The 100,989-nt window shown below is 39.0% G+C and overlaps 3 protein-coding genes and 1 pseudogene across 3 annotated transcripts; 3 read left to right on the top strand and 1 right to left on the bottom strand.

The window, feature by feature from the left end:
- Window positions 1-225: 225 nt before the first annotated feature.
- ZFC3H1 (zinc finger C3H1-type containing) lies at window positions 226-56,950 on the bottom strand. The gene is made up of 35 exons (XM_041755107.1): window positions 56,204-56,950; window positions 50,285-50,701; window positions 41,969-42,033; window positions 38,387-38,585; window positions 37,924-38,147; window positions 35,835-35,958; window positions 33,923-34,020; window positions 32,244-32,453; window positions 31,891-32,055; window positions 30,649-30,786; window positions 29,685-29,806; window positions 29,001-29,150; window positions 26,156-26,330; window positions 25,773-25,904; window positions 24,874-25,416; window positions 24,679-24,788; window positions 23,555-23,686; window positions 23,327-23,448; window positions 22,259-22,360; window positions 21,811-21,930; window positions 20,446-20,629; window positions 18,495-18,681; window positions 14,389-14,577; window positions 13,520-13,757; window positions 10,773-10,878; window positions 10,487-10,685; window positions 9,858-9,952; window positions 6,036-6,146; window positions 5,671-5,775; window positions 5,381-5,546; window positions 4,221-4,321; window positions 2,332-2,433; window positions 1,648-1,687; window positions 1,339-1,401; window positions 226-1,209 (listed from the first exon to the last, which is right to left on the bottom strand). Exons 1-35 carry the CDS (start codon window positions 56,796-56,798, stop codon window positions 1,072-1,074), a joined length of 5,967 nt encoding a protein of 1,988 aa, XP_041611041.1. The 5' UTR covers window positions 56,799-56,950; the 3' UTR covers window positions 226-1,071.
- On the top strand, window positions 39,656-40,990 carry LOC121490903 (annotated as a pseudogene).
- Window positions 56,951-57,223: 273 nt separating the features above from the next.
- On the top strand, window positions 57,224-71,532 carry THAP2 (THAP domain containing 2). Its single transcript, XM_041755108.1, has 3 exons — window positions 57,224-57,620; window positions 65,438-65,633; window positions 67,541-71,532. The coding sequence occupies exons 1-3, from the start codon at window positions 57,550-57,552 to the stop codon at window positions 67,928-67,930; spliced, it is 657 nt and encodes a 218-aa protein (XP_041611042.1). The 5' UTR covers window positions 57,224-57,549; the 3' UTR covers window positions 67,931-71,532.
- Window positions 71,533-73,592: 2,060 nt separating this feature from the next.
- TMEM19 (transmembrane protein 19) lies at window positions 73,593-92,129 on the top strand. The gene is made up of 6 exons (XM_041756434.1): window positions 73,593-73,968; window positions 74,987-75,100; window positions 88,032-88,169; window positions 88,566-88,820; window positions 89,540-89,749; window positions 91,090-92,129. Exons 1-6 carry the CDS (start codon window positions 73,839-73,841, stop codon window positions 91,251-91,253), a joined length of 1,011 nt encoding a protein of 336 aa, XP_041612368.1. The 5' UTR covers window positions 73,593-73,838; the 3' UTR covers window positions 91,254-92,129.
- Window positions 92,130-100,989: the final 8,860 nt, after the last annotated feature.

Raw genomic sequence — 100,989 nt, 5'->3', positions numbered from 1 at the left:
GAGATACTTTCTAAACATCGGGTCGTCAGAATGAGGAATTTAATGGTAATGCAAACCTATGTGTTCGCTGCCTTGAAAACAAAAGAAAATCTACCTTGTGGTAAATTTAAAAATCACTGGAATGTTTTTATGGGAAAGCAGGTTAGGCTACAGTTACAGTGGAAAATCCGTATCTCCTCCTTCAACCCTTTCCCACCACAGTGTGAAAAGTGAATAAAGACAGCAACATTTTTTAAAAAGTTAACTTATATTAAAAATATTTTGTTTATAAACAATTTTAATACTACAAAGTAGTATTTCAGTACAAAGCAGTTCAAATATTAACTGTTCTTTAAACTGTTAAACTTTATTATAAATTAAAATTTCTTTACAAAAAAATTGCACATAATATTTGACCACTCTTAGGTTCTGATGCACTGGCATTTGCAATAGTTTCTTTAATCTTCAAGTTAAACAGTCTCGGCAAGGAGTCCAGAACGTAGAAAGGGCAATAAACAACCCTGTTAGAGCATTCAAGTGCAACTAGCAGACTTGTGGCCATGGCAGTTACACTTTCCTTAAGGTGGACTGCTTAAGTTTTAAATCCTGAAATGAAGAATCTCAAAAGGTTTAAAGAAGAAGAACTAAAAGGGACTGCCTGCTTTTTACTGTAAACACAGCCCTGGAAATTAAATCCCAAACAAGAATCTCTCAGGCATCAGAGAGTGTCAAGTGAATCAGGAATAGCACAACATAAAGAAAGGGGGGGGGGGGGAATAAAAAATAAAAACAAAAACAAAGCAAAATTAAAATAAATGTCAGTCACTTTGAGGAACTATACTTACGTACATGATGTTATGAGAATCTGGCAGGGCCCAGAAGTAGGCCAAACAGGAAGTTCATTTATCCAACCGAAGAGGGTCATGTTCATTGCTTCCGGTTTTGAGGATAGATATTGTAGGGGACTTGATATGATCAGTAATGCTTGTCTGCCTTACGCAGACCTTAGCCAGGGATCAGCCTAATCTTGAAGGATCATTCAAATAATTTTGGCAATTATTATAAGGACTTAGAACTGACTGCACCCAGTGTTCAATGATTCTTGCTTTCTGTTTTGTAACTGTTTAAATTTAAGAGCTCATTTAGGCTGACTCCAATCTCTTGGCACTTGGAAACTAGTTTTCTCAGGTTATCAGTTTTACCTCCTTCTGATGCTTCAAACAAGAGTTGCTGTAAAAGACAGGGAAGCACAGAAGTAAGACTTAGCTAGATTTTGAGCATCACCACATCAATGGATATGGCACATGCAGAAAATTTATAGGAAAACTTCAAGATGAAATAAAAGATAAAAAGCATTACATCTTTCCACAGTGATGCACAAAGAGGTAACTTCTGTAAGGCTCTCTGATATAAACGGTGGACCTATAAGATAGATATATACACAATTCCATCAGGAAACATGATGAAAAACACCTTCATAATCCTAGTTATTTCACTGGGACCTCATCATATACAAAATGGTTACATTGGGTTTTCAAGTTTCCCAACGTTTAGAGCTCTTAGCACGTGAATGTTTAGGTTTTAATCCTTTTAAACTGAGGACACAACAAAAGGGGCCGAACAGCTTAAAAACAAAGTGACCCATCTGATAAGTCGATCATAGCTTACCTCTCTCTGTCCCTTTAGAACAATCTCAGCAGCAATGGCTCTAAGGGGAAAAAAAAGGAATATAGAAAAGGGAAAAGAAAATTTTATATATTTTTGAACGAGATGAGACACTACCACTGGCAGAAAGCTGACTGTGGGAATGAATCTGAGTACAAAACTTCCTGAAAGTAACAGGCTAAACTTCCAAGGAGGGTAACCTATAGTGAAAAGAAAAATTCAACAATTTTTATCAACTTTACAAGAATTAAGCAGACCAGTGTTTTGAACATAAATAACGTTTGTTAAAAATACTCGTAATTATAGTAGAAACACCTGGCACTAATAATACCTTTAAAAGAAAGACGACACCAGACTATAATACGGGGAAACCCCACGTTTAAAAAAAGATGGTCTTAAAATGTGTGTAACAGATTTGTTTTATAACAGTACTGTTATCTAAATGTTCTGCTTAAAAAGAAAAAAAAATAGAACTCCATCTACTTTGCTTTTAGAAGCAATGGTTAATAAGAACTCCCTTACTCTCCGTAGAAAACCTCAGCAAGTGCCAAAATAAATCTAAATTAGAGGAGAGATCTGTCCAGGAAAAAAAAAAAAAAAAGATGTCATTTCAGATTTACCTGTCTGGAGCAAACCTTACAAATAAAAGCAATAGCTATAAAAACATGTACATGATTGCTGCATTACATTTTCCAGGTGGCCAGGCATGTTGGAATATTATATGTAAACATCTTGGCTTGAAGTTTCAGAATCTGAACATTGCTTTCTTCCCATTCATGTTGAAGTAGCCTGCAAAGTACATTCAGGAAAATGAACAAAAGCATTGCAAGTGTAGGGAACCCCAAATGTGCTCTATGAGCAGAATATTTGATGAGGTATAATTTTTGATCAGTTATAATCCCTCAAGGCTACTCAGCAAGTGACTATAGAATGTCTCTTACAAAAATTGCCCTGGAACAGGAATAGGCAAACTAGCAAGATGCCCAGTCAAGACCCCTACCATATTCAACAAACAAAATAGGCCTACGTAGTCCTAATAAAGCACTCACTCCACGTGCTCCCTCCTCCAAATTTTTGAAAATGACTTGATATATTAATGTAATTTCCTTGTATTTTTTTAATTAAAGAGTAAATATAAATATGAATGTTTATTGGATTAAAATGTAAGTACAGTGACTAATTATTAAGTTCTCTATTCGGGGCAGTGGGGATAACCACAAGGAAATAACTACCAAAACAAGTGGAGCTTTAACCATTAAAACCAACAATTACCCTATCTGTATTCCTAGAAGCCTATCCTAATAGAAACTAGTCAAATTATAACATTTTCTATTTTTCATGTTTTACCAAAGATAATGCTTTATTTTTTTAAAAAAAGATTTTATTATATATACATATGAACAGGGTGAGGGGCAGGGGGGGACAGAAGTAGCAGGGAGTCAGACGAGGCACTCGATCCCACCACCCTGGGATCATGAACTGAGCCAAAGGTAGACACTTAACTAGACTGAGCCACCCAGGTGCCCCAAAGGTGATGTTTTATAATAGAAATTTCTGTATTAGTTTCTGTAGACTGGGACGCTTACTAAGAACTTTTATTATGAAACACTATTTTTGTCATAGCCTTAGGCCTTTACATTTTTTTCAATCTCATACCATTTTCCCACATACATGGTTAAGTGGAATATAAATAAACATAATATTTGGTATTTTAGGTACCTTACTGATCCACAAAACAAACTTAGAAACATAAGACAACTGATGCAGTGGTAGTGACTGCACAAGAAGCCAAAATATTAGCATGGAGGGTACCGTTTTGAATTAAAATGCACAATTCTTGGGGGTGAGAATAAGTTTACTCTGTTAGAGCAGGGAAACTACAAGAAATGCTCAGAAATCTCCCTCTCACTCAAGGTATAAAATCCCTAGATAAATGTTTCTCAAATGTGATTTGAGGGCTCCAAGTCAGGAATCTGCATTTTATTTAGTATTTATTTTTAAAGTACTTATTTTAGTACTAATTTTTAAAGTAGGCTCTATGCCCAACTCACAACCCTGAGGATCAAGAGTCACATGCTCTACTGACTGAGCCAGCCAGGTGCCCCCAGGAATCTACATTTTAAATAAGCATCCCAGGAGACTCTGATGCATGCTATTACCTGAAAGCAACTGACCTACATGAGAACAAGTCATAGTAACCAAAATATATATAGTTGACTGCTATCTCTGTTAACACTTTACAAACCTTTTAAGTAATATTCCTTTGCTGTGTAAAACACGCTTCTTGCTATTAATGCATGTGCTGAGGACAGATGGCATGTGCTGAGGGAACACAGATGAACTTTACTTGAATTGTATGCCTCTTATAACCTGTAGTTTTCTAAAGTGACCAAATTTTTACACTGACTTTTACATGAATAGCTGTATATTGCTTAACAATTCTGAAATTAAAGTAGTATGCATCAATGAGAAAATACTAAAGAAAAGACTATTCTTACCAAGTTTTTAAGAATAATTTTATATGAAGAGCTATATACTATTAAGCTGAGACCAAAGATAATTTTATTTTTTCTTACCTCAGTGCAAGTCCAGAATTAGTTGGCATAATTGAGCAAAACCGTTCCAAGGTTTTGGAATGCTGAGTCTTTGGAACACAGCTCAAATAAAAGAAAATAACCTGTAAAGGTTGAGGAGGGAAAATGAATGCAACAAAATGTGAAATCCAATTACCTATGTGTTTTAATGAGAAAACCAAAATGGTCTTTAAGACATGAATGTATAAATTATAATAATGTATGATGCTGTGAGTTACAGTTCCTACCATTAATTATATTAGTGACTTTCCAAATATGAATTAGGAAATATGATCTAGTGATGACAGCCATGGACTGAGAACACTGACAAGAAGCCAGGAGTCCGGGTTTACATTCCTGAGTCTACCTTTACTTGCTGTATAGCTGGGCAAGTCATAGGACTAATAATACCTGCCACATCTTGCTCATGGAATGCCCGTGTGTAAATGACTTAATGTCCATAAAGTGGTTTGAGATCCTGGGATAAAGAATGGCATAGAAGTACAAAGCATAATAATTGGTTATCCCGATTAGCAACAAAACCATCCCACCAAAAAATAAAATACATATATGTTTTAGTCTACATGGAGCTTTAATAGGAGCTTTTAGACTACATTGTACTGAATGAAAGGAGTCTGAAAAATAAACTAAAACAAACCTCTGCTTCCTTTCCTATAAGAAAATAACCTTATAAATATATCATTAGTCATTCTACTATTAAAATTCTAAACAGCATGTAATTTCAGCTTTTTTATGCTCTACTTATAGCTAATATTCACTTGACAAATAGTAACTAAAAACAGTAGGTACACTGTATATTACGGTATTTTTCATTCAGTAAAATTTCCAACTAATCAAGCAAACATTACAGGTATCATTATAATTACTTCTTTTAATCTTTCTTCTTTAATATGTATTAAACCTTAACATCTCTTCAATGTTAGGTTTTCTTAAATATAACAATCAATATGCACATTTTATCTTAAAGGGCTCTGTTCCTAGATTTAAGACATAAGAAGGAAACATGGTCAAGAATAACAGTAAATGCTAGGAAAGTGATCCTAAGAAAAGCTCTACTGACATCAAACAAAGAGATTTGCTGTCATTTTTTTTAAGCCCCCTTCTTTTATACAAATAGCTAAAGAAAAGTTTTAAGTTCTTACCCTATTATGAAATTCATAGTTGGACCAGTAATCAGCACTGCTAAAAGGAATGGGGTATCGGGCAGGGACTGTAACCAAACATCTATTCACTAAATCAGTAAAAAATTTGAATTCTTGGACTTTGTTTCTGGATCCAGCAGCTCTATTATTGGCAAAGACAAGATAACTGCCAAAAGAAAAATATTATAATTAAGGCAGTGTTTCTCTCACTGAGAAAACTGATCACCCCTTTTTCCCCACCATATCCCCTTATTCCAAATCCCATTCTTATTAAGATGAACTAAACTTACTCCATCCAAATCTTCTGCACTATATCAGATCTCATGGCCACCCCTAATGCTGCCTCATATGCCTCCACTGTCTCTTTAATACTTGATTGAAGAGGATGACAAAGGCTGTTTAAAAAATGAAGGAAAACATTGTATGTCTACAGCTCAATTAGATTAGGTAAAGGAATGAAAAAGTATTATTTTAAACATTACAGTATTATTACAATGGAATCCTTCTTTTGATGTTTCTTCTTTAATAATGTATAAACCTTAGCATCCCTTCAATTTTGCTCCAAAGACTTTAACACCAAATTAATTTTAATACAGTGTAATTCAGTAATAACAAGGGCAAGTCTAATATGCAATATTTCTCTCTAATGTCTCACCAGTAAATCAGCCACAAATAAGGAACTTGGTAGTTAAACATCTCATCATCAAAATTCCCTTTACATAAATGGGCTGGAATGTCAAGTGGTCCTGGGATATTTAAAAGATACCTGAAAAAAATAAGAAACCAACAAACCTCTGTTTGAAATTATGCCTATGCACACATGGATTACTAATACTCAAGAAACCAAACCAAATCAAAACAAAAACACTTCTGCTTCAACTTAACTCTCTTTGAAGTATTTTTGTAGTCTTGAAACTTTATTTTCACATGTATACCATACTGGTTTGGTCACATCTCTAGAATTTACATAGTCTATTTTATACCCACATGAGTAACTCCTCTTTAAAATGAATTTATTCCAGCCCTCAAATTAATAATCTAATTAAGTCTAATGAAAAACAGGACAAACGGGATTACCACGTCTCTAAAATTCTCCCACAAAATCTATACTTTTTGTAAAAAAAAAAAAAAAAATTCTTTAAGAATTACAAAACTTGACATCTGAAAACAGTCTCTTTCTCATATACATACATACAAATAATGTACTATTGCGGGTTTCATTTTAGATAGGATATCAAAGTGTATTCTGTAACAAATGGTCCATAAGGCACTTGTCAAAAGAGGTCTGTGAGCAAATAAGACTGGGAAATACTGAAATTTACAGCCCTCTCTTAAAAAGCCACAGTAGGATATTTAATAGGATAAAGGCTTAAAGGCTGTACTGAAGTCAATCAGTGAAGAATCTATCTGACTCTCACTAATTGAGGTTTCTCCCCCAATATATCTGAATTTGTGTGTACAACATTTACTAACATCTGCAGGGACAATGTGTTTAAAGGAAACACACTGATCTCTTGGGTCTAAAAATTATTTCAAGGAACTAGGTTTTAATGGATTAGAGAAGCTGTATGGTAGCAGAGGGCAGGAGGAACCATAAGCAAGGGAAGAAATGGGACATCTAGAAGTCAGGTTATCACCTTGCAGACGTGGCTATAACTAGCTATATTACCATGAGATAATCACTTAACTTCTAAAGATGTTAGATTTGTCAACTGAAAGCTGATGTAAGAAGAGATCACTTCAAATGTAATCTGTGTGAGACTCCATCCCTAGGTTAACTTCAGTAAAATGAAATCCCCAAGTTAACTTTTGTGGCTATGTACTAATCTTCAAATTGACTTGAAATGAATGAAAATTACCTTACCTAGTTCTTTCTTAAAAAAAAAATATATTTTTTTATTTGAGAGGGGGGGGGGCTGAGGGGGAGACAGCAGAGGGAAAGGGAGAGCAGCAGACTCCCCGCTGAGCACGGAGCCCAATGCAGAGCCTGATCTCACAACCCTGAGAACATGAAGTGAGCTGAAATGAAGAGCCAGATGCTCAGCCAACTGAGCCCCACACGTGCCCTCTGTCTTTATAGTAAATGTTACATAGAAAGGGAAATGACAGGATCCAACTCTAGGTAAATATTATAATATATAGGATATTCTAAGCATTTTGCTTTACAGTTTCTACTCATAAAGTGGAAAAAAAAAATTGAACCTAGCAAGAGCACTGACTTATCCCATTGATGATCTGGCTACATTTATAAATTTAAATTCTCTCACCTACTGCCATTTTCCTAATAATTGACTTTAAAAAGATTTCTTAAATTAACAGAAAATGTATACTCTGTGTAAATAAGGTCTTCAGTTTAAATAAACTAAGCACAAGATACTCTTTTCTTGTAACTCTTGGTGTACTGAGAATTATGACTATTCCCATGGAAAATTTAAAAAAGCAAGGGGACTTAGTAAACTGGGAAGATTTATTTAGAGGCAACCCATTTCAAAATGTTTATCGACAGTTAGTCTGCTTCATTAAAGCTGACATCAAGAAGATCTGAAGATCTTTGGTTAGCTACCACTAGAAACTGGCAACTAAACCAAGTACCTCCATGCCCAAGGGAAGACCAGAGCCAGCAAATCTGTAAAAAGTTCAGTTTAGGGTCTGTCCTACGCACAAATTTGAGACATTAAAAAACTCTAACTTAAACATGGACAAAGCGGGGATCCCTGGGTGGCTCAGCAGTTTAGCGCCTGCCTTTGGCCCAGGGTGTGATCCTGAAGTCCTGGGATCAAGTCCCATATCGGGCTCCCTGCATGGAGTCTGCTTCTCCCTCCTCCTGTGTCTCTGCCTCTCTCTCTCTCTCTTTCTCTATGTCTATCATGAATAAATAAATAAATCTTTGAAAAAAATAAAAAAAAGCATGGGAAAGCTGAACAATCTCTAAGTTCCTTATAGAATAGTTTAATTCTTCTCCATTAATTTGTATTTTAAATAATTCTTTTATAACTGTAAGGTATTATTCTAGATGTAACAGCAGAAAGAATTTCAGAAACTACTAAAATCACTATGTCAATAAACTGGTTACCATAAAGCAGACATACAGACTCAAGTCTAGGAAAGAATAGTGACCCCAACTTTTGCCAAATCTCAAATAAGACTGGAATGTTCACAAAATATTCTAGGGTAGACGGACCACCAAATTAACAAAACATGGGTTACTTTTAAAAAATATGGTTTTTTAAAAATATGTTTTTATATAATACTGCTACAGCTACACTGTAGGGTAGGCAGAGAACACCTAAGAAAAATATATGTAAGCATTAGACTTGCATATGTAAAACCAAAATCTTATCTGTGCTATTGTCTACAACAAAAAAATTTTAGGAGATTTTCACCTTACAGACCTTCCTTCCTTTCTTAAAATGTTTTTACTTTTTTAAGAATATTTAATTTATTTATTTGAGAGAGAAAGAGAGTGAGTGAGCGAGAGAGCGAACACAAGTCGGGGAGGAGTAGAGGGAGAAGCAGCAGGGAGCCCGAAGCGGGGCTCAATCCTGGAACTCTGGGATCCGGACTGGAGCTGAAAGCAGATGCTTAACTGAATGAGCCACCCAGGTATCTCAGGCCTTCCTTCTCTCAGTTCTTCATAACAAAAAATAAAAGTATTTTCCTTTCACGCTGTTTTACTTGGGATCAGGAGATTATACCTACTTTTGTAAATTAGGTTTTATTAGAATACAGCCGTGCTCATTCATTTACATGTTGTCTATGACTACTTTTTCCCTAAAACAGCACAGGTGACGAGTAGTGATAGACCACATGACTTACAAGCCTAAAACATTTACTATATGGCCCTTAAGTGAAAGTTTGCTGATCCCTAGAGAGAGATGAGGAGGAAGGAGGGAAGACAGGCCCCGCTCCACCTCGCCAGGCCAAAATAATTCCTTATGATTTCCTGCAGCCTCTTGCAGTAAATACAGAGCTCTACATAAGTTACTGAGAAAGTGATGCTTGAGAAAAGACTTCAAAAATTTTTCACTCTGTACTTCAGAGATTAGAGCAGTTCTCTTTAGACTTAAAGTAAAAGGTTTATTATTTATATCCATTTGAGATCACCAATCAAATAAATTAAAATTCATTTTTTTAAAACGTATGAGAATTATCTGAGGCAATCTCAGATAGTATTAAGTACTATAGTTGCTATAGTATTAAGTCCTAAGTTAACAATAACAATGAATTAAAAGCAAAATGAGCCACTATTAATACAAACCTTCCTTTGTTAGTCTTTCATCCAAAGAATGCAAAGTATATTACATCTTTTCTGTTTTTATTCAATTCTACTGCCCTCATAACAGTTATGAAAAGTGTTCAAGGATTTTTTTCAATTAGTCTAAAATGTAATTAACCCACAAAAAAAAAAAATCTGTCTTCTTTCCACTAAATTATATTATCTTTTTCTTCTATAAAATCAAGGGTTCAACAAACTTACCGAAACAGATCCAAGTTATTATACTTCTCAAACCCAGGTTTAAAGAAGGATGCGATAAATTTCCCCAAAAATGGAAGAAGATTATCTCCTTGATTCTATTTTTAAAAGAGGAAGGAAGGATACACATTAGACTTACAATGTTTAATTAAATCTGTCAAGGAAGGAAAAAAAGCCCTTAACCGCCCCCACCGATTACATTAAGTTTTTTGAGTAGGTGGGGGTAGAGATAACTTCTATATTCTGATCTCCAATTAAATCCAACCATTAAACAGCTTAACACCCAATATACCACGACTACCAACTGTCCAATAAACTTCTATTACATGTTTAGCACTGGTACGAAGTGTGTTGGGGGCTCTAAATCTGATTAAGACATGGTCCTTGCCCTCAAAGAGTCCTTAGTATAGTATATAAAGCAGCAAGAAACAAAACTACAAAGCAATATAATAAGTGCAATGATAGAACTATTTCTAGCAAAGAGAAAGAATACCTAACACAGTTTGCAAAGGGAAAAAGACCAGGAAAAGCTTCCTGCCTAAAACATCTTAAAGAATAAGAAAATGTAAAAAAAGTAAAAAAGAAAATGTGAAACACAAAAACACCTTTAAGAATTATGAGGTTTTTCTTACTTGTAAGATGAAGAATTTGCACATATGATAAAAAACCTCTGCGTTCTGAGGATTTTTTTCAAATGCAGTAAGCCATACTCCCCTGGCTTTGTCGTGCTGATCTGTTTGCAAATATAAAGCAACAAGGGCTTCCAACAATTGGCAGTTCATGGGACATGTTTCCAATAAACATTTACAAAGCTCCACTGCAGCCTCATACCTTAATAAGAAAAAAACATGTCTAAACATATGAAAAAAAATCAATTTTTAACACAAGGTTAACTGCTGGTTGTCAATCAAGTCTTACCTCTCCAGAAGCTGGTGCAGAGCAATCATGTTTGTGTAAAGTGGAACACAGACCTCTACTCTCTCCTCAACCGTAAGGTTCTCATCTGTGCAAGCTTTCACGGCATCTATCCAAAAATATCACAGTAACAGAAATCAAACATAAAATGAATGGATTGTTATTTAAATTCTGAGAGAGATACCATCGAAACACGGCGGCTTACTCTTTTGTTGGACCATCGTCTTATCCTTTACTGAAATCCTGGCTTATTACTACCTAAAGGAGGTATTTTCAGATATCTCCAAACTCCATAAAACTCAATCTCTTACCTTCATATTCCTGGTAATAAAACTATTCGTTAGATACGAGCTCTCGCACATCTCAATGTTTTCACTTAAAAAACTATGTCTGCATGTATCTAAATTCCTTAAAACTGATCTAAAAAAAAACAAACCAAAGAACAAATTATCTTTTTTTTAAAATTATCTTTTCATCTTTCCTGACCCAATTCAACAGGCCCTGCTGCTCTCTGTTCTACAACCATTTAAATGTCTCCCCCTACACCAGATCCTTTCTTTACTCCTTCAAAACAGGTATTTTCCCCTAGTAGTCCCCACTCTGTGTCTCAGAGAGTGGGTCACTGTTTCACTTTGCACAGCTGTCACCCATTTCCTCCTTGCTCAGTGGTAGGTAACAAGAGATCCCGGATTTACATTTATAAGTGAATGTCATTCCGAAAATGCATCTCTGAAGTTCATTTATAAAAATCATCTAAATAAACATAAAAGCCGATCTCTCCATTTGTTTTATTTGATTAGCATTTGATAATGTTCTTCTTTTTTTCAATTTCTTCTTTATTTACATGTCTTCTTGGTCTCATTCATGGACTATTCTTTCACTCCTTACTGCTATACTCTTTTTTTTTTTTTAAGATTTTATTTATTTATTCATAAGAGACAGAGAGAGAGAGGGGGGCAGAAACACAGGCAGAGGGAGAAGCAGGCTCCATGCAGGGAGCCCTATGTGGGACTCAATCCCAGGTCTCCAGCATCACACCCCAGGCTGAAGGCAGCGCTTAACTGCTGAGCCACCCAGGCTGCCCCTGCTATACTCTTAAATGTCCATTTCCTCAGAGAAAATATCTCACTCCTTCAACTATGAAATAATTTACAGCAAAAGCACATTACAAACTGTAAAGCACTACAATCGCTCCTATGTTAATAACTTTCAAATCTATTTTTCTATCCATAATCATTCATTTAAGGTCCACTTCCTTATTTCCTTCTGCCAACAAGCATCTCCACTTGGACCACCAATTACCTACACTTTTTTTAAAAAGATTTTATTTATTTATTCGTGAGACACACAGAGAGACGCAGAGACACAGGCAGAGGGAGAAGCAGGCTTCATGCAGGGAGCCCAATGTGATCCCAGGACCCTAGGATCATGCCCTGGGCTGAAGGCAGGTGCTTAACCGCTGAGCCCCCCAAGTGTCCCAACAATTACCTACCATTCACAAATACTATTCCTACTACCAAAATCAGTCTTCCCAAATTTATCTGTTTTTATCAATACACTTTCAATCACCTTGGACTATTTCTTCTCTTCTTCCCTGACATTTAATCTGTCCCCCACATCTCTATGTGAGTTCAAATGTTGCTAATTAATATTCCCTCTTTCCCAGGTTTTTTGTGCTTCACTTTTGGCCATCAGCTTCTTGTTATTTTTGTACCTTTGGGATCATTCCTCTGCAGCACATGCTTCCTTTCTTCAAGAACCACTGTCATCAACTCTACCACACTTACAAAGTTCTTGAAAATGTGGTATTATTCCACTTACCAAGCTTAATTCCTACTATTCTACAACATAAACCCTCGCTTTGATAAGGATTCTCCCTTCAAATCCATTGTTGCACCAATTGCTATGTTGCCTTTTGTTTACTTAGCTCCCTTAACAGGAATATCCTCCTTTTCCTCCCTTTCTTCGCTGGTTTATTCAATAAATATTTAGTAAGCACTTAGTAAGCTGCCAGACATTATATGTCCTTGGGAAATACAGAGATAAGACAAGGGTCACATCTTTGAGGAAGCCAACTATGTCACATCAGAGTCAAGCTTCAAAGTCCAGCTCCAAGTCCTAATTCTTCTATGAAGACTTCTTTCATCATGCCAACCTACAATAATCTCTTTGCTTTGGGTTTATGACCTGTACAGTATAATTCTATAAATCACAGACCTTTGTCTCTTCTGTAAGCACAGTATTTAGACTACATACCAATACACAGTTACATGGCCTCATACATTTAATAATTATATCAAATGCATAGATTTTATCTTCTGATTATGCTATATACTTCCTACCAGGAGGAAACAGGCTTTTATACCCTACTGTTTTCCATAGTTACCTGAAAAGATACTCTCTTCTTTCACCTTGATGGACTACTTTAAAAAAATTACCAGGTTCTCTAATTCAGTCAACTCAATAAACTTATATAATCTCTATTATCTACATATTCAGCTGATCTCTTTTGCTATAATCAGAAAAATTATGTAATGTAGTTCCTGGCTTTCATATATGCCAAAGGTCTATCTTACACGATTCAATTCCTAACCATCTTTTTTTTTCAATGCATAATCTTCTAAGCATTAATATAACAAAGTGTGAAACTACAACTTACAACATATACATACAAATTTGTTCCTATTAATTATGAAGACTTATAAAGGGATAAGCTGACGTTCTATATAACTTATAAACATTTCTCTTACCTTCAAAAACTGCTAGTAACATGTCAGGATTAGTCTTTACATCTTGAACTGCTTGCCATGGCATTACAAACGATTCTGTGTTAACAATTCTTGAAGGATTGGCATTAGATGGATCATAAAATTTTGAAGGGAGGACGTTGAACTCAATAAGATGTATGTAGGCCAGCCATGCCAAACATCGATCGCCTGTTTTAAGGTATTCAGCTACTATTCCACCATTAGCTGATTTCAAAGCATTCTAGGTAAAATGAAAAAATTATCTGTGTATTTTAAAATAATAACTCCTATTCCTATTAAGATTCAAATGTAAAGGCAAAGAAGTATACAAGTGTCATATTTCTTTGGAGTAGTTATTAAATACCTAAGTCAAAATATTGATAGTCACCAATTTTTTTAATGAAAATAAAGCAAGATGTTAATACCAGATTTTTACTGTGCTAAGGTTTATAATTTATGAAAAAAGATTCAATTTATTTGTACATTTTAAGTGTCTTGACATTCAAGGTCTAATAAGATAAAAAGAAAACTAAACAACAAAGAAACCCCACCATACCCATAGAGGAGATTTTCACTATGGACTAATTTTTTTCCTCCTTTCCTCCTTATTGTCTGAATATTGAAGTTTTATTCTGATAGGTACTTAGCATACATTATTTTCATTTAAACCTCATTAGCACTCTTAAAAAGGCATTATCCCCACATTAAGCAAATGAGGCAACAGTCATAACTTTACACAACTTACTAGTAAGTGGCAAAACCAGGATTCAAATCTAAAGTAGGTGTTCTTATGAAATAATGCTAACCTATAATGTTTTAGACCTTTAAAAATTCTCTATAAAGTATAACTAAAAGCTGTAATAAATGTTTACCTGTAAAACTGCAAGTGCACTCTGGCATCTTCCAGTAAATATGTGCAGCTGAACTCTAAACAAGAGAGCCTCTAAGAGCTGAAAGGACAGAACATCTGATGCTTCCTGCTTGGCTGCTCCCATGAGGAACTCCACCATCCTTTCACATACATAATCCTTTTCTTCAAATGTGCTTTCTAGGTGCAGAAACTACCCAAAGAGGTTTCATATAATTATATTTTGTAAAACAAAACAAAACTGTAAAGCTACAGATTTTCTACATTTCATAAGATGTTATATTAAATCTTCAATTTCTGCAAAATGGATTAATTATAAATATATATAAACCCATCTTCCTGGGGCATCTGTCTGGCTCAGTCAGTAGACCTTGCAACTCCTCATCTTGAGATCCTGAGTTCAAACCCCACGTTGGGTACAGAGCTCACTTAAAATAAAACAAGAAAAAAACAGAACAGCCCCCCCCCACCACCAACTTCCAGTATTATAATCTAGATTTCCCTTTCTACAAGTTGCAAAGTGGAATCAAATGAAAACTAAACAATACAGATGTACTCTTAGAATCACCACTGAATTAACTTCATCTCTCCTCTCCTTGAATCAACAAATAAATGGCAGTAAGACCATGATAGATTACAAAAGTTCAAGCATTTGACAAAATACAGCATCCATTCCTGATCAAAACTCTTCAGAGTGTAGGGATAGAGGGAACATTCTTCGACATCTTAAAAGCCGTCTACGAAAAGCCCACAGCAAATACCATTCTCAGTGGGGAAGCACTGGGAGCCTTTCCCCTAAGATCAGGAACAAGACAGGGATGTCCACTCTCACCACTCCTATTCAACATAGTACTGGAAGTCCTAGCCTCAGCAATCAGACAACAAAAAGACATTAAAGGCATTCAAATTGGCAAAGAAGAAGTCAAACTCTCCCTCTTCACAGATGACATGACACTCTACATAGAAAACCCAAAAGCCTCCACCCCAAGATTACTAGAACTCATACAGCAAGTTGGCAGCGTGGCAGGATACAAAATCAATGCCCAGAAATCACTGGCATTTCTATACACTAACAATGAGACTGAAGAAAGGGAAATTAAGGAGTCAATCCCATTTACAATTGCACCCAAAAGCATAAGATACCTAGAAATAAACCTAACCAAAGAGGTAAAGGATCTATACCCTAAAAACTATAGAACACTTCTGAAAGAACTTGAGGAAGACACAAAGAGAGGGAAAAATATTCCATGCTCATGGATTGGCAGAATTAATATTGTGAAAATGTCAATGTTACCCAGGGCAATTTACACGTTTAATGCAATCCCTATCAAAATACCATGGACTTTCTTCAGAGAGTTAGAACAAATTATTTTAAGATTTGTGTGGAATCAGAAAAGACCCCAAATAGCCAGGGGAATTTTAAAAAAGAAAACCATATCTGGGGGCATCACAATGCCAGATTTCAGGTTGGACTACAAAGCTGTGGTCATCAAGACAGTGTGGTACTGGCACAAAAACAGACACATAGATCAATGGAACAGAATAGAGAACCCAGAAGTGGACCCTGAACTTTATGGTCAACTAATATTCGATAAAGGAGGAAAGACTATTCACTGGAAGAAAGATAGTCTCTTCAATAAATGGTGCTGGGAAAATTGGACATCCAAATGCAGAAGAATGAAACTAGACCACTCTCTTGCACCATACACAAAGATAAACTCAAAATGGATGAGAGATCTAAATGTGAGACAAGAGTCCATCAAAATCCTAGAGGAGAACACGGGCAACACCCTTTTTGAACTCAGCCACAGTAACTTCTTGCAAGATACATCCACAAAGGCAAAAGAAACAAAAGCAAAAATGAACTATTGGGACTTCATCAAGATAAGAAGCTTCTGCACAGCAAAGGATACAGTCAACAAAACTAAAAGACAACCTACAGAATGGGAGAAGATATTTGCAAATGATGTATCAGATAAAGGGCTAGTTTCCAAGATCTATAAAGAACTTATTAAACTCAACACCAAAGAAACAAACCATCCAATCATGAAATGGGCAAAAGACATGAAGAGAAATCTCACAGAGGAAGACATAGACATGGCCAACATGCACATGAGAAAATGCTCCACATCACTTGCCATCAGGGAAATACAAATCAAAACCACAATGAGATATCACCTCACACCAGTGAGAATGGGGAACATTAACAAGGCAGGAAACAACAAATGTTGGAGAGGATGCGGAGAAAAGGGAACCCTCTTACACTGTTGGTGGGAATGTGAACTGGTGCAGCCACTCTGGAAAACTGTGTGGAGGTTCCTCAAAGAGTTAAAAATAGACCTGCCCTACGACCCAGCAATTGCATTGTGGGAGATTTACCCCAAAGATTCAGATGCAATGAAACGCCGGGACACCTGCAACCCGATGTTTATAGCAGCAATGTCCACAGTAGCCACACTGTGGAAGGAGCTTCGGTGTCCATCGAAAGATGAATGGATAAAGAAGATGTGGTTTATGTATACAATGGAATATTACTCAGCCATTAGAAATGACAAATACCCACCATTTGCTTCAACGTGGATGGAACTGGAGAGTATTATGCTGAGTGAAGTAAGTCAATCGGAGAAGGACAAACATTGTATGTTCTCATTCATTTGGGGAATATAAATAATAGTGAAAGGGAATATAAGGGAAAAGAAGAAATGTGTGGGAAATGTCAGAAAGGGAGACAGAACATAAAGACTCCTAACTCTGGGAAACGAACTAGGGGTGATGGAAGGGGAGGAGGGCGGGGTGGGGGGGAAGGGGTGACGGGCACTGAGGGGGGCACTTGACGGGATGAGCACTGGGTGTTATTCTGTATGTTGGCAAATTGAACACGAATAAAAAATAAATTTATTATTAAAAAAAAGATTACAAAAGTTCAGGTCTTTGGTCACGTACAATTTGCTAAAGGTTTATGACTATATACAAATTTTGAGAACAGCATTCATTATCATACATATGTGGTGAAATAATTAAAAAGAAATTAAGAGGCCCTTTAAAGACCAAATAACTCTAAGGAAAAATATCACACCCTATAAAAATCTTATGATGATCAGTAGCATTAACTTTGGCACAAGACTCCAGGTCAAAAATCAAGCATCTTTCACTTCAGTACCTGAGTTAGGAGTAAGAGTGGCCAAGTTCATTCAGTAAGGAATAGCATGTCATCCAGATGGATCTGTTCTGAATTTCAGTTAGCAAGTAAGTGACAGATCTGACAGTAACAGACTGCAAAATCTTATGACTGCTGAATCCAGCTGGCAAAAGTTCAGATATTAATGAATATTTTACAAGTGGATTCATTATAATTTTAAGCATGGGTAGGAAACATCTCATTGACTCAGAAAATAAAGAAACCATTTTCTCACTAAACCTTTGTATCTTGGCAAAGTTCAATATTACCATGAATTATAGATTAAGATTATTTTCGTAAGTAATGAGGACAGATAATACAAATATCAAAATGTCCCTTGGCATTCATGAAAATGTTACATAAATAGAAGAAATTTTTTAAAATTGTTTTTCAGGTGCTTTGCAAAAAAAAAAAAAAAAAAAAAACTTCCACATAACTTTTGCCTAAAGTAAAACTGCCTATGAATAGCTAAGTGTAAATGTTTTAAAATGTGTGTATTTTGGGCAGCCCAGGTGGCTCAGCGGTTTAGCGCCGCCTTCAGCCCAGGGCATGATCCTGGAGACCCAGGATGGAGTCCCACATCAGGCTCCCTACATGAAGCCTGTTTCTCCCTCTGCCTGTCTCTCTATTTTTCTCATGAATAAATAAACAAAATATTAAGAAAAAAAAGTGTATATTTTTTCCTTACCGATTTAGTAAACAAGAAAATTTACTTCTTCACTAAATATTTTCCTCTTGTTTATTCTAAATTTAAACCTGACCCAAGAGTGGTTCTGAGGTTATGGGACAATGAAAAGTTATGGTATCTACATGCAGATAAAGCATATGACTTTATTAAGCTACATATCAATTTTTAAGATGATCCAAAGAATTATAAACACACAGATACACACATACAGACACACACAAAGAACTATTATCTTTCTACTCACAGTCCAAAAACTCTGATAATCAGGAGCATATTCAACAGCTGTTTCACACATTTCCTGTACTTCTTCCTTGGTTCCTCTTTTGGAGAACAATCTGAGGTAATGGCACCAAATTTCTGGATTGTCTTTATTGTTTTCCAAAGCTCGAGCCAGAACATTTAAAGCAGAATCCAAGGACTCTGAACATAGCCTACGTGTTTAAAAGAAACAAGAAGTTTGTTTTTTTTTTTAAATGCTTCAAAATACTCTTAAATCAGGCTCATCTAATGAGTCCATTTTAAAGTTCCAGGAACCTACTGAGAAGTTAGAATCACCTAAGAGAGTTAGATTACGATTTTAAATCACACCAGTCCAAAAAAGGTCCTAATTTCCCACAGACCTAACGATTCCTTTTTAAGTTGATATTCAGGGAGCATTTACCAGATAAAAATACAATGTTATAAAACCCCTACATTATCAACTTCAAATGTACTTTATGTCCATATTCAGCAATACCTTTTATGAGTTAGTCTTCTGGGAATGGGAAAACAATTCCCCCTCAAGGCCAGCTACTGTCAGCACAAAATATCAAAGCTTTCAATGTAACAGTTCTTTTCAAAGGTCAAAGGCTTGCTATCTCTTGAAGAAGATAACTGTCTCTCATGATTCTATTCATAAAATAATGTACAGTTCTTTTGGCCTTCACTCAGTAAATGAGTCAGAAAAGAAAACACTAACTTATCCCATTAACATGGAGATGACACACAAGGCAAGTTAAGTTAAATAAGCACCGTATTCAGGTATGTGTGATATATTAGCACTCTAATGCTGCCTTACTGAAAAAGCTTTTATGTCAAGTTGTTAGACAGACATTCAGAATAGCTTTTTGAAAAAATTAAATTTTTTTTTTTTAAGAGATTGGAAATCTCAGGTTTTTTTTTTTTAAATTTTTTATTTATTTATTTATGATAGTCACAGAGAGAGAGAGAGAGAGGCAGAGACACAGGCGGAGGGAGAAGCAGGCTCCATGCACCGGGAGCCCGATGTGGGATTCGATCCCAGGTCTCCAGGATCGCGCCCTGGGCCAAAGGCAGGCGCCAAACCACTGCGCCACCCAGGGATCCCAAAAAATTAAATTATAATGATTTAAAATTAAATAATAAAAGACCATTCCTGCTAATACTATCAAAAAGTAGGAATTAGAAAATACAATAGGTTAGTGAGAAAATGACTTATTTACCTTATACGAAGACACATAACACCACCCATAGAAAAAATGTCAATTCATCAGAATTTAGGTGTTCCTACAGAAGCTTTAAATCTCTAAATAAAAATTAACATAAAATGTAACTTGTTCTATTGTACCAACATAATTTTAAGACTATCACTACTGGGGGTGCCTGGGTGGCGAAGTTGGTTGCACAGCTGACTCAGCTTTAGCTGAGGTCATGATCTTGGGGTTGTGAAAACAAGTCCTGCATGGCGCTCTGTGCTCAGTGCAGGGTCTGCTTGGGACTCTTTCTCTCTCTGCTCCTCTCCTGGGTGTACTCGTACATTCACAATTTCCCCCTCTACCTCTAAGAACAAATAAATCTTAAAAAAAAAAAAAAAAAAAAAAAGGTTCCTATCACCACATGCCTTAAAAACAATCAATCCTTATACCACTCAGAATTTACTGTATTAACTAATCCTACTCTGAAAAAAGAGCCTACCTACTAGAGTTAAAAACTGGGGCTAATTTATTACCTACACTGAGCCATGAACAGAACTCAAGATCTTATCTTAAAGTTTTTCTAATGGCTTTTAATTTATTTTTTTTTCTCTCATAGCTTTTAAACGAGAGTGCTTTTGGCTTTGTCAAAAACAAGACTTCATTGATACCATGATGGAAATATGATTACCATAGATGAAATAAACTTCAAACACAAAAATATAAATGTGCAACAGTTGACACAAAGATTAGAAGTGGACCTACCCATCATTCTGATTCAAGTACTTATATGCAAGCTTGAGCCAAAGTTGTACATGAGAAGGATTTTCAAGCACACTTGCTTCTAAATTAGCGATGTCATCAGTTTCATTTGTAAAGTATCTGACGTCATCTGGGGTGACAACTGTATCTAAAGCCGGAACATTTATCCGTTTCTCTGGCTGGAAGGCTGGAAGGAAAAGTATCATTAGCTTTACACTTTCTCTTATCCACAGACCAAGAAAACAATTGGCCTCATCTTTAAAATAGTCTAAAAATCTAAAGATTCAAAATATATGCAGTAGCTCACTTTAAGGTAGAATGTCATATAATTTACAAACCAGGGGGATCCGTGGGTGGCTCGGGGATCCCTGGGTGGCTCAGCAGTTTAGCGCCTGCCTTTGACCCAGGACGTGATCCTGGAGTCCCGGGATCAAGTCCCGCATCAGGCTCCTGGCATGGAGCCTGCTTCTCTCTCTGCCTGTGTCTCTGCCCCTCTAGGTCTATCATGAATAAATAAATAAATAAAATCTTTAAAAAAAAAATTTTACAAACCAGAACACTTCTAAAAGTGAAAGGGGTGTTATTAAAAACTACACCAGGATAACAGGTATAAACTAGGATTCTGCTGGGCAAACCAGAAGTATGGTCTCTACTTTAAAGGTAAGTGGCATAACTTGATAATTCACATTCACTAAATAGTAAAAAAAAAAAAAAAAAAAAAAAAGTTATTATTTATGAAGATAATTTATCCTACATTTAGAAAAAAGTACATTAGCGTAAATAAGCACATGAGAGCATGTACCTATTAGATATCTGCTAATCCACAAATAGTAAACAAATTATGTAAACTTTAATAAGAATGCAAACTTAGTATGTGCTTGACAATATAGCACTTCTTCATATTTGCTTTTTTCATTCATTTATTTATTCTTTGTGTGAGCCTACTGCATGTAAGAAAGCACAGGCTTGAAAACTAAACAAAGTACTACACCTGCCCACAAGGACACAGACCAGGCAGTAGGCAATCCCACACAATGAAGAACTGTATTAAATGCTAAATGGCATCACTGTTCTAAAAAAAAAAAAATAGAAAAGGGATGCCTGGGTGGCTCAGTGGTTGAGCATCTGCCTTCGGCTCAGGGCATGACCTGGGGTCCTAGGATCAAGTCCCATATCGGGCTCCCTGCTTCTCCCTCTGCCTGTGTCTCTGCCTCTCTCTGTGTATGTCTCATGAATAAATAAATAATCCAAAAAAAAAATAGAAGAAACAAAAAGCCAAGCTACTAGATACACCAAACATAAGTAAAGTGTTAGAAAAAGATGGAAACATCAGAATTTAATGATTCAGGGTCTTAAATTACTTCTTACCATACTTAATTGGTCCTGTAGACTGTTCCTCATCACTACTGAAGCTATTCTCTGAAATAGGTTTCCTCCAAAATTTTGGCTTCCACTTTCTTTTATCTTTGTAGGTTGTAAATGGTGGTGCTAAAGTAGACAGGAGAAGATTATTAGTTGATATAACTTGTTTTTTATAGTTTTAAAGGCTACTCAAACAGTATTCAGAAAGAGCTAAAATTATTGTTAGTCAGAAATGACATACATATGTATTTTCTACCCTAGAAAAAGATGTTTGTTCTACCCTATAAGCATGTTACATACATATATACATATACATATGTATTTTAGAGAACATAATGCCATCCATATATATTTCAGAAAAATTTGCTCTCATAAACTACAAGGTCCTTGTGTGTGTATGTGTGTGTTTGTGTGAGAGAGAGAGAGACAGAGAGAGAGAGAGAGAGATACTCACTATGGCCTTTACTTTCATTGATATTGCTAACAAGGAGAACAGCCATCTGGTCCATTGACATTCGATCTTTATTTATTCCAAAAAGTTTCTCAACATATTTTTCTGAAATTAGAGGAATGTTATCCTCACTTACAAAAAGTATTAAAAACATGGATTACAGAGACAAGATTAATTAAAGAGTATATAGTGAAGAGTAATTTAAAAATTAAAAGGAAGCATACGTTACTAGTCAAAAATACATATGCCTCCTGGAAGGCAAGGCCTCCATTACCTTAACTACTATGGCAAATCTTACATCACGCACCCAAATTGGGTTCCAAAAACAAAGTATTTCTTGAAACAAACTATAAACAAGTGAAAAATTAAAGTCCCAAACTGAGAATGATTACATAGATTCAGTGACTTTATAATTACCCAGTATTGTGGTTAACACTAAGTTTAATAATCACCAATTCATTTACTTCCAAAACACTTGCAGTAAGGTTTAATATTTAGCAATAAATCTGGAGACAATCTTAATAGTATTTATTCACAATGTTTGACATTAATCTACACTTCCTACAATATCAAAGTGTATAAAGCCCTTTTTATTTCTTTGTAGAATTTGAAACCACATTCATCTTAATTTCTAATCCTCCTCTATTTTTAAAATAATAAATAAAAACAGAGGTCTGTCTTAAAATCATTAATAAAATTGCTATACAAATATGTTAAGATATTCTTCTAAATAAATTGAACCTATAGATAAGCTCTGTCCAAAGCACTTCCCGCAGTGATGGAATGTGTGCAATATCCTATTGGTAGGCACTTATCACCAATGAGCTATTGAGCTCAAAAGTAGCTATCAAACACTTGAAATGTGGCTACTGCAACTCAGGAAGAAATTTTAATTAATTTATACTTGAATAGCAGGATATGGCTAATGACTACAATATGAGAGCAAATCTGGATAAAATGCTATAGATGAATGTGAATTACTGCAACTAAAGACATCAACAACTGAACATAACATTTTTTAATTGCCTTCATTCAAATTTTCACTTGGGGGAACAAGAGGTCTTTAAATACCTGCTGCAGCAGCAATTTCTTCATCAGTGCTTGTCTCTGAACAACCAATCAGAGACAGATTATACGACAGAATGTCCTGGAACAGCTGCTTTCGGCTAAGTGTGTAATCCTGTGTATGCTGCCTAAAATAAAATGACAACACAGAAAAGATAATCACGTATATATCAAAGCCAAATAACCAAGGTTGCCTTTTAGATCATAAAATATTCACAAATAAAAACTACTCACCACTGACAATCATCATCATTACATGTTCCTGTTAAATCAAAACGGCAGAAACACTGATCCGGTTCAATCATGTTACTGTATGATACTGAGCTTAAGGGAAGTTTTTCCTTGGTTCGATAGTATGGACTAAATCTAAGGAGACAAAAGGAGGGGGGTACATTATACTCCATACACATTCCCCAGAAAATGAAGAAATTTTTCATTTTTCTCAATTAAAATTTCTATACTTTGAGCTTACTATTATCTACTAACTTAGAGCCAAAATGAACTCTAAAAAAACCAGTATCAACTGGTAGGGACAACTATTTTTATATCTAGAACACAAAAAAATCTAAAACACAGAACAACAAAAAGCCCTGTATTTTAAAAGTAGTGTTTTCCAGGCTGCCTGGGTGGCTCAGTTGGTTGAGTTCGACTCTAATCTTGGCTCAGGTCATGATCTTAGGGTCCTGAGATCAAGCCCTGAAGCAGGCTCTGTGCTCAGCGGGGAGTCTGTCTGAGATTCTCTCCCTCTGCACCTCCTCATGCTCAAATAAAATCTTTAAAAGTACTGTTTTCTTATCATATAATAAAATGGTATATAACATTCATATTCCTTGCACATGTTACCAGGCAACAAAAAAACTAGGGAAAGAGTCTACACCACCTGATAGGTGCTTTATGATAATTAAATCCTACCCACTTAACAGTCTCACAACTTCTGAAAGTCTTTTTAAAGAGACAACCCCCACAAAGTTAATCATCTGAGAATGTCTAAATAAATTTTATGAAAGCTGGCCAATGCATTCCTTAGAGTAACAGTAAACTTCTTTTTAAAATTTAAAAATTCTCATTTGATTCTAGTTATTTTTCCTAAAATCCCTAACAGACAGTAATCCAGATTCTCCACAATTCTCCCAGTAACTTGGTAAGAATAAACCCAGTATGAGCTAAACCTTCCTGATATGGTTCAAATCTGACAATAAGGCTATTTTATTTTCCCTAAATGACCAAGTTCATTTTTAGTCACCATGACACAATTATTTTTTTCATTATTTCATTATCATAAAATATCCAAGATTATACTGTCATTAAGATCAAGGAGCAGTCCTGAAATTCCAGCTCATTGAATGTTTCTTTTATACCTGTAAGACTTAAAAACTAGAAGAGGACTATGGTAGGGTCTAAAAGGACACGGCTTCACTTCTGTTGTTTTACTCTGTGCTGTCACAAAATCCACATCCACAGAAATCTCCTACAAAAGAAAACAGCCATTACATAAACCAAATAAGGCTAAAATGAATCCTAGATTTTATGAAGCATATGAAATGTTCAGTTACCTGACCATGTAAAGCCTTTTCTGTAATGCCTGTAGTGGTTTTTAAAATCAACTGTTTTAAGCTATCAGCTTTTGAATATAATTTCTGTAATTCACCAATTTTTAACCCCAGAAAAAGTTCTGGTTTTTCCACTGTATTCTTAGTAGGTTTGTTTATGCATTCTTTGTTAGGTGTATCAGTGTGCTTAAGGTTAGGTTTAGTAAAAGAATTAGACTCTAAAAATGATCTTCTTCGTTCCCTGTTTGAACCAGACAAAATCTCATCATCAACATCATTTTCTTCAGTGTCCAGACTTAATTTATCTTGAGTCAGATCGTGAAGCGACGGTTGAGGTAAAGAAAATTCAGGTTCCTCTTCCACAACTGGAGCAATATTCTGTTGTTCCTTTGCTTTAAGGGCCCGCGCTTCTTTTAGTTTCTGAATTTTCAGGGCATATTCATATTCTAGCTTTTGTAATCGTCTTTTTTCCATAGCAATCAGTTCTGCTGAATGCTTTCTGGGACTTGATACTGGAGAATTGTCCAGTCTCATCATTTTGTTTGGCTGGGGGAAGAAAGTGATATACATATTTTACATGGTTATGATTTCATAAACAATTTTTGGTAAGATAAATGTGTTATCCCTACAACATAAGGCCAACATTATAAAACTAAATCACTGATGAGAGTTATGAAAAACTCAAAAGTTATGCCAGTTAATCTGGCATAATCTATGGAAAACAAAAAACAAGAGTCAAAACAATAACTATAAGACTTTCAAAATGTGGATGTCATTTAAAAACAAAGCTTTAATCTTTCTGAATATGCAGATAAAAAGTTATTTTATATATATCTTACCCTCAAAAGTATCATGAAAACTTTCCCCTTTCCAAAAAGAAAATATTCCTACAAACAACTTACTCCAAGGCGATCTTGTTCCAGTTTACGTTTTCCTATTTCTTTACTGGCCACTGCCTTTGCCCGAGCAAGCTCTTCTCCATACTTTAGAGTCAAAGCTTTCTTAATGGTAACACGTTGTTGAACTTTGTGAATCTGAAAATATAGGATAATTCTGGAAATATAAATGTAAACCTTAGGAGAGGAAACACCTTCTTTAACACAGCAGCTTTAGGGTATTCACCTGAAAATAAAAACATTCCAGTATCATGTCACAATGGAAAACAATACAAAGGTTCTATATTTTGATGGTTGTGATTTATGGTTTCGTTTTACAAAAAATTTGGCCCATAAAAATGTGCAGTAAACATGAGACTACAATAGGTTAATTTAAAAAAGAACATTACTTGTTCCTGAAGCTTCTTTAAAAACATTCTGTTGACACTGAGAATTTTCTCTGTTGCCTGAAGCTGTTCTGTAAGTTTTGTAATCTTTGTTTCAGCATTTCGAACGGATTCTTTCTTCTTAGCTTCTTGCTGTACGAGATTCTTTAAAACAGATTCATCTTTCATCAAGAGAATCCTAATTGGGAAATAATAAAATTCATATGTTTTTAAACTAGTGGACTAACACCATCAGAATAAAATATTTACAAAGCAGTAGCTCATTTTACAAAATATACTGCAGTGGGTTAAGAATCCGAATCTTGATTTCAAGCTGTGAGGTGGTAAAACTGAGCCCCCACAACCAACTGTGCAAGGTGGGGAGTCTGCCTAAGACTCTCTACCTCTCCTCCTCCCACCTGCAGTGCATGCACGCTCTCAAATAAATAAATCTTAAAATATATATATATTGATAACACACAGATTAGAATTAAAAGGATGACTGGGCAGCCCCGGTGGCTCAGCGGTTTAGCGCCGCCTTCGGCCTGGGGTGTGATCCTGGAGACCCGGGTCCAGTCCCACGTCGGGCTCCCTGCATGGAGCCTGCTTCTCCCTCTGCCTGTGTCTCTGCCTCTCTCTCTCTCTCTCTCTCTCTCTCTCTGTGTCTCTCATGAATAAATAAATAAAATCTTTTAAAAAAAATAAAATATTCTAAATCTTAAAAAAAAAAATAATTAAAAGGATGATTACTTTCATATTCACTAATCACAGAGGTACTCAAATATATTATTACATTTTATGAAAGGAACTATAGGTCTGAACAATGTGAATTACAGTTAAAAAACTACTACTAGTAGATGTGACTGAAATCTGACCCTATATAACCCCTGAAAGATGAGGACTTAAGACAAAAACTGCTTTAACATCATTTATAATACTCTTAATACATAAACAAATAAGCATCTAATAAGCATAATCAAAAGTACACTTACAAATCTCTAACTCATAAAGCAAGGAAAAGGAAGTCTGAATTTATAAACAATATACAGATGTAAAGTTTGGAACTGAGAATAAAAACAGGACAAAAAATAAATGTATGGATACAAATTTTCATTTTCTCAACTACTGAATATTATAGTTAAAAATATTAAGTATCTTTCCCAGGAGATACTATATTTCAACAGTTACGAAAATTGACATTTAGAAACAATCATACAGAGAATATGTGATAGAATGGGGAATAGAAAGATAAAAGAATTTTTTAAAACCTTTTCACTTTTTATTAGATATATATATATATATATATATATATAACCTAAATGAATTTATTTTAATTTAATCTCCTTTAAAACATACAAAATACCATTTCTTATTCATAATTTAAGAGATCGATGGTCACCACAGCATTTCATTTATGGAACACGTTTTTCAGATCTCTAATATCAGTAATGTCTTAAGCATTACTGTATATCACAGTTTGGCCAGGAGCAGGTTTTCTTTCTTAGTGCATAAGATAATGGCATGCTTTAGAAGTAATAAAATATGGTAGTTAGCAGGAAGACAAATATTCAAAGTTGAAGATATTTATAAACACTATTTTAAAATGTATTTCATTTTGTTCAGAATACTTAATCTCCAATGTCTTGTTCAGAAATGGAGAACAGAACATACTTTTGTTTACTTATAAAAATTTACAGTCATTAACTCCTTGAAGGATCTATGGTGCCTTACCAAAATACTCCAAGTTACATTGTTTTTTCATGATTTAAAAAAGATAAGGTGGTTGTAAATTTCTACCTTTTTCCTTTCATTAAGTAACTATGGGTGGGTGAACTTTTGAAGCTTCCTTTAAAAACCATTAAATTATTTACACATTGTTAATGATTTTTAACATTAAGAGTTAATTCCTCACTAAGATCAATTTTTACAATCAAGCTTGGAGTTTATGAATTAGTTATTAAAAAAGGAATAAGGAATGTCTTACCATTCTTGAATAGAACCTCCCTGTTACATGTGTAAACTTACAGGAGGACTAGCAGAACAAAATTCATTAAATGCTGATGTTAACTAAAGCCATTTTGTTCTTCATCAACTAATGATTTCAAGGTGTATGGAATGAAAAAGATGTATAGCCATATAGAATATAATCATTTCTATCAAACATATGCTAATGGTCCTCATCACACACCAAAAAATTTGTAACCATATATATGGGGATAGATGTCACAAAACTTACTGTAGTGACCATTTCCTAATATACACGTATACCAAACCATTATGGTATACATCTGAAACTAATATATGTCCATTAAACCTCAGTAAAATAATTTAACTTGCCTAAATATGCTAATGAATTCTATGACTCATTATGTTCATCCTGTGAGGTTATACATTTTCAAAATTCTGAAGCACCAAACAACACATTGATTTCACAAAACATGTAAGTTTAGGATCATAAATTAATATTCACACACTTATAACATTTATAATAATGCCGTATTTGACTATGTGTCTTACTCAACAGACTGGGTAATGACTATTTACAACAATCAAGCCCACCTTTAACAACATATGGTTCCAATGAAGGTATTTCAAAAAGATATCAAAGTTTTAAAAAAAATCCAAAACAAGGAATTTCATAAATGTTTTTAGCAATGAATAAGCCATGTATATATCTGCAGGGAAACAAATCTTTCAAATCTTGTATTTCTAAACATTAATACTATTACTTTATGTAAATGTGTAATTCAACAAAATGACAGCTTATTAGTTTTACCAGTATACTTGTTGACATACACCACAAAAATATATTATTCCAATATAAAACATTTTAAAATATGCCAATATTTAATGAGATAAAGAGGCTCACCTATGTTTTTTAAGTTTTGCTTCTGCATCTGTAACCTGCTTAGTAACCATCGCTATTCGGCCAATTCCATCAATTTCCACATCAGAGTTTGCTGGGGATGACGAACTTGTCTTCAGCTGATCTGATTTAATCAAACGCTGTTTCTCTCGACTAAGATAATAAAAGTAGATGAGTTATATACCAAAGCATAAACTAAAATTATTTATCCTTAAACATCTATTCTATTTCATAAAATAAAAATATTAGTCAAATTGGCTAATAACGATGATGATCAATACCCATGACAAAGATGCCATTCAAAGCTAAAAGTCTGCATGGTATAGAGTTGTCAAATCACTATGTTGTACACCTAAAACTGGTACAACACTGTGTGTCAACTACACTTTAAAAAGAGAAGAATACTGCTGATTCTACTAAGTATTTTTTTCAGCCTTACTAAGGTAAAAGTGACAAAATTATTGAAAGTATAAAAAAGTTCATAGTAGTAGTAGTTCTCCTTTATTACAACTTTCATCTTTTTCCAAGCTGTTTATATCTCAGTGTGCCACTGTATTCAAGTCTATAAATGATCACCTGTGAGTTATCTTGGATAAAATCAGCATCACTCATGACAAAAAATTGTGTAAAGACTAAGTACTGAAATAGCACATACTTTTAAAGTTAATTACAAGAAATGCCACTTACTTGGCAATTTCTTCCTTTAACAATCTATACTCAATCTTCTTTTCTTCAGGCAAAGCTTCAGGTGTCCGCATGGGATCATTTTCTTTTTCAGATTTTGGAGGTACTTTTGGTTTTGAAGCTTGCTAGAAAACAGTTGAAGTCCACCAGATCAACCGCTTTTAATAATCCCACACTAAGATTTGCACTTTACATTGTAACCCACTGTACATTTACATATTTAGAAATAGAGAAGTAATTCATAATTACTTCCTACTTCTTTTAACCATGCAGCCTACTCTACTAACCACAACGTAATTGTAAGACCTAGTAAGCCCTACAGTTTTAAAATAATTGAACTAAATCATAGTAACCAACATATGTAATAATAAGAATGAGGGTAAAAGTTGTACTTAGATTATAAATTTAATAAAAATTGTCTTCTGGGCAGCCCAGGTGGCTCAACGGTTTAGCACCACCTTGAGCCCAGGGCCTGATCCTGGAGTCCCATGTCAGGTTCCCTGCAGGAAGCCTGCTTCTCCCTCTGCCTGTGTCTCTGCCTCTCTCTGTGTGTCTCTCATATATAAATAAATAAAATCTTTAAAAAAAGAAAACAAAAAAAACAGTCTTCTGGTAATACGATACAATTTTAAATCAGTAAGTTTCCTTCTGGTAATATGATACAATTTCAAATCAGTAAGTTTCCTTAGTACAGAAACAATTATCCACTCAAGTTTTGCTATTTTGAAAAAAGGATTAGTCAATTAGTCAATTTAAAAAAAAATTAAGTGGGTTTTTAATAGTTAAATCTAACTAAATTTATACATTCTTCATTATATAAAATCCTAGATAACACAAATACTTATTTTATTTCCACAATTCAATATATTAGAAATCTAGACCTCTAAGGTCTAATTTTCAGGAAAATAAAAACTTTAATGATTACTAAGACATCATCTTTCATTTCATCTTTCATTATTGCACTTACCTCAGCAGTTCTTCTTGCTTCTTTAATCATAGACTCCAATCCACCAAAAACACTATTTGTTGACTTGGAAGCCTCTCCATCAGACTCACTGTCATCTGAATCATTCAGTGTTACAACCACTGATTTATGCTTTGGAAGCTGCAAAGATAACATGTTACTTTTGATGACCAAAGTATTCTTTTCTTGACTTTACCCCAACTAAAGTGGCCTTGGATAAGTCTTGAATTTCAATTCTTAAAAATAATGAATTCCAAGTAGATAGTCTATGGTTTCTTATGGTTATGTTGCATAACTAACTTTGTTCCATTTCACCAAGACTGGTTATTTGTCGGCCACAAAAAATATTCTCTATTTTCAGATATGGAAATATCTTTCTAGATACTAGTATGATCACCTGTCTCATGAAGTTTTATTTTCTCCAACTTTCTTTCTTTTTTTCTTTATTTTGGAGATGGGGAGGGACAGAGGCTGAGGGAAAAAAGAATCTGGAGCAGGGGCTCAATCCCACGACCCTGAGCCAAAACCAAGAGTCAGATGCTTTAACCAACTGAGCCATCCAAGTGCCCCATTTTCTCCAACTTTCTATATAAAGAACCATAATGCCACCTAAATTAATAACTCTTTACAACCAAAAAATTAATAATTCTACATAGTTATTGACAAAACTTTTTGGCTTTTGTGATTATATAGAGTAAGTGGCCAAAATTGGTTTACCTAACAGAGGCAAGATTTCCACTTGGCTTTACTTCGGTTATTTTATTTCAAAGCCATTGGAAACAAGGTAAAAAGAAACTGTCATTTCAAGTTCTTTAATGGACATCAGTAAATATCATAAATGAATTCTGTCATTATGGTACAGTCATTAACTGTAAAAAATATGAGCAGAACATAAATTAAGATGGGAGAAATAAAAAAATACACATACAATTTGCTAAAAGCAACTCTAGAACAAAAAAATATAAATGGACCAATTTATATAGAAAATATAAAGTGAAAAAAAATGGCAGAGGAAATTATGAAAATAATGCTTCCCCCCCCCAAATTATCACTGAACTATACTAGTTTTCAAGTGAAGAAGCCACTCCCATTTCACTATTAATAAAAAACAATAAATTTTTACTTATATGTGAATATATGTACATATATAAATAAACTAGGAGTTAGGGAGTAAGACAGCACAATTTCATAAAAATTTCTCATAAACTATTTAACAGTAGGATTCAATACTTTGCTTGTTCTTACCGAGATGACAGTTCGTGGAAGACGAGGTCCTCTGTGAAACTTTGGATTCTGTATCCTAGGCTGAGATACTGTATTAATACTGACTATTGATAGATTGCTTCTTGGCACAGGCTGTGAATTGTTCAGAACTGGAGGTGAAGGTGGGTCACTATTACTGGATGTTTCCTGAATAAGGAAAAGAGAAATATGAAATATTTTTAAACAAAAAGAAAGTTCTGTCATCTTGAAAAATCTCGAGTAAATCAGTTTCAGACTTATCACTACTTTACTGAAACGCCCAGTGAATTCCAGAGAAAAGCAAAGCTAAAACAAGAGTCAAGAGCACCACCTAGAGGTTCGAGCACCTAAATTACCTCTGGCTTAAAAGCTCTTTTATTTGCAAGAGATTTAAGTAGCTCTTCTCGAAGCAGCATTTCTTCCTCCTCTTCTTCATCTGCAAAAGGTGGTTTTGGAGGCTGTTCTGGATCTTCAGGTGGGAGAGGTGGTAAAGGTGGTAGAGGAGGTAGAGGTTCAAGAGAAACACACAAGCCTTCCACATAAGGCTGGCTCAAAGGTGGCATAGACTAGTTATTTTTAAAAGAGAAGAAATAACAATTACAATGAAAATTTTACAAATTCCAAATATTTATCTCTGGAGCAACAATAAATTTAAACAGATAAACTTTAGGTTATTACTTTAGTTGTAAGCATAAGTGAACAAAGTGTCCTATACATCTTTAAACTAAACCAAATTCAACATTCAACCATGAAAAACGTGTAATTTTTGGAGTAAAAAAAATCAACAATATTTGAAACATTTAATTTGTGAACTTCCAGGTAATTAACTATATACACTTCTCCATTCCCTTTATTTTCATTCAGCATTCCAAAAGACAGAAATCAAATTTTATGGGGTCTTTCCTCTAGATACTACCTGAAAACAAGTGAAGATACTGAAAACCAAGAACACAGGTTATTTAAGTAAAAAACAAAAATTAGGCACCAAAGAGATTCTAAGAATAGTACCGAGTATCTCAATAACTGTGTCAAGAAAAATCTCTTAAATCCCTGCACAGTGGCTTCTTAGAAATTATTTATAAAGAAAACTAAACTTATACAAATCTCTGAGTTTGGATATATTTTTGTTTCAAAGACCTTCCAGTATTTCTCTCGGCATTTAATTCATCCATTCTCCATTTCCCAAAAAGAAACATTTAAAGGAAGAAGAAAAAAGTTTTCTCTCACTCTGTGCTCTAAAATATCCCTCTCCAAAAAATAAAAAATAAAAAATCCCTCTGACTTTAGGCTTCCTAAGAGGACATCAGATGTCCACCCAAAAACTGTGAAATGGCAAAGTTCCCGCTAACCTACTGAGAGAGCTCCAACTTGATCTGTAGGTTCTTTCAATCTAGAAATAACTTTAGAACTTTTCTTTAGGATTCCCCTACTTCCAAAAAAAAAAAAAAAAAGGATTCCCCTACTTCCTTTTTTCTTTTCCTTTTTTTTTTTTTTTTTTTTTAAATGAGGGACTGGCAGTTCTTTTAAAAGGAAGGGTAGGTGGGGGAAAAGAAATTAACTTCTATATACAATGCTCTTCCTTTGCTGAAATTTCAAGTTAAAAATAACTGTATTCATCAAAAGAGGAGAAAGGAGAGAGTTTATTTCTAAAAGTATCCTAAAGCACTTAAACCCCAACTGCCAAAGAAGATAATCCCAAACAGCAGATAATCTTACTCTGTTTTGGAATAAATTTTTGGAGTAGCTACTAGCTGAGAAGGAAAAAAGGAAACATGCTAATAAGTATTGAAAGAAAGTACACAGGAGATTAAAAATTAGCTATGGAAAAAAACTACCAAATGGACAGCCTGCCAATTCATAATTAACTATTTATTCTGTAGGTTTCATAGTTATTAATTCTGGTGAACAATTCTAAATTAAGATCTCTTCAAATATTAACTGCTTTTAGTTACATGTCAGTTTTTCAAAAAAAAAATTAGAAAAGACACAAAACAACAGAATAATTTTCTTAAAAATCACATCAATTCTCACTTACAGAAACCTGAGGTGGTGGAGGCAGAGAAATAGATGGTGCTGGAGAAAAATACCCCAGTGAACATTCAGAGAAGAATGGTGGTTGCACCGGTGAAGGGGCTGTAAAACAATTTTTTGTTAGAGGAGTTTACAAACAAATATACTTTGTTTTTTGTTTTTTTTTTTTTAACAAATATACTTTGAAAGGAATAAACTAAGATTATGATATGCTTGAAGAAATATAAATACATCTAAGTAGATGTGCAAATTAATATCTTTAACCCCCATGAGACCTTTCCACCAATTCAGTATTGTCCCTTATTATCATAAAGTCAGCCTTTCAACCTAAGTTGACACATTGATTTCACAAAACATGTTAAGTTTAGTTTTGTGTCTTAAAACTCTCTCTCCTTCTGTTCCACTTTTCACCTAATAATGGAAACAGGAAACAGTGCAGGAAAGACAATAGAGCAGGTAACAGGCAATAGAGCAGGAAAGATAAACATACTTTTTCTTTTTTACAAACATATTTTTTAAGGAATAACAAAATAAAAAATTCCCCTGAATCTACTGAACTACCCTAACCAAAAAACAAGTAATCTGGTAACTTCATTCTTCCCTTTGTGTGGAATGAAAAAATGAGCTATTTAAATTGTATAGACAGCAAACAGGAGTAGGAATGAAAAGAACCACCTTCTTAATGTATTAAGAAGTTAAATGGGGATCCCTGGGTGGCGCAGCAGTTTAGCGCCTGCCTTTGGCCAGGGCACGATCCTGGAGACCTGGGATCGAATCCCACGTCGGGCTCCCTGCATGGAGCCTGCTTCTCCCTCTGCCTGTGTCTCTGCCTCTCTCTCTCTCTCTCTCTCTCTCTCTCTGTGACTATCATGAATAAATAAATAAAATCTTTACATACCCAAATCTAAACATACCCAAATTATATAGATTTTTCTTTGTCTCTATCTACACACACTCAAATAAGATTCCAGTGTTGATGTGTTTTGACAATGTGACCACAGGGAGAAGTACACTGATCACACAATCTTTCAAGTAAGTATTCCAGTTCCTAGAATGCCAACTGCATTCAGTTATCTGCCTATCTTGTGTGTTTTAATTAGTGAGAAAATATGTCTCCCACAGAATCACCCCTGAATATCAACTAAAGTCTCCAGCCCTCAAGAATAGTCACATCTTAGAGTATGCAATCTAAAAGAAGTACTTCCCTGATCAGTTCTAACTAGCCTCTCCTAAGCCACTAGTAATACCACTTACCATCTCCAAATTCCTACAAAGTAACATCACTGGAAAGAGAAAGGAAGCCCAAAAACAATAAAGATTTTTATGACTAAAGCAGAAATTATGATATAAAGGTAACTTAAGAGATCAAAAGTTTACTGTGGTTATTTTTATTTAAAAGCGCTGCTCTAGGGAAGCCGGGGTGGCTCAGCAGTTTAGCAACGCCTTCAGCCCAGGGCGTGATCCTGGAGACCTGGGATCAAGTCCCATGTCAGGCTCCCTGCATGGAGCCTGCTTCTTCCTCTCCTGTGTCTCTGCCTCTCTCCCTCTTACTGTGTCTCTCAGGAATAAATAAATAAAATCTTTAAAAAAAAATAAATAAATAATAATAATAATAATAGCACTGCTCTCATCTTTCCCACAATCCTCATTTTTTAGATCAAATAGTTACTAGCAGAGTTTAAATACTGTCTTTTTATTTAAATGCTATCTAGAAAGAAAAATCTGAAAAAAAAAGGTTAATATAACAAACGTGAGGTTTGCTCTCAAAGTACACCATTAAACATTTATGGTTACACAATTCACCAGCAAAAGTCACTTTCATTACACATTTCTTTCAAGGTTTTGGTTGGTTTTATGATCATTTTCCATTTATGAAAATTTGTGAATATGAGAATGTTTTAAGCTTTGGCTCATACCTGGAGAATTGGTTTCACTATCTGTATCCATAGCAACTTCTTCATAGTTATCATATTGATAAATACCTCCTCCACTATCAGTAGGTTGCTTATCTAGGGATCGTCTTAGGTCAGGATCTGAAGACTAAGAACATAAGATTTTTTTCAATTTCAAAGCATTTTCTGTCTTAGTCTATTCTTAGGCTACAAATTATGAAACAAATGACAGTGATCTAAAGAACAGTATCAAAAATCATATTCCTCTATAAATAAGATGACACGAAGTTTTTGAACACTTCTGGACTCTCCCTGTATGAGTAACTAGATTAATAAATTCAAGTTTTAGGTCATCAAAAGACTGTATTTTAGGGGCACCTGGGTGGCTTAGTTGGTTGAGTGTCCAACTCTTGGTTTTGGCTTAGGTCATGATATCCTGGTTGTGGGAGAGAGCCATTGCATTGGGCTCTGTGCTCTGCAGAGTCGGCATCAGATTCTCTCTCTCTCCCACACTCATTTTCTCTTTCTCTTAATCTTTTTTTTTTAAAAAAAGGACTAGGGCAGCCCCGGTGGCGCAGCAGTTTAGCGCCCCCTGCAGCCCAGGGCGTGATCCTGGAGACCCGGGATCGAGTCCCACGTCAGGCTCTCTGCATGGAGCCTGCTTCTCCCTCTGCCTGTGTCTCTGCCTCTCTCTCTCTCTCTCTCTGCGTCTCTATGAATAAATAAATAAAAAATCTTAAAAAAAATAAAAAATAAAAAAGGACTGTATTTTAGAGCATTCTGAAAAAATCCAGTAACATCTTAGTTATGAACACACTGATGACAGCTGAAAATTAGAAACTCTTAAATAATGGGCTTATGTGGTTTTCTTTTCTTTCTTTCTTTTTTTTTTTTTTTAAGATTTTACTTATTTATGATAGACATAGAGAGAGAGAGAGAGAGGCAGAAACAGAGGCAGAGGGAGAGGCAGGCTCCATGCCGGGAACCCACCGTGCAACTCGATCCCGGGTCTCCAGGATTGCGCCCTGGGCCAAAGGCAGGTGCTAAACTACTGAGCCACTCAGGGATCCCCTTATGTGGTTTCCATTTTGTATTTCTTACAATGTTTCACTCACAAAGACAGTTCATAACTAAAAACTAACAAAACCTACCCAGATTGACAAAAGAGTTATGTGAAAACAAATATGGTACTTTTCTCTTAAAAAATATTCTATCAAGGGACACCTGGGTGGCTCAGTGGTTGAGTGTCTGCCTTTGGCTCAGAGCATGATTCTGGGATCCTGGATGAGTCCTGCACTGGGTTCCCCGCAGGGAGCCTACTTCTCCCTCTGTCTGTGTCTCTGCCTTTCTCTGCCTCTCTCATGAATAAATAAATAAAATCTTAAAAAAAAAAAAAAAAAAGTCTATCAAGGTACTTTTTAGAAGTTCAAAGTATATTTATAAATTCCTTGCTTAAGCAAACCTAACTCTTGACTCTCTACAATTAAAGAGCTCTTACTTAACATCCCTGTCTTCTTCAATAGTTCATTCACAAGTATAATTTCAACTATACCACTAAATTAATATTAAATCTCCAGTTTACTGCCTGACACCATCCATAAAAAATGACAATCATTATCAATGACTTTACTTAGTAAAGGTTCACAAATGCTCAGTAACTAAAGTAGCCACAGAACCAAGGCTATTAGGATTCAACATTCTTTAAAATAATCCATACCAATTGGTCATGATACACTTTCAATTCTGTAAAACTAAACAAATGCTTAAAAAAAAAAACTAAATGAAATTCTGTCTATAATATGCTTAGGGTATGGCCATTTTTAGTATAAATCCTCACAAGTTAGTAATCCTACTTTCTTCTAAATAGAGAATGATAAAAAAATCAAAAGCAGACTTTGCTAACCATAATTTTTGGCTTTCATTTCTTCTATTTCTAATATCCACAACTACAGGAAACTCATTCTCAAATTATAACCAACCTTCCCTTCTCTCCCAAAGTTATAACAAGTTCTATCAAACACAAGAACTCTATACTTTTTCTTAGCTGACTGAATTTATGAAGTAGGACAATAAGGACCCTTAAATTTGAATAATATTTTGATTTTATCTTTACCTTACTTCTTGATCTCCTCTTTCCACCAACCAATTTCATGAATCGATTGTACTGCTCTTCCTGATTTGAGAGATCTCGAATTTTTCTGATTTCTTCTTCTCTTTTCCTTCTCTCTTCTTCTTCAGCTTGTTTCCGCTGATCCTCTTCTTTCTGTCTTTCCTGTTCTTTTTGTTGTTGTAGCTTCTTCCATGCCTTTGTTTGCTGCTTCCTTAATGCTTGTTTAGCTTTAAATAAAAATACAGAAACATCAGTATCTATTAGAGTTAGAATTTTCTAGATAAAACAAGAACTTTTTAATTTATTTTCATTAACTATATAGCTGCTCATCCAAGTTCTGTTTATATAGAACTGTGTCCCCCATTCAGGGACCTATAATTCCCTAAACTCAAACTTTTCTGAATTAAAGTCTTAAAACTATATTGATATATGAAGTCAGTTACAATAATTTAACAGAAATGATCACCTGTAGTGCTAACTTTTTTGGCCGAATGTGTTTTTGTACTGGTTTTAACTTTTTGTTGTACACTTTTCGTTTTAGTCAACTTTTCTTTGCTTTCTTTCATCACCTGCTGTTCTTTTTGTTGCCATTTTTTACTGGCTGACTGAAGAGCCAAAAGACGAAGTTGTAGTTCAGACAGTTCCTCTTCATCTTCACCAAGTTTCTTTAAAAAAAAAAAAAAAAAAAAAAAAAGTTGCAATTGTTTAGTTCTATTATTTGACCTTAAACATTTCACCAACCCAAACCTTTCCCAAGATCAGAATTTAGCATTAGTTGTAAAGCAAATATTTAAAAGGCAATTTAAGTCAAGCAGGGAACCTAAACTACTTACCACATCCCTACACCCTAATCCAGTCTCTATTATATACAGACAGAAAATCAATCTGTGGAAGGGGTGTGTGTGCAAGCTGAAGGGTTAGAGGGGGTGAGTATAACTGATGGAAAAGGATGATACAAAAAAGGAAAATTAAGGGTCAGAGATCAGCATTTAACTGAGTTTCCCAAATAAGAAAGTAAAATTCTTTGTTTTTTTAAATTTTATTTATTTGAGAGAGAGAGCAAGAGAGCAAGAGCACAAATAGGAGGCAGTGAGAGAGAAACAGGCTTCCTGCTAAGCAGGGGATCCAAGATGGAGCTTGATCCCAGGACCCTGGGTATCATGACCTGAGCTGAAGGCAGACATTTACCTGCCTGACCCAGCCAGGTGCCCCAGAAAATAAAAATCTGATGACAGTGAATCCAAGAAGAAATGGAAGCAGGAGAGGTCAAGAATGAAGAATGAAGCAGTTCTGTAGTCATGTGATTTACTAGTCTTACAAGTAATACACAGAACAGGTACACTGAATGTCAAGACTGAAATTTGTGAACTTTAAAAAAAATACACATTTTATAATTCTTTAAATGAGATTTACTTATATTTGAATATTACTTGTTCTAAAACTACAGATACTTACCTGAATATTTAAAATATTTTGAGGGGCACTTGGGTGGCTCAGCAGTTGAGGGTCTGCCTTTGGCTGGGGTTGTGATCCCAAGGTCCTGGGACCAAGTCCCACATCAGGCTCCCTGCAGGGAACCTGCTTCTCCCTCTGCCTATGTCTCTGCCTCTCTCTGTGTCTCCCATGAATAAATAAAAACCTTTTTATAAATAAGTTATATATATATATAAATATATAAGATACATATTTTGAACACCCAAGACTTTTCTTTAGGGATGCTATAACAGAAAAATAGGTTGAGAGCAAATATTTAAAAGCTTTTTTCCAATTGAAATATTAATTTTTTTCACTCTACCTTTTTAAAGATAATTTTAAAAATCTATTCTCTACATTTCAGTTAAAATTAGTTGAAAATGTGAGGCAAACTAACAAGCAAAGATTCTCAAATGGAGTAGATGGATTTGGTGGAGAGAAACATATTGGGACTCCTCTGGCCTCTCCATTCTTTGAAATTAAATGCAAAACCATCTATGTTTTTCCTTTATGTGTATGTATAAAGAAAGAGGGAAGCAAAAAATATTAAAACTCAAAAAAGGTTAAGGCCCACTTACCTAATAACTTTTACTTAGAGGTGAATTATAATCACATATTGTCTATCTCTGATTAAACTCTTTAACTCCTAAGCATAAAGAAAATATTGGGCCCCTCCTACTGGTTTCATTTTACTATGAACTATTTATTATAAATGTATAACTGAATTGTCTCTATGCATTTCAGTACTTCAGTTCATCCAAGCCAGGATATAGATAGTCTTTCCACTGTTAGGAAATACACTGTTACAAATGAGTTGAAAAATTAACCTTTTTTTTTTTTTTAAACTCTAAGTCACTTAAACATACCAAATTCTACTGCTTGGTCCTGACAGTCTAGAGCTGGGCTATCCAGTGTGGTGGCCATGAGCCCCATGTGGCTACTTAAATTTAAATTAACTAAAACTGAATAAGAAATTTCGTTCTTCAGCCACACTAATCACATTTCTAGTGCTTTAAAGCTACAAGTGATTAATAGCTACCATATTGGAAAATGCGAATAAATAACATTTCCATTATTGTAGAAAATTTTATTGGATAGTGCTGATCTAGAGTGTTTAAAATGAAGCTATCATCACTTAAAAGTCTCTGATTACTTTCTGCAACTACTCCTTTTGGAATAAAACATAAAAGTTACTGATTCTGGCCTTCCGCCACCGGAGCATCGAGCAGCAGCAGCCGTCTGCAGCCATGGCTCTGTGCTACCCCATGGCCGTGGGCCTCAACAAGGGCCACAAGGTGACAAAGAACGTGAGCAAGCTGAGGCACAGCCGCTGCCACGGGCGCCTCACCAAGCATACCAAGTTCATGCGGGACATAATCCGGGAGGTGTATGGCTTCGCCCCGTACGAGCGGCAAGCCATGGAGCTGCTCAAGGTGTCCAAGGACAAGCCGCCCTCAAGTTCATCAAGAAGTGGGTCGGGACGCACATCCGCCAAGAGTAAGAGAGAGGAGCTGAGCAACGTGCTGGCGGCCATGCGGAAAGCGGCCGCCAAGAAGGACTGACCCCCTCCCCACCCCCGTAATAATAAAGCCTTCTCCGGGAAGAAAAAAAAAAAAAGGTTACTGATTCTGTCATACAATTGTATGTTAACTCAAAGCAGCGACCTGGTCAGCCAAGAGCACTGAACTTCATTTAACTCCTTGCTCTGACACTTACTCACTTTAGGCGAGTCACTCAATCTACCCATATGAATCTTACATCATCTGGAAAACAGATAATGTCAGCTTAATTTATAAGGTTATTGTTGAGGATATTAAAAAAACACATACACATGCACATGTGTATGTGTACATATGTATCTATTACATTATCAGTCTTAAATTCAGGATCATCTCTTTCCTAAAGCTTCTAGACTCCTTGCATCATTTTAATTTACTCATAAAAACTAACTGAAATCTTAAAAGAAGGAACTGAAGGTATTTCAGATCTCTAATTCAACAAAGAAAAGGCTTGGGCTATTGAGAGCTCTTACATATTAAACGCAGTGCTTGGTGCTTCTGTACATTATCCTGCTGAACTTCACCACAATCCAGAGAACAGATGACACTGAACTCATTTTGTAGAAAAGAAAATAGAGGCAAGCAAAGGCAAAAAGCTTACACAAGATCGCTGAGCTAGTAAGAGGAAGCTAGATCTGAATAGCAGGTCGAGATCTAATTCCAAGGATTTCCCCCACATGGGATAATCCCCCTAAAACAGGAAAACAAAATCTCTGGGTAAAAATTAAAAGTTTCAAAAAACTAACAAACCAAAAGATCATCTGTGGATATGTATTTAAAAAAAAAAAAAAAAAAAACTTCAATTAATCAATTTAACTGAACCCAATGCAAAGATACTCCAGGACATCTCTCCAGATTTTACCTTTAAGGCTTATGTCCAAATAGAGGTAATGATGAAAGAAATGATGTAAAGAAAATAAGTGGAAACAAGAAGAATCTTCTTTCAAAAGAACAGAGCAATGCGGTATAAGAATCAGTCTTAGAGAGACACCCAATTCCAAAAAACAGTATCTTACCTTTTCAGAGAGAATGTCTGAGGCACTAATTCTTCTTGTTAAATTTTGTTCTTTATCTTCTAACCCTTTAAAATAAAACAGCATATTTTGAATACTCTGAAAAACAGCTAACACCAATTTAAAATAAAATGCTGTATATTTAGTAGTACTTATTTTAAGGGGTCTCTCATTTTCACAATCTCTGAACAAAAAGAGAAGAATGCTGTTAGAATGAAAATCTGACCAAACTTTTCATATTAGCCTCATTTCTGAAAGTTATAACGCAAAATGATTCAAAATATTAAATAAGTTAAAACTGTATTTTGATAAAATGACTTATGAACTGAAAGTAATATTCCATTAACAGAATTTACATTAAGCTGGCAGTACCTTATGAGCACAACATTATCTTAAAAACAAGTACGAACCACAAATTTCAAACTATAAATCTAACTTTACACAAAGTTTGTAAAACCAGGTAATTGTTTAGTTCATCAACAATGTAGTTTGGCATTGTCCTACCACTGTTATGGGTCTCTACAATAAAATTATTTCATTTTTGACTCAATACTTCCAAGATGAAAATTGGTTTTGTGCAGTCATGTAGTGTTTTTATAATTATTATCTGGAATTCTAAATTGAGCTAAAGACAATCATCAGGATATAGATGGTAGTTAAAACCATATAATTACGAAACACCCCTGGAGAATGCAACACAGAGGACATCAACAGTTAAGAAATTTCAAAGGAAAACTATTTTTTTAAAAAAAGAAGAAAATCAGAAATTATAAAAAATTCCAGATATGTATAGTATTACCAAAACCCCAAAATTTCAAGTTTATGAAGAAACACATTACTGAATATAGTAGTTATGTCTACGCCCTATAGAATATTCTCAACATTGTGGCCTAACAGGTCCTTTGAGAACATAAAACAAATTATATCAGTCTTTGATCGAGCTCTCATAGCAATTTCATTCAGAGTAAAAAACAAAGGTGTTTTTTTTTTTAAATTTTATTTATTTATTTGACAGAAAGAGAGCACAAGTAGGGAAGAGGGTCAGAGGGAGAAGTAGACTCTGTGCGCTAGGCAGGAAGCCCGATGTAGGGCTCAATCCCAGAACCCTAGGATCATGACCTGAGCCTAAGGCCGACGCTTAACCAACTGAGCCACCCAGGTGTCTCCACAACAAAGTTCTTATAAACCTCTACATGATCTATCCCAACCTATCACCTCTGACCTATTCTCTCCTACTATTCAGCACCCCCACTCTCCTTTCTTTAGTGGCACAGGCCTCCTCCCTTTTATTCTCCAAATATGCCAGGTATCCTTCTGCCTTAACAGTAGTTATTTTAGTTCGCAGATTCTCAAACTTTACCAGGTACTAGAATCAACAAGAAGGCTTGTTAAATTTAGAATGTTGGGCCCCATTTCCAGAGTTTCCAATTCAGTATATCTAGGATAGGCCCTAGGCATTTGCATTTCTATCAAGTTCCTAGGTAATGCTGGTCCAAGGACCAAAGTTAGAAAATCATTGCTCTAGCTCTTTATTATCTGCCTAGAAAGCTCTTCCTTCAGATATTCATTTGGCTATTCCCTCACTGTCTTCAAAGACTTTAAATCTCACCTTCAAATGCAGGCCTCCCCTGATCACTTATTAATACTGCAACCCACAGTTACTATCTCCCTACTTAACCCTGCTATAATTTTTCCATAACTGTTATTTACTCATCATATTTATTTTTCCCCCTTCTAAAACACAAATCCATTAAGGCATAAATGACTGTCTATTTTGTTCATGGATATACTGCCAAGAGCCTGGAATAAAGTGCTCAATTTCTGAATGAATGGAAGAATGAAATAAAAAATTATGGAAAATTAAAATTAATTTTGCAATTCCATCAAAATAACTCTGCCCTGATTAGTTTCAGTAAGGAATAGAAAAGCAGATTGCACTGGATTAAAAGGGAATGAGAGGTAAAGTGGAGAGAGTCAGCACAGGCTAGCCTTTCAAGAAGTCTGGATGAAAAGACAGAAGTTAAGGAAGAATATAGAATGGGGAGGAGAGAGTGATTACATTTTGGGAGGAAAACCCAAATATGTTTATACTAAGAACCCCTTAAGAGAAAGTGGTTAAAGATGAATCAAAGCAAACAACAGATAGAGTAAGGTCCCAAAGAAGACAGAAATTAAGAGCCAGGAACACAGGTTAAAACAAGGTGGTCAAAAACAAAAGTGAAATGAAGTGAAAATCAATAAGGATGTAAGTTTATGATCAGAAAGTGAAAAGCATCTCCCTCTGCCTCTCCCTCTGTGTCTCTCATGAATAAATGAATAAAATCTTTAAAAAAAAAAAAAAAAAGGAAAGTGAAAAGTTGAAACTTGAGTGAGATAACCTGAATAAAGTTGAACAAGGAATAAAGTTGAGTAAGAGGCCTAAATAAATAAATAAATAAATAAATAAATAAATGTTTAGAAGAGTTGTTGAAAGAAATGGAAAAGCAGCTGATCACCAACAACTTAAAAGCTTAATGGCAGAGCTGAGTCTTCCTCAAGGCTGAGGGCAGGGCTGCAGTGGGGGGGAGAGGATGCATATGAAGAAACTAATCAATACAATTTATTCAGATAAATTTTAGCATTTTTGGTTTTCCTCCAATTTCTCTTCCACACTGCTGCAAGTTACTTTTCTAAAACATACACCTGATAACATCATTTTCCTGTTTAAAAATATTTGCTGGCCCACCTGACGTTTAAGAAAATCTAAATTCCTTAGCCAAGACATTCAAGGCCCTCTGTAACCTGATTTCAACCTACCCTTTTATAAATTTATATGCAACTGTTCCCAGAAACATACCATTAATCCCACACTGCACTCATTTTAGATCAAACTCCATTATTCTTTAAAAGTTCTCTATGCTTTATCTGATCATTTGGTTCCTTCTTACTTCCCAAGTCAGAAAGACTCATTTTTTGAGACACATATCAAACATTTCCATTACTATGAAAACCTTCTAAACCGAGGTGGACATATTTGATCCTTCCCCTGTATTACTGCAGGCTTTCATACATAACTCTTACTACACTCTGTGATAGTTACTTGCATGTATATATTTTTTTATCCTACGGAGTTATACTTTTCAAAACTGCCTGCCTGGAATCATTGTGCTAAAGTCTACTCAGGTGCCTGGCAGTGGCAAATGCAAAAGCAAACCCTCTCTTGGAAGTCCCATCTTTGTCCCAGGCCTCAAAAAATTACTACCAAAAAAATAAATAAGTAAAAAGAAACAAAAGTGAGCACTTTAAAAAACAAAAAGAAGAGAAAAAGAAGAAAAAAAATCACTAAACTGTCAAGAAGAGGTACCAAAAATGGGAACCAGAAATGGGACCCATAAAAACGTCAGATACTAGAAATTAGCAAAGGAAAAAACAAACCAGAGCAAACCTATGGTTAACACACTTAAATAAAGATAAATTTGAAAAAATAAGCAAAAAAATCTAAAAAGACCAAAGTAATTTTAAAAATAAAATAAAAATGAAATAATAAAATAAAAACTGTAACTGACATTTAAAAGTCAATAGGTGAGTTTATTACGGCAAATCAGACAAAGCTAAAGAGAGAATCCAGGAACTGAGAGACACATCAGAAGAAATTTTCCAGAATGTAGCAAAGATTTACAAAGACATGGAAACTTAAAAGAAATTAGAGAAATGGAAGATAAAGTAAGATCATCTGATATAACAGATATACAAAATTCCTAAAAAGAAAGAGAATGGGAAAATATTTTAAGATAATGACAATTTTTCAGAATCAATGAAAACAAGAAGCACAAATCCCAAGCTGAATAAAAATAGCAATCAATTCATTATAAACTCCAGAATATTAAAGACAAAAAAAAAAAAAACAGGGTTTTTAAGGCAAGCAGAGAAAGAAGATAAATTACCTTCAAATTAGAAACTATTAAGACTGATGGCTGACTTTTCAAAATCAATAATGGAAGCCAGAAAGTATCTTCAATATGTTGAGGATGTAATTAGCCAATCTAGAATTCCAAACCTAGAAAATTATCTTTAAAAAAGGGGAAAGAGGGAATGCCTGGGGGCAGGGGGCGGGTCAGTTGGTGAGAGAGTCTGCCTTCAGCTCAGGGCGTGTCTCAGGGCGTGACTCAGGGCGTGACTCAGGGCGTGACTCAGGGCGTGACTCAGGGCGTGATTCCTGGGATCTGGGATCAAGTCCCACATTGGGCTCCCGGCAAGGAGCCTGCTTCTCCTTCCGCCTGTGTCTTTGTCTCTCTCTGTGTCTCTCATAAATAAATAAACAAATCTTAAAAAAGGCGGGGGGGGGGGGGGGGGGGAGGAGGCAAAGAGTAGTAAGTTTCCTATCCAGCAGACACATCCAAATTTTAAAAAATGTATATCAAGCATAAATGATTCTAGACAAAGAGTGAGCTAAGAAAGTGTTAAATATATGAGCAAAGCTTGGCAAATACTGACTTTTTGTATGTGGAGAGGGTAAAGACCTTGATTAATTTTAAATATTGATAAGAATTCATGTTACAATTCCTAGAGGAACCAATATGAGACAAGAAACTTAATATCTAACTTCCAAACTTGTAAAAGGGAAAAAAAATTGTATTGGGGAAAAAAAACAAAAAGAGTAAAAAAAAAGAACAAAAAACCAAATATCAGTAATCATGAAAAATGCAAATGGATTATGTATTCTAGTAAAGGACAAAGACTGTCGACTAAGTTACAAAAGAAATCCAGTTCTTCCCAAGAACTTCCCAAGAACTGGGAAGCCCTGTTGGCGCAGCGGTTTAGCACCGCCTGCAGCCCAGAGCATGATCCTGGAGACTCTGGATGAGTCCCACGTCAGGCTCTCTGTATGATGCCTGCTTCTCCCTCTCTGCCTGTGTCTCTGCCTCTATGAATAAATAAATAAAATCCTAAAAAAAAAAAAAAGAAATCCAGTTCTATTCTAGGTAAAATTGACATTTGAGGCATGAGAATATGGAAAGACTAAAAGAATAGAAAATAATATACAAGGTATATATACTTATCAAAAGAAAGGAAATGTGACTATTAGCATAAGAGAAGTCTTTCAGGCAGAAACATTACTAGAGATAAAGAAGGCTACTACATAATAAAGAGAATAAGGAGTCAATTTCTCAGCCTCAAGGTATTTGAAACAAAAACCATAAATCCACCACCACAGTGGCTGATTTTAACAAATCTCTCAATAACTAATTAAGCAGATCAAAAAATGAAGGAAGATGTGAACATAAAAAGCTTGATCCATACATTCCTTTCAAGCACACACAAAACAGTTATTTAAAAAATCACATACAATAATGCAAGTCTCTACAAATAAATATGACAGTACCTACATTTTCATTCTTTCTTTAATATCTTATTCTGGGGCCCCTGGGTGGCTCAGTGGTTGAGCATCTGCCTTTGGCTCAGGTGGTGATCCTGAGGTCCTGGATCGACTCCGATTCAGGCTCCCTACAGGGAGTCTGCTTCTCCCTGTGCCTGTGTCTCTGCCTCTCTCTCTCTCTCTCTCTCTCTCTGTCTCTGTCTCTATGAATAAATGAAATCTTAAAAAAAAAAAACAATAATATCTCATTCTGACAATATCTCATTCTGACAATATTAGGAATCAGTAACAAAAAATATTTTTTTTATTTATTTATTTTTTTAATCTTTATTTATTTATGATAGTCACAGAGAGAGAGAGAGAGGCAGAGACACAGGCAGAGGGAGAAGCAGGCTCCATGCACCGGGAGCCCGACGTGGGATTCGATCCCGGGTCTCCAGGATCGCGCCCTGGGCCAAAGGCAGGCGCCAAACCGCTGCGCCACCCAGGGATCCCAGTAACAAAAAATATTAAGAACCTTCATGTTTGCAAGTTAAGAAACACACTTCCAAAGAAAAACAAAAACTAGAAAATATTTAGAAATAAGTGGGAAAAAATTATATATCACAAAGAGCTAAAGTAGAAATTTCATAACCTAAATTGATCTCAATAGAAGATCTGAAAACTAGTAAGTTTTAAAAACTATGGACTTATTTCTTGGGAAATTTAAAAACTTATAAATGCTACAAGTAATAGAAAAGTGAGACACTTTTTTTTTTTTTAGATTTTACTTTTTTGAGAAAGAGAGAAAAAGAGAGGGGGGACGGGCAGAGGGAGTGGGAGAAGCAGACTCCCTGCTGAGCAGGGAACGCACGCCAGGCTCTTGCCAGGCTCTTGCCAGGCTCTATGCCAGGGCTCAGGAATCCTGACCTGCGCTGCAGGCAGATGCTTAACTGAATGAACCACCCAGGCAACCCCCAAAAATGAGATTCTTAGGCACAATTTTTTTTTTAAATTTTTTTTTTAATTTTTTTTAATTTTATTTATTTATGATAGTCACAGAGTGAGAGAGAGAGAGAGGCAGAGACACAGGCAGAGGGAGAAGCAGGCTCCATGCACCGGGAGCCCGATGTGGGATTCGATCCCGGGTCTCCAGGATCGCGCCCTGGGCCAAAGACAGGCGCCAAACCGCTGCGCCACCCAGGGATCCCTTAGGCACAATTTTTTATAAACTTTACAACTTACAGGAAATGGCGACATTACCTAAACCGCCATAAACAGAAACAGAAAGCATGAACAATCAACAGTATAAAACCTTCCCTCAAAAGATTCCATTCAGGCCCAGATACTTCTACCAATAATACCTACCAGACAACCTAGAAACAATTCAACCTTAATTTAGTCCTGAGAATAAAGAAGGAACCACTTCTCAACTTAATTTGAGCATATCATAACCTTATACTAGAACTTGGCAGGGAAAAAGAAAGGGAAAAAATTATAGGCTATAAAGTTCTAAATAAAACATTAGTAAATCATTATTTACGAAGACTTTTTAATTGCCCAAACTGGAAGAACCCAAATATCCCTCAAATGGAAATGGATAAACTGTACCATTACCCTACAAAGGCACATTCAGCAACAAGAATGAACTAATCATATACACAAACATATTGATGAATCTCAAACACACTATGCCACTTAACTGAAAGAAGCTAGATGCAAAAGGCAATATACTGCATGATTCCACTTATATGACATTCTGGAGAGGGCCAAACTATAGAAAACAGTAGTCACCTGCTGGGCTGAGAGTTGGGGGAGGAGCATGAGAGACTGTGAGAGTTGAGGAGAAACTGTTTTGTATTTTATTTTTTTGTTTGTTTTGTTTTGTATCTTAATTGTGGTGCCTGCCAATGGTTACCCAACTGCCTGCATTTGTCAAAACTTAAAGAGCTATGCCTTAAAAAGGGTATATTTTACTGCATATTAAGTTATTCCTTCATAAAAAGACCAAAAGGAAAAATTTAACAAATCAAATCCATGATGTACAAAAATGACGTATCATGAACTGGCTGGATTTATCCCAAATATTAAAGAGTGGTTTAACACTATAAAATTAATTAATATAATCCATTACACTAATAAAGGAGAAAAACGTTCTTCTCAATAATAAAGGAAAAAGTGTTATAAACTTCAACATCCATTCATGCTGACAACTCAAACAAGGAATTGGGGGAAAACAACTTTTTACCCAATATAGGAAACCTCCAAAAGAAGCTAACATCATGTTAAAAACAAACATCCAAAAGTACTCCTTAAGTTAGGAAACAGAGATGTCCACTGATAGACTTATGTTAAAAATTGCATTACAGGGATCCCTGGGTGGCGCAGCGGTTTGGCGCCTGCCTTTGGCCCAGGGCGCGATCCTGGAGACCCGGGATCGAATCCCACATCAGGCTCCCGGTGCATGGAGCCTGCTTCTCCCTCCGCCTGTGTCTCTGCCTCTCTCTCTCTCTCTCTGTGACTATCATAAATAAATAAAAAATTTAAAAAAAAAAAATTGCATTACAAGTCCCAACCAGGGGCAACCCCGGTGGCTCAGCGGTTTAGTGCCACCTTCAGCCTGGGGTGTGATCCTGGAGACCCGGGATCGAGTCCCACGTCAGGCTCCCTGCATGGAGCCTGCTTCTCCCTCTGCCTGTGTCTGTGCCTCTCTCTCTCTCTGTCTCTTATGAATAAATAAATAAAATCTTTTAAAAATTAAAAAAAAAAAAAGAAGTCCCAACCAGCAGGTAAGGCCAAAAAAGAAAGGTCAGAATGAAACTAAACCTATCATTATTGAATAATATGCCTATGTAGAGAGTGCAAAAAGAATTCACAGAGAAATATTAAAATCATGTCAATGAAGCACGCCACCAAAAAAAACAGTTACCCCACAGCGAATGAAGAATCATCTTAGTACTAATTGAAAATCTTAATTCCCTTACCTTGACTAGGTTCAGTAGTGTCAGATTTCAGGGAGAGCTGTTTTGTTCCATCTTTAACTTTTTTCAACCGGTTCTTATCCCCTGGTAAAGTCAATTTTTGCCTGAGTGGTTTCAATTCAAACGCCTGAAAAGTTTTGACCTGTGTTTTTTCCTCGGGAGCTACTTCTTTACTTGGGTCCTTTGTAATACTGACGTTATCAGTGCTTGTTTGGTCCTCAAAGTTCAAAGTTTTAGGATCTTCCTGCACATTCTCTTCTTTGCTACTCAAAGCTAGTTTTTCATCCTTATTGATGCATTCTAGTTCCAACTGTATTTGCTTATACTTCAAAAGTAAGTCTTCAAAAGTTTCTTCCCCACAGTTTTCACTTTTTGACGAATAATTTTGTTTTCTTGATGGAGATCTTCCAAAACTTTTGGCTGAACGGCACATTAAGGAAACCAGTTTCCAAAATTTTTCCAGTAAGTTTAACAAAAACACATTAAGTTATAAATTGTCTCCCCTTTAACTTTTCAAAAAAAAGATGAATTAGTATTTTAAATTACATTTAACATATGTGCTAATGCCCACTTTCATAATGTGCCCATGTTTCAAATTTAACCAGTAACCATACAAAATAGTCCATTTAGAAAATCACTGGTGTCAGTTATTTTCCCCACAGTACCTCTAGGTATCCCACCTACTTAGGTTATAGCAGCATTCCTTCTGTAGTAATCAGAAAAGCCACAATAAGCTGGATGTTAAAGATTCCCTTCTGAAGGAAGAGAGGAGAAACCAAATAGTTTGTCACAGATGTGGATAATTTACACTTCCAACAGGAGGAAACATTTCTTCTTTTTAATTAGTTTCTTCCCATGTCTCAGATTAAAAAAGAAAAAAAAAAACAATGAGATAAAGAACACTGACAACTACTAGTTAAAACTAGTTTATAAACAGGAAGCATTTTCTTAAAAATCTAATACATAACAATCTTACTATCTAACATCTGCACAACTAAGACAAGGAAGGCAATTCTGTTATAAAAAGAATAAAACCTTCTATAGTATTCAAAATGTAACTTATAAACTCATTTGTCTCTGAAGGTAAGAATAACTCTACCAAAAAAATTTTTTCCTAACACAGTGATACATAGAACATGTAAATGGCTTGGAAATGGCTACAAAATTCCAAACTATAATTTTTACTCAAAATAATTCACACAGGTAAAAAGTGTTACACCCCACTTCTCCAGCCTAGAAATTAACAAGATTTAAAGACCAGTACTTTAAGGGGGTTTTAATACAGTATGTCATTTACAGATCATTTCAACTGGCTAGGATGTAACACTATAGTCCCCTAAAGATGGAAACTGTAATGTTTAACAACTTACAGGAGAATCAATCTCCACATATTTTTAAATTTCCCTAATGACCAATACAAGAATGAGAATCACCACCAAATATATTTTTTTTTACTACCAATAATTTTAGAAACTAAACCAGCATTACAACTCAAAACCTGAACTGTTTTAGTAAATCTTTGGTTTTGTGATCTAAGCTCTTCAGACCCAAGGTTCTTGAAATACTAGTTTCTCATAACCTGTCTTCTTCTTTGACCAATCTGCCATCAGCTGGCTGAATTGGTTTATCCATCATGTTTTCAAACTTTATTTTACCTGGCCTCTCTGCAGCTTTGGACACTGCAAACCACTCTTCTTGGCTTCCCTGACTACACTGTCCTGATTTCCCTACCTTCTTTTCATTTTCCCCTTTATGCCTTCATGACCTAACTCCTGCAATAATGGTGCTTTCCAGCAAGCTCTATTTAGCCTCTTTCACTTTTCCTTTTGAGCATTCTAATGCACTACCGTATGTGTACGTAATACAAGAGACAAGGTCTGGCTTCATGATAAATATTTGGGGTTTTATCTTCCACAAGCCAGCCCCTATTCTGTTGCTGGACTAATCTTTCTAGAACACAAATCTGATCAGATCTGTCCCCTTGTTTAAATCTAATTAAGAACAGAGTTCAAAGGACACCTGGGTGGCTCAGTGGCTGAGTGTCTGCCTTTGGCTAAGGTCGTGATCCCAGGGTCCTGGGATGGAGTCCCACAACAGGCTCCTGGTGAGGCACCAGCTTCCCCCTCTACCTATGTCTCTGCCTCTGTGTGTCTCTCATGAATAAATATGTGAAATTTTTTTTAAAAAAGAGTTCAAAATACTTACAATGGTATTTTGTAATACCATTCATGATCTGACCTGTACTTCCTTTCCAATCTTACAATTTCCTTGTTCATCACAACGTACACATCGTTTTGTAGTTAGGTTTCTCTGTTCTTCAAACTGACCCCAATCCAAAACTGAAATGTCACCTATGTGAACCCAGAACATTACTTGCTTCCTCTCCCACCATTATATACTCTTGTACATATTCTCGAATTATCTGCAGCTACACCTTACTTTTCAATGGAGCCATCTAAAGATAAAACCGAAAAAATAAAGACAAAACTGAAGACCTTGGAAAGATTTGTAGAGGGAAAAGATTCAATACTCTAACAGGAAAATGAGGAAAAGCAATTGAGTTACAACTATAATCTCTGTCAAGGCTAAATGAAATCTCCTATTTCTGTCTAATACAGGACAAAGATGACACCAACACTGAAAAGATTTAATTTTAAACTAGTTAAGATGCAATTTCTAACCGAAATGTTTTGTAAAAAAAAAGAACTGCTTTTCAACTGTAGGTGAAAATAAAATGACTTTCTACTGATGAGAGACACTGGCCTAATTATGTTAGCTCTCATCAGATTAGAAAGTTTAAAACAGCAGTCATCCAAAGGAAACATGCTAAGCGGGACTGACGAAATGTCTATCATTAAGAAAAATTTTAAATGAATGAAACTGAAAATAAGTGCCACATTAGAATCTGCTTATTATATTTCATTAAAGCTGTACCTACCATGCCTTGATCATTACATAAAAATGTAAAAAAAAAAAAAAAAACCACACTTGTACTCCTGCTACTTCACTTCTAGATGATGAAAATGAGCCACAGTATATTCCCTATTCTTTTTTTTTGGGAAACTCTACCCCCAACATGAGGCTTGAACTTAGAATCCCAAGATCAAGGGTCACATGCTCTACTGACTGAGCCAGCCAGGTGCCCCAACACCCTAAGTCTTTTTTAATGTAATTATTTGTAAAATAAAAATGTCATTACTCTAAGTGCACAGTGGATATATGAATAAACCTGAATATAATCTTGGTATTAAGGAACCTAAATTAATAAAATTTTGTATTACAAAGTTTGTTCACATTATATAAAAGTAACTGAACACTATGTTTTCCTTCACAAAATCTTACAAAGAATACCACCTCTAGGATGCATTAATGATACTTCATGAGGAAAACAATGAGCAGAAGATCAAAACAAGCATCCTTTTCCTTAAGTGCAGCATCTGTGAAAAGAAAAACAGCAATACAGCTCATTTCTGCTAAATTACTACAGAAATCAGACTTGATATATTCCTGTAATTTTTTCCACACTGTATGCTTGTTTCTAATAAAAACATATAAGCTAAATAGTAAAGGTATAAATTATATAAATAAAGGCCAAATTGGTATTGAAAGATTGGACAGAAAAAAGGCAAGGGCAGGAGCTGGGCAAGCCCCCTCATCACCACCTTCTCTAACACAGTTTAAATGAAGAAAAAGCTCTGTGCCCCCACAGTACTTTTTACACATCTCAATAAGAACTTTTTACATTAAAACTCTATTTATTCACATCGGTCTCTCCAACACAAATTCTAAGTTTCCTCTTTTGCATTCTTAAAAAACACACATGTAGGGCAACCCCGGTGGCACAGCGTTTTGGTGCCACCTGCGGCCTGGGGGGTGATCCTGGAGACCTGGGATCAAGTCCCGCATCGGGCTCCCTGCATGGAGCCTGCTTCTCCCTCTGCCTGTGTCTCTGCCTCTCTGTGTCTCTCATGAATAAAAAACAAAACAACAACAACAACAAAAAAAACACATGTATGTGCTTTAACAGCCTGTTTTTAGATTCAGAATCAACAACTAACAAAAACTTCCTTAAAAAGTTATCTTGGGGGCAGCCTGGGTGGCTCAGTGGTTTAGCGCCACCTTCCGCCCAGGGCATGATCCTGGGGACCCGGGATGGAGTCCTATGGTGGGCTCCCTGCATGGGGCCTGCTTCTCTCTCTGCCTGTGTGTCTGCCTTTCTCCTTGTCTCTCATGAATAAATATATAAAATCTTTAAAAAAAAAAAAAGTTATCTTGGGCACAGTTTTTCTTTCCTTTTTTTTTGAAAGAACATCTTCTATCTTTTTTAAAAGTCAAATCCTTCTATGATTTTCTTTGAAACAATCCTAGGTGCTCCTCGCCTAACTTGTGGTTGCAGAATCAAGTGTTTTCAGGGCCTCAGCCCCAGAAGCTGCTGTGTACCTAGATTCTTATTTCTTGCCCTGTTACATGCTGACATCTGGGAAAGACCATTTGATCTTGAGAATTCTACAAAAACACCCTTGAGGGTCTTCCAAACGTCATCACGTGTAAGTTTCATATAGAATGCGTTTAAAAAAAAATCATTGTACCCTAGCAACTACAACCGGTGATCACTGCACGTGGCAAATCATCTTTATGCAGTCATCACGAAGACCTAGTTCTACAAACCCATCATAAGCTAGCAAACCTTCAGGCGGCTGATGCCCCAATATAAACCTTCAGTAAGCTCAAGAATCTTAAAGATAATGGGATCAGAGGGAACAACAAATCAGGTATTTTGCTATTTCCACCTCCCCATAATCTCCACTGTCTCAGGCGCACACCGCATGGCGTTCAATACGCTAAAATCAGAACACTGTCTTTCTCTCTCTAACCTACATGGGTCAGCGCTGGGTCATAGAAGGTCCCAAAACTTTCGTGTATGTGCTGCCAGGGCGGGCACAAAAGCACAGAAAGCCCCACAACGAAACATGGAGGAGGAGGAGAAGGAGGAGGAGGAGGAGGAAGTCGTTTTAACAGAGTCGCTTGAATGCACCACCTGTGACTTGGACTTGCGGAAGGTACGAAGTGTTTCACACGCACCCGCCCCGGCCCCACTTTAAAAAAAAAAAAAGGCCGCGTGTGTAAGAACAGGCCGAGAAGAACCTTTAAGGGCGGAACCGTGCAGGATGGAACCTCACAATTTCCATGTCAAGGTTCGATACGGTGCAAGCAACCGGATCAGGCCCTAAACTGTGCATCCCTTTTTATTTTTTTTTAATTCCCTCCTCCTCCCTGTAGCACTCGTAAGTCAAACTGGCACACAGACAAAAGTTCCCGCCGCAGCGAGGGACGGCGCGTCAACCTGAGCTCGGGGCACCTGGGCTGCGGACCGACTAGGAGGAAATCTCGTTTCAGACTTCCCGGGGATCACTTTTGCCGGTTTGGCCCCCGAAGCGTGATACGTTAGCTTGCATTAAAAAAAAAAAAAAAAAAAAAGCAAATCCAGAGACACAACCCCTGCGCCGCGCGGCGACCCACCGAGGAGCCACCTGCTTGCTGGGAAGCGCAGGGATGGACGGAGGGACGGCCAGAGAGATGGACCCAGGGACAAATGCAGGGAGGGAGCCAGGAAGGGTCCCAGGGACGCACCCAGGGACGGACCCAGGGAGGGACCCGGGTAAGGACCCAGGGCAGGACGCAGGGACGGACGGAGGAACGGACGGAGGGATGGACCCAGGGACGGACGGAGGGACAAACAGAGGGATGGACCCAAGGACGAATGCAGAGACGGACGGAGAGATGGACCCGGGGAGGGGCCCAGGGACGGACGGACGGACGCAAGGAGGGACCCAGGGACGGACGGAGGGACGGACGCATGGAGGGACCCAAGGAGGGAGGGACGCAGGGCCACCCGGGCGCGGACGGGCAGGTGAAGGATACAGCTCTTCCGAGGCGGCGAGGGCTCCCGCCAGCTCTGGCCGCCGCCGAACCCCGAGCCCGCCGCTCCGGCCGCGGCGGGCCGGCCGCCGGGCTTGCCTCCCCGCTCGCCGCCGCCGCGGCCCCGGCTCCAGCGGCTGCCGCCGCGGTACGGCCTGCCCCGGAAGCGGAGCCGGTCCAGCGCTATGTGGCTGCGCTCCCAGAAGGACGGCCGCGGGCTGCCCTCCGACAGCGGCCCGGGCGGCAGGCGGGCGGGCGGCGGGTGCGAGCGGAACGGCTCCTTGGGCCGGTAGCCGGCGTGTCCCCGGAGGTGGCCCCGCTCCGCCGCGTGGCGCGGGCGGCAGAGGCTCCGCAGCTGCTGCTGGGACGACGACGACGACGAGCCGCCGCCGGACGCGCCGCCGCGGGCCGCAGGGGGAGGCCTCCGCCGCGCGTAGGGCAGCAGCCCCCCGGCCCCGCCGCCGCCGCTGCTGCTGCTGCTCCGGCTCCGCGCGTCGCTGTGGTTGTCGTCGTCGCTGATCTCCCCGTCCTCCAGCTCGCCCTCCTCCTTGGGCGACAGGCCGCTGGGCGCCGGCGCCGGAACCTCGGCGGCCGCCATCCGCGCCGCCGCCCCGCCCGACAGCGCCCTCCGCCGCCTCGGCTCCCCGCCTCGAACGCCGGCCTCCTGCGGCGGCTGCTCGCTCCGCCGACGCGCTCCGCTCCCCGCCTGCCCCGCACCCCGGCGCCTCTCGCCGGGCCGCCGCGGCCCGCTTCCCCTCGCCCAGCGCCCCCCGGCTCTTCCGCCTCGCGAGAAAGGGGGCTCTGCCCGGGGCTCGGCCCGCGACGTCACTTCCGGCGGCGCGCAGGAAGCCGGCCGCGCAGCTCCCGCGTCATCTCGCGGGACGCCGCGGTGGTCGCCGGGATGTGTAGTCCCGCCTTGCGGGGCGAGCCTCCGGGGCAGGGAGAGGGGTTCGGGTTTTCTGGTTTTCGGGTTTTCGAGTTTGTGCTTCCCGCGCAGCGCTCGCGCCCCGCCGGGGCTCGCCGCTGACGTGGACCGCCCGGGAGGCTCCTGAGTGATGCGGGGAGCGTTGTAATGGCCGCGAGCGCCTCGACCGAGGGGGCGCAGTGATCCCGCTCCGTTTTAGGGGGGCCCCTTCAGGGGGAGGCTAACGAAGGCGAGCGCGGCTCCGGGGCCGTCTGCTGCGCGGGCTCCAGGCCGCCGTGCTCCTAGAGACCCCGGGGAGGCTGACGCCCCCGCCCGCACCTGCAGCAGCACCTGCACCCGCACCTGCACCCGCACCCGCATCCGCACCCGCACCTGCACCTGCACCCCCGCCAGCGCCGCAGGACCGGATGACGGCGACGGGGACATGCCGACCAACTGCGCCGCGGCGGGCTGCGCCACTACCTACGACAAGCACATTAACATCAGCTTCCACAGGTAAGCGCGGCGCGGGTTAGGGACGCGGGCCCTCAGGTGCAGGGTCGCCGCTGCGGACGCAGCCGGGGCTCAGGCGCCGACCCCACCGCCTGGCTCGTGCCCAGGAAGCAGCACTTCTGCCCTTTGCGCTGCCCTTCCCCTCCTCTGTCCCCCCACCCTTCCCCTTTTTTCTTTTTTTCTTCTTCTTTTTTGTCCCCCCCCCCCCCTTTTTCTTCTCGCCCTCCGGGAAAGATTAACTCACTTTGAAAGGAAAATCCGAGTCCCGCCCGGTGCTTACTCCTTGGGGGGGAAAAGTAAAAGGAGCATCCCGTGATTTCGTGCTCCGCGATGCATGGGCCTGGGTCTGCACGGGAATGGTGCCTTCCAAGCAAGCGAAACCTCCTGCTGCCGTCCAGATCGGGAAGCCAGGGGCGCCCCCCACCCACCCCCGGGGCAGCACCTGCGTGACCCCGGGTCGCGCGGTCGAGTCCCCATCGGCCTCCCTGCAGGGAGCCTGCTGCTCCTCGGCCTGGGTCTCTGCCCCTCTCTCTGTGTCTCTCAGGAATAAATAAAATTTAAAAACAACAAGAACAACCGGGAAGCGATCACTAGCCAGGCTGGCGTGGGAAGCATTTAGGTGCCTAACAGCCCCGCGCAGGTGGGTAAGCGCGGAACTGAGCTGTCAGTGCGGAGCGGCTTTCCTCCTCACTACGGTGCTGACCTTAGGTGTGGCTCCTCCGATGGCTGCAGGAGCAATCCACAGTCTTTCCTTCTGTCTAACCGGAGCCCTTGAGAACATTTTGAAGGCTGCGTGAAATATAGTAAGTACTCCATAAATGCTTACCTTCCGGGCAAGTGCCTGCAGAAAAGCAGCCTTGAAAAAAAAAAGTTCTGTGCCAATAGTTCCGATTTATTATTTTTTTAAGATTTTATTTATTCATGAGAGACACAGAGAGAGAGGGCCAGAGACACAGGCAGAGGGAGAAGCAGGGAGCCAGACGCGGGACTTGATCCCAGGACCTCGGGGTCACGCACTGGGCCCAAGGCAGATGCTCAACCACTGAGCCACCCGGGTGCCCCTATGTTTTATGTTTTTATTTTTTATTTATTATTATTATTATTATTATTAAAGATTGTATTGATTGATTGATGAGAGACACAGAGAGAGAGAGGCAGAGACACAGGCAGACGGAGAAGCAGGCTCCATGCAGGGAGCCTGACCTGGGACTCAATCCCGGGACCCCAGGATCACGCCCTGGGCCCGAGGCAGATGCTCAGCCACTGAGCCACCCAGGTGCCCCTATGTTTTATGTTTTTATTATTTACTATTATTATTATTAAAGATTTTATTGATTGATTGATGAGAGGCAGAGACACAGGCAGAGGGAGAAGCAGGCTCCATGCAGGGAGCCCGACCTGGGACTTGATCCCAGGACCCCGAGGTCACAACCTGAACCAAAGGCAGCCGCTCCACCGCTGAGCCACCCAGGCATCCCCAATAGTTCTGAGTTTATGTATCTCACAACTTAGTACGATCTTAGAATGTGGAAGATTATATCCTTGACCCTTTCCTTACCTAATTATCACTAAATGCTCTCTTACTAAAAACTGCTACTTTGGGCAGCCCTGGTGGCACAGCAGTTTAGCGCTGCCTGCAGCCGGGGGTGTGATCCTGGAGACCTGGGATCGAGTCCCACATGGGGCTTCCTGCAAGGAGCCTGTTTCTCCCTCTGCCTGTGTCTCTGCCTCTTTCTCTCTCTCTCTCTGAATAAATAAATAAATAAATCTTTAAAAATAATAATAAAATAAAATAACTGCTACTTTAAAAAGGTCCTTGTGATGTTTCTGTTTTTCAGATATTTCATGGGAATGTAGTATTTCATTCATTCATTCATTGAACGTGTACAGGATTCTTGTGCCTGACATTGTGCTAGCAATCCAGAAAGTTATTTTTTTTTTAAGTTTTATTTGTTAGAGCTGGTGTGAGTGGATGGAGGGGCAGAGAGAGAGGGAGATAGCAGTCTCCCAGCCAAGCAGGGACCCCCCTGGGGTAGGGGGGGCTGCATCTCCTGATCCTGAGATCGTGACCTGAGTTACAATCAGGAGTCCAGGGCTTCACCTACAGAGCCCGGCTGGAACCTTCCCCACCCCCAGAAAGTTCTTATACTCCTTTAGTTTAGTAGGTAGTGAGAAAAACATAAATAATTATAGTTAAGTGCTGCAGAAGAGACACTCAGGGATGTCTAACTTAGCCTTGTAAAGTCAAAGAACACTTCTTAAAGGATGTGAAATTTCAGATGATAACCAAAGGATGACATAGATTTAGTCCTGTATGCTACCTTACAGATTTTCTCTTTTATTCAGTGAGCATTCGAGAAGACCTGAGGGTTTCTTAAAAGAATAGCATGATGAGATTTGCATGTTAAGAAGCCCTCTGGCTGCAGTGTGGACAATTTACGGTGTAAAAGTGCTGGTCAAGCATCAAGAGAAGAATTTGATGAGAAATGAGCTTATTCAACATTAATTCGCCCACTCTTTCTTTCACAGGGAATTCTCATACAGTATCAACTGAGCTACACAAGGTACTTCAATGCAGGCACAACCAGCACTAGATTAGAAGAGGTGAGAATTGAGAAGAAAGAGGAACTTGCAGGAAAACAAGGGAGAGCCCACCAGTAACCTAGGCCAGTAACTACTGACAGAAGGGGAAAGAAGTAGATAGACTTAAGAAATGTGTGAGTAGGGACACCTGGATGGGTCAGTGGTTGAGCATCTGCCTTTGGCTCAGGTCATGATCCTGAAGCCCCAGGATCGAGTCCCATGCCAGGCTCCCAGCATGGAGCCTGCTTCTCCCTCTGCCTGTGTCTCTGCCCCCCTCTCTCTCTGTGTGTGTCTCTCATGAATAAATGAATAAAATCTTTAAAAAAAAAAAGAAAGAAAGAAAGAAAGGTGTGAGTAGGAGGCGCCTGGGTGGCTCAGTGGGTTGAGTACCTGCCTTCAGTTCAGGTCATGATCTTGGGGCCCTGGGATAGAGCCCCACGCCAGGCTCCCTGTTTAGTGGAGAGTCTGCTTCTCTGCTTCTCCCTCTCCTTCTGTTCTCCCTCCCCCCTCCCCCCATGTGCACTCTCTTTGTCTGAAATAAAATCTTAAAAAAAAAAAAAAAAAGAGTAGAAACCACTGTATTTGGTAATTTGATGTGGAAGATGAGGGAGAGGGAGGAGTCCGAGGCACCCATCATCTTGAATGTTTGAGAGATACACAGTGATACAGTAACATGCATATTTGATGATCTGTCTTCTATGAAATTAATGTGTTCATGGAAATTCAGATCTTAACATTATATAATAAATTACATTCCTATTTCATAAATACAATGTTTGACCAACTTCTTTCCTAGGGTGTTGATAGGTTTATCCCAGTGTACAACTTAGGTTGCCTATGCTCATTGTCCTGTTTTTCTTATCTGTTAGCCCACTCCAGTCTAAGTCCCCCCAACAGTCTCCTGAAACTGCTCTTGCTAAGATAAGTTATTGCTCTTTTATTTCTTTTTCATGGCATGTCTTCATTTCCTCCTTGAAATACTCTACTTTTGAATTATTTGATACTGATTTTGTGATTTTCGTCTGGGACCTACCTTCAGTTTTCTCGGCCAGCCCCTTCCTTTCTCTGCCCCCTGACCTAGGTCTCTCCACTCTTATCAAAATGATTTTAACTGTTCCTGTGGACTCAGTTAACTCGTCGAAGCCTCGGAAATCAACATCTCCAGTCCAATCTTTCTAATGAGTTCCAGACCTACATAGGCCAAGTGTCTCGGTATTTCCCTGGTCTCTCTTCAGTTCCTCGGGTTCAATATGTCAAAACTATACTAATGAGCTTGCTCTTCCCCTAAAACTACACCACGTCCCATACTCCTTTTCTCAGTAAATGAAAACACCGTCCACCCCGAAAGTGAGAGGATATCCTCCCTTGACTTCTCCCCATTCCCTCTTGATTGGATTGTTACAATAGCCTCTTACCTGGTTCACTGCTTCCATTCATGCACTCCTGACCTCTCTTCTATAATCAATGGTGTGTTGCTAAAGGTTTAACAACAGGATCGGGATCTCCAGGGAAAGGGGAAAGCACTGATTTGTGATGTTTGCCCAATTCCCATGGCTGGTTTCAAGCTACCAATATGAAATCACTGATCACAGAGTTGGGAAGAAATGTGCAGTACCACTCTGTTCTATAGCATTTATATCACACAGTTATAACAGACAAACAATTTTAAGAATATAGGCAATAGTAAAGTAATAAAGAAATTATGGGTTTCAGTGTTTACTACCTTTGTTCTTCATTTAATTGCAAACTTATATAATTTTTAATAATGGCTGTATTTAATAGCCAGCTAAAACATTTGAGGTTAATAATTACCCTCTAAATTAGGCCTTTTAATGGCCTACCAATGCTATTTTGGATATGACTTCAAAATTACTCTTAACTTAGAAGGCTCTCCAGCATCATTTCATGTCATAACACTACACTACTCCTACCCTACTTTCTCTATCTAACTCCTACTTTCTTAAAGCCTCCTGACCAGGGGACCCCTGGGTGGCTCAGCGGCTTAGCGCCTGCCTTGGGCCCAGGGTGTGATCCTGGAGTCCCAGGATCAGGTCCCACGTCAGGCTCCTGGCATGGAGCCTGCTTCTCCCTCTGCATGTATCTCTGCCTCTCTCTCTCTCTCTCTATGCCTATCGTGAATAAATAAACAAAATCTTTAAAAAAAAAAAAAAAAAGCCTCCTGACTAGATTAGCTCTTCCTGTTTTATGGCTCCGTGCCACCCTGTACTTACCCCTTTATAACACTCATGAACTTGTAATTACTTTTATTAATAAATAGCTTTTATTTAGTATTTACTGTGTACTGCACACTGGGCAAAGCATTTACTCACATTTTCTCATTTAATCCCTGGAACCATAGTAAGTACCATTATTACTCCACTGTATAGGTGATAAAACTGAAGCCTAAAAAGGCTCAAGAATTTATCTGGTGTCCCTCAGGTATCGCACTGAAGGAACCAGGATTTGCACCTCGATTTGATGCCAGAGACAACATTCTCAGCCACTCCTTTTTCCTGCGTCAAGCCATTTGATTTCTACCCTTCCCATTACAATATACCCTCACATAAAGGGTAGATACCATAAAGGTTAGGTCGGTTTTGTCTACCACTATGTCCTCAGTGCCTACAACAGTCTTGGAATATAAAAGGCATTCAGCTATTATTAAAGACTCAAGCAAAGTAGCATTATTTAAAACACTGACTTTTCCAAAACATCTAATGTTTCTGAAAGTTTGGTTCTATTACTGGTAGACAAGAATATATCCAGCAGTTACCACCATGTTAATTTTTTAGTATTTACAACAGGATTTATTATGACTTAAATTAAGCTTATGGGCTATATCTCCCACCCTTCGAAAATGCTGAGAAAAATCCAGACACATGAAAAACATGATTAAGGTTAATGCTGTATATAAATATTGTCCAAAATCAAATATAAAATTGCTGATTATTTTTATTTTTCTATTTCAACACAGATAACTAAACATTATTTAGTAATGATGAATAATCCCCTTAGTTTGTTCATTCTTTGATTCACTGAGAAAGTTCATTGAATGCTTACTTAACCGGATATAGTGAAAAGCATAGCTCCAACCATGAGATACTTAGGATATAGGAGTGGAAGTAGAAAAGTAAACCATTAGAATACAAACGATATTCTATATGATATATAGGAACATCTAACCCAGTCCATGAAAAATTTCCTTAGGAATATGGGATTCCTAAATTGAATCTTAAGGAAGGAAAACTAACCTAAGTTAAAGTTCAATTAGGCATCAGTTTCATAATCAGGGAGCTAGTTGGCTTTTTTTTTAAGACTTTATTTATTTATTCATGAGAGACACACAGAGAGGCAGAGACACAGGCAGAGGGAGAAGCAGGCTCCATGCAGGGAACCCGAGGTGGGACTAGATAATGGGTCTCCAAGGATCACACCCTGAGCCAAAGGCAGATAGATGCTCAACCACTTAGCCACCCAGGCATCCCAGGGAGCTAGTTTTAAAAAGAGCTAGAGACGCCTAGCTGGCTCAATTGGTAGAGCATGTGACTCGATCTCGGGGTCTTGAGTTCAAGCCCCATGTTGGGTGTGGAGCCTATTAAAAAAAAAAAAGTCTTCTACAAAGAGCTAAAAAATTAAAAGGCTGAAAAATAATATCTGAAAAACACTCTTCATACATCTGAAGAATATTATAGCAATGATAATACAATGATACTTATTTGTTCTGCATCTTTATTGAGGCCCAAACAAGAAATGTGCTTGTAAACTAAAGTTTGACTTTTACCTGAGGCTATAGGAAACATTTCCAAACCCTTAAGTATTGGAACAGAAATATTTGAAATGAGAATACATTATTAGTAACAGGTGAGGGCTAGGCGGAGTAGATAAATCCTCCATCACAGGTTTCTTTCTTTCTTTCTTTCTTTCTTTCTTTCTTTTTTTTTTTTTTTACTATCACAGGTTTCTAATGAAATTTCTAAAAGCCTACATACATGAAAACATGAACTGTAAAGTGACATACAAATGTTAATATTTTCAGATTAGGGTATGTCTGGGCGGGGTGCGAGGGACAGGAGGTGGGAGGGTGCTTACCAGTTAGTCTGGGTTTTCATCTGTCTGAGTCCCTCACTGCTGGTGATTTGAGCAAACCTACTATATCTGATCGAGCCAAAGTTGTTGCTACCTAGGAAAGCTTCACTTGGGGGTTTCTGAGCCACATGATCTTTTAACATCATTTTAATGGTTCTTTTTAAACACGAGTCAGTTCATAATTAATATTTAAAGGATAAAATAGTCAAACTAAAGAGCTCAACTCAAACTTAATACATGTAAATTTTGATTGTCATGTTCTCAAGTCAGCACCGTTTACCACTAGAATTTTGGGGCAGTCTCATATTTTTCTCCTTGACGGGTGTACACTGGTACATACATATCAGTATATTTTGTATAACCATGAAAGGAATGACATTCCTGCTGGGCTTGTCAGCAGCATTTTACTTTTTGTAATAATCATGCTTCCTACTGTACTATATAGCTTAAGAGTCCACTTTTTAAAAACATGTGCAGTTTACATGGAAGTAATACAGTGAATTGTTAGTTTATATTGTTTTACATCAGTTACGCCAACATTTGTGGAGCCCCTACTGTTTGCAAGGCACTGTGCTAAGTGTTAAAGATAAATAGATGATGTAATGATCAATATGTCCTCAAGAAACTTATAATCTACTTTTATTTCACTGGAAATTTATTAAAATGGAAAAATTACAAAAGAATGCGTTAAGTGTGTCACAGTGAAGGAATACAGAGGAAGGAATATCAGAATCTGTCTAGGCTTTCCCTGATAAAATTTAATCTGTAGATATTTGATTTGTCCTGACCATGTACATATGTCAGCAGCAAGCTGATCACAGCATTGTGAATAATGCTTATAATGGTTCTACATAACCTTGATTTAGATCAGTATAGTTTTATTTTTACTGCCAATGTTAAGAACTAGGTTGGGAAGAACGGTCTTTTTTAAAGGCCTGAAAAATAAAAGCACTCCAGTCAGTTTTTCATTAGTTGTTTTGCAACTTGTAAAAGATAGCATGAATTGGTTTTTGTTCCAGTGTCTGGATATTATATGTAAATGGAAGATGCTTTAAATCATCATCCATCTTAAAATTTAAAATTCCTTTTAACCATTACAACCAGAAGTGTGATTGTTGGAAGTTGAATTGCCTTTTTTTTTTTTTTTAAAGGTTTCCTTTGGATCCTAAGAGAAGAAAAGAATGGATTCGTCTGCTTAGGCGCAAAAATTTTGTGCCAGGAAAACACACTTTTCTTTGTTCAAAGCACTTTGAAGCCTCCTGTTTTGACTTAACAGGACAAACTCGACGACTTAAAATGGATGCTGTTCCAACCATTTTTGATTTCTGTACCCATTTAAAGTCTATGGTAGGTAACATTACTTTTCTTTTACCCATTTTTACCATTTTTGATATCCATTCTTTTTTCTTTACAAAGTAGAACAATTCAGAATATAATGAAGTTCATATATAATGATATGCCTCAAGAAAGTCACAAAACTTCCTCTTGTGCAGTAAAGGTGCAGGCTGCAGTTATTGCTCAGGTCTCCTGACTCCAATATTCTTTCCCCAATCCAAACTACTTTTACTGTATTGGAATTTTACATTACTTCCAGTTATTATCAATATCAATAATTGAATCAATGGTAAAACAGAAATCCTAAGTAAGGAAACCTCCAGCATCATTCTGCTCTGATGTTTAAGATAACATTCAAAATGGGTATGAAGAGCTTTAAGAATACCACTCCCCAAAGAATCCCAGAGTTATACCAGAGAGTGTAAGTTCAGAAGAAGGCATCACAGAAAACTTCATTGAGCTCAGGCATTTAGGCTGGAGTTTGGGCTTGGACTTTGGAACGTGGGAGAAGGTTCTTAACCTTGCACAGGACAATTATGGTAACATGATGAGAACAAAAGCCAATGGGTTGAGGGGTAAGTAGAAAACAATTAAGTGTTAGGTAAGTGATATGTAAAAGGAAGAATTAAGGTACATGATGAATGTATTAAAACAATATTTCATCTAGTTGGGGAAAATCTGATCAGAGGAAAAGGTATTGGTCCACAAATGAATTTCTGTGTTAATAAATGTTTGTTGAATCAATAAAAGATACAAACTTATGAAGTTATAACCTAATCTGGGAACTTAAAGTGATTTAATAGTTGTGGGAGTATAAATCAAGACAGTGAGTGGCAAAATGGGGTGAGATCCTAAATTGTAAGTTCGCCATGTTAAAGATTTTTTTGTCTTTAGATAATGAGGCAAAGGGGAATTTAGCCAGTTACAGAAACATCAAATCTGTCGGAAAAATTATTTTGGTAGCAGAATATGAATGAGGTTCAGAATGAGGTGGACATCATTAAAGAATTTTTTAGTGGGACGCCTGGGTGGCTCTGCGGTTGAGCATCTGCCTTAGGTTCAGGGCATGATCCCAGGGTCCTGGGATCAAGTCCCACATCGGGCTCCCCACAGGGAGTCTGCTTCTCTCTCTCCCTGTGTCTCTGCCTCTCTCTCTCTCTCTGTGTCTCATGAATAAATAAATAAAATCTTTTTTTTAAAAAAAAAGAATTTTTTAGTATATTCAAGCCATATGTGATATAGGCTTGGTGTAGGCCATAGCCTTAAGGATGATGGAGAGAAAGGATTGATGATAGGGATATTTTAAAAGTAGAATTAATTGAATTCGATAACTAATTGAGTAAAAGAAATAAAGGGAAAAAGAGTCCTTAGATTTGGGTAGAAAGTTCCTAAGCAGATTTTAAATCTTTGAATGGAAGATATAACTGTGAACATTTAGTAAATCTACTCAGAACCTTAATACTCGGGAATAATTTTTTATTAAGTAGAACCTCAGTTTTGAAATATCAAATTGAAAGAATAGTATTTACTTAAAAAAGAGAGAAATCAGTACCACAGAAAAACCAGATGTTTACATACATTATATTGGTCTTAGAAATTCCAAAATATTTTTAAAGTCTCCACAAAATCATACCCAGTAACTTGAAAGAGACCTTGGAAGTCCATTGTCTATTTTCAAACAATATTTGTATCCCTCTGGAGAGAAAAGACAAAAGAAATAAGGTGGCTGGAGTTAATTTAACAAGTTGAGAAACCTAAATCCACAATTACATGTGACGGGCAGGTGATATTGACTGTAAAACTTTTAAAATCAGTTTTTACAAGAGGAGTTTAATTACTTTTATACAAAACTAGGCAAAATTTACTTATTTGTGATATTTCATAATTTATGTTCAACCCTCTAATTTTATTTGGCTTAGAAACTCAAGTCAAGGAATCTTTTGAAGAAAAACAACAATTGTACCCCAAAAGGACCATCTAATTTAAAACCAAACATTAGTAGTCAGCAAGTACTACTTGAACACAGTTATGCTTTTAGGAATCCTATGGAGGCAAAAAAGAGGATAATTAAACTGGAAAAGGAAATAGCAAGCTTAAGAAAGAAAATGAAAACTTGCTTACAAAAAGAACGCAGAGCAACACGAAGATGGATCAAAGCCGCGTGCTTGGTGAAGAATCTGGAAGCAAATAACATATTACCTAAGGGCACATCAGAACACATTTTACCAACTGCCTTAAGCAGTCTTCCTTTGGAAGATTTCAAGATTCTTGAACAAGATCCACAAGATAAAACATTACCAATTCTATAAAACAGTCATTTAAGATTAATTGGCCTACAAGGAACTTGAGGCCCATCCTTCACTCTATTCAAAGGTAAAGATATTTAAGGAAATTATGCCAAATTGGATATTTAATAAAGTTTTACTTAAAGTAACATTACATAATTTATGAAGACTTGATTATAAAAAAAATGGAAACTTTCTATGAAACTTTTATTTGAAAAAGAATGGAAGTGCCTTACTTAAGAATTATGTACTTAAAAATTTTGCTAAGAAATTGTATGTTTGCAAGGTGTTTGTTTTTTTGTCTTTTAAAATTACTTTTAAAGAACTGTGATATGTTTAATTTATATTGGAAAAAAATTGTTTTTTCCTGTACCAGTGTTGGGATATTACATTCTAAATAGGATGCTAAGTAGGAATTAACCAACATTAAATATGACTTTAAAACTGCTGGGTTTTGTATTAATTGAATCATTATTGGCACTGGATTTGGAAATTTTATAGGAAAAAATTCTGAGGTATAAGGCAAATTCTGTTATTTAGTTAAACTTTCTGTATCTACTCACCAATAAAAGTGAGCTAATCATGGCTTCCCTCATGAAAATATTGGCTTTTAAAATAGATTGTAAAAAAAATAAAATAAAATAGATTGTAAAATATTTTGAAAATAATATTTTGAAAGTGAAGTACTCTTGCATCATCCAAGCAAGGTAAGGCCTCAAGAACCTCAGACTAGTGAAAATAGGTAGCCGATTATACATCGTGAAATACTCTAGACATTGTGATCTAGCTTTTACCTTAAATAAAATGATAAATTCATACTATTTTTTCCTCATAATAAAAATATTTCATTTTCAGTTCCAAAGATGGTACATTAATTAGGCAACATGATACAAAGTTCTGTTAGGAATACCCCCTTGCCCGCATATATGTTGATACCAAAACTCTTACGCTGTTTTTTCCCCATAAGCCCTCATTAGGTTTAATCACAGAAAGGTACTTACCATATTATATCTTCACTACTTACACTTTAAAATGGAATCAATCTATTGTACATATCAGCTTGCTTTTATCTCCCTTTTTAGCGAGTCTAATAGAGCAACTGTACTGCAGAAGGGAAGTGAAATGTATTTTCTATATAAATGTATCTGAAAAGCTATGCAAATGCTAATTATTTTACAAAATAGAACTATGATAGTTTCCACTTGACTAATTAAGCGGTTCACCATAATTCACCACATAAATTTTTGATTTTAATAAGAATCCTTCCCTTCAAACGGCTTTGGGAAAATCACATTAAATTTATTAATGTGTAATCAAGTTATTCAATCTTAGTTCAGGCTTCTAACACTACCATATGAAAGTAGCATGCATCTACCTAACCAAAATTGCTCTAAAGTTCTTCCTTTAAGGTAATAGCTATCTTACTTTATAAAGAAATTTGGGGGTTTTATTGGGGTGAAAGTTTTGTTTTTGATGGTATTTGCTTGGATCCTAGCAATAGTCTACTTCCAGCATTAGCACTCTTACTTTTAATAAGGATTGCCTCCCAACCAACTAGATTTCACAAAGGCAAGGATAAGAAAAGTCTGTATTATTATCATCAGGCACTTACAACAAATATTTATGAAAATCCTTTTGTGAATATTGTAAACCTTGTTAGTCATTTTATTTTAAATATTGGACATAACTCCTTGGAATTGTCATCGTGTTTTTTTCTACAATGGTTTCAAATATCTCTTCACTTACTGACCATAACGTTATACCTCAAAATAAGTTGGGCAAATAATCATTTAAACATAAACTGTTAAAAAAAAAAAAAACATAAACTGTTTTCCAACAATAAACTCTCATGTAGTTCATCACCCCTCTTCAATATAAAACAAAATACTAATTAATGAAGGTCAGTTCCTATCTACAATAGTATCTTGGTATCTTAAGGTAACATTTTAAAAATTACCCAAAAATCCCATAAAATACAAGCTTTTGACAAAGTTAACTTAGACTTCATTATTATTTGAGACTACTGAATAAACTACCACTCAGTAATTTTAAAGTAAATTTTTTTGGTGTTTTCTCCATGTCATTGTCAGGTTACTGTCCTGATAACATGCTTTAAATTCTCCCTGCATCAAATTGTTTCATTAACATACAGATACTTGTCTACCTTAAAACTAGGTTCATTCATAGAGAAAAACCTAAATCTTTTTAAATCCTGTTTTCAGTAGTTGATAAACTTATCATTTTGACCGTCTACCATCTGCTCTTTTTCATCTGGTGGACCCAACACATAGCCTCTGTTCATTCTCTGTTGTTATTCATTCTATGCCTGCCAGGAACTAACCTCTACAAAGAACCAGCAAAAGGCTAATGACTTTATATAAAGATGACATGATTATCTGCCCTTAAATTCCTTAAGAGTCTCCTGAGAGAAAAAAAAATCTTTGTAATACAGTATGATAAATGTCATAAACAAAATATATGTGAAGTGCTTTGGTAAATGCTGTTGAGTTAGAATTTAATAAGTATATAAATTTTAGACCTTTTTCCCAAAAAACTTTTTCCTTGAAACAAAACAGATTTTTCTTATGACTTACCAAAGGAGATAGAAAGACATCAGTAAAAAAAAAAAAAAAAAAAAAAAAGAAAAGAAAGACATCAGTAGGGACCTGAATTAAATAGTGTTTTCATGAGTTGTAAATTTTCCCCTTGAAAATGAACACTGAACAAATTAGTTGTTAATGGTATCTTTGTTAACAGGAAAACGTAACTGAATAAAATACTGTGTCAAACCCAAGTACCCAGATTTATTTGACATTTGATGTTTTTATAAAATAACGATCTACTAACAGATTTTTACAAATAATTCAGCTCAGAGTCTTAAAGTTAACAAAGCCCTATGGTATGCATTAGCTCTCTTGTCCTTTACAAATATTCTGTGGTGGGTGGCATTATCTCCAATATACAGATGAAGAAATCCTTGTTAATGTTATTTATTTACTTAGACGTTTAATGTGTGCTTATTGGCACAAGGAATAGAAATGCCAGCAGTCCAGGAAGTTCAATCCTAAATTGAACAATGGTGTTCAGCCTTCAAATCCTCTGCTCTACCCTCCACGTTATAGCCCCCTATCCAAAATATCAATCATGCTATTAAAGTAGGACGTCATGTGTCTCAAAAAACTAAAATAAAAAATTTTTACATGTGTATATACTTAAGATAGTCTGTGAAGTCAGCATAGAACTTTTCTAGGTAGACTTTATAATGTTTGTATTTTATCTCATTTCTCAATATTAGAATACGGGTACATTTTAATTTTGGTATAATTGAGAAAATAGCTCATCTTTATGCCAGAACATAGTTTTCTTTAGGTATTTAGACAGTTGGAAAATTTCTAAAATTGATGATTTTATAACGTATGTGAAACAATTACATATTGTATTCTGAGTATGTTGATATTAAACATTTTTTACGAGGAAAGTACTGTCATTCCTATTATTTTACAAAAATGTACATGAATATCTCTGGGGAAATCTTTCCCCTAAATGGACCCCCTAAAATACTTCTGTAGAAGTCCTTGCCCCAGATTGAAGCAAATTGTAAACAAAATAAAGATATGTAAAGCCTAGAAGAGGAATTTTAATTTTTGTTGCTCAGATTATATCCAAGCATACATTATAGCTTATTTGCACTGTTTTTTTTTTAATATTTTGGGTTTTTTAAAAGATTTTATTTATTTGAGAGAGAGAGCAGGAGCTTAACAGGAGAGGGGGAGCAGAGGGAGAGGGCCAAGCAGATGGACACAGGGCTGGATCCCAGGACCCTGAGCTTATGACCTGAACCGAAATCAAGAGTTGGACCACTCCCTGAGCCACCTACGTGCTCCTGCACTGGCCTATACTGGTCATGCAAACCTAAACCAGACATACGAAGGGCTATAAAAATTCTCATAAAACACAAACATCAGACAAGGTTGCCCTGGGACTGATGAAATGATGGGGAAGAAAAAGCAAGATCAATCCATAATTTTGTTCAAGAGACAAAAAAAAGGTCATTAGGCAAGCCACAAAAATAATATTTTTAGTCTGTGAATAATTCTATCCCGTTATCTGGTGTGACTGATACCGGCCAGCTTGCTGTGAGAATCCAATTATTTACCTGTAGTGAACACGGTGAGACAAAAAAGTGCGCACAAAATTTCTGCAGGAAGACTGTATTTACATGTAGTGAAATAAGGACACTATTTAGTTCTTCTTCACAGATTTGCTTCTTAATCAGCTAATTAGGGACGCCTGGGTGGCTCAGTGGTTTAGAGCCTGCCCTTCAGCCCAGGCCGTGATCCTGGAGACCCGGGATCGAGTCCCACATCAGGCTCCCCACATGGAGCCTGCTTCTCCCTCTGCCTCTCTCTCTCTCTGTGTCTCATGAATAAATAAATAAGACCTTAAAAAAAAAATCAGCTAACTAGATGTCTTATTGAGGAAAGGATGTTAAGTTGTTTTGGCATGTTATTTAAATGTGGAAGCATGTGTTTCCAAAAAGTAGTGGTAAACAAAAACAACGAATTACTTTTCAAAGTAATAGTGCTCTTTAATTTATTTATTAAATTCTAACTCAAAGTAAAACACATTTGAGTAACTGGATCGGAAACTCCTTTTCCTCCTTACATGCTCAGCATCAACTGAAAAAGTTCAGATATGCTGTATTTATCCATTTTAACCCGGGCACACAAGTTCATTTCCAATAAAATGCGAAATAAGCCACAGGTTCATACGTCATGTTAACGAGATGTTCTGCTGAAAGCGTGAGGGGTGCAGGAACAGATTTGCACAAGTTGAACTCAGTGGCCCGAGTGGGTCGGGCCTCGTGGTCGCAGGTGCAGCAGCTGCAGCAGCCAGCACGTCGAAGGAACTCAACGCTGTGCTGGTTTGAAGTTTTCTAAGGCGTAAAATTGCTCCTTCCGCACAACATAACCCCCTTGCCCTAAAACATCCACGTTAGGGGCCCCCGGTGAAGCCTCGGTGAAGCCTCGGACTCTTGATTTCAGGCCCGGCCGTGACGTCATCAGGATGCTGGGAGGGAGCCCCACCTGGGACCCCAGGCTCGCCCGAGTCCGCGGGGGACTCCCTGCCGCTCTGACCCGGCCTGTGCTCTCAATAAATAAATAAACCTTGGAAAAAAAAAAAAATCCAGGGCAGCCCCGGGGGGCTCAGCGGTTTAGCGCCGCCTTGGCCCAGGGTGTGACCCCGGGGTCCTGGGATCGAGTCCCAGCATGGAGCCCGCTTCTCCCTCGGCCTGTGTCTCTGCCTCTCTCTCTCTGAGTCTCTCATGAATAAATAAAAATCTTTGGGGGGGTAAAAAACATTGCATGGCATGAACTCTTTTAAGATAAAAAAGTACTTCATTATGCACGACGTGGACTCTACAGGGTCTGAATCCATCTGCGTTGCTTTTCTTCTATTTCCACCCTGGTGGTGAAGTCCTTCCGTGTCCGCCCGGACCCAGGGCGCCCGGGGCTCCCCCGACGCGCCCCACGCCCACCCCGACCCGGGGCTCCCCCGCCACCCCCCGCCGCGGGGCTCCCCCGGCACCCCCTCCTCGTGCCCCCGCGTGCCCCCGCCCCGCCCTCCAGCGCTCACGTGAGCGGCGCGGCGTCCTGGGCGTCCCGGGCGCATGCGCAGGAGCGGCGCGGGCGGGGCGGGGCGGGGCGGGGCGGCCGCGGGGTGTCGGCGCTCGGCCGCTGGGGCCCGTGGAAGTCCTCCGGCCTCCCAGGCGGCGCGCCAACCCCGGGGCCGCGGGGCGCAGGCTCAGGTGACGGCCGAGCCCCCGCCCGCAGCCGCCTCCCCCCGCGGGCGATGCGGGCCTGGCCTTGGCGCCCCCGCGAGCCCCGGGCCGGCGACCCCGCCCGGTGAGTCGGCCCCGGGGCCCGAGCCCATGTCGGACGCCGCCGGCCGCGCGCGCACGCGGTGCCTGAGGATGATCGCCCACGTCGCGCTGCTGAGCCTCGCGCTCTGCATCTCCCTGGCCTTCTGGGTCGTGTCTCTGACCGCCAGCACCTACTACGGTGAGCAGCGGGGCCCCGGGCGCCCCGGGCTGCGGCGGGGCTGGGGGCCGGGGCGTGACCCCGGGTCGCGGGATGCAGCCCCGCGGGGCTCGGCGGTGCAGCGCCGCCTCCCCCCACCCGAGGGCGTGACCCCGAGCCCCGGATCGGTCGGCTTCCCCCCCACACCCCGCCGCACCCCCAGCTTGTGCTCCCTCTCTAATAAGTAAAATCAAACAAAAGAGCCTTTCATAAATGCTGCTTCTGGTAATACTAGTTAAACTTGTTTCAAAGGACATTTTTAGGGACACCTGGGTGGCTCACGGTGGAGCACCTGCCTTCGGCCTAGCGCGTGACCCCAGGTCCTAGGATCCGTCCCACGTCGGCTCCCTGCAGGGAGCCTGCTTCTCCCTCTGCCTGGGTCTCTGCGCCTCTCTCTCTGTGTCTCATGAATAAATAAAATCTTTAAAAATAAATAAAATTTAAAAATAAATAAAGCAGAAGCCAAGGTTCTGGATTTTTATGTGAAATCTCCTAACCTTTAAATATTGACTCCCGATGGTTTGAAAACATCATGCTTAGCCAAACAGAAGAAGACCTCTGTGGGGTGGATGCAACCTTTGGAAAGCTCAGTTCCTAATTTGTTGAGTGCAGGTGCGTAGCCTGTAAGAGTGATACTTCAAAAAATAAAATCTCTCTGAAAGACAGAAAGAATGATAAGTGGATCCTAGTAAGAAAGTACTTTGCTCTGTACAATTCTTGCGATTTAATACGTGCCTCTTCCCAAACAATGGGGAGCTACAGATTCATCTCCAATCTCCAGATACGTAGGAAATATTGAAACTTGGACGGAACCTACGTGGTCATTCCCCAGAACGACTCTCTTTGGTAAACATGCAAGTCTCAACATAGTCCTTTTGCTTTGGTGACTTTGTCTCAGCTTCCCTGCTTACCACAGTGTCTTAATCGGGAACGCAGTTATCAAGGCTTACAGCCAAGACTCACCTGTGTGGGCTTCACACAATTTGTTCTAATTTTTTAGGCAATTTACAGCCTATTTCTCCTTGGCGTTGGCTGTTCTCTGTCGTCGTTCCTGTTTTGATCGTCTCCAATGGCTTTAAAAAGAAAAGTCTAGACCACAGTGGGGCCTTAGGAGGTATGTTTCTCTTTTGAATGTTTCTATAATAAATGTTTGCTTCTATAATTTACACTCATGTTTTCTAAATTCTGAATATATAAGATCATAAACCTGGTTATGTATGTTAGACGACAATAAAGTTATTTACTGCTCAGCATTCCTGTTGTGTCAAAATTTCAGATACTGATACTGCAGTGTACAGATTTAATCTTGTTATTGATACAAGTAGACTAATAGGATACATTTTTTTTAGTTCCTTGATTATTCTTTTAGTTATATTATCTGCAGCAGAAACATGGGCGCACTCCTGTTAGGTGTACAGTAGAGAAGCTGTTGGAAAGAGTCACTCTTGGAAATTGCTATTAGAAGCCTCCAGCAAAGTGGTCCAAGCTAAATATCCTAGATTTATTTTTCAGAAGTGAGTTAGAAATAGGCCAAGTTTTTGTTATTTTAGGACATATTTATTTATTAAAAGATTTTATTTATTTATTTATTCATGAGAGAGAGAGGCAGAGACACAGGCAGAGGGAGAAGCAGGCTCCATGCAGGGAGCCCGACTTGGGACTCCATCCCAGGTCTCCAGGATCAGGCCCTGGGCTGAAGGTGGCGCTAAACTGCTGAGCCACCCGGGCTGCCCTTCTAGAGACTGGGGTTGTGGCTGTGAATAAGGACATGGCTTCAAGTTCTTACGCAACTTTTATTCTTTGGAACAGCTAGATAACAAAATACATAAAACTTGTTATATAATGATAATAGTTCATGAGAAAAATTAAGATAATAAAGTGTGTGTGTTGGGGGATACAGGTGTTCTTTTGTAGATAGGGTCAAGCATAACCCTTTTCTCTAAGGAGGTAGTTTTGACCCAAGACCTGAAGAAGCCAGCAATGAGAAGGTCTGAGAGAAGCGTGTTCCAGGCTAACAGAATAACGTGTGCAAGGACCCTGATCTACACCCTGGCCTGTTCAGGTGTGAGACTAAGGCTCATTTTGACTGGAAGATAGTTTGAATGAATGAATGAATGAATGAATGAAAGAAAGAAAGAAAGAAAGAAAGAAAGAAAGAAAGAAAGAAAATAGAGAAAAAAATAAAGATGTAGGCAAGGACCAGGTAATAGGGGGCTTAAGCGGGACACAGTTAAGGTGTTTTTTTTTTAAGATTTACTTCTTTAGGGCAGCCCAGTTGGCTCAGCGGTTTAGCGCCGCTTTCAGTCCAGGGCCTGATCCTGGAGACCTGGGATCGAGTCCCACATTGGGCTCCCTGCGTGGAGCCTGCTTCTCCCTCTGCCTGTGTCTCTGCCTCTCTCTGTGTGTGTCTCTCATGAATAAATAAATAAAATCTTTAAAAAAAAAAAAAAAGATTTACTTCTTTATTTTGGAGAGCGGAGAGTGCATTGGTTTGGGGGAGAGCTCATGCCAGGGGGGCAGAGGGAAGGTGAGAATCCCAAGCTGACTCCCCGCTAAGTGAGGACCTTAACGCAGGGCTGGATCCCAGGACCCTGAGATCATGACCTGAGGGAAACCATGGCATCTTTACTTGCAATTGGTACCCTCCAAGGCCTTGGGAAGAGCCCTAGCAGTGTGCTCTCGTGGTCCTGTGGTTTTGTAAACTTTACAAAGGTGGACATAATTTTGTATTCTTTTTTAAAATTTTTTTATTTTTTTTTTAATTTATAAGCTTCAGGCCCTTCGAAGCCTTGACCTACCTCTTACAGGTTGCAGTAAGAATAAAATCAGGCGATCAGTATACAGTTATTAGCTCAGGGGCACCTGGGTGGCTCAGTGGATTGTATGCCGACTCTTCATTTCAGCTCAGGTCATATTCTCAGGGTCCTGGGATTGAGCCCTGAATTGGGCTTCCCGCAGAGTCTGCTTGTCTCTGTCCCTCTGCTTCCCCGCCCCACACTTGGCGCTCTCCCTCTCTCTCTCTCTCTCTCTCAAATAAATAAATAAGATCTTACAAAACTTCTTAGCTCAGAGCACAGACATAGCCAACATTTATTGGGTGCTTGTTACTATTATGTACAGTTCTTCAGAAATATGCTAATTCTCTTCATAATTGAGAAACATCTTTCAAGGTCTTTTTTTCCTTCTGCAGCGTAGTTGAGAATTGCAGTTAACCGACATATTGACATTCTTACATCTTATCTTACCATATAATGGATACTAGGAATGGTTATGATTTATCTACTTAGCAAATGTTCATGCTGTGCATACTGTGTACCAGGCACTGCTGTTAGCACTTTGAAAGTATTTGCTCATTTAGAGCAAATAATTTGAACCATCTCTATTTGAATATAATTATACAGAGTTATGCTTTATAAAAAAAAATAGCCTTTCTCCGGGCACCTGGGTGGCTCAGTTGGTTATGCGTCTGCCTTTGGCTCAGGTTGAGGTCTCTGAGTCCTGGGCTGGAGCCCCTGGCCCTCGGGCTCCCTGCCAGCAGGGAATCTGCATCTCCCTCCCTCTCCACCCCTCCCCCCTGCTTGTAGGCTCGCGCTCTCTCTCTTTCAAATAAATAAATAAATAAAATATGTTTGTTTTATTTTTTAATGTCCTTTCTCGGGTAGTCTTGCCTTGGTTTTTATTGTTCTTGACCCGTAGAAAGAAGGGTCCAGTCCTTCTTGAAATTCTGTCTTCCTGTGGTTTCCGTGTTGTATATTGCCCTGCTTCTCTTCCTTTCCTGATCTCTACTTTTCTTTTTTAAAGACTTTAGTTATTTGAGACGCTGAGCAAGCAAATGAGAGAAAGAGCACAGGCAGGGGGAGGGGGAGTGGGAGAGGGAAAAGCAGACGCCCTGCTGAGCTGCACCCCCCACCACTCCGGGGGCTGGGCCCAGGGACTCCCAGATCCTGACCTGAGCCAGAGGCAGCCGCAGGCCTGTGTAGCCCCTAAGCTACCCCAGGACACCCCAGGACTCCGCCACTTCAGTCTCTTTCCTGCCACCATTTCCTTTGCTGCCTTCTAGCCCTCTCCGCCTCTCCTGGCTAGCTTGATGTAGAATGAGAAGGTATGTATTTTGAATCCTGGGACTGCCACTTGGTGTCTCTGTGAACTCTACCACATTTCCTGACTCCTTGGATCCTGAGTTCCCTTCACCCCTTATGAAATAGTTCTTAGGGCTTATTGGTGAGGGTCCAACAGGATAATGTATGGGACATCTTTTTACACTATAAGGCTTTATATAAACATTCGCCGTTAGTGACTTACTCTGCTTTCACCATGTTATAAACTCTTTGAAGACAGGGAGTGCATCTTCCGCTTCTATGTCCCATGCTTTGAATAAGTGCTCAGGAAATATATGTATATTGATCATTTCATTCCATGAATATTGGTATCTTTTATTGAGAGTGTTTTTTTCCCCCCTTAAGGACAAAAAAACTGTGATGCTAACTCATATTATACACAGTCCTTGGGAGTATACTTCCTGTAGTAGGACTACAAATCACGTAAGCTCTCAGCATTGTACTTTTCCATCCGTACAATGAGAAGGAATGATTTTATCTACAGCTTTGACCTACTGTGAGGAGTTTCCATGTGAAACCTGGCACCTGTAAGCATTTTATGAATGTCACTGTTATTGTTCACCTCCCACGACTGCTGTTCACAGTCCTGGGCATCTCACCGTGCTTTGCTGTGTTGTGCCTTCAGGTGCTTGGGGTTGGGGAGAGTTTCCAAACTTCCTCAGGATGAGGGTGTTCAAGGAGCCCCCTGTGACACAGGAACACGTACCTCAGTGTTGATAGAAGGGGCAGGGCTTGAGGCAGTGCTTAGATGGGCGCTGAAGTGAAGGTCTCTGGTGTCTTTGAGAGATTATTTCTAGAATAAGGAGAATCACATGGGGGGATATATGGGAAACTGATTATAAACCGTAAAGCACTGTGTAGATGATTTGCTCCAAGGAGGTATCATACAGTCTTTCATTGTGTTCTTTGAACTCACTATCTGCCATCAGATTTTTGACTTGACAAATTTAAATATAATTCCACTTACGAAGACTGTTAGTGGCTTACCATTTTTTTCTTTCATTCATTCATTCATCCATCCATCCATCCATTCAGCAAATGTATAGTTTGCTCCTGTATGCCACACACTGTTCTGGGCACTTAGGATTTCGTAGTAAACAAAATGGATAAAAATCCCACCATCAGAGAGCTTACAGGTTTAGTAACAGAGATGATAAAAGAGATGGGTTTGAGGCATTTAATCCCCATAAATAAATGCTGTAAGTGTAGTGAAAATGCACACAAACGGAGAATTATCTAGAAAGCCCAGTGGTTGTGCTTCATTCTCACAAGAGTGGCCTTACCTCTTTTGGGTCACCATAGTTAGATCTGGTGTTCAGTCTTTCTGAAATATAAGCCTTGTTTTGTCAGGAACCCAGCTGACGAAGACCTAAGAAAACCAGTTTATGTTGCGCATTGTCACAGGCACTGGTTTAGGCGTCAGAATGCCACTTTGTCCATCTGATAAAATAGAGACTAGTCATGGTGCCTGGCTGGCTGTCAGTAGAGTGTGTGATTCTTGATCTCAGGGTCGTGAGTTCAAGCCCCACATTGGGCTTAGGGGGCATACTTTAATAATAATGATAATGAAGTATATCTTTTAAAAATATATATAGAACTAGTCCATTGCATGCCCTGTTGAAGTCAGGCCATATTAGAAGTCAGCTTATAACTATAAAATTTTTTTGGTGAGTACTGAGTCTGGGAAACAGTCAATATGTTGCTGGCAGGCCAGGTCTAGGACCCGGAGGGGTCCCACAGGACTAGCCAGCAGAGTCCCTGGCTACAGGATAGAAATCAAAGGTGAGCCAGCAGGAGGTGAAAGCAGAATTTATTGAAGATGTAGAAAGAGTGCTGATACAGTGTCTGGGAGACTCAAGAAAAGAGAGTCACATCTTTGTTCAGGGCCAGAGGTTTTTACTGAGGACTGTGGTCCATTGTGTGTTAGAACAAAGGTGAGGGCCTAGGTGTTATTCCTTGGAGTCGGGAGTCTTGGCATAGATGTTGGATGCCAGGTGGTCTAGAATTTGCATGTGATGGCTTCCTTGGGTCATTCTCACCTCATCCTTCTTTATTTTTTTTTTTTAATTTTATTTTATTTTATTTATTTATGATAGGCACACAGTGAGAGAGAGAGAGAGAGAGAGGCAGAGACACAGGCAGAGGGAGAAGCAGGCTCCATGCACCGGGAGCCCGATGTGGGATTCGATCCCGGGTCTCCAGGATCGCGCCCTGGGCCAAAGGCAGGCGCCAAACCGCTGCGCCACCCAGGGATCCCCTCATCCTTCTTTAGAAGTTATCTAGTCCAAAAAAAAAAAAAAAAGAAGTTATCTAGTCCAGAGAAATCCTTGACTCCTGTCCCTTACAAAGAGGACATACACTGTTTGGATTATGAGGCACGTATGAGGTGGGAGTTTAGGTCCTAGCAAGAATAGAAGGAGAAGGAGCAGAAGCAGATGTTTATGGAGTCCTTCAGTTTCCTGTGTCACATACTGCCAGTCCTGAGGTCAAAGGGTCCCATCTCTTGTACAGGATTCAACAAGTTATGCCAACTTCTGGTTCTTTGGCCCTCATGTTCTGTATTTTGGGTTAATGACCCTTGTGTTGATTCCCACAGCCTTGCTGTAGGTAGATTACCTGTGATAACACTTGATTCGATTTTAACTTATTAAATTTTAAAATTCTAGTCCTGCCTTTCCCTTTTCTGATTCTCAGGGTTATTATGCCTAGGTCACCTTAGTTGAAATTTATGGTATAACTCTCCACCTGCTATTAGAGACATTTGTAGACTGTGTTTTACTTCCGCATATGGCTCTGTTAGGTGCAGAATTTACCTATTTAAAACTCAGGAGACAGCCATAATTCTTGAATCTTGAAGTGCTTTGAGAGCACCCTGTTGTGCATATCAGCTCTTACCAGTGACCATTAGACTCCAGAGGTGGTTGGGGGAGATGGAATAGATAGGAACTCGAGATAGCAGTTACTAATTTAAGAGTTGAGAGATAGCAAGAAGTTGCAAAAAAATAACCAAGATATTTTTAGCATACATGAAAGAAATCATTCTTTCACAGTACATTGCCTTCAGTTTACTTCCTCATTCTGAACCTGTTGTCAGCAGGAACACTGATCACTTCACGTGGTATTTTAAGGCAGCTGAAGTAAAAAGGATGTAGATGATTTGCAGCATTTCAGTGTAGGATGTTTTAGGGCCATCCTACCCTGTGTTTGTTTAAAGACAGTGGAACAAATTGTTGACAGTGACTATCTGTAGAGAAGGGATGAGAGGGTGGGGGTGCACAGACACATTTTGATTTTTACTATGTATAATACTTCATGTTTGTGGCTTTCCCCTCCAGTAGTCATGTGCTACTCTTGTAATACTTTAAAACCAATTGAAAAGAAGTGATCATTGGGTAACAAATCATATTTATCATTAATATTGTTACAATAATAGTATAGAATTACAAAAATAGCGTTGCTGAGGTTTTAGTATCGGAGCTGCTATTATTACCGGTGATATTAGTAAACATTTATGAAAGGCTTCCTAGATCTGGCTAATATAATGTACTGTAAAAATTACCTCATTTTGCTTTTCACAGCAAACCAGTGAGGTAGGAATTGTTGTTAATCTAATTTCGCCAATAAGAAATTGAGGCTTTTTTCTTTTTGAAGATTTTATTTGTTTATTTGAGAGAGAAAGGAAGAGCAAGAGAGCGAGCATGAGTGGAGGTAGGGGCAGAGGCAGAGGAAGAGGGAGAGGGAGAAGCAGGCCCTCCTTGAGCACCAGCCCAACGCGGGGCTCAGTTCCAGGATCCCATGTTTGCCACCTGAGCAGAAGGTGGATGCTTAACCCACCGAGCCCCCCAAGTGAACCAAGAAATTGAGGTTTACGATTAGGTAACGTTTAGTCAAACTGAGGTAAATTAAGGAACCAAGATTGAACTCCAGAGCTGAAGCACTATATTAGTATTTCATACAGCATTACCCTATTGCTTGCACTTTCAATTAAAATGTGCTAAACTGGGGATCCTGGGAGGCTCAGCGGTTTAGTGCCTGCCTTTGGCCCAGGGCGTGATCCTGGAGACCTGGGATCTAGTCCCGCGTCAGGCTCCCTGCATGGAGCCTGCTTCTCCCTCTGCCTATGTCTCTGCCTCTCTCTCTCTCTCTCTCTCTATCATGAACAAATAAATAAATCTTTAAAAATAATAAAATAGGGGATCCCTGGGTGGCGCAGCAGTTTAGCGCCTGCCTTTGGCCCAGGGCGCGATCCTAGAGACCCGGGATCGAATCCCACGTCGGGCTCCCGGTGCATGGAGCCTGCTTCTCCCTCTGCCTGTGTCTCTGCCTCTCTCTCTCTCTATCTGTGTGTGTGTGACTATCATAAATAAATAAAAATAAAAATAAATAAATAAATAAATAAAAATAATAAAATAAAATAAAATGTGCTAAACTTGAGTAAAATCCCAGTATTTTGAGTGTCTCTGGATAGATCAGTCAGTAAATGTGTCAGTAGTTGTGGTACCTGAATGTTGAACTAACCACCAGAAAGAGTTTCTGCAGAAATAGAAATCTGGTCCCCTCTTCTATTATTTAAGAAAATACTATTTAATGGTTAATACCTGTTTAACTTCGGGCAGCCCTGGTGGCTCAGGGATTTAGCGCTGCCTTCGGCCCAGGGCGTGATCCTGGAGACCCGGGATCGAGTCCACATCAGGCTCCCTGCATGGAGCCTGCTTCTCCCTTTGCCTGTGTCTCTACCTTTCTCTCTCTTTGTGTCTCTCATGAATAAATAAATAAAATCTTTAAAAAAAAAAAAAAACCTGTTTAACCTTCTATTAATAATTTTGTTTAATGTTTTAACAAAAATCTTTATAGAACAAAATTGAATGTTTATCTTAAGAGTTACAGAGACACAAAGAGTTCTTTGTTTTATTTGTTTTAATTTTAACCAGTCTCCACCTTCAACAGGGGGTTTGAACTCATGACCCTAAGATTAAGAGTTGCATGCTCTACCAACTGAGCCAGCCAAGCACCTGAAGAATGGAAATTGTTAATAAAAGTAAAAAACTAACTTAATAAAGTTAGGGATGGAAGAATTTGTACTTAGAAATACAAGCAAAAAAAAAAAAAAAAAATACAAGCAGGCAGCCTGGACAGAGCCACACAAGATATCAGTGGCTCAGTGTGGTTATCACAGTCTGGGAAATCAGTCCCCAGCCCTAAGGGCCAGATGAATTTTTTTCAGACCTCCCGTACCCTAAACTGCAAATTTCGACTTGAAGCAGCCACAATCAAGAGAGACTAATTACCAAAGAATGCAAATTTCTTGAGTGCCACTGATCCGAGTGCTCAACAGCAGAGTTAGCATGTTCTCTCCCCAAAAGGAGGACTATAAAATTATTATTTAAAGGGTGCTTATAGGGGTGTCTGGCTGGCCCAATCAGTAGAACATGTGACTCTTGCTCTTGGGGTCATGAGTTCAAGCCCCACATTGGGCATACAGCTTAGCTTTTTTAAAAAATGTGCTCATAAGTTGGAAAGAACACATACAGAATGTGACCTTTTATGTAAAGAAAATAAGAAACATGGCGTTATATGTTCTTTACAAAAAGAAACACAGGAATGATAAACTAAGAAACAGTAGAGTTTGTTATCTACAAAGAATAGAGGGAGAACAGAATAGAGAGAGGGGGGCAAAGGGACCTGGGAGGAAGTGACCCCTCTCTGAGTATGCTGTGTAAGTTTGACTTTTGAGAGCATGCTAATGTTCTGTGTATTTAGGAAATAAAATAGTAAGGATGGGAAAAGGGGAAATCCAAAACTTAACGCAAACTAAAGCAGATGAAGCCAATTGTATTTTAAATCAGTACTGTGAACACACTGGAGGGAAAAAAGGAAAATTTACAAACATAGCATTTAACTATATTCCTTCGGTCTTGGATGAAGGGAAGGGGAGACTTGCAATCCCTTAGGATTAAAGTAATTACTAACCAGAAGCTTAAATTTGTCGTTCTGCTACTTGTTTCTAGGTCTTACACTTTTTTGTTCCTCATTTTTTGTATTAATGTCTTCTTTTGTGTTTAATTTTTTGTAGTGAAATTTTTGAATTCTTTTTTCATTTCCTTTTGTGTATAACTATTTTCTTTGTGATTACAATGACAATTAATTTAACATCCTAAAGTTACAATGGTCTAATTTGAATTTCTGCCAGCATAATATCGATAACAAACTCTCTTAATTTCTCTCTTACTTTTTTTTTAAGATTTTCTTTATTTGAGAGAGAGAGAGAGAGAGAGACAGCATGAATGGGAGGGGCAGAGGGAGAAGGAGAGAGAGACTCTCAAGCAGACAACATGCTGAGCATCGGGCCCGACACAGGGCTTAATCCCAGGACACTGAGACCATGACCTGACCTAACACCACGAGTTGGATGCTTAACCAACTGAGCCACACAGGTGCCCCTTTCCTTTACTTTTGAAAAATAGTTTGCTGAATATAAGCTTCTTGTTTGACAGGTTTTTTTTTCTTTCCTTTTCACGCTTTGACTATATCACCCCCATGCCTTCTGGCCTCCAAACTTTCTGATAAGAAATCTGTTGATAATCTTTTTAAGGATCCCTCATATGTGATGAGTTGCTTATTACCTCTTTCTGCTTTTGAGATTGTCTTTGTCTTGGAACAGTTTGATTGTCCTGTATCTCAATGTGACTTTCTTTAAATTCATTCTATTTGGAGTTTGCTAAGCTTCTTTCTTGCATGTTTATATGTATGTCTTTCACCAAACTTGGGGTGTTTTCAAAAAAAAAAAAATTGGGAAGGTTTCAGCTGTTATTTCCTCAAATAATTTCTCTGCCCCCTTTCCCCTCTCTTTTCTCCTTCTGGGATTCCCATGTGGGTGTTTTCTCCTTGATGGTGTCCTTTATGTCCCTCAGGCTCTGTTCACTTCATTCTTTTTTCTTCCTATTTTCAGACTGGATGAGTTCCATTGTTTGTCTTTAAGTTCATTGATTATTTCTTGTGCTTGCTTATATGTGCCTTTGAATATCTACTGAATTATTTCCAACTCCAGTATTCCCTTTCGGCTTCTCTTTAGGTTTCTCTTTATTAATATTCCCACATTGTTCTCTTGACTTCATGTCTTTAGTTATTTGACCATGTATAACGGTTGAAGTCTTTGCTTAGTAGGCCCACCATCTTGCTCTTCTAGTGACAGTCTCCATTGATTTTTTCCCCCTTTGAATGGGCCATACTCTCCTGTTTCTTTATATGCCTTGTGATATTTTTGTTGAAAACTGGATATTTAAATCTAATAATGTCAGAGGCACCTTGATGGCTCAGTGGTTGAGCATCAGCCTGTGGCTCAGGTCATGATCCCAGGATTGAGTCCCACATCGGGCTCCCCACAGGGAGACTGCTTCTCCCTCTGCCTGTGTCTCTCTCCCTTTCTGCATCTCTCATGAATAAATAAAATCTTAAAATAAATGAGTAAATCTAATAATGTGGTAACTCTGGAAATCAGAATTTCCTCTGTCCGCAGGGTTTGCTCTTTTTGTTTTGTCTTGTTTTTGATTATTGCACTGGTCTCTGTGCCAAGGATCACCCTGAGGAGTAAACCTAAGACCTTCACAGTCTTTTCTGAGCCTACACCTTTCCCTGGGTATGCACTGGGACTTTCTGATTTTCTCTACAAATGCAATTTCTTTTGAATGTCCTAGCCTTTAATGTCTAGCTCTCCAAAGGAGAAAACACAGAAAAATGGCGGGGGGGGGGGGGGTTGGCATTGAGCCTTTAAATCCTTTGGAACTCCAGTCAGACAAGAAAGGGCTTGCAACAGTGGGGGAGGCGGCGGTGGAGTGCAACAATGGCTGCCAGCCTCTGTGTCTATAGCTCCATAATCAGAAGCAGCAATCGATCAGAGTATAAATCCTGATATTTGGAAACGAGGTCCTTCTTGCCCTGAACTGGCTCCTGTAAGCTGTGTGCAGGCTGCTCCTGCAACTCCTGCCTGCCTGCCGTGGTGCTGGGAGGGTAGATGGGTGGCTGGTGCACCGTTAAGACCTAAAATTGACCAAAATTAATTGCCGTTTCCCTTCCAAGCATTCCCTTAAAGTCATAAGCCTTCAGTAGACTGCAGAGTTTCCAAACAGCTGTGTCAGACAGATGCACCAGCCCAGGTGTTGTCTAGGTGGGAAGACATTTCCTAGCACTCCCTACTCTTCTGTATTCCCAGAATCCTCAGTCTCATTCATTTTTATAGGATTAACCATTGTGGTAATAGAAACACCGGTACTCTGTTTCTTCAAGCACCAAGTTTTACTCATAAGAACATTTTCTTTTTTTTTTTTTAAGATTTTATTTATTTATTCATGATAGACACGCACAGAGAGAGAGAGAGAAGCAGAGACACAGGCAGAGGGAGAAGCAGGCTCCATGCTGGGAGCCCGATGTGGGACTCGATCCTGGGACTCCAGGATCATGCCTGGACCGAAGGCAGGTGCCAAACCACTGAGCCACCCAGTGATCCCTCCTAAGAACATTTTCAAATTTTGCAACAAAAGTTTTTAAGGATTTTCTGAGTAATTGTGGCACGGGAAGGGGGGTGGAGGGTGGAGAGGGTGGGCAGAGAGAGAGGGAGAGAATTCCAAGCAGGCTCCATGCCTAGCACAGAGCCTGACATCTGGGCTCAGCTAACAACCCAGAGATCATGACCTGAGCCACGCAGGTGCCCCTGAGTAATTTAAGAAGCTAATTCCAGTGATGTGCATTTTCTCTATAGGATTACCTAGAGGGGGGCGCCCAGGTGGCTCAGCTGGTTGAGCATCCCACTCCTGAGTTTGGCTCAGGTTGTGACCTCAAGGCCTGTACTAGGCTCCACGCTCAGGAGGGAGTCTGCTTCCATCCTTCTCTCTTCCCCTGCTGCTCCCCTACTTGCATGTGTACTCATGCACATGCATGCACTCTAACAAAGAAATAACCTTTATAATTACCTAGATAGAGAGGCTCTAGAACGTCTTAGTTTAGCAGCCTACAACCAAAGTAGGTCTCAAGCATGTTTGACTGATTTTGCAGGTGATTTCAGTGGCCTCTTTACATAGTAATATAATATCAAGATTACATTCTTCCTTTTTCTTTTTTTTTCCTTCTCTGTTTCATGAAATGTAAGCTTCCCTCTTGTTCTCCTGATGGAACTGTAGGTATTATAAGCCTTCCTTGAAATTGGTCACTCATAGAAAAATGAAGGATGTTCCCTTTCTTCTTTGCCCAAGTAAAAGAAACAAATGAAAAGTCAAAAAAAATCTTAAAATCACATTCACAGGGCAGGCCGGATGGCTCAGCAGTTTGGCACCACCTGTAGCTCAGGGCCTGATCCTGGAGATCCGGGATCAAGTCCCACGTCAGGCTCCCTGCATGGAGCCTGCTTCTCCCTCTGCCTGTGTCTCTGCCTCTCTCTCTCTCTCTCTCTCTCTCTCTCTCACTGTGTGCCTATCATAAATAAATAAAAATTTTAAAAAAAAATCACATTCACAGAAAATACTCCATTTATTTAATTCCACATAAAATCCAGGATTATTTTTTAGATTTACATAGTAAAACACAGCTGAGAAACACCATCTCCATTTTCTGACATAGTTTATAAGGCTCAACAAAAGAGCATGTGAAAATTTTGAAAAGTATAAAAAGCTAGCCTTTAGGTAGAAAAAGAATATCCAGGCTATGGGGGTAAAACGTAAAAATAATTCAATTAAATCAAATCAACATTTAGTTTACTGTGTGGGAATATCTGAGTTGGTAAAAAATGAAAATGTATTGGAGATGTACATTTCAGGTTATAATGTGAACAATAACTGAAAAAAAAAATCCCATTCTTTTCTTTCTCCCCATTCTTTTTTTCCACAGCGTTGATATATGGACTAAGTATAATTTTGTGTATATATGTGTTTCTTTCAGGGCTTGTAGTTGGATTTATCCTAACCATTGCAAATTTCAGCTTTTTTACCTCTTTGCTGATGTTTTTCCTTTCTTCTTCAAAACTCACTAAATGGAAGGGAGAAATAAAGAAGCGTCTAGATTCAGAATACAAAGAAGGTAAACTGAATTATGTTTGACATCACTTAAAATAGTAATCTTTATTTCATCCTAAGATGTTATAAGCTTATAATCGGAACATGTTTAGACTGTTGAAACAGATAAATATTATATAAGAATAACTAAGTAGTGGCCTAATTTAGCTTATCATCACTTCACCACAATAATAAGTAAAGCAGAATTTTAGAAGCATTAAAATCTATCATTCTAAACAATATAGAATGTAGTAAGCAAAAGTACCATCCAACTTTTAGTTATTTTTAAAATTTTAGTCATTTTTCTTTCTTTAACCTTTAAAATACGTTCATGTAATGTAATGTAATGTAATGTAACTGCATGATTTTCCTTTGAGGAGAAAACATTTCTTGTGTTCTTTATCCATTTGTTCGTGTGTAGGTGGGCAGAGGAATTGGGTTCAGGTGTTCTGCAATGGGGCTGTGCCCACAGAGCTGGCCCTGCTGTACATGATAGAAAATGGCCCCGGGGAGATCCCGATAGATTTTTCCAAGCAGTACACCGCTTCCTGGATGTGTCTGTCTCTCTTGGCTGCACTGGCCTGCTCTGCTGGAGACACCTGGGCTTCAGAAGTGGGCCCGGTTCTGAGTAAAAGCCCGCCGAGGCTAATAACAACCTGGGAAAAAGTTCCAGTTGGTGAGTCTTTAAGTTTCTTTAAAAAACAAAATTCACGAAAAAAAAATCTGATTTATTGTGTTTCTTACTTAAGAGCCTTTTAAGAATTTTAGTCAGTTGGAAATTGGATTTCCAATTGGAAATTGCTGTCGGCTGTTAAATTGGTGATAAGAAATAGTATTTACAGAAAATATTAGCAAGTCCTAGATAAACAATCTAGAAATGCAAAGACGTATCAGTAGGAGAGGAAAAGGAAGAGAATGAGAGAGTATTTCTTGAGGACCTGTTACGTGGGATCTCTGGGTGGCACAGCGGTTTGGCGCCTGCCTTTGGCCCAGGGCGCGATCCTGGACACCCGGGATCGAATCCCACGTCAGGCTCCTGGTGCATGGAGCCTGCTTCTCCCTCTGCCTGTGTCTCTGCCTCTCTCTCTGTGTGACTATCATAAATAAATAAAAATTAAAAAAAAAAAAAAGGGCCTGTTACGTAGTTAGTGCTTTAATATATACCTCAGTTCCGTGTTACTATTATCAATAACTGCTGCTGCTGCTGCTGCTGTTACACGTTTTGTCGTCATCATCACCTGCCCTTAAGTAGACTATGGCCTTTGGATTATATGAAAAAGAACCTTTTCTTTGAATTAGTCTTGATAAGAGAGGTTCCAAAATTTTTTGCTTTCCTTGATTTCGTGTGTTTGCTGATTGTTAACCAGATTATTTTCTGTATATATTTTTTTTCAGGGACCAATGGAGGGGTCACAGTGGTGGGCCTTGTCTCCAGTCTACTTGGCGGTACCTTTGTGGGCATCACCTACTTCCTCACACAGTTGGTCTTCGTTAATGATTTAGACATTTCTGCTCCCCAGTGGCCAATTATTGCATTTGGGGGTCTGGCTGGATTACTAGGATCAGTTGTGGACTCATATTTAGGAGCTACAATGCAATTTACTGGTAAGACCATAACTTTATTATTACGAGTTATGAGTGTATTAAATGGGAAAGAAATATGGGGGAGAAAACCTTGGCAATGAATACAATCCCAAAGACAGGAACGTGAGAGGCCAGGAATGACAGGAGAGAGTCTTTCCTACAATTTTGATTTTTAAGGGTTTTTTTGTGTGTGTGTGTGTGTGTGTTAAATTAATTGAAAGAGAATTAGTCCCACTGAGCAATGAGTAGAAGCTGTTCAGGAAACAGATGCTTTGGGGACTTCACCTAATCCCAGGGAAAGCAGAACATTTGGGATCAGATCATTTTTAATGCTCCACCTTCCGTTTGCTTTCCAAGCCCATTTGAGAATGATTATACGACTCTGTTAACATACAACCTGTTGCTCTACTGTGACATAATGCTTTCTGTCCCCACTGAATTTTTAGCCCAACTCAAGATATGTGGGAGAATTGGTTTTCCCAGAATTTTCTAGGCTTGGCTTCTGAGGCTCTCCTGTCACTTCAGTGTCCTGACATACTGTGGTCGGTGTGTATTTCCTCCGCACTCTGACCAACCGTGTTTCCTCCTTTGATTCACAGTGAAGAGGCTGGGAGTTTGGAGTTTGCCTGTGTACAGTCCTTCCAGTTCTCTTCATGTGCCAAGATAATATACTTGCCCTTCTGCTTTGCTCCCCACCTATCAGAGTGTTCTCTCAGATTCATTTGTCTTATCTAAATACTAAGGAGGAAGCAGTCTGATCTTAGTTCAAGCTAAGGTCAGTAACGACACACTCGCACACACACACACACACACACACACACACACTCTCTCTCTCTCTCTCTCTCCCTATGTTTTTTGTTGGTTGGTTGATTTTTGTAGAAGCCTAGGTTTTATTCTAAACTGGGCTCTAACTGGGGAAGTTTCTGATCATGTTGAGTGGGTTGAAAAAATGTTGGCTGTGGGAAAGATGTGTGCCTCCCCAGTGCTGGACTCATGCTGGGTCCTGGGTCGCCACTGCCGAGGCTGAAGACTCAACCCTTATTCCCAGGGACCTCGCAGGTTGGTCTTAGAGGTCTAGTATTCTAGTTTCATGCTCTCTCTGCTTTTCATGTCCTTCCTTCTTCCTGTGAAGGAATTCCAACAGTGTTGGGAGAACAGTATCGAGGTGTACTCAAAAGGACATTTCAAAAAAGTCCTTTGTAATCAAGGGTTCCCTATCTCACCATAGAATTACCCCCTGAAGTCAGTTAATAGGTCCTGAGAGTCTTTCAAAGATTATATTCTTCAGAGGAGAAAAGCTAATCTGTTTTTAAGTCAAGTCATTTGGACTTTGCACCTCACTTGCTGCTTTTCCCCTCCAGGTTTAGACGAAAGCACTGGTATGGTGGTCAACAGCCCAGCGAATGAGGTGAAGTACATAGCGGGGAAACCCATTCTTGATAACAATGCAGTGAACCTGTTTTCTTCAGTCGTTATTGCCCTCTTACTCCCAACTGCTGCTTGGGGTTTCTGGCCCATGGAGTGAACTTTTTTTTTTCCTTTACAAAGGTTGAAAACTGTGGTAAAGTCAGCTAAATTTGCAATTCCAAGTTTCATCCTAAGAAGAATAATTGTAATGGCAAAGAGGAAATACCAGCTCTTCCCATATTGCATTGTGATGAAATTCCACATTTTTCCTCTCATTAACTCCCCTGTAACAGCTGACCTCTTTGTAGTGAAAGATGTGTGCATAGACCTTATTCATATTTTTCTTCTGAATAGAGCTTCTTAAGCAATGAAACTATAATGTCCCTATATATTGCTGAGCTGAAAGTTCCTACGTGGTAAATATAAATTTTGTTTTGTTTAAACCAGTGTAGGGACTAAAAGTATAATGCCACTAGTACCAGTTGCCCAAATTTTAGTTTTGGGTAATTTAAACTGATGTGTGTGGAAGCCTGAATAAATGTAGTCCTGGACTTCTTCCATTACTTGCTATTTCCAGTTGTGAAAAGTGTGGAGTTTAAGTTCTTAGTATGCTACTCCACATTTGTTTTTCCTTCCTCAGGGTTAGAATGAAAATAAAGTATATGTCTTTTTCATATGACCATTGGAATGCACGAAAAAATTATTTTTAAGTGAAAGAGATTTATCTTCTGTCTAAAAAAGTGCACCTTACATTTCAGTTGATTTCTGAGCAGAAATTATTCTGAATTCAATATTTGTTAATGTATTTTCTAGCTTTCTTTGAAATTTGTATAGGAATCTGTTTTACTTTGGCATCCTGAATAGTTAGAGTCACTGGAAAACTATTGTAATTAGTTTTTTCGTTTGCTACCTAGAATTCATTGGAAGATGCTATGACTTCTGTTCTGAGCTTAAGTTATGCTCTCCTGTACAATACAGACTCAACTAAAATGAATTCTACTTTTCTGTTTTGTCCTTCACTATAATTTACTGCTGTACTCTAAAGGAGTTTGATATGGTATGGATTATTTTGCTGAAAGTATTTAAAAATATTTCTTATGTGGTTTCCATACATCTCCCTCTGAAAGAGAGAAAGCAAGCAAGCCAGCAGTTGACACCCTAAACCCAGGCAACAGAGGAGATCTTAATCATTGGTTTTCACCTTTAGGTGTACATTGGAATCACTGAGCATCTTTTCAAAGAAATACTTGTGTCTGGGCTACACTTCCAAGGATTCCAGTTTACTTGTTCTGGGGTAGAGCCTGGGTAGTAGGACTTTTTAAGGGCTTGAGCTTACAACCCTAAGATCAAGAGTTGCATGCTCTCGGACTGAGCTAGCCAAGTACAGGGTGTTTTTAAAAACACTTGCCAAGGCCTCCTCTAGACCAAGTAAATCAGACTATCTGAAGGTAAGGCCCATCATAGGTTATTTTTAGAAAGCTCTCTAGGAGATTCTAATTTTAAACAGGTTGAGAACTACTAAATCAGAATGTCCTAAAGCACTCTATGTAAAAGAAGCTTCAAAAGAGTGGTGTTTTTCCTTTTTATGCAGACAACTGTTAGCAGCAGCACTGTATGCTGTCTTGATGCATTAATAGCTTCTGGTAATTATGCCGTGTCCTATACATCACGTAACAGATCATTGCTGTGTCAGTTTGTGATGCGGCCTGCTTATTCCTGTAGCTGTCCCAACATGCTTATTCTCTTTTCCTGGTGAGTCAGCCTCATGACAAACCATGGAATAAAAATATTTATTGCAACTAATTTTGGGTTTGGTAAAATCACCGTATCATTAGCAATTTCGGGAAACACTGCTTGACAAGCCTTCCTCAGAAATCTAGGGCTAATTATGTTTTGGAATCACAACTTTCAGATTTTAGAAAACTATAACAGGAGATACATTTTACTCAGACTTCCACAAGAGTCTATGGTAGCCCCCATTCTCAAATACGCTGTTTCCATGGAATGTATGAATGTAGTGAATGTAGTGAGCTATCGCACCACTACATGTGATGACTAAAGACTATGAAGAGCCTAAGGTCAGGTCAGTTTTGTCACCAAATTTAGAAACTGTTTTCAGAGCTTTTTTGGATATGAGAATTACAAGCAAAGAATTGTGACTCTTCTTAAACGTAGATGTATTTTATTGTAGCATCCTTTGTAATTGGATATTTAACTAGTTCAATCTGTTCTTCCCCTTTACTGAGTGAAGCTTAAAATAAACATCACTTTATTTTTAAAATAAAAACACTTGGGCAGCCCAAGGTGTGATCCTGGAGACCTGGGATCAAGTCCCACATCGGGCTCCCTGCATGGAGCCTGCTTCTCCCTCTGCCTGTGTGTCTGCCTCTCTCTCTTTCTATGTCTCTCATGAATAAATAAATAAAATCTTTTTAAAAAAATAAAATAGGGCAGCCCTGGTGGCGCAGCGATTTAGCACCGCCTGCAGCCCAGGGCGTGATCCTGGAGACCCTGGATCGAGTCCCACGTCGGGCTCTCAGCATGGAGCCTGCTTCTCCCTCTGCCTCTCTCTCTGTGTCTCTATGAATAAATAAATAAAATCTTAAAAAAAAATAAATTAATTAAATAAATAAATTAATTAAATAAATAAATAAAATAAAATAAAATAAAATAAAATCACTTTCGGGGAACCTGGGTGGCTCAGTCGGCTAAGCGTCTACCTTCAGCTCAGGTCAGACTGATCTTGGGGTCCTGGGATCAAGCCCTGCACTGGGCTCCCTGCTTGACAGGGAATCTGCTTATCTCTCTCTCCCCCAGCCCCTCCCTCCTGCTCATGTTCTCCCTCTCTCTCAAATAAGTAAAATCTATAAAAAATAAACCAAAAATAAAGACACTTTTGTCAGGGCGCCTGAGTGGCTCAGTCTCTTAAGCGTTTGCCTTTGGCTCAGGTCATGATCCCAGGGTCCTGGGATCGAGTCCTGCTTTGGGCTCTCTGCTCAGCGGGGAGCCTGTTTCTCCCATGCTCTCTGCCCCTCCCTCCCGTTCATGTTCTCTCTCTTTCTCTCCCATGTGCAATCTCTCGCTCTCTCTTAAATAAAATATTTTTAAAAAATAAATAATTGTGGGATCCCTGGTTGGCTCAGCGGTTTAGTGCCTGCCTTCAGCCCAGGGCGTGATCCTGGAGACCCGGGATCAAGTCCCATGTCAGGCTCCCTGCATGGAGCCTGCTTCTTCCTCTCCTGTGTCTCTGCCTCTCTCCCTCTTACTGTGTCTCTCAGGAATAAATAAATAAAATCTTTAAAAAAGTTATTAAATAACCATACTTTCATAGAATTCCATGTAACAGTTCATAAAACAGTATGTCCTGCCTACCTAGGCAGCCCAAAGGTCTACATACCATTTCTTAACATACTGTTATGCAGTAGAGGAGAGGAAGGTGTGGGGTTTAAGTAAGGCTTTTGAAGCTTTTGAAGGAGACCTGAAGACTTGAAGGAGTAGCATGTGATGATGCATCGGGACATACCAGAGAACAATGAATTGCTACAATAAGTCACTCCATTCTTTCTCATTACTTGGGTTATGGATGCCTCAGACAAGGTGCAAATATCTCTTTCTTGTTTCTAACTCCTGTATATGCAGGACGCTGGCTTCAGAAATGCCAGCCTCATCCCAATTAGATAAAGACAGTATGGAGAAAAATCATGCAAGGTGAGCTATCCTAAACTGCCTCGTGCCTATAGTATGGACAGCTGCCCCTAGTTATGCATAGTGGGTATGCTGGAACCCAATCATCTGATGTCCCTGGTGTTTCATCTGCTTTTCTAATGTCATCACAATGAAAAAAAAAAAATTAGCCATCAAATTTCAGGTGAATTTACAAGCTTTTAAAGATAAAAACACAATTATGCAGCTAACTTGTTTAATCTAATGGAGTATCTGTTGCTGTAATTCCAAAAGGTCCTGAATATTTTAAAAAGATATAGGTGTTCAGTATATATATGTTTGTTAAATACAAGTTGTTTGACTGTAATCAGTGTTTCCATCAAGAGTCAATGAAAGTTGATAATCAGGAACATTTTTATGGAGGAAAATCAAAAATAAACCAGTTTGGCTACCTGAATTTCTGAGCACTGTGATGATTCCAACATTTCTCAATTGTGTGACGCGCTATTAATGGTTTTGGAACTGAGTCAGGAAATGATAGTAAGGGCAAGGATCCTAAATTGTTCTCTCTGCCAAGACCAGACATGTTAACTCTCATTCATCACCCCTTTCAAAATGTATTTTGTATATGTGGCAACTCTTTTTTATGTTTGGATTTTTTTCTTTTGGTTTTTTACATTTATTTTTTATTTTTCTTAAGTAATCTCTACGCCCAATGTAAGGCTTGAGCTCACAACCTCAGGATGAAGAGTCTCATACCCCACTGACTGAGCCAGCCATGTGCCCCAGATTTTTCTTCTTTTTTAAATATTTAATTGCTTATGTAACACACTGAATCTATTCTTTTACTTTTTTTTTAAAGACTTTTAAATTTATTTTTATGAGAGAAAGAGAACCAGCAGGGGAGGCAAAAAGGGAGAGGGAGAAGCAGACTCCCTGCTCAGCGAGGAGCCAGACGTGGGGCTCGATCTGAGGACCCTGAGATCATGGCCAGAGCTGAAGTCAGACACTTAACCAAGTGAGCTACCCAGGTGCCCCTACACTGAATCTGTTCTTTTTAAAATATTAGAATATTATGGCAGCCCTGGTGGCCCAGTGGTTTAACACCGCCTTCAGCTCAGGGCGAGACCCCAGGGGCCCCGGATGGAATCCCATGTCCCCATGTCCCCATGTCCTGCTCCCTGCAGAGAGCCTGCTTCTCCCTCTGCCTGGGTCTCTGCCCCCCTCTCTCTCTTTCTGTGTCTCTCATGAATAAATAAATAAAATCTTTTAAAAAAAAGCGGGGGGGGGGGGAGTTGATGTGTTATTTCTATCATTTCTACCATCAAACGTAGTACTTTTATCAATCCAGAAAATACTCAAAATAATCTCTGGAAATTACCCCTCTTCCCCATCTGCCCTTCCCTGTCATTGTTTTAAATGGTAGCCCTTTTCTTTTAATTTTATTTATTTTTTTTTATATATTTATTTATGATAGTCACAGAGAGAGAGAGAGAGAGAGGCAGAGACACAGGCAGAGGGAGAAACAGGCTCCATGCACCGGGAGCCCGACGTGGGATTCGATCCCGAATCTCCAGGATCGCGCCCTGGGCCAAAGGCAGGCGCTAAACCGCTGCGCCACCCAGGGATCCCTGGTAGCCCTTTTCTTTATAAACTTCCTTATTAGCAATCAATTAAAAGGTAAGATGGGAGTTAAGCATAATACAATGAAAAGTAACGGTGAACATTCAAAGCAATACTTCGTACCTTCACTTTTGGATTGTTGCAAAACTTAATATTAGTATCACACATCTCTGTAACCTGTGTAGTATATTTTGAGTGTGGGGTGTTTTTTTTTGTAAATTTTTCAAATTTTTCTGATCTTATTTACCTGTTTGCATTTGGAAACATACATGGCAAACACAACACCTCTGACAAAATTTTCAACATGTTGTCATAGAATTCTAAAACAAAGAACCTTAAGGAATATTCTGAGCCAAATGGTCAGACTTGAAGCTAAGAAATATGTATATCATCTCGTATGAGTGAGAGCAGTGTTTTCTAACACGTAACCTCCCTCTCCCTCTCTCTCTGCTTGCGTGCTCTCTCTCTCAAATAATTAACTCTTTAGGGACGCCCCGGTGGCTCAGCAGTTGAGCGTCTGCCTTCAGCCCAGGGTATGATCCCCAGGGTCCTGGGATCCAGTCCCACATCGGGGTCCCAGCAGGGAGCCTGCTTCTCCCTCTCCCTGTGTCTGCCTGTCTCTCTGGGTCTGTCATGAATAAATAAATAAAATCTTAAAAATAAATAAATCTTTAAAAAATTAAAAAAAAAAAACTAAATGGGGGCAGCCCCGGTGATGCAGCGGTTTAGCGCCGCCTGCAGCCTGGGGTTTGATCCTGGGGACCCTGGATCAAGTCCCATGTTGGGCTCCCTGCATGGAGCCTGCTTCTCCTTTTGCCTGTGCCTCTGCCTCTCTCTCTCTCTGTGTCTCTATGGATAAATAAATAAAATCTTTAAAAAATAAAAATAAAAATAAAAAAATAAAAAAAATAAATGGTGATACCATATAAGATTACTAGAGAATAAACTCATTGGAACTGGATGTGGTACATGTAGGTCCCTACATTTCTGTTGTGATTGTGTAATGTTGCACCTAATAATTGTAGTTTTAATAAAATTTGATCCCAAAGTTGATATTTGTAATGGACTAACCTATTATTGAACAACATTAATTCCTCGGGATGCCCGGGTAGCTCAGTGGTTGAGCATCTGCCTTGGGCCCTGGGTGTGACCCCCAGGGTCCCGGGATCGAGTCCCCCATTGGGCTCCCTGCATGGAGCCTGCTTCTCCCTCTGCCTGTGTCTCTGCCCCTCTCTCTCTCTCTCTCTGTCTCTCATGAAGAAATAAATAAAATCTTAAAAAAAAAAAAAAATCCTGAATTTTTTTCCATACAGTGGGGCACTAAATTGTGTCCAGACACTAACCATTCTCAAGTGTGTTTCCTCCGTGATTAACAAAGCAAGCGTCTTTTGCAGTTACACAGCCTGTACCCAGGCACATATAGAAATATATTTTGAAATAACCTTTTTTTTTTTTGCTTAATTTTAAAGTAATGTGTGGTGGACAGAAGGTTAAGGCTGGGGTTAGCTTGTGGGATGCCTTTGTGGGCTCTTCGGAAGTTGCCCGCTGAGCCCCCCTTTCACAGTGCTTACGCCAGCAGATGCACCCCCGGTTCCCTTCCCGCCTCACTATCTGTGGATGCGTACCACCCCAAACTTAGTGGGGTAAAGCACAGACCATTTAGCTGCGTATGGTTCTGTGGTTGGTGATCGGGTTGGGATCAGCTGGGAAATCATATTCCATGTGTCAGCTGGGCCCACTCAGGGTTGCAGTGGGGGACTAGGCAGAAAGGCCTCGGTTCTAGGATGGGCGCCCGATGCTTACTCTTGGCTGGAAGGGTACATGACCCCCGTACGTGACCTCCCTGGCCTCCTCCAGCCTGCGTGTCTTTATGCCATGATGCATAAAGGTGCAAGAAAGCAAAATGGCAGCTGCAAGTTCTCTTAAGGCCCCTACCTCCAAAGTCTCATGATGTCATAAGGCCAGTACAGTTCAAGGGGCGGGGAAACGGACTCCACCTCTTCCTGAAGGACAGAGAGAAAGGTGATAGAGAGGCGGGATGCCTCCTCGGGGGCTCCCGGCCATCCAGCCTCTTTCTGCGGGGACATTCTCATTTCTCAGGTCGCCCTCCTGGATAGGACCAAGCCAACCTCACGCTAGAGTTTCACCGGGTGACCTACATAAGCTCCCTGGGGAAAATCTCTTGCGTTCGACACCCCTGGAAGCCTGGAAGCGCTGGCCGATTTCAGTGCAGCGGCCTACCTCTGGCTAAAGCATCAAAGAGTGAGTCAGGCGTTTGCTTGCTTTTTGGAATTGCTGGTAGGGCATTCTTAGCTTTCTCAGACATGAGTTAGGCATCTGTCACCGCCCTGTGGCCAAAGGAACCCCCTGGGTATACCAGGTGTCCCCTCCCCACAGGATTCACAGCTCAGCCACCACCTACTTTAAAGGAACTCGGCACCACCCTCCTTGCTGAAGCTTTCTCTTCCGACCTCACTTTACTAATCGTGGTCCCGGGAGCCCAGGAGATGTGCAAAATGTGGAAGGCTGTGTGTGGTATCTCACTTCAGTCTCCTGAGGTCTATCAGCCCAGTGTGTGCAGCAAAACAGCAGTTGGAATTGTTGCCAAGCTAACACAATGACCCCTCTGCCCCCAGCAGCTCAGCTGACCGAGGAAGGCCTGGCAGGGAACAGTAAGGGGGACTTGAAGAGATGAAGAGAGGAGTACAAGCTTGACAAGTCAACACGCTCCCATCCAGAAGGGAGCACATCCAAAGAGTTGAGTTTTGAAGGGGTATGACCTTCTGATGGGAAAAAAAATGTTCACTGTGACTAGTGAGTAAGTGGAGAACAGTTGTATGATGCGAAGCCAAAGAGGTAGGTGGGGATCCCCTGGTGAAGAACTTTAATACTGGCTGTGGGATCTTGGCACCGAAAACAATACCTGGGCAGCCCAGTATTGAGGTTCAGCAGTTCAGTGCTGCCTTCAGCCCGGGGTGTGATCCTGGAGACCCGGGATCGAGTCCTGCGTTGGGCTCCCTGCATGGAGCCTGCTTCTCCCTCTGCCTGTGTCTCTGCCTCTCTCTCTCTCTCTCTCTGTCTCTCATGAATAAATAAGTAAAATCTTTAAAAATAAATAAAAAATAAACGCTTAAAAAAAAGAATTAGATCCCTAAATGGTAGGAGTATGATAAAATGGCATGTATCCACTCAACAAATCCCTTATTTCCCTTAATTCCCACCCCCACCCACAGCCAAATACCCTTAGCACCTTCGAGGGAAGAAATAGGAGACCCCACAAGCAGAGGTGCTTGTAAACGTCCAGATCACCACGGTCCCTGCTCCACTTTTCCCAGGGGCAAGAAAGGAAAAACCGACTGCCTTGAGAGCACACGTGGTCTAAACCATCTTAGGGTTGTGCCCGCCGGCCTACTTTCCCAAGAGTTGGATGAGCTTCACCAATTTTTTTTTAAGATTTTATTTATTTATTCATCACACACACACACACACACACACACACACACACACAGACAGAAGAGGCAGAGACACAGGCAGAGGGAGAAGCAGGCTCCAATGTAGGGAGCCCGATGTGGGACTCCATCCCAGGACCCCGGGGTCAGGCCCTGGGCTGAAGGAGGCACTAAACCTCTGAGCCACCCGGGTTGCCCCAGCTTCACCAATTTTTACATAATTAATAAAAACAGGTTAACATGTGCTCTTGGAAGCTCCTCTTACTACCCACCTCCTACCACCAGATTTTCGTGTCCCTAATCGTAATCAGGGTCACTAACCTGCCCCGGCACAAATGGTCTCATAATCAGCATCGTAGAGCAGAAGAAAAGCTAGACTCTCACGCAGAGGAATTAGAAACTTTTTACACAAAGCAGCTTGGTTTTAGTTTTCTGACTTACTTGAGAACATTCAAGCACATGCAAAGTAAAGAAGACCGTGGGTCCCAATGGAGCCACCACCCGGCCTCAACAACAGCAGGGCGCCGCGTGGCCACTCTGGGTGTATCCGTACCACCCCTCACTCCCAGGCCTCATGGCATCTGTCAGGGTACTGTGCCTGAGCTAAATGTTTCCACGCTGACATACACACGGGGATTTATTTTTATTTATTTAAAAGATTTTATTTATTTACTCAGGAGAGACACACACAGAGAGAGGCAGAGACCCAGGCAGAGGGAGGAGAAGCGGGCTCCACACAAGGAGCCCACGCAGGACTCGATCCCAGGACCCCAGGGTCACCCCCTGAGCCAAAGGCAGATGCTCAACCGCTGAGCCACCTAGGCGTCCCACACAAATATTTTTAATTGTACAAATGACAAATGACACGCCCATGTGAAGGGCACCCCTGTCAAGATACAGAATATTTCCATCACCCTAGAGCTTCCCTTGTGTCATTTCCTTTCATCCCCTCCACTTCCCAGAGGTACTAACCACAGACTAGATGAGTTTGGGCTGTCATAAAACACCCTATAAATAGAATACAATATGTGCTCTTGTCCATTGGGCTTTTTTTAAAAAAAAAAATTATAATATCTGAGCTTCATCTAAATGGTTGCGCATATAAATCATTTCTTCTCT

The sequence above is a fragment of the Vulpes lagopus genome, chromosome 5 (genome assembly GCF_018345385.1).
Source record: "Vulpes lagopus strain Blue_001 chromosome 5, ASM1834538v1, whole genome shotgun sequence".
Taxonomy (NCBI): domain Eukaryota; kingdom Metazoa; phylum Chordata; class Mammalia; order Carnivora; family Canidae; genus Vulpes; species Vulpes lagopus.
Note: the sequence above shows the minus strand (reverse complement) of the source record. Positions and strands in the feature narration are given on the sequence as shown.

What these genes read in the sequence shown, in the direction of transcription:
- ZFC3H1 (XM_041755107.1), bottom strand. Translation starts at nt 56,798, where the DNA reads ATGGCGGCCGCCGAGGTTCCGGCGCCGGCGCCCAGCGGCCTGTCGCCC. An exon ending in CAGACATTCTCTCTGAAAAG is followed by an intron (nt 38,586 to 41,968) that starts GTAAGATACTGT and finishes TTTTTTTTAAAG; the next exon opens with AAACTTGGTGAAGATGAAGA. An exon ending in ATTATCAGAGTTTTTGGACT is followed by an intron (nt 14,578 to 18,494) that starts GTGAGTAGAAAG and finishes CTCTTTGGGTAG; the next exon opens with TTTCTGCACCTAGAAAGCAC.
- THAP2 (XM_041755108.1), top strand. Translation starts at nt 57,550, where the DNA reads ATGCCGACCAACTGCGCCGCGGCGGGCTGCGCCACTACCTACGACAAG. An exon ending in ATTAACATCAGCTTCCACAG is followed by an intron (nt 57,621 to 65,437) that starts GTAAGCGCGGCG and finishes TTTTTTTTAAAG; the next exon opens with GTTTCCTTTGGATCCTAAGA. An exon ending in GTACCCATTTAAAGTCTATG is followed by an intron (nt 65,634 to 67,540) that starts GTAGGTAACATT and finishes TATTTGGCTTAG; the next exon opens with AAACTCAAGTCAAGGAATCT.
- TMEM19 (XM_041756434.1), top strand. Translation starts at nt 73,839, where the DNA reads ATGTCGGACGCCGCCGGCCGCGCGCGCACGCGGTGCCTGAGGATGATC. An exon ending in AGATTCAGAATACAAAGAAG is followed by an intron (nt 88,170 to 88,565) that starts GTAAACTGAATT and finishes GTTCGTGTGTAG; the next exon opens with GTGGGCAGAGGAATTGGGTT. An exon ending in AGCTACAATGCAATTTACTG is followed by an intron (nt 89,750 to 91,089) that starts GTAAGACCATAA and finishes TTTCCCCTCCAG; the next exon opens with GTTTAGACGAAAGCACTGGT.